Here is a 110,384-nt window from a genome sequence, read left to right as displayed (position 1 = left end):
TTGGATCGGTATCACCGATACCAGCCTGAATTTTACTCAGTATCGGATCGGAAAGGAAATCTGTGGTATCGAACATCACTAGTAATCTCAAAATATGGATGGATCAGAATTTTCTCTGTCTTAATGACAATAAGACCGAAGTTGTTGTGTTTGGACGTGCTGAACATCTCAGTGCCTGTTCCATGTCGAAGTGTCCCTGAGCAAGACACCTAACCCCTAATTGCTCCCCGGGCAAAAATGTGAAAAGCCATGGGTTTAAAGTGTAATGTAAGTCGCTTTGGATAAAAGCGTCTGCTAAATGACCTGTAATGTAATGTAATGTAGATACTCTCAGTATTTTAGGCTCACAAATTCGTCCTTTTACCAGAAATCTGGGAGTGATTTTTGAAAGTGCTTTTAAACTTGACAAACAGATTAGTTCTGTTGTCAAAACTAGCTTCTTCCAGCTGAGACTCCTGGCTAAAGTCAAGCCCTACTTACTACGCAAAGACTTTGAGAGAGTCATACATGCATTCATTACGCCCTCCTTAGACTACTGCAACTCACTGTATGTTGGGTTGGATCAGTCGTCCCTTCGTCGCTTGCAGTTAGTCCAGAACGCAACAGCTCGGCTTTTGACCAGGACTAAAAAACGCCACCACATTACATCGGCTTTGGCCACCCTCCACTGGCTTCCTGTTTGTTTCAGGATTGAATTTAAAATTGTATTAATTGTTTTTAAAATTTTAAATGGGTTGTCGCCTTCCTACCTGTCGGAGCTCTTACATGTCCACACACCTATCAAAGCACTGAGGTCGTCTAATCAGATGCTCCTCGATGTGCCTGGATCCAGGTTAAAAACCAGAGGTGACCGTGCCTTTTCAGTGGCTGCTCCAAAGCTCTGGAATAGTTTACCTATGCATGTAAGAACAGCTCGGACCATTGCAACGTTCAAGTCCCTGCTTAAGACCCACTATTATTCATTGGCTTCTAATTCAAGTTGAGCGTTGATATTTTGACTTTATTCTTTCTCTACTGTCAGATATTCTGTATTGTACATTGTGCTCTGTCTGTGTTTTATTGTCTCGCTGCTTTTCGAGCTTGTTAAGCACTTTGGTCAACCAAGGTTGTTTTTAAACGAGCTATATAAATAAAATTGAACTTGAACTTTTGTCTCCTAAATGACGGGGGAGTGGTCAGTGCAGCCGTAGCCAACTTCCACTAACGAGGGAGTATTTAACTTCAGATTGAGTGAAGCGTTAGCTTCAGCGTTTGCTTATCCTCGCATCACGAAGACAAGCAGGACAAAGACTAGGGAGTCTTTTGTGGGAGTCTTCGGGGCGGCTGAATGCGGCGCCTTCTTCTAGTTTTAATTATGTGTTTGACCCCTTTATCCAAACCTGTCCGAACCTCTTCCCGCAGATACTACAGGCCTCGGGCCATATCCGCTGAAAATGGCCCGCCGCTCATCCTCCTGGGTGACTTCAACATCCAGACAGAGAAGTCATCTGACCTATACACCTACTTTCTTCTTTCGCTCTGTCACTCAGTCCCTCTCCTCCTGCTCACAAAGCCGGCAATCACCTTGACTACATCTTTACTAGAAACTGCTCTACCACTAGCCTCTCTGTAACTCTACTTCATGTGTCTGTCCACTTCTTCATCTCTTACTCTCTTCCACTGTCTATAACTAACGACCCTGCCCCATTGACTGACTCTGTACCTGATCGTTGCAATATTCGCTCCCTCTCTCCCTCCTCCCTAGCATCCTCTGTTCTATCAGCTCTCCCTTCCACCGACTCCTTCTCACTCTTGCATCCGAACGCTGCTGCTGAGACTCTCCTCTCAACTCTTTGCTCCTCTCTAGACTCTCTCTGCCCTCTGACGACACGGCGGACTGGCAAATCCCCTCCGGCTCCGTGGCTGTCTCAACCGGTGCGTGGCATGAGAGCCACCATGCGAGCATCGGAAAGGAGATGGCGTAAATATAAACAACCTGACGACCTGCTTGAATTTCAATCTCTTCTCTCCTCTTTTTCTGCTTCTATCTCTGCTGCCAAAAGCTCTTTCTACCAATCCAGAATCAAATCTTCATTTTCTAACCCCAAAAAACTCTTTTCGATCTTCTCCAACCTCCTCGAACCCCCTAGTCCTCCTCCCACCTCCACCCTTCTTTCGGCTGACTTTGTCAACTACTTTACCAAGAAAATAGCTGACATACGCTCCTCTTTCTCAAACCCACCTCCTACTTCTTGCATCCAACTGGCTTCACCTCTATCGCCCTCACTTTCCTCTTTTACCCCCCTGTCTCCTAACCAAATTCTTACCCTAGTAACTTCTGCCCGTCCGACCACCTGCCCTCTTGACCCCATTCCATCACATCTTCTACAATCTATCGCACCTGACCTTCTTCCTTTTCTCACCTGTCTCATCAAAAATGCTATGTTATCTGGCTGTTTTCCAAATTCTCTGAAGGAGGCAAGAGTCAACCCACTCCTGAAGAAACCTACCCTCAACCCTTATGAAGAAAACTACAGACCAGTCTCTCTTCTTCCCTTTCTGTCCAAAACCCTTGAACGTGCGATCTTTAACCAACTCTCCTCCTAAAAACCTCCTTGACCCCCACCAGTCAGGCTTCAAGGCAGGCCATTCCACAGAGACTGCTCTCCTTGCTGTCTCAGAGCAACTCCACACTGCTAGAGCCGCCTCTCTCTCCTCTGTCCTCATCCTTCTGGACCGCTCTGCTGCATTCGACACAGTCAACCACCAAATCCTTATTCCCCCCACTTTAATCGCTAGGCCAGCCAACTCTCCCTGACTCCCAACATTACCGCGACAACACGATCCTGTAGATACACTCTCTACAACATCCGGAGAATACGTCCTCTTCTCACTCAGAAGGCTGCCCAGGTACTGATTGAGGCTCTTGTCATCTCACGCCTGGACTACTGCAACTCGCTCCTGGCAGGTCTCCCTGCTACCGCCATTTGACCTCTGCAGCTCATCCAGAATGCAGCAGCTCGACTGGTCTTTAACCTTCCAAAATTCTCCCACACTACTCCACTCCTCCGCTCTCTTCACTGGCTACCGGTGGCTGCCCGCATCCAGTTCAAAACATTGGTGCTCACCTACCATGCGGTGAATGGATCGGGTCCAGCTTACATCCAGGACATGGTCAAACCCTACATCCTAACCTGCAAACTCCACTCTGCATCTGCCAAATGGCTCGTCCCTCCCTCACTGAGAGCAAAACACTCGACCAGATCACGACTCTTTGCTGTCCTTGCTCCGAAATGGTGGAACGAGCTCCCTGAAGACACCAGGACCGCTGAGAGCCTTCACATCTTCCGCCGCAAACTAAAGACACACCTCTTCAGACTCTACCTCGACTAACAAATTGTAGCACTTAAATTGTACTTATAACGGCTCTTATCTATAGCAAATTGTAAATTGGCTTATTTGAGGAAATTGCACTTTCTTGTTTCTTGTTCTTCTGAGTTTGTACTCTTATGGTTGAATGCACTTATTGTAAGTCGCTTTGGATAAAAGCGTCAGCTAAATGACATGTATTGTAATGTAATGTAAAAGGACGATGGAGGTGCCTCCTAAAATTATACGACTGCAAGCTGGAGCTGAGCAAGAGGATGGCACTGACCTGCTGTGTCCTCCATAACATTTGTGAGGAACATGGTGATAATTTCAGTGAAGAGCACCCAGACAGGACTCTAAACATAGAGCCTACTGCTCAGACAATACCTGAGCGGGCAAACACAGAAGGGGCTGACATCAGAGCTGCATTAATGAGGCATTTTAACAGAGGGAACGAGTGATTCTTTGAATACACCAAAGCTTTATTTGTTGCAATATTTTTGTAACACTGCAGTTTGTGTTTATTGAAATCTACACTTTTGAATTGTATTACATTCTCATCCATTAAATGAACCATGTAATCTCTAAAACTTGCATTTTGTGAATCATTTATCAATCATCCTCAATCAACAACCCTTTCACACTTCTGGCCGGGATTAAAACCAACCAAGTTTTTATTAACTTCCACTCATGAAGTAATTTGGATTTTAATCATATTTCATGTCGAAATAATATAGATTTGTATATGCAGCTAATCGCATCACTTGACTGTTTAATGTACACCTTTATATAAAAGTAAATTGCATTAAAAACACAAACCATAACGCGATATTTGCCTGTTAAGTGTTTAAGAAACTGGACCAGATATTTGCATTACTAAACATGTTTATTTAAACCAAAAAAACAACAGAAATCTTATTAAAAAATAAAGTACTGTAGGTAACAAAACAATTGTAAATTTTTTTTTAAAAATGACATGAAAAGCGGCAACCAAAATTATTTTTTAACTTGTGCCTCCAATACGGCCACCATGTGCCCCATGAGTCCAAGCAGGGATTGGTGGTGGAAAACCAAAGAACCGATTTGAAACTAGGCTCTGCCTCCAAACTAGCACCAGTTCTGCCTTAGTGGAAAAGGGGCACGTGTGACGCACTTAAGAAACGTTAATAAATGGCGTCGGGAAACCAGACATCAACTTTCACCCCTTAACTCAACGTGGGACCCACGTCTTTTTTTCAGACTAGAAACACATCAGCGATGACATCACTTGCCCACAAACTGCCCGTTACTCTTGTGCGGATTTCTTAGGAATTACTTCTTCCTAAAACATTCAAATGAATACGTGAATATTTGTGAGAGAGCGGCCTCTTGTTAACTCCTTGTGGGTCCTAAAGGTTCAGAGGTCGGAGACCCCACCAGGACGGGATTGAACTAGCGGCCCCATCCACAGGATACTTTTGCTGCACTTCCAGGAGGCGCTAGAGAGCCATTTTTGTATCCCCAAATGCGCAACCCAAAGAATATCGAAATCGTTCGCACTTCTGATTCACACGCCAAAATTGAAGAGTTTTTGAATATCTTTACCCAGGGATAAAGGCCTCAAAAGTGTGATTTAGCTCAAGAAATAATAATAATTAAAGCTGCGAGCAGCGTTGGTCGGGTCCTCGCAACTCCGCTCGTCGGGGCACAGGCCGGACGGCTAGATAAGCAGCCAAGAACTCCTGCGGCCGCCAGACAAAGCATACAAGAGTCAGTGGAGCGACGCGAACACCAAACCTTCCCTTAAATCTTATTCACCAGCCTTATAATCAATTTCAGATGGTATTTAATATGGAAACGACCAATAGCTACAGGTTCATTGTACACATCCCCAAGGCCTCACCCAGGGATAAGGGTTTAATATTTCAAAATTAAAGCCTTTTCAAAATACCATAGATGGGCCAATTTCCTTCAAATTCTCCATCACGAGACTACTTTTGGTCCATTTCAGGTCAGAATTAAAAGGAAACTATAAATAGTTACGTGATGATTTCACTTCAGACTAAGAGTATATATTCCCAAGGTGTCACGCAGGGATACGCAGGACATTCTGATGTACTATTCCAAAACTAAAGCCTCTCAAAATACCATACATGGGCCAATTTCCTTCAAATTCTCCATCACGAGACTACTTTTTGTCAATTTCAAGTCAGATTTAAAAGGAAACTATTAATTGTTACATGATCATTTCACTTCAGACTAATAGTACACATCCCCAAGGTGTCACCCATGGATAAGCAAGACGTTCTAATGTACTATTCCAAAATGAAAGCCTCTCAAAATACCATACATGGGCCAATTTCCTTCAAATTCGCCATGACGAGCCTACTTTTGGTCAATTTCAGGTCATAATTAAAAGGAAACTATCAATAGTTACATGATGATTTCACTCCCGACTAATAGTATACATCCCCAAGGTGTCACTCAAGGATAAGCAGGACATTTTTATGTACTATTCCAAAATTAAAGCCTCTCAAAATACCATACATCGGCCAATTTCCTTCAAATTCTCCATCACAAGACTGCTTTTGGTCAATTTCAGGTCAGATTTAAAAGGCAACTATTAATTGTTACATGATCATTTCACCTTCAGACTAATAGTAGACATTTCCAAGGTGTCACCCAGGGATAAGCAAGACATTCTAATGTACTATTTTAAAATGAAAGCCTCTCAAAATAGAATATATGGGCCAATTTCCTTAAAATTCTCCATCACGAGTCTACTTTTGGTCAATTTCAGGTCAGAATTAAAAGGACACTATCAATAGTTACATGGTCATTTCACTTCAGACTAATAGTATACTCCCCAAGGTGTCACCGATGGATAAGCAAGAAATTCTGATGCACTATTCCAAAATTAAAGCCTCTCAAAATACCATACATGAGCCAAAATATAAATCACAAGAATACATCTGGTCAGTTTCGAATTACATTGGAAAAGGAAACTATCAATAGTAACATGGTCATTTCACTTCAGACGGATAGTACACATCCCCAAGGTGTTACCCAGCAATAACCAGGACATAATTATGTACTATATCAAAATAAAAGCCTCTCTAAATACCACTTAGTTTTTTACTGGATACTAGAAAACTTGACTCCCTGATACCAGTAGGTGGCGCTATGACATGATTCAACTTTGCATCTCCCAGAGTGTCATCAAAAATGTGTAAATTGGAAATACAAATTCCTTGTATGTTTGACATATTTTGGCAATAAATGTTTCCTGATTCCTGATTATTTTGAAATTATTGGATTGGGTGGGGTGGGAGAGTGTAGATAGAGAGAGGGAGGGTGAGAGGGTGAGGAAGGGAGGGGTGGTAAGGAAGAGATAGAGGGAGAGAGGGGAGGAGAAATAGACAGACAGACTGACTGACTGAGTGATTAACAGTGAGAAGAGGTCATGGTGGAGGGGGGAGGGGGGTCGAGTGTCTTTATCATATTGGTCTGTTGACAGAAAGCATAGCTGCGTCATGTGACTCCACTAATGAGGTAATTGGAGCAGCTGTGAGTCACAGACAGAGATACTGCAGCGTGTGTGCGAGTAACCACGGCAACGGTGCACCTGGGCTCATTAACGAGCTGCTGCAAAGGGCAGACACAGGACAGCGAGTTACACAGAATCCACACCTCAAACAAATGACCACCAGCGCAAAACTATAACAGCTATCTAAAAAATACGCTGTTTTTTCGAGACCCAAGACTCTACCGAACGCAGCGAGGTGTTATTTATGTCTGTCCGGTAATGAATACGGCTCCTGTCGCAGTTTGCAAAACGTGTACCTTCTGGATTTTTTGAGAAATATGTCGGCAGATTTGTATTGGAGCCTATGGGGCATTTGGCAGAGGTTGTGTCACTCTAACACTCCTTAAGCAAAAACTAAAGAATTCTATGAACACATTAATCCAATCAGCACAACCATGCCCTCATTAATCTGAAGAAATGAAGCCTCATGAGTGTATACTTTGGCTGCAAGGACAGAAGTTCCATGTTTTTTTAACCAGATTCTGACACTGCCCCACACTCTAAGATCTCTGGGTCTCACTCTATGAAAAGCAATACACACTCATGTAAAAGTCAGAAACGGAGCGAAGAACTAGTGAAACATAATCAGTGATTATGAAAAAAGTAGAATAGATATCAACAAGCAGTTTTCATAAAACAGTTGAGACTTGTGTGAACATTTGAAAGTTGAAATGGTGTCTGTAGCTGAAAGATTGGCGAAGCTGAAATATCAGAAAGTTGAAGAAGTTTAAGAGGATTTGAACACGATCTCCATTGGAAAACCATTAGAAGAAATATTCATGATTACTGATTTATATAAATTCAAGCTTAAGAGGTAGAAAGCTGAAAAGTCCCCCTCCCGGGAGAGAGCTGAATATTTTAACATTTGAACGGTTTTAATAGCTGAAAGTGTGAAGGAGTTGAAAGGTGCTAGAGGCGGCTAGATACGCAGCCAAGAACCCTTGTGGCCATCGGTCAGAGTGTCCGAGAGTCAGTCGTCGTTAACCGTGTAGAGTGACGTCAGGAATGTAGAATCCTGCTTCTTGTTTTGAGAAGATATGGGCTAATGAACTTCCCAAGGGGTGTGGCCTAATCTTGCAAGAGTCATAACTTGAAAATTATTTGGCCTGCCCTCACCAAACCTGTAACACATGTGAACATTGAACCCCTGAACACACCCTAATTTTTTCAGAATATTTGAACAATAGGGGGCGCTACAATTAATCGTTGAAAATCTGCCTTTTGGGCCTATTTTCGTGATTTCCTAGAGTTGTAAAAGAACAAACTCCTCCCAGGGATTAAACCCGATTCTTTTCAAATTTGCGCAATGTGATCTCGAGGATCTTACCTCTAAAAATTGTATAATGCCAGAAGAATTTCCAAACTATATGTGTAGGGAGCTTTTTCTAAAAAACACTATTCGGCATGAAAAATAAAGTTGTCTTAACTTGACCATACTTTATCTAATCTGCTCCATATTTCTCATATAGAATGAACTTCTCACCCTGTAGACATCCATAAGATCATTTTTAACCTTAGTCATAGCGCCACCTGAGGAAAACAGGAAGTTGAATGTTTTTTTTAGTTTACACCCTGTTCCTCACAGGTTTTGCTCCTCAAAGGTCAATCTGATCCCTCTCAAAATTCCCTAGCTGAGAGGTAAGACCTTGATAATGCTTCACTGTGAAAATTATAAGAATCTGATAATCGGTGGCGAGATGGTGCATCGGCAAAGTTGATGCTTTGATGATTCTTTTCAATATATACATGTTTGATGACACTCTGGGAGATGCAAAGTTGAATCATGTCATAGCGCCACCTACTGGTATCAGGGAGTCAAGTTTTCTAGTATCCAGTAAAAAACAAAGGTGGCATTTCGAGAGGCTTTCATTTCGAGAATGGTACATCAGAATATCCTGGTTATCACCGAGTGAGACCTTGGGGATGTGTACTCTATGCCTGAAGTGGAAATACTGTGTAACTATTGATTTTTTCCTTTTAAATTTAATCTGAAAATGACCAAATGTAGTCTTGTGATTGATATTTTGGCTCATGTATGGTATTTTGGGAGGCTTTAATTTTGGAATAGTACATCAGAATGTCCTGCTTATCCCTGCGTGACACCTTGGAGATTTATACTATTAGTCTGAAGTGAAATCATCATGTAACTATAGATAGTTTCCTTTTAATTCTGACCTGAAATTGACCAAAAGTAGTCTTGTGAAGGATACTGAAGGAAGTTGGCTCATGTATGGTATTTTGAGAGGCTTTCATTTTGGAATAGTAGATCAGAATGTGCTGCTTATCCACAGGTGTCACCTTGAGGATGTGTACTCTCAGCGGAAACACAGTGTGAGTATTTATTTTCAATCTGAAATTGACCAGATGTAGTCCTGTGATTGATATTTTTGATCATGTATGGTCTGTTAAGAGGCTTTCTATGGAAGTAAATCTGTGTCATCGGATTTTTAAAGAAAAAGGTGATTGAATTTCTAGCACTGAATATTTATGCATTGAAATCATGTATCTGAATGTTTTCAACGTTAAAATATTCAACTGCAAATTATTTAACCGCAAATAATTCAATGCAAAAATTCAATGCATAAATATTCAGTGCTAGAAATTCAATGCAAAAATTCAATGCAAAAAAATTCAACCGCAACATCCGGGAACCCAAGGAAGAGCAATCGATTCTAGATTCAAGATCGGGAGCGTGCGTCAAGCAAAAGGAGCGAGCGCCCCAACACAACTTCGGCTGTCGGCTAGCATGATGATCGGATTTTAGCCATGTCCATTAATAATGGGGCTTCGGTGAGTGTTTAACTTTAACTTTATGACTTTATGCCATCAGTATGGTTTGTGTCTGTAAGGTTCAGTAATAGACAGCTAACATTTGTTCATTAACAGACTGTATAGGACATGAACTAAGCGGAAGTTAAACGAGAGCGTACAGCTGGTCAGAATACGCATTTTCCTCTAGTTTTGAATTAAGTTAATGATGCTGTGATTCTTCGACAAGCTATTAGGAGTGATTGGCGGAGTTTTGAAACCAGGAACGCGCTTGTAGAGCACATATGAGCCGCTGCAGCAAAGTGAAGCGGTGGGAGGGGCAGCGGCTTTAGCGGAGTGTGTGCAGACGCATAACCCCGACAGTACATGCAGGAATAACCGGGGTACTGATGGAGTTCTCTTGGTCTGGTAACCACGTGCGTGAAGCTGGTAACCGGGTTATGAGAACTCCGACTATATCCTGGGTAAGGTGTTGTTGTTGGAATGCATTAAGCATTCCAAGTATTGTTCTTCTATTCTTTATTGTTGGAATGCATTAACGATGCATTCCAAGTATTGTTCTTCGAATCTTTATTCTTCATCTTCTATTTCTTCCGCGGCACCTTTCAACTCCTTCACACTTTCAGCTATTAAAACCGTTCAAATATTAAAATGTTCAGCTCCTTTCTGGCTTGAGGGCTATGACTTTTCAGCTTTCTACCTCTTATGCTTGAATTTATATAAATCAATAATCATTAATATTTTAACATGGTTTTCAAATGGAGTTTGCTTTCAAATCCTCCTAAACTTCTTCAACTTTCAGATTTTTCAGCTTCGCAAATCTTTCAGCTACAGACACCATTTCAACTTTCAAATGTTCACACAAGTCTTAACTATTTTATGAAAAAAACTGCTTCTTGATATCTATTGTACTTTTTTCATAATCACTGATTATGTTTCACTAGTTCTTCGCTCCGTTTCTGACTTTTACATGAGTGTGTATTGCGTCTGCTAGAGGGGGACCTCGACGGCTAGAGTGTGGGGCATCGCAGGAATCTGGTAAAAAAAATATGGAACTTCTGTCCTTGCAGCCAAAGTATACACTCTAGAGGCTTCATTTCTTCAGATTAATGAGGGTATGGTTGTGCTGATTGGATTAATGTGTTCATGGAATCCCAGAGTTCTTTAGTTTTGGCGCAAGGAGTGTTTGAGTGACACAACCTCTGCCAAAAGCCCCATAGGCTCCAATACAAATCTGCCGACATATTTCTCACAAAAATCCACAAGGTACACGTTTTGTCAACGGCCATAGGAGCCGTATTTATTACCGGACAGACATAAAAACACATCCACGCGTTCGGTAGAGTCTTGGGTCTCATACAAACGCCGTATTTTTTAGATAGCTGTTATAGTTTTGCGCTGGTTCTCATTTGTTTGAGGTGTGGATTCTGTGTAACTCGCTGTCCTGTGTCTGCACTTTTGCAGCCGCACAGGTGCGTCGTTGTCGTGGTTACGAGCACTCACATGCTGCAGGATCTGTCTGTGGCTCACAGCTGCTCGCTCCTATGACCTGATTAGTGGAGTCACATGACGCAGCTATGCTTTCTGTCAACAGACCAATATGATAAAGACACTAGCCCCCCTCCCCCCTCCACCCTGACCTCTACTTACTGTTAATCACTCTCAGTCAGTCAGTCAGTCTAATTCTCCTCCCCTCTCCCTCTCTTCCTCACCACCATTCCCTTCCTCACCCTCTCACCCTCCCTCCCTCTATCTACACCCCCCCACCCCACCCAATCCAATAGGTGCGCCGTTGCCGTGGTTACTCGTAAACACGCTGCAGTATCTCTGTGTGTGACTCACAGCTGCTCCAATGACGTGATTAGTGGAGTCACATGACGCAGCTATGCTTTCTGTCAACAGACCAATATGATAAAGACACTCGCCCCCCCTCCCCCCTCCACCCTGACCTCTTCTCACTGTTAATCACTCAGTCAGTCAGTATGTCTGTCTATTTCTCCTCCTCTCTCTCTCCCTCTATCTCTTCCTCACCACCCCTCCCTTCCTCACCCTCTCACCCTCCCTCCCTCTATCTACACCCCCCCACCCAATCCAATAATTTCAAAATAAAAGCCCCATGGAGGGAATTTTTACTGTAATGTTTGTGATGAGGCCTATTAATTAAAAACTTCTTAGTTTGAATAACAAACATTCTGTCTCCCAACCCCCCCTCACCCAATTCCATCATTACAAACTAAAAGCCTGAATGATTATCTGTACCTTAACCATGAAGCGGTTTCGTTGAAATACGCATTGCTCTTTCAAATACTACTATAACCACTACGAATATTACTAGTACTTCTAGTAGAACTACAACTGATACTTCTACTACCATACTACTAGTATTTCTACTGCTATTAATACAACTACTACTAATGTTATTAAAAATACTACTATGGCTAATAGTATCAGTATTCCAGCTGTTTCTACTGCTATTGATACTAAACCGACTTCTACTGCTAGTACTAATACCCAAATTACAACTAACATTACTACAAACAATTTTAAACCTCTTTTTATTCATCTCAGCTTTTGTTATTTCTGTACTTTTTAAAATTCATTTAAGCTCCTGCAACTTCTGTTTTGCAATATTTCACATTTATTTCAGCTGTTTTCATTTCTGCTTTTTCAGCAAATCTATTGAAATTCCTTTCAGCTTCTCCCATTTCTGTATTTTCAGCAATTTCAAATTCATTTCAGCTTTTCTAATCTTTTCACCAAATGTATTCAAATTCCCTTCAACTTTCTGTATTTTCAGCTATTTTTAAATATTCAGTGCAGCTTTCAGCTTTTTGCATTCCAACGCATTTTCAGCAGGAAATGCTTTTTCTATTTTTAAATATTCAGCAAATGTATTCAAATTCCCTTCAACTTTCTGTATTTTCAGCTATTTTTAAATATTCAGTGCAGCTTTCAGCTTTTTGCATTCCAACGCATTTTCAGCAGGAAATGCCTTTTCTAGTTTCAACTTATTATTCTATTTCTTCCGTGGCACTTTTCAACTCCTTCACACTTTCAGCTATTAAAACTGTTCAAATATTAAAATGTTCAGCTTCTTTCTGGCTTGAGGGCTATGGCTTTTCAGCTTTGTACCTCTTAAGCTTGAATTTATATAAATCAATAATCATTAATATTTTAACATGGTTTTCAAATGGAGTTTGTTTTCAAATCCTCTTAAACTTCTTCAACTTTCAGATTTCAAATGTTGACACAAGTTTCAACTATTTTATGAAAAAAACTGCTTGTAGAATATCTATTCTACTTATTTCATAATCACTGATTATGTTTCACAAGTTCTTCGCTCCGTTTCTGACTTTTACATGAGTGTGTATTGCGTCTGCTAGAGTGAGACCCAGAAATCTTAGAGTGTGAGGCAGCGTCAGAATCTGGTAAAAAAAATATGGAACTTCTGTCCTTACAGCCAAAGTATACACTTTTGATGCTTCATTTCTTCAGATTAATAAGGGCATGGTTGTGCTGATTGGATTAATGTGTTCATAGAATCCCAGAGTTCTTTAGTTTTGGCCTACGGAGACCAACAGTCACACAACCTCTGCTAAAAGCCCCATAGAATCCAATACATATCTGCCAACATATTTCTTAAAAAATCCAGAAGGTATACGTTTTGTTAACTTCGACAGGAGCCGTATTTTTTACCGGACAGACATAAATAACACCTCCCTGCGTTCGGTAGAGTCTTGAGTCTCGCACAAACAGCGTATTTTTTAGATAGCTGTTATAGTTTTGCGCTGGTTGTCATTTGTTTGAGGTGTGGATTCTGTGTAACTCACTGTCCTGTGTCTGCCCTTAGCAGCAGCTCGTTAATGAGCCCAGGTGCGTCGTTGCCGTGGTTAATCGCACACACATGCTGCAGTATCTCTGACTGTGACTCACAGCTGCTCCTATGACCTGATTAGTGAAGTCACATGACGCAGCTATGCTTTCTGTCAACAGACTGTCACTGTTAATCACTCACTCACTCAGTCAGTCTGTCTGTCTAATTCTCCTGCCCTCTCCCTCTCTCTCTTCCTCACCACCCCTCCCTTCCTCACCCTCCCTCTATCTACACCCTCCTACCCCACCCAATCCAATAGGTGCACCGTTGCCGTGGTTACTCGCACACACGCTGCAGTATCTCTGTCTGTGACTCACAGCTGCTCCTATTACCTCATTAGTGGAGTCACATGACGCAGCTATGCTTTCTGTCAACAGACCAATATGATAAAGACGCTCGCCCCCCCTCCACCATGACCTCTTCTCACTGTTAATCACTCAGTCAGTCAGTCTGTCTATTTCTCCTCCTCTCTCTCTCTCTCTCTCTCTCTCTCCCTCTATCTCTTCCTCACCACCCCTGCCTTCCTCACCTTCTCACCCTCCCTCCCTCTATCTACACCCCCCCCACCTCACCCATAGAGGGAATTTTTACTGTAATGTTTGTGATGAATCCCAGAGTTCTTTAGTTTTGGCTTAAGGAGTGTTAGAGTGACACAACCTCTGCCAAAAGCCCCATAGGCTCCAATACAAATCTGCCGACATATTTCTCAAAAAATCCAGAAGGTACACATTTTGTCAACTCCTATCTCATTAGTGGTGTCACATGACGCAGCTATGCTTTCTGTCAACAGACCAACATGATAAAGACGCTGTATTACGCATTACTGTAATGTTTGTGATGAGGCCTGTAGCATCCCTTCAACTTGGAATAAACAGGCTTGGGAGTGTTTCCAGACGGGTGTACTTTAATTCAGATGAGTGTGCATAGCACCAACACAAACACCAATACCGTGAAAACTAAAAAGGGAAATAACAAAGGCAATTTAGCCAGATACAAAATAATCCTTTGACAAATGCACTTTAGCATACATGGATAACAGCATAGCAGGCAACAGTCATTATATGAAATGAATTTACATGAAATACAATGAAATACAATTACAATGAACCACATACGTCGCTCCGCAAATCAAAGGGTGCTATAAAGTGGTAATCCAGGGAAGTCCGCCGCCATTAGCTTAATTTATTAAGTTTCTAGCTAGGTTCTTGTGTCTTCTATTGAACAAATGTGAGCGTGAGCATGAGCGCGAGCGATTAATCACGCGAGCAGATAGTATGATGTCAAAATAAAAGTCACATAAAATCTAAGTAGGAGACAGGATCATCAAAATAAAAGAACACTGCTAGTGGTCATTTACACTCCCACCACTCATGTTATGAAGAGTGAAGACAAGGGTCAACCTGGCTGAACAGATCATACTTGAGTCCTGTCTGTATCAGTGTTTCTAGATGTGTGTAGGTGAGTATTACTTAATATCTAAGAGAGAATAGACTATGTCATAAGGGAATAAAAGGTGTAGACAACTAGAATGATTACTCACTCTCGAGGAGGAGAACTAGTTTCTGGATGGGCCTTTCTATGATCAAAGGTTTGTTGGGAGATCTTGTTTTGCTGATGTTCTTTCTCCTACTAACACCTTGACGCGACGCACTAGACCATCGCTCGCCTTTGTGGTTTCAACCACTCATGTTTTGGTGTCACATTGTTTCAGTGCCTCTTTGAACTCATTTCTAGCTCCCACAAAATTGGTTCCTTGATCGCAATGGATTTGACGAACGGCTCCTCTGAGACTGATGAAGCATCTTAAGGCGTTGATAAATGCATCTGTGGATAAGTCCTCAAGCATCTCAATGTGAACAGATTGAGAGGCAGAGCAAGTGAAGATTAAGCCATAGTGCTTTTGCTCTTTGCGGGCTTTCTTAGTGATGAATGGGCCAAAGCAATCAATGCCACAGTATGTGAAGGGAGCAGAGACTTCCACACGTTCCTTAGGAAGCTCTGCCATGCGTTGTTCTTCTACAGGCCGTCTGAGTCTTCTGCACTTCACACATCTGTGTATCAGCTTAGCAACTGAATTACTTCCCCCAATGACCCAAATTGGCTCGAAGGTCTGTTAGAGTTTGATTACGTCCTTGGTGACAGATCCTCTTGTGGCAGTGGGTCAAAATCAACTTGGTAATATGTCCTCCTTTGGGTAGAATCAAAGGGTGTTTGACTTCTAGGCTTAAGGATGACTGATCCAGTCTTCCACCAACACAACACACAAGTGCTCCTCCTTCTAAGATGGGATTCAAGCGAAACAGAGGGCTGGAGTTTTGAAGACTTTTCCCCTTTTGAAGTATCTCCATCTCTTGGGAGAATGCTTCTTCTTTTACAAGCTTCACTACTGATTTGGCAGCTCTTTCGCGTTTGCCAGGATGATTTTGCTTTGAGTTCAGCCTCTTGATTCTTGCAATGACTTTCAGGAGTTTTGACCAGTAGGAGAATCAATTTAGACGGGTAACAAAGTCTGACTCGGAAGGTTCAACCTTAGTTGTGAACGCCTGCATTGACCTGACCTCAGGATCACCGACAAGCAACTCAGGAGTGAGGCGAGACTCTGGATGTATTTCTTGTTCCCACAGGAACTTGGGTCCTGATAGCCAGTTTGTTGAGGAGATGTCCACTGCGTTTAGACCTCTCGACGCATGGTCTGCAGGGTTTTCTGTTGCGTCTATGTAGTGCCATTGGCTGGGGCTGGTGTGCTCTCTGATAATTTGCACAAGATTGGCAACGAAGACATGGAACCTTCTTGTTTCATTACTGATATAAGCCAGGACAACTTGGGAGTCAGTCCAGAAGAATTCTGCATGGATCGGCATTTCAAGCTCGTTTCTCAGCATGACACTTGATCTTGCAGCGACCACTGCTGCTGAAAGTTCCAATCTTGGAATGCTTGTGAGTTTTGTAGGCGCAACTCTAGCCTTTGCCATCACGAGGTTGCAGTGAACTTCACCATCTTCATTTTTGCTTCTCAGATAGGAACACGAGCCATATCCTATATTGCTGGCATCGGAGAAGTGGTGCAGTTCCCTTGTGACAGTTTTGCAGAAGCCTTGTGGTTGGAAGCATCTCGGTATTGAGACTTCCTTCAGCCTTTGTAGGTTGCTCTTCCAACTCTCCCACCGTGGACTTAAGTCTTCAGAAAGTGGGTCATCCCAGTGAATGCCTCGACGACACAGTTCCTGGAGGATGCACTTTCCAGTTAAGATAAACGGAGCCACAAATCCGACTGGATCGTACAAAGAAGCAATGACAGATGGGCTTCCACGACGTGTGGATGGCCTGGGTTGTGGGTTTACATTAAAGCTGAAGGTATCGTGTTCAAGGGACCACTGGACACCAAGATCACGTTCTGCTGGAGCTGCATTTAGGTCCAGATTTAGGGGTTCAGATGTGACTGCTCTCTCAGCCACATCTGGTCCACAGAGTCCAGAACTGATCTTTCGTTCGAGTTGAACTGGTGTAGACGCAGACCTGCTTTTATTGTTTTTCTATTCAATTTTTGTAAACCTTTTCGCTTTTTTATATAAATAAAAATTCTCCTTTTTGGGGAACAAAAGACCGTTTGTTTCCGGGAGATTCTTTTCCACTGAGGGCCTCCTCCCAGGGGCTGAATGACAAGAACACCGCTTCGAAACCTGCAGACACCGGTGAGTGCCCTTATCTTGATACATAGAGGTACCAGTCATCCCCCAAGGGCATTAGGGACCTAATCGGTATGTAAGGACGAGCTCACTCGACGGAGGGGTTACAGGTCAAACATATACGTAGGTCCCGGGTGAGAACTTAATCAAAAGGTTCCTTAAACTCAATAAAGTGTTAGAATGAGTGTCACGAATGTATCGTCTTAACAACCTACTTCACCATCATCCGCGTTAGATATTGGGGGGAAGATAAGCAATACTGTGTGTACCGAACAAATACGAGTCAGCTAAAAAACCTTAAGAAATATGATCGATATTAGAACCCACTCGCTAATAACGATGAGATAAACAGTGACTAAAAAAAGTAGTTCCGCTGCTGGCGAAAACATAAAACGTACAACTTAAGAAATAGGCATAGTACGACTCGCCCTTGTAGCTGTAAGTCGTACTCTTAAGGAAGTTGTCTTCCTCACTCAAACTACTATAGCTCGTCGCGACACTTCCTGTCATTGAAGTCTGATTCCAAGACCTTCAGCACGTCACTGGTTGATGGCGCTGGTATTTCCTTCACTGTCATTCGATGAACGAACCTCTGGTTTCCCTGGCGATCCAGATGTGGATTGGATGAGGCTACGATGCTCCAGCCGAGTTCCGTTCTCTGGGGGAATGGATCATTTTCGCCTCCTATGACGACTTCCTGGGGGGTGTTGTGTTCAAAAATGAAGAAACGTCGGACGAACAGAGGTCATCGCTGATCGAAAGGTTCAAATCAAATGTATTTAATAAAAGAGATGGCGTTGTGGTAAAAAGAACATCTCAGCTGAGGAGCCGCTGGTCTCAGCGACCAACAGGCCCCAGGTCAGTCCTTTTGACCATCCCTAGTGCCCGTCTGTCGCCTCCACCAGTGAACTCGAGAACAATGGTTGCTACAGGTATTTATAACAATGCTTAAAGGTGTGAAAGTCAGTGTCCGCACCTCCTGGGAGTGGTCTTCTGGTGAGTTCAATGTAACTCGGGATTTCGAATGATCCTTAGTCAATATCAGTGGTTGTGCAAGTATTAAATGCATGCATTCCAGTTGATTACATTACATCAAATACAATCATAACTGCATCGATATTATTCTATTACAGTTGCAGATTTACAGTGGTTTTACAATATTGTCATTACTTTATGGATTACACAGTTTCAGAATCATGGCTGTATTCTGGTGTACACTATATGCATTTTTATTAATTTTATGAACCGGGTCGTATATTTGTTTCTAATATCCTACAATCCATCCCTTTACACCAATTTTGGTGTAAAAGCCAATCAGAGGGATCGGTTCATCAAATTCCTCAGTTTTGTCAGATGTGTCGTCTCTATTTGTTTAGCATAACGTTCGATCCAATATGACACGCTTGATCTTACACATTCTAACCATAAGATGTGCATCTGGACACCACTTGTTAACTTGTACCTGGCACAGAACAAAAACTCCCTCGAAAACCCTTTTTGGGAATAAAACGAGGAAGAAATCTGTCGGAGAGATTGAAAGATCTTCTCCCAGGATTTAACATTTCATCACGGATGTCATGTGTACAGTATAAATTGACACAGGACACATTAATTTAATAAACCTTATGGCATCATGGGGCTGGTCTTCTCTGATGATTCTAGTGATAAGAGTCCTGATGCAGAGGATGCAACAGCATCCACCTAGGAATAGAATGCTGGCCATAATGGAGACTGTTATCACAGAAATAAACAATTGTTTGTATTTACTAAATCATGAGTCCAATAAACCTGAGAAGCGGTTGTCCATGTCACTGTTCTCTGCTGGTTCTTCAGTGAGAGCTCTCAGCAGTGGTTCACCTCCGTTCGTGTGTGCGGGTGTTTTCTCGACCATTTCAGGATCTCTTATGCTCAATGGTTGTTGTTGTTGTCCATGGGGAAGTATTTGTAGAGGGGCTTGGAAACTTGGAAGTGTCTGTACTGGAAATCGATGGCTCTGATGTGACCCAATGGGTCTGAGGTTATGTCTTTGCTGGGCTGTCGTTGTCCCCCATTAGTGTGAGGTGGTCTTGGAACTGTGCTGTCCCTCAAAAGGGAGACTGGAAGGTTGCTTGGACCCTTTCTGAATCGGTCCTAGTCTAGTCTTGCTTCTGGTTCTCCTAGAACGATGCTTGTCTTGCTTCTGGTCTGGCTCTGCGGTGCTGGTTCTGCTGTGGTCGGTCCTGATGCTTCCTCCTGGTCCTGCACGGTGGTCAAGCAGACTCTGGGCTGAGGAAGTCCTTCCTCTCAGCGAGATGACGGTTGTTGGTCACTGCTCACGGTTCCTTTGGCGCCGCTCAGGTTGTTGACAGGTGGTCTCTCCTCTTGTGTGTCATCCCTCTCTGCTCCAGCAGCGGTAGAGGTGCGTCTTCCAGATCCTGTGTGTGACTTGAAACTCATTAGACACCCCCCCAGGTATTCCCATAGCTTCCATTCTACTGATGTGGGTTTTAGGTTAATGTAGTTTATCAATTATTGGTGATGCATTCCTGTCTGTTGTTCACTGTGTCTATAGTTATGTTTTGTTTAATCTGGACAATACTGTTATCTTAATAAGTACGACTCAACGGAAAAGTGAATCGCTTTCACCGTCCGACCAGATGTTCAATGTGGATATGTCTATTTACTGTATAGTTCTATATCAGGGAAATATTTGGACATTATGAATCAAGAACCTTGATCTCTTGTTCTCACAATAATATCAACCGTGTGTATTTGCTTGTATATCTCAGTCATTTTTAGCATGGATTTAAATGAGGGGTTTCTGTCCCTTTTCTTAATCTGAAAGTTGTGTGGTAATAACTTGTGCAAAAACTAGAGTGTTTGTGGGATTATGGTTGAGTGTATACTTCCTCTTGTTATCAAAGGCTTGGTCAGGCGACGCGTAGTGGTCGTCATTGACGTGTGATTGAGATCCGCCCTCTTGTTGATCCTGAGAATCTCGCAGGTCCTGTGACCAGACTGATCGGGGGATCCGAGGTGTTGGAAGATCAGGATTCCCTGGTCAGCTGTTGAATAGAGAAGCACAATGGGGTGCCTACGTGTGTGTGTGTGTGTGTGTGTGTGTGCGTGCGTGTGCGTGTGTCTTGGTGCTCTTCCCAGGTGTTCCTCCTGGTCTTGTACCATTTACTTTACTATCAGTCCTGCTGACTGAATGAGAAGAACAATATTTCAAATTCATTCCAGAAATAGAAGTCAAATTGTGAGCCGTTTGTTGATTCAACTCTTGTGAGCTGTTCACAATACGTTTCCTCCAGTATCTAAATCTTTCTTTTAGTAATTTATTTTGTTAAGTTTTCCCATCGTTCAATTTGGAAAAATATTTCTATATCTACATCCCTCCTGTTGAGACATGTGTTATTTTAACACATGTCTCAAAATAAATGTATCATAATCAGCATCAGGTCAGCTTCAGACTTCTTTGCATTGTCTCAAAGTTCGACGCTGGCTGGCGAGCTCTTCCATTGTCTTTGTGACTTTCCATCACAATTGGACTTGCATTCTTGCATCCTCAGTCGTCAGGGCAGCTTACTTGCGTTCTCTACCTGTGAACTCAAAACTCATCTCATGGTTTGTTAGTGACCTAGAACATTCATTTATTCCTAATGAAAATGATATCAATATATCATATGTGTAGTTACATGTGTGTATGGTTTGTTGATAAAATCATTACTGGATGATGGTCTGTAACAAAGTTTCCCATTCTGTACTGCTGTTACGCCCTATGATCTAAAAATTTGCTTCCGTCATTAAGATGCTGTATGAGATGTACCGTGCACTGTACATCTCATATCCACACTCAACAACTTGCAGCCTATCACTAAGTTTAAGAGAAAATAACAAATTATTTACAACAAGATCTACAGATTTGGCTCAAATCGCATTATTTCCCACTCATTTAAACGTCTCCATCTGTGCTAACTATTTACATATATTCACCCACTGGACTGTTGACCGTCTCTACGTCCCTATGGGTCGCACCTCTCTCGGAACGACTCCCTTTTGTCTTACCAGACCGGCTCCACAGACAGCGTCCTGTCCTTTGTCTCTTGCCCAAGACCCATGGGTGTGTGTGCTAATGTACATGTTAATGTGCATCTTCAGGTGTGCTGCTGCTGTGTGCCTATGTGTGATGTGTTGCAGACTCTGATTAGAGTCTCTCTTAAACTCAGTAATTTGTAAAAATGTTTAAACAATAAATGGTAAAATTGTGTTAATGTAAGCAGAGAACAATTATATACACGTTAAAACATAAAGAATCACATAGAGCCTAGAAAAAGTCCATAGACCGTTTGTAATGCAAGCAAAAATCACATGGTCCTAAGAATGGAGGAAGAAAAAAAATGTTAGGATCATTTGGAAAATGGGGACAAGGGGAGACACTGTTTAATGGAAATACAGAGTGGAGGTGGGAAATACAAAAACTATGTTACATCTGTGTTTCTTCTTTTAACTGTAGCCGGCTGCCATTTTGGAAATCTCCAAAGCACATGTTCTCCACCCCTAGTAATGGTGGATAACAAGTCATTGTTGTCCCCTCTGTAGACCAAGCTGAGAATTTCTTTCTCAGCCATCTTTTAACTGTTTTCTCTATTTATCTCCGCCCGCCATCCTGTAATGTTCCAAAAACATGTGCTCCGTTTTCCCCAAGACCAGGCCCCAATCAAATCCTTAATCCGGCTTCATTCTTTTCGAAACATGCAACATACAATTATATACAAGTTCGCAACGTTATTCACCGACCGTTATGTATTGTAAATTTACCATTAATTTTGCAATCTGGGTCGTTTTTCCAATCTAATTCAATGTTGACCATGTCGCCATGACTCTGGCCTTGTTCCTGCATACAATTATTCCGCAAATTTAGTTAGTTCTTGGCACTATGGCTCGTAGCTCTGTCTTCACCGATTCCAATTTATAATCTTGTTTTCTAGCCATATAGGCGTCATCTAGTCCATACTTTAATTTATTGTGCTTTCTAACAGAACGTGAGAGAGCTTATCGAGACAGCACGGCAGTCGCCACTAGCCGGCGAACCTCGTCCCCTCTCCCAGTATTGACAATACGATCACGATCTCAATACGCCTCGGGGACTTGGTTCTGTTAGAGCTTCAGGCACTATGCATTACGTAACTAATCTATAAGTTAGCTATACGTTTACCCTCATCCGGTTGAGGCCTATACTAGGTATCCATTCATTCCTTCTATGACAGATACAGTGAAATAACGCCACCCATTCACTTAACGTTAACGCTACACAACCGAAACTTCGTCGGTAACTCATACAAAAGACGTCCAAACAAACACTATATACAATGTGCTTTTTATCACAACGGCCATCCAAACTAAGAGAAAAATTATTTTTTCTCTAAAATGTAGTTTACCTCAAAACATCGTATCTTGTCCACTCACACCTAAATGTTCTATGATAAACTATACAGCATTTTGGTTTTAAAACAACTAGTTGCCGGTTACCTTTTCGATGGCGCCGTGTGAGTGAAGAAAATCGATCGCTGGGCTTTGTTCAGATCAGCTGTTCCTCCGTCCGTCCAATGCTCTCCATCACGTCGGGGTCACCAAATTGTTGTGTTCAAAAATGAAGAAACGCCGGACGGACAGAGGTCATCGCTGATCGAAAGGTTCAAATCAAATGTATTTAATAAAAGAGATGGCGTTGTGGTAAAAAGAACATCTCAGCTGAGGAGCCGCTGGTCTCAGCGACCAACAGGCCCCAGGTCAGTCCTTTTGACCATCCCTAGTGCCCATCTGTCGCCTCCACCAGTGAACTCGAGAACAATGGTTGCTACAGGTATTTATAACAATGCTTAAAGGTGTGAAAGTCAGTGTCCACACCTCCTGGGAGTGGTCTTCTGGTGAGTTCAATGTAACTCGGGATTTCGAATGATCCTTAGTCAATATCAGTGGTTGTGCAAGTATTAAATGCATGCATTCCAGTTGATTACATTACATCAAATACAATCATAACTGCATCGATATACACCCGGATTCGTCCAACCTTTCCGTGACAACTCTGCTCCATCTTCGTGTGATCCAGTCAGGTAATTTCTTCAGCAGCCTATCACTAAGTTTAAGAGAAAATAACAAATTATTTACAACAAGGTCTACAGATTTGGCTCAAATCACATTATTTCCCACTCATTTAAACGTCTCCCTCTGTGCTAACTATTTACATATATTCACCCACTGGACTGTTGACCGTCTCTACGTCCCTATGGGTCGCACCTCTCTCGGAACGACTCCCTTTTGTCTTACCAGACCGGCTCCACAGACAGCGTCCTGTCCTTTGTCTCTTGCCCAAGACCCATGGGTGTGTGTGCTAATGTACATGTTAATGTGCATCTTCAGGTGTGCTGCTGCTGTGTGCCTATGTGTGATGTGTTGCAGACTCTGATTAGAGTCTCTCTTAAACTCAGTAATTTGTAAAAATGTTCAAACAATAAATGGTAAAATTGTGTTAATGTAAGCAGAGAACAATTATATACACGTTAAAACATAAAGAATCACATAGAGCCTAGAAAAAGTCCATAGACCGTTTGTAATGCAAGCAAAAATCACATGGTCCTAAGAATGGAGGAAGAAAAAAAATGTTAGGATCATTTGGAAAATGGGGACAAGGGGAGACACTGTTTAATGGAAATACAGAGTGGAGGTGGGAAATACAAAAACTATGTTACATCTGTGTTTCTTCTTTTAACTGTAGCCGGCTGCCATTTTGGAAATCTCCAAAGCACATGTTCTCCACCCCTAGTAATGGTGGATAACAAGTCATTGTTGTCCCCTCTGTAGACCAAGCTGAGAATTTCTTTCTCAGCCATCTTTTAACTGTTTTCTCTATTTATCTCCGCCCGCCATCCTGTAATGTTCCAAAAACATGTGCTCCGTTTTCCCCAAGACCAGGCCCCAATCAAATCCTTAATCCGGCTTCATTCTTTTCGAAACATGCAACATACAATTATATACAAGTTCGCAACGTTATTCACCGACCGTTATGTATTGTAAATTTACCATTAATTTTGCAATCTGGGTCGTTTTTCCAATCTAATTCAATGTTGACCATGTCGCCATGACTCTGGCCTTGTTCCTGCATACAATTATTCCGCAAATTTAGTTAGTTCTTGGCACTATGGCTCGTAGCTCTGTCTTCACCGATTCCAATTTATAATCTTGTTTTCTAGCCATATAGGCGTCATCTAGTCCATACTTTAATTTATTGTGCTTTCTAACAGAACGTGAGAGAGCTTATCGAGACAGCACGGCAGTCGCCACTAGCCGGCGAACCTCGTCCCCTCTCCCAGTATTGACAATACGATCACGATCTCAATACGCCTCGGGGACTTGGTTCTGTTAGAGCTTCAGGCGCTATGCATTACGTAACTAATCTATAAGTTAGCTATACGTTTACCCTCATCCGGTTGAGGCCTATACTAGGTATCCATTCATTCCTTCTATGACAGATACAGTGAAATAACGCCACCCATTCACTTAACGTTAACGCTACACAACCGAAACTTCGTCGGTAACTCATACAAAAGACGTCCAAACAAACACTATATACAATGTGCTTTTTATCACAACGGCCATCCAAACTAAGAGAAAAATTATTTTTTCTCTAAAATGTAGTTTACCTCAAAACATCGTATCTTGTCCACTCACACCTAAATGTTCTATGATAAACTATACAGCATTTTGGTTTTAAAACAACTAGTTGCCGGTTACCTTTTCGATGGCGCCGTGTGAGTGAAGAAAATCGATCGCTGGGCTTTGTTCAGATCAGCTGTTCCTCCGTCCGTCCAATGCTCTCCATCACGTCGGGGTCACCAAATTGTTGTGTTCAAAAATGAAGAAACGCCGGACGGACAGAGGTCATCGCTGATCGAAAGGTTCAAATCAAATGTATTTAATAAAAGAGATGGCGTTGTGGTAAAAAGAACATCTCAGCTGAGGAGCCGCTGGTCTCAGCGACCAACAGGCCCCAGGTCAGTCCTTTTGACCATCCCTAGTGCCCATCTGTCGCCTCCACCAGTGAACTCGAGAACAATGGTTGCTACAGGTATTTATAACAATGCTTAAAGGTGTGAAAGTCAGTGTCCACACCTCCTGGGAGTGGTCTTCTGGTGAGTTCAATGTAACTCGGGATTTCGAATGATCCTTAGTCAATATCAGTGGTTGTGCAAGTATTAAATGCATGCATTCCAGTTGATTACATTACATCAAATACAATCATAACTGCATCGATATACACCCGGATTCGTCCAACCTTTCCGTGACAACTCTGCTCCATCTTCGTGTGATCCAGTCAGGTAATTTCTTCAGCAGCCTATCACTAAGTTTAAGAGAAAATAACAAATTATTTACAACAAGGTCTACAGATTTGGCTCAAATCACATTATTTCCCACTCATTTAAACGTCTCCCTCTGTGCTAACTATTTACATATATTCACCCACTGGACTGTTGACCGTCTCTACGTCCCTATGGGTCGCACCTCTCTCGGAACGACTCCCTTTTGTCTTACCAGACCGGCTCCACAGACAGCGTCCTGTCCTTTGTCTCTTGCCCAAGACCCATGGGTGTGTGTGCTAATGTACATGTTAATGTGCATCTTCAGGTGTGCTGCTGCTGTGTGCCTATGTGTGATGTGTTGCAGACTCTGATTAGAGTCTCTCTTAAACTCAGTAATTTGTAAAAATGTTTAAACAATAAATGGTAAAATTGTGTTAATGTAAGCAGAGAACATGTAATGTAAGCCAATCCTTTCACATTAGGCATCGCTTCAACGCATCCTTGCAGGAAGTCAGCAAACTCTCGAAGTGCAGCAGGATCACTGGTACCAACCTTGGGCCACTTCATGAGCTTGTCTCTAAAAGCCTTTTGCACAATGAAGTGGTTTCCGTACCTTTCTTCCAGGATCTTTAAGGCCCCATGATATGCTTCTTCTGAGTGTCTATAGAAGAATCCCTCTACAGCTTTACGTGCTTCTCCACTCAGATAGTTTTTTAAGTAAAACATTTTTTCATGAGCGGGGAGAGGCTGGTGGTCTATGAGGGCCATGAAGGACATCTTCCAGTCTACATACTTTAGGGCTTCGCCAGAGAACTTTGGTGTCTCAGGAGCAGGAAGGCGATTCATACTGAGTGAGTTAATGAGTGCTTGAGTAAGGCTATCTTTCTCATGAGATGCTAGCGCTTTGGCGTGCGCTTGTGGAGGCTGGTACGCGTTGGCCATTGGATTAAGCTGGCTTTTGGATTCAACTGTGAGATCAGTCTCTTTTAGACAGTCTCTGAAGTCATGTTCAAAGCTCTCGTATGCGTTTACTCTCGCCTCTGCTATTCTTACTTCTGACTCTGCTTGAATTTGCTGTAGTCTTTTCTTTTCTTGATGCATACACAGGATGATTTTAGTGCGGTCCTAATCTTAAAATTTATGGTTTGTATCAATATGAATTAAAGACTGGGGTCCTGGAACTGAGTAGGTCTGTCGAGCAATGCATCCTAAATGGAGCATACGGGAGATGACACCAGTGGTGTCAACACGGTGCATGGAAGCTCTGACACGGTTATACTGCACCCGTAGTCCTCTGGCTTGCAGAAGTGCTTTCACCATTCGGTATCCAGAATGAGGCTGTCTGGATTTAATCTCTCTCACACACTGGTCTAACTCTTCATCTGTCATGGTGCTGTATAGTGCCTTTATTGAGAGATTATACTCAGCCATGCGCCGGTACACAGTGCTTCTGGAAATCCCCATGAGTTTAGCGATACAGGGGGCAGACAGACTAAGTTCAAGAAGGTTGCATAGGTAGTCTGGGGATATGGCCATTCGTTGTCGCCCAGCTGGTCATTCCTCAAACTGCACAACAACAATATGTTGCTTACTTTTTTCTTTTTCTATGTTTATAAGACTGTGCAACTGAGTAAGTGCATCTAAAATTGCTGGACGGACAACTACCTGAGAGGATACAGCATTTAAAAACACAAATTCCTGTGTGCAAGTGAACTCTAAGAAGTCCAGATCTAGAGGCATGCGTCCCAAAATATTTTCCAATCGAGAGCAAAGTCTTTCTAACAGGTGATTAAGCAGCAAAAAAATGTTATGTCATGTAAACTACCAATAGATAAACAAAATCATTACTGTAAAACCAGTATATAATCTGTAGTAAAGATTACTAACTTACATACTTCTACATCTGAAATCCACATTTAATTAAGTCAAACTGAAGGCTGTTCTGTTCATTTTTCCATCAGCTGAAAGTAACTTTAAGGTTACCACGACGCATGCTGAGTGACTAGTTAACACATTACTCGTTAAACCGAAACCTCATTCATTTGTGCTTATTTAAAACTGCTTTCTGTAAAGTCAAAGTCAAAATATGTCTGATATGTTCATGTTTTTGGTGTTTTTTTATGATACTATATAATGTATGACATCGTACTGAGAGCTTGAAAAAACAACAACAACTGAACAACAACCGGCATCTTGTTTAACTTCCGCTTAGTTCACGTCCTATACAGTCAGTTAATGTACAAATGTCAGCTGTCTATTACTCAATCTTACAGGCACAAACCACACTGATGGCATATAATAGAGTTAAAACACACCGTTGGACATGCAATGGTCGTGCATGTAAACAGCATAACCTGCATGTACTGTCGGGGTTATGCGTCTGCACACGCTCCGCTAAAGCCGCTGCCCCCCCACTACGCTGCAGCGGCTCATATGTGCTCTACAAGCGCTCCTGGTTTCAAAACTCCGCCAATCACTCCTAATAGCTCGTTGAAGCATCACAGCATCATTAACTTAATTCAAAACTAGAAGAAAATGCGTATTCTGACCAGCTGTACGCTCTCGTTTAACTTCCGCTTAGTTCATGTCCTATACAGTCTGTTAATAAACAAATGTTAGCTGTCTATTACTGAACCTTACAGACACAAACCACACTGATGGCATAAAGTCATAAAGTTAAAGTTAAAACACATTACATTCGATTACATTTAGTTACATTTATAAGTTACATCTGGTCCTTTGAAGACAGCCATTATGCTGATGTGGCCCTTGGTGAAAATGAGTTTGACACCCCCGCACTAGGGGTCCAGCTGTGCACGTGCCTGGAATTAAGTAATGTTGTAAAGCTTAAATTACTTTAGAAGTGTTGCGTGAAAATGCATTCCATCAACACAGGTGCAATGCGTTACATTTCCAAAATGCATGATTACTTTATAAAATAACAAAACAAGTTTGTTCAAATCTATATGACAGAATAACTTCAAGGTTAAGAAATGTTGTGTTTTATTTACTGATAAACTTTTATTGAAGGACTGGAAATGTTAAAAGTCAAATTAATGAGGACAATGATAATGTCTTATGAACCGCTTCAACTAGAGAAGAGAGGGCATGCACTTCACAAAAACACCTCTAAATATATATGTTGGGTTTAGAATTGGCACGTTCCTTCAGAAGACTTCAGATACTTTTCAGCATATCTTTGAGCAAGGTAATGAAGTTATATTCTGGAAAAACTAAGATGGTCACAAGACTACATCGTAAGACAGCATTGGGGGTTATTTTGCACAAGCATATGAGTACCTAATTTGAGAATATTGCAGTTCTGCTCCTGTTTGTTGTTGAGTGTGAGTGTATAAACATTGTGAGAAATGTCTGTCACAATTTCCAATTAGTTTTTTCCAGCTGACCCAACTATGTTCTGTACATCACAGCAAAGCAGCTGGACATCATTCCAATAACAAATGGTTTGAACAAAGAAAACCATTGGCAGTCTTCCTGGAGAAAATAATTCAACGATTCCCCACTTGATCATAATGGTTTCAGTTAAATTGATCAATCAATTTACTAATTTTTGCCACTGTGATTTCTTTTGATTACACTTTGATATAAGATTTATTTAAATTACTCAATGAAAGTAGACTATAAGGCCACAGCGAAAAACACAATTTAAGAAACATCACTCTGCAAGTATTGTAGGTGAAACAAAAACCTTAAACAAAATAGGAATGTAATGGATATCAGTCAGCAAAAAAAATGAAAACTCAAATGCGTTGATCAGTTGTGTTTGGTATTTAGACTATTAGTGTTACAATACACAACTATGCTGATTAATGTTACCGTCATGGTGACATGTTGTCTACGCCATTTCAATTTCACTCTCCTGAAGAGGTGTGCCGGACTGAGATTCTTTACTTTTCCCTTGTGCCTTCGTTTTGGGATTCTTTTTCCTAAAGAGGAACAATAAATATTAATAGAAATACAGGAAAGTAGCCACTAAGTGTAAATAATGCCATTGGATTTCAGAAATAATTCTTATGTAAAAGTAAGGACAAAGAAAAGTGGTCTTACTTTGACTGAACGGCCAAGACGATCACAGTTATCAAGATTGCGACAAGAATGATGCCGAGCAGAACTCCACAGATGATTGCTGCGGAAGAGCACAGTTGAGTAGGATTCATTTAAATAGATTGAACACTTGAGCTATAAGACGTAACAGTTTCATGGGGATAGTGTCAACTTGTTTGAGACCGATGTAAGATGTTTAAAAAAACAGTTTGGTCTTGAAGAAACGCAACAGAAACAGAGATCTGTTCTGCTTGGTTTCGTTGTCTACTGACCAATAGGAGTGTCCGGCTCCTCTTCCTCCTCTTCCACACCATCATCTAAGAACCCAAACAATTAACATCAACAAGATAAAAAACACATTGTTATATACAATTTATTTTGTATGGTGTCATTACTGACCCAATGTTTTTTACACATGAATTGAGAGATATTCGTGCTCACCGTGGATGCCAGAACAGGTGTTGTTGCAACTGAGTTGGTCAAAAAACCTGTTTCCGTTTCCAACGCACCCAGACCACAGGAATTTCTTGCATTTGTCATGAACAGCATCGTAGTAGTATCTCAAAAACGTAGCACTGCATTTACCTTGGGCCATTTTAAAGCGGCAAGCTTTGGTCGCTGTGAACAGAAAACATCATCCCCATTGAAGTGGTCATTACCAGTGTTGCAGTTTATAATTATTGTTATAAACATCTTTCAACAGAAATATGATTGATTATGTATGAAACTGCTCTGCTTTAGAATTAGATGATTAATCATTTTTCAATCAATACACTGAAGCCTCAGGTGTATTTATTCACATCTGTCATTATTTGTGCCAGTCTGCCGCCACTTGGTGACGTATTGCTAACACTCTTGCTGACGAGTATCTTCTCTGAAGAAATTAAGAGATAAGAGGGGAAAAGTAAAACTCAACAATTTATGGATTTATTAAAAGTACTCACAAAATAGCAGCAATAGTATTAATATTGCATGGTCCTACTTAGACACAGTAAAAGTTTGGTTGAGGCAGATTTCAAGACGCTCTTCCTCTCATGGTCCATCGGGCCATAAAACTCCCCCTCATTAGTCATGTTCCAAAGTTCTTACAGCAAGGAGGAGGACTGGGTTGATTATACACATTTATGCAGCCGTTATAGTTTAATATGATACTGTGGATACTGAAAACAGAGCAGTGAATGAAGATTAATCACATTAATATTCAAAATCATCTCACCATCCACCGGGTAGATCATCTCTCTATTGGCAGAACAGTTCCTTATGCACTCTCTTTCACTTAGAAAATGGTTGCCATTTCCTGCTTGACCTTTGTAAATGAAAGGATTGCACTGATCCTTGATGGGGTTATAAAAGAAAGCAAAGATGAAGCTTGATCCTTCACCTTCCTCAGGTTGCAACCAACAGACATCTGTTAGGTACAAAAGAACAGCTGTTAGTTTGATAGATGTTGTTTGCAAATGGTGATACTCTACAGTGTAAGCAGGTGAGTTGAACAACATAGGTGTTTCACCTCATCAGCACATAACTAATGTTTAACTAATCTCGTCACCAGATAACCACTCCCTCTTTTTATGACAGCAATAAAGACTGTCATCTGAGGTACATATTCAGTCTTCCCGCCCTTCATAGATTTCACAGAAAGGAAGTCGTTTCAAAGTGTTTTTTAACAAAAAATGCACTTGATTTTTGAAGGAATCTAACTTAGTAACTAACATTCAGCTATTACTAGGTGCTAAATAATTTGCTAGGCTGGAAGATGAGATGCAGTTGTAGGTTGACATAGTGTCAGCTCGTCATGTTCAGGCTCTACGGTGGCCCTGAAGAGCAAAACACAACGGCAAATAGGAAAGCACACCAGCAAAAAGGAAAACACAACGAAATTAACTTCTTACAGAAAGGGAAGGGCCTTATAGCAGATAGCGGAGGACGGACCCTTCTGATTGGACAGACGGACTGTCTGTCTTTTAACAGGAAATGATAAATGGATCTCCGGGCTCGCATTGAGCTTGACAGTCATGCATTTCGGTCCCTTGTCCCGCACCTCGTTGGCCGTAGCAAACGCGGCACCGCCCCCCCCGCCCACTTTTATTTACTTCTATTTACAACACCTAAATATAATTGAACAACAAAACAACGGTAAAACAATGGTGAAACACTAGTAGGACACTTTTCATATTTGCCGTTGTGCTTTCTTATTTGTCGTTGTGTTTTCCTATTTGCCATTGTGTTTTGCACCACCGTAGAAAAGTGCTGTAGCGCTGTCCTTGCTCTGAAATGGTGGAACGAGCTTTCTGAAGACGCCAGGACCGCAGAGAGCCTTCACATCTTCCGCCACAAACTAAAGACACACCTCTTTAGACTCTACCTCGACTAAAAGACTAACAAATTGTAGCACTTATATTGTACTTATAACGCCACTTATCTATAGCAAATTGTAAATTGGCTTATTTGATGAAATTGCACTTTCTTGTTTCTTGCTCTTCTGAGTTTGTAACCTATGGTTGAATGCACTTATTATAAGTTGCTTCGATTAAAAGCATCAGCCAGATGACATGTAATATAATGTAATGTAATGTAGTAGAGTGTCAACCACATTTCCAGGAGAGTAAAAATACAGTAAATACCATCTGTCCTTTTTTTTGGTCAAATCTAAAGACCATCATTGTTCGCTTCATTGGCTTGTTCCAACATCCACATAAAGTCATTAAAAAGATCAAATATGATTATATTTTGCTGAGAGATGCATTCTAGACTCACACATTGTACTGGAATGTTTTTTTTCCCCCATCAAGTCCATCAATTTCTGTTTGAACATCACAGTTCTCTATGATGATTCCCCCTAATCTTGTCTTCCGCCATTGTAACCGCCATGTTGCTCTGAAGAGACTGGAACTTTTTCTTTAAAATGAAAAATAATGACCATCATGTAAAAGATGAATCCAACTATTTACAGCTATCTAAAAACACAATGACAGACAGTTTCCTGGCTTTTCCTGAAAACTAACCATCTGGTCTATAAACATTTTTAATTACAGTTTTAAGCAAGAAGAAAAAAGTTAGTACCTGGAGGATTTGAATGGCTGATGTAGACTGCAGCAAACACAATCTCCCAGAACAGCAGGCGCTTCATCTTGCTTCCTACCTTTGTTCAGTCTTCGCTGAAGTGAGTGAGGGTTGTAAACCTGTGTGGACTGTTACGACCTTTGGAACAATATTTACTGTGACAACTGTGAAACAAAAGATAACAAAAGATAACTGCAGGAAAAGATATCTTCCTCTTTGTTATTTGCTTTATTATACAGAAGAAACTATAAGTTCAAGATAATATGGAGCAGGGTTGGTTGATATTGCTTTTGTTGAATGTTTAACACCTTACCTCTCATTTACAGGACTACTCCTGATACGCAGAAGCAGCACACACAAATGTGCATTTATTACATACTGACTGGCTGTTACATTGTAGATTTTTGTTATTGTCATTTTATGAAACCATATGCCTTTTGCATGATAAATTTGATCAAGTAAATGACTGAAACATTTTGAAAAGGACTTTATTAGAAAGCCTTTTGGGAAAATGAAAACCCTCCTGTGGATGCATCAGGGAATTAATTTATCCCTTTAATTTTTCAACACTTATTTCAGCTTTCGACATCACCGACTTTATATCTATAGTCCTCATTATACACCAAATGCAATCATGAAGTTAAAATAAAAGTTAGAAATATCATGTTACGGTATACACTGTTTTTGTAGGCATTATGTTTGTAATGTATTACTTTTTAACCGCAGATTCTTGGTCTCATAATATTTTCTTGGACTTATAGTGCCAACCTTTTGAGCAGATGAGTAGGAAAGAAGGACATTTTACAATCTATTGTGTTTTGAACGCCAAGCATTTCATCAAGCAAGATTATATTACATTACATTACAGGTCATTTAGCAGACGCTTTTATCCAAAGCGACTTACATTACACTTTAAACCCATGACTTTTCACATTGCCCAGGGAGCAATTAGGGGTTAGGTGTCTTGCTCAGGGACACTTCGACTTGAGACATGGGGCAGTCGGGAGATGAGGCTAGATGAGGCTAGGCAGCTTGTGGCAGCTTTGGTTTTGCTCTAAGAGGAATAATATATATATAGATGTATATATAATCTCTTCACCAGATACCCACTCCCTCTTTTTATGACCGCAATAAGTAAATAATATTCTACATAGTCTTCCCGCTCATCATAGATTATTATATATATATGTATATATACATATATTATTGTACTGAAATGCCTGCAAGGGGGACAAAAATAAGATTCAAGTGTTAATTTACTTTTTTTTTTTCATGTTGGAATAATTGTGCAGGTGCGTCTTGTTGAGCCCTCCCCATCCCCCTTCTTATTTTTATCCTCCAACGCAGAATCAGAGGGTGCCACATCTCGGGGTTTCCAGCGTCTTTCGTCCAGCCCAAAATGATAGGTGTTGCTTGGATGTGGTGTCCGTCGTTGAGCTGCCACTCTCCGGTGACCCGAGGACTCTGGAGGCTGGTTCTACAGTTACTATGACGTCAGTGTGCGCTACAATGGAGCTGGCGACATGAGTGGGCTATAATAGCCGGATTGAAGGCTGGAACTCTGGTGCTCGGAGCTCCTTCTGTGCACCGGCTTGACATCAAGCTGCCCATGAAGGAGGGCTGTGCAGGGAGGGTATTAAGATGCACTTTTCGTTTATTTCTTCCAAGGAAGAAGACTATACAGCTACACATCGACAGCCAGTGGCAAGCTTCTTCTTAATGTTTGAGAGCAACACAGCTATATTTATACATTGACAGGGTTAACTCGTTGGTTTTGTTATGCTAAAAGGATAGAGGCAGGCAAGGAGGTCCCAGACCCAAAGGAAGACTCAAGGTGCTTACAGCAGATGTTTGTTTACATTAAGGAGTAGCGCTGGAGACAGTTACACCTTCTCCTTCCTTCACGCAGCCGTGTTATGCAACGACAAATGGGATCAAAGAGAAGAGGTGCTCTGAGATTCTTCTGCTCAGATGGTTCCCACACAGCTGGTGTCATGGAACTTCCTCAGAATTAAAGTCATGATTAGCTTCAGACATTAATCTAATAAAACATTATCGCATCATTATATTTTGCCATTACAACATACAGTGGTAAATCCTATAATATTAACAATTGATTTAGTTTGATGAAAATCTCGGAATACCTTATTGTCAGAGAAGATGTTTGTTTCTCCACAGAAGTGCTTTGAGATGAAAACACCACAAGACCAAAGAGATATGCTCAGCTTTCTGTGAAAAAAACTATGTGACCTCTATGTCACAACCTGTTTCATCTGTGCCTCTGTTGAGTATTAATATATAAACATACACGCTCATGCTAGAATGAAATTACACTTGAACTATAAATGCATAGTAATAATGGGTGAAGCCCGCTTAAAGGCCGGATTGCACAAACAACATGTATATGTAAGTCACAACACCAGCACACAAACATATTGCAAAAAGATGCATGCACTATCTAGGTCAAATGCAGTTCAACAGGAACCACCGGTTCCCTATTTTACGAATAACATGTCCATACATAGAACTGCACCAAGCGCTCATATGCAGAACACCTACTTTGCATACATCTTGCAAACATCCTGATATGTAGAACTCATGAACAATGGGAGGCGTGATGATCTGAGAGCCTAGAGCACATGTGTCAAACTCAAGGCCCGCGGGCCAGATGTGGCCCACCATGTCATTTAATGTGGCCCGCGAGAGCTCAAAAGTTTTGAGTGTCTAAAAAGAAATACCAAAAAATAAATGAAGAGCGTGCTTTGACCAAAAACTACATTTCCCACAATGCCTTTCTACGTGCGCTGGCCGCGGCAGTGTCCATGCCAACAAGTGGAATTGAGATATAAATAATGATCCCAAAATGTCCAGAAAGAGAAAAGTTGATGCAGACGGAAGACTGTTTCAAGAAAGATGGGAAGGCGAATACTTGTTCGTGCTTCAAGGAGAAAGACCGGTATGTCTTTTTCAGAGGGAGCGTTTTTGAAGCAGTGCATGCTGAAGGTCTGTGAGCAGGTGTGTCCCGACCAGTTACAGACTTTTAAAAATGTCAGTTTATCAAGAAACACCATCGCCGGCCGAGTGAAGGAACTAGCAGAAAATCTTACAACACAGCTGGCCGAGGAGACACGCAGCTACACAGCTTTTTCATTGGCTGTTGATGAAAGCTCAGATAACACGGACACAGCGCAGTTATCAATTTTTATTAGAGGCGTAAAGTCGGACCTCTCTATCACTGAGGAGCTGTTGGATGTGGCTGCAATGCATGGGACCACGACGGGACAGGACATTTTTGATGCGGTGGAGAAGTCTTCCCCAGTAAAAAGTTGGATGCTGATGAACTGGAAATACTGTATAATTACTCTTATAATTTTATTTTCATTTTTCAAATAACCGGATAAAAAGACAAATTATCATCATTAGAAGCCCAATCAAATAACCAAAATTTGGATTTTCTAAGAAGAGAGAGAAAAAGTAATTTTAAAAATCCTAAAGTACTAAATACCCGTCCTTGTAATCTGTTATCACCCGTTATAATTCAGAAAAACCCCGTTTGAAAATCAAAATATCAACTTCTTACCCGATTCGTGTGAAAATCTCATCGGATCGTGTTGAAGCCAATCAGGTCTCATTTGGTTGCCGGTCCCCTCTCTCTGAGTGTGATGAGGTATAGGGCAGAATCACGTTGTGGATCCTGAAGTGGCCACTTCCCGGACGTCCTCGGAGTCCCGACGGAGCTTCAAAAGATCCCACTTCTGACACCAAATTGTGGTGGAAGATTTTGCACAGACAATCGTTAAGTAAGAAACAAAGGCTCTGAGTCAAGTATGTCTTTTCTCCGTTTATTTCCTTGCAAGGGAAAGAGGGTCACAACAGCCACGTGGTCAGTAGACTGTCAAAGAACCATCTTCTGCCCCCAACACATCGAGGCAGTTTTTATACCTAAGTTTAGATATCGATGGCGTCAACAGAAACCTTGACCATCTTGTTGAGTATCTACAGCCAGGGTACTGGGAACATCTTATCCATGTAAGACACGTCAGTTCTTTGACCGTGTCCTTGCTCTCCCAACATGCTAAAACAAATCCGGTCATAGACATAACAAACACTTTGTTCAATCTCTACAGCTATGATGCTGGAAACATCTAATCCAAGTGGGAGACGTCAGTTCTTATGTCAGGGCCTTTGTCATCTAAGCAGTTGCAATTAATAGACTGGTTATACAAATGAAGCATTTAAAAGGGTTACATATAATTTTTCCATTACAATATCCACTTCTTCCTTCAGGTCTTCCTCCTCTGTGATTCCTCCACTTCACAGTGAAGACACTCAGGACTGCAGAGAGGGCTGAACACATAAAAGAAGCTCAACATCATGCAGCGTATTCAGTTGCACTGGACGTATATGTTGATCTGCTCTGCAGCAGAGTTCAAGGTATTTCATTACTGTGAATTATAAACCTTTTTAGAAAGTTTAGTTTGTCTTTAGTTTCTAACAATAACTTCCTGTTTTATTTTTGTCAGGATCAGGTGTGTGCAACAAGGAAGAGTCATCAGTCAGTCATCACTGTCCCAGTGACAGCGCCACCTTTATGCAGCTTCAAGCTCCTCCCTAAACCAGCTGTAACGGTAACACTTGTTATTAGATCTTCTTTTAAATATATCTCTGACCACAAGAAAACAATCCCCTGGTGGTCTTACTACTTGCATGTGCTATTTACATTTTTAACTACATGAATACATTTTATCCTGTTTCTGTCTTTAAGGCCTCTCCTCCTCCATGTAGCTATAGTAACACTATCCTGACGTGATGACTGGAGCCTGCATAGGTCAAAGGTCATAATGTTACAGGTCTTTAAAGCATACACTACTAACTCATGAACAGTATTACTACAGGACACCTGTCTATTTTGTTTGTTTCATCTCTACCGTATTTGATCTAACAATATTGTTTTCTTTATGTTTCATTACATTTTTTTTGTTGATATAGTTGGTATTTCTTTATGTCATCCATCCGTTCTCAGTCAGTTTTCTAAAAGATATATGAGGAAATTAAGGATGAAAATGTTTGTTTGATTGCCTCGTGTATACGAACAAATTAACCTTGAAGAAATTACATATTTGTATCACAATGAGTCATTATGGGGTTTCAGCTGGTAGGTATATTCAAGGTTTTTCACATGTGTACTCCGATCCTTAGGATAACCTAAACTCTACTGAGACTGCCCGGTGTTAAATTGTTAAACTGTTAAATCCATCAAGTGTGTCATCTTCAGATGGCTAAAACATGACTTGGTGCAAAGAGCCTTGTCAAAAGATTTAATAGGAAAACAAATCCTACAAAGCTTGAGTCCTAACCTTGAGTCAACAAGTGACTCTAACCTAACGTCCCATCAAAGTAAGGACAACCCAGTGTGTCTGTGAGCCTCAGTAAACTGAGCTTAAAGTTGGGATAGTCTAAATGATAATGTTGACAAGACTTATCTGTCCAGGGCTCCTGGACCTTGAAGTCTTGAACTGAGTATTAACCTAGGTCTGGAAACGATGTGAAAAGCCTTTGATTGTAGGAAATTAACCTTATTGTTAACTATTGAAACTATAGTATATTTATTCATGAATATCAAACAAAAGGGACCAATGTTCACAAAACTGTGTTGATAAATTTCTCACTCTAAGATTTTATCTTGCACGAAATGATCAATACAACAGTACTTGTGCACTGTACTTATCTATAGTATTTTATTATATTTCAATGGAAGATAATGAATGCAGAAATTGTTTCCTTTTTCTTTATTTCCTGTTTTTAATTCACTTGAGAGCACTTAAATTATGATGAATCAATTTAACTGTAACTTATTTCAGATTAATAAGTCATCCTTACTTGAACAATTAAATATACAAAGAAAAAAACATTTATACTTTGCCAGTTTTCATTTCCCGCACTGCAAAAAAAGGAATTTCAAGAAAGTAAAAAAAGCCTTGTATCAAGAATATAAGTCTCATTTTCATCTTTTTTTTTTGCTCAAAAAGAATATTAATCTTGTCAAGCATGTTTTAATTAGAAAAATCTTTCAGAAATCTTTCATCTTAAGAAAGTATCCCTTACTTTTTCTTGATAAGATATACCAGCTAATTTTGAGCTAGAATGAACCAGAAACAGAGTTTACAAATGTTTTACAATAAAACTCAGTGCAGTGACAAGATTATTTGCCTTATTTTAAGAGTAACACCATTTGCACAACTTCTCAATTTAAGAATGCCATGAAACAAGGACAATTAAAGTTTTTTTTTAATTATTATTATTTTCATTGCTGGGCAGAACCTGCTGCTTCATATCTAACATATTAAGATGGCAGCAGACTGGTCTATAAAACACACAACATAATACAAATAACCATGCTGAATGAAAATTGCATGGCCGATAAACAAAACAAAATGAAAAAACGGCCAAAATGATATGACCCTTGACTCAATTGCATCCTGAATCACAAAAGAACATGCGGTATTCTGCAGCATCGGCATCTGACTGCTAATTGATAGTTCATCTCAAGAAGAAAGAATCATGAAACAACAAAATTGACGGTCAAGAAGCACAATTTGTGGCAAACACATTAAACAGTAAGCCTTTTACAGTCCATCAGATGAGGCTCTGTGTAGTGTTAAGGTTTCTGAAGGCTCTCGAGGGAGGCCTCAATCCTTTGTTCTCGTCCCGGCCGGAAACGAGGACACGAATGAGTCAATTCGTTTAAATTCAATAAATCAAAAGTTATTTAATAACTGAACAACGTAATAGGGATTACAATTACAAAGTGAAATACTAAGCGAACAGTGGAATATTTCGCGAAATAGAGAATCCTCTGAGCAAGTCCGAAGTGTCTTATCAGAACGGCTGCAGGGAAGACTCTAACAGTCTTTCCCCCGCCATGGTCCTTTGAAAACTCTTGAGGTGTGTCTTCCTTGGTGCATTTGAATGTCATTGGCCTCTTCTCCAAAGGGTCACCTCCTCCATCGTCCCTTCCACGTCGAGGTGTGAATCTGCAGCTGTAACCTGAAACCTCTCTGTCCTAGCTGTCCCTCACATTCCAATGCACTCAATGTAGATACATTTGGCTTTATGCCCAAATGAGTGAATTTAACAAAGCATACATCGTTTAAGTCTTCATCTTATAACTAGTACACTTTCATTACAACAACCCATCATTAATGATCACCGTTCATCACACTTCATCATAAGATCTAAGACAGTTCATGTGGTCCAATTCTCAAGACATTTGCCTCAGTCGGCTGCCTTACATTAAGTTGTTCATTTATTACCTGACAGGAGAAAAAACTCCCAAAAAACCCTCTTTGGGGATAAAATTGGGAGAAATCCATAAAGAACGGCAATTGGCATCCGTCCCCAGGTTTTAACATCACATTGTGACAGAATGTTAATGTGTACAGTGTTTATATGATTTAAATGACTATGAATTGTGATTGATTGAAATTGCATTCACTTCATCTAACATGTTAATGTAATAACTAATATCTAATAACACACCAACTATAATTCTAACACTAAACATTATTACACGTACTATAATTTCCTGACTAGGGGTGCACTTCTGGCTTAAATCCCTAACAGTAGCCCAAGCACATCTCCAAGATAATATTTTGTAGGGACATATGTCACAATAATATGGAGTGAAATCTACCAGATTATCAGATGCTATGCGTTTAGTTGCTTGTGCCATGTTTGGAATCTCTGTTGTATATGCCATGTAATTTCCATCATAGCGAACAGTAATATGCTGTTGCAACTCAAAACAATATAATGATGAGTTAATTACATAGATATTACTCACAAGTCCAAAACTAAATCATTGGAATTAACAGCAGTTACAAGTAATGTCTTCTCCCGTATATATTTATTACCATTTAGATTAATCCATTTAACAGACACTGCATTGTCAATGTCATCAGTTCAAAGGAAAGGCCTTGTCTTTTCTTTCAAATACGACATGTTGCGTATTTCTGAAGTTGTTCCCAACCCACACTCGTTTACAAAAATTGGGTGTTCAACAACATTCATACATTTGATTATGCCTTATTAAGGACTTGCAAACATTTTGAAAATTTAGTTTTGAGGCCCATTGTTTGAAAAAACAATGTTTTGATTCAAATCTCATAAACATGTGACGGACCATTGGTCCCAGGAGTTTTATCTGCGATGGAGCATGAATCAAATAATGCATTTTTGGGATAATGTTGTTATCAGGGAAAAGACTTTTCATATGTTTTAAATGCTGTTCAATTAGTCTTTTCAACTTGCTAATTGTCTGTAGACCAATGACAGCAGCAAACAAAATTTTAACAATTTCTATGAGTTCAAGAATTATTTTGTAGTACTCAGTATCTTTAGCTGTATCAATAAGAAATGGCAAAATCTTCATAGAACTATCATTTGGCCTGAGGATTGCTTCAATTTATTATCACTTGAAGCTAATGTGCTGTACGCTATAGGGCTTGGTTTGTCTCTGACATCAAGTGGAGAGTAGGGAAATCCAGTTAATGCAGTATTGAGAACATCCAAGTCTAGTTGACCTAAAAGAACTAACTGTTTTAACTATTTTATTCAAAATATGAAATTATCCTAACTAGATAGCAGAGAGCAAATACAAGGCATTATTAAAAATGAAACCTCATGGAGATACAAGTTAGGTTGCAGCTAAGGGAGACTAATTAGGTAACTGTAAACTGACTTGGATTTGACATGCAGATAATCAACAGAGCCACAGATGAAATGAATGTAATGTTGTATGTAGACAAACCTGTGAAAGACGGTGTTTTTCTCTTGCAGTTAACATAATAGCAGTAGCTTGTCTGGTGAGAGTGTTATGCCTGATGTCATCCTTAAAAAAAAGGGGGGGGGGGGGAGAACGTATAATAAAACACACTGTTGCCACACACACTGATGTGCAGTGATAAAATAGCATTTTATGACAATCCAGTTGAGATTTCTTTTTGAAATGGTGAGACAAAAATATTGATAATAAAGCTTAGCTGTGTACTGAAGGAAACAACAGACTTACCTCTGACTGACATGATGCAGAAGAGTACACATCCACCCCAGCCGCTCTCTCCTCCGCCTTCTCCTTCAGCCACACTCCCAGGCCCACTGGTAGGGGTGGTGGCACAGGTCTACTCATTTCACCCAAATGGAGCGTTTCTCTTTACCCTCTACCACCATCCACCCCATTGTCCTTTGAATTCCATGCTGTAACAATCACTCACCCGGTACAATTAACCATCGTTGTCCTCTACCGTCCGCCAGGCTCCTTAGGTCATTTCTTGGAAGAACTGGACATTCTCCTGTCTAATTTCCCTGAAAATGGACCTCTGCTCATCCTCCTGGGTGACTTCAACATCCAGACAGAGAAGTCATCTGACCTCTTACACCTACTTTCTTCCTTCGCTCTGTCACTCAGTCCCTCTCCTCCTACTCACAAAGCCGGCAATCACCTTGACTACATCTTTACTAGAAACTGCTCTACCACTAACCTCTCTATAACTCCACTTCATGTGTCTGATCACATCTTCATCTCTTACTCCCTTCCACTCTCTATAACTAACGAACCTCCCTCATTGACTAACTCTGTACCGGCTCGTCGCAATATTCGCTCCCTCTCTCTCTCCTCGCTGGCATCCTCTGTTCTATCAGCTCTCCCTTCAACTGATTCCTTCTCACTCTTGCATCCAAACGCTGCTGCAAAGGCTCTCCTCTCAACTCTTTCCTCCTCTCTAGACTCTCTCTGCCCTCTTACGACACGACGGATTGGCAAATCCCATTCCGGCTCCGTGGCTGTCTCAACCGGTGCGTGCCATGAGAGCCACCATGCGAGCATCGGAAAGGAGATGGCGTAAATATAAACGACCTGACGACCTGCTTAAATTTCAATCTCTCCTCTCTGTTTCTATCTCTGCTGCCAAAAGCTCTTTCTACCAATCCAAAATTGAATCTTCATTTTCTAACCCCAAAAAACTCTTCTCGATCTTCTCCAATCTCCTCGAACCCCCTACCCCTCCTCCCCCCTCCCCCCTTCTTCCGGGAGACTTTGTCACCTACTTCACCAAGAAAATATCTGACATACGCTCCTCCTTCTCAAACCCACTCCCTACTTCTCGCGTCCCACCGACCTCACCTCTTTCGCCCTCACTTCCCTCTTTCACCGCCTTCTCTCCTAACCAAATTCTTACCCTAGTAACCTCTGCCCGTCCGACCACCTGCCCTCTTGACCCCATTCCATCACATCTTCTACAATCTATCGCACCTGACTTTCTTCCGTTCCTCACTTGTCTCATCAACAACGCTCTGTTATCTGGCTGTTTTCCCATTTCTCTGAAGGAGGCAAGAGTCAACCCCCTCCTGAAGAAACCTACCCTCAACCCTTCTGAAGAAAACAACTACAGACCGGTCTCTCTTCTTCCCTTTTTGTCCAAAACCCTTGAACGTGCTATCTTTTATCAACTCTCCTCTTATCTCCACTGTAACAACCTCCTTGACCTCCACCAGTCAGGCCACTCCACAGAGACTGCTCTCCTTGCTGTCTCAGAGCAACTCCACACTGCTAGAGCCGCCTCTCTCTCCTCTGTCCTCATCCTTCTGGACCTCTCTGCTGCATTTGACACGGTCAACCACCAGATCCTTATTTCCTCCCTTCAGGAACTTGGTGTCACAGGCTCTGCTCTCTCCCTTCTCTCGTCCTACCACGACGGCCGCACCTACCGGGTAACCTGGCGAGGATCTGTGTCGGAACCTTGTCCTCTTACTACTGGAGTTCCTCAGGGTTCCGTGCTGAGTCCCCTCCGTTTCTCGCTTTACACCAACTCTCTTGGCGCTGCCATTCGCTCGCATGGCTTCTCCTACCACAGCTCTCTTTCCAGGAAAAGACTCTTCGACCCAGGACCTTGCGGTCAACTTTGGCAACTCCGTGCTAACGCCCACTTTAACTGCTAGGAACCTCGGCGTCACACTCGACAGCCAACTCTCCCTGACTCCCAACATCACCGCGACAACGCGATCCTGTAGATACACGCTCTACAACATCAGGAGAATACGTCCCCTTCTCACTCAGAAGGCAGCGCAGGTACTGATTCAGGCTCTTGTCATCTCCCGCCTGGACTACTGCAACTCCCTCCTGGCTGGTCTCCCTGCCACTGCCATTCGACCTCTGCAGCTCATTCAGAATGCAGCAGCTCGACTGGTCTTCAACCTTCCGAAATTCTCCCACACTACTCCACTCCTCCGCTCTCTTCACTGGCTACCGGTGGCTGCCCGCATCCAGTTCAAAACATTGGTGCTCACGTACCATGCTGTGAATGGATCGGGTCCAGCTTACATCCAGGACATGGTCAAACCCTACATCCCAACCCGCACTCTCCGCTCTGCATCTGCAAAACTACTCGTCCCTCCCTCACTGAGAGCAAAACACTCGACTAGATCACGACTCTTTGTTGTCCTTGCGCCGAAATGGTGGAATGCGCTCTCTGAAGACACCAGGACCACAGAGAGCCTTCACATCTTCCGCCGCAAACTAAAGACACACCTCTTCAGACTAACAAATTGTAGCACTTAAATTGTACTTGTAACGTCACTCATCTATAGCAAATTGTAAATTGCACTTTCTTGTTTCTTGTTCTCCTGAGTTTGTACCCTATGGTTGAATGCACTTATTGTATGTCGCTTTGGATAAAAGCGTCCGCTAAATGACATGTAATGTAATGTAATGTAAAAGAGTCTACAGCAGGACATGACATCTTGACATCTTGCACCCTGTTTCCTACCACTGCTCCATCCATTTGATGCTCTCTGATTTGCACCCTTGCATCAGCTGGCCTGTATGTCCACGCATTCACCGCTGAAGAGGCTTCCGGGCTTGCTGTTGACCTCTCTCTCCGTGAGTTGCTGCTGCCACTTTCAAGGTGTTCGTAGTGGTTTCTTGTAATGTGATACCATAGTGAGTTGTAGACTCGATACTCTTTGGTGCATCCATCAATTCCACAAATAACGCGAAAATCGGGACTGCGACTATGAGAAGTATTAATATGACTCAATAAAGATTTGAGATTGAGAGCCACGAACACAAAGCAAATAACACAGCGCCAAATCATTTCCCCCGCTTTTAGCCTGGGTTAACTAGCTAGCTGGAGTGCGACCTACGTTTTCACCTGCTCTGTCTGACCGTCTGAACCAGGACCTGGTGCTACGTCACGTGAAAAGGTACGTACCATAATTCAGTGTCTTATGACAGCAGAAACGACTTGCCATTTATCGATTATCACATGAGTGTGACTCGATTTTAATCATTATTTATATCATTATCATTATATCATCAATATGATGAATATAATTTGTATAACTGCAAAATAAACTTATTTAGTCTGAGTGCCCACCCCTCTTGGAAGATGGTACAATCCAACCTTTTGCGCATTTTTTTTTTTCTCCGCTTGGAGTCCGTTGCAATTTGAATTCGGCCTACACAGTAGCTACTCCCGAGGTCACCTGCTGCTGCGCGAATTGATTATTCTCAAACGTCGTTTGTGGATATCAGAGTCAACAGATGGACAAACTGGACGAGGTTGCAATTGCCACACTCAGGGTATGCTACAGGGGTTACTTTTATGTTGTACTGGAGTTCTTTACCTATCTTAACGATTCGTGGATTTGCGGCTAATAGGCTAAAGTTTAGCAGCTAATCTGCATAAAAAAACGGCTGGTGTTGCATTATGATTCCCATCTAGAAATAGGTTTAGTCTAATTAAGCTTTCAGTCCATTATGTTAATATTAAGGGCTGTAAATGCTGAAATAACATGGTTGTAAAACGTTAAGGGTCAATTGATTAAGCAGTGCACATGCCCAGGCATGAGCCGTAGCCATTGCAGCTCTTTAGCGCGCCCAGGACCCCGGCACTATCAGTACAAGGCGCGTGAGTTTAATCTGTAGGCTAACGCATTTGTTTCAAGGTGCCATTTGTGGTGTCAATTGTCTATCAAGCTTTATATATATTCTTTAAATATATTAACTGACATGACATGTGAATGCATTTTATCTAGAAAGGCTCTATTGTCACACTTACTGTAGTTTGCATGGTGTCAATATATGTACCAGTAATTCATAAATGCTGTCAAATTCACTCACTGCTCTTGAATTAAAAAAGGGAAGCATTTGTAAAATGTCCAAACAGTGCTTATTGTACATGGGGTGTTGGCAAAAGGTCCTCACCTGCTATGTTAAAATTAGGGAATTAATTGATAACCTTTGCTTCTTGGCCCTGACTTTAACTGTTCTATATTCCGGTTGCTAATATTGGAGAAGACTTACTCCCCTCCTTTTCCCGAGACGACATCAAAGACCTCCTTCCTGGTCCTGAAAATTTCTTGAGGCGTCGGGCTATATGGCTTGTTGTAAATAAAGATGAAAAGGTCAGGTTTGTCTTTCACAGTACAACAGAACTATTTAACAGTACAACATTTTTCCAATATCACAGTTGAAATCTGGTTCATATACATAAATATGTCATTGGTTTAGACATTTCTGCTTTGAGTTCATTTCAACAGTAGATATAAAATAAAAGTGCTTTTTTGTAATCCCCAAAATGTAAATGCTTAAACTAACAAGTATGAACTATGACAAAGTTACTCAATAAATGTTTGTGTAAATGTGTTTTAGGTGGATACTGCTCCCGAAATTCAGCAATCACCCCCGATTGGAAGCAGTGACTTTTCAAAAGAGGAGGCCAATACTTCTAAATTTGTGACTATGTCAAACCCAGAATACATAGTCTTCACCGACAGTGAGCTTGAACAGGTGCGACGCTCCTACTTTGAACAGAAACGACTGGGGACCGAGCGCAATGTGACCCTATCCAAGGAGCTCTTCTGCCGACTTATAAGAAACACTATGACTAACATGATCTCCATCGCAAGAGCCACAGACGACTCCAGATACCCCACCAAACATGAGGTGAATGCCATGGCAAAGCGACTGGTGGACTACTATCCAATGATAAAAGACAGGTCATCAAACAATGAGTGGGTGAGTAGATTTTGTCACTTTTGCTTGTTGCTGGTCGTGATGTTAATACTGAGATTTCTGTTCATACAGTGCTAAATCGTGACAGAAAGTTCAAATGGAGCAAGACATTGCCGAAAGCTATAATTAGAATATTGTAAAAAACAAAAAAAATATGTTGACTATGTATGTCTCGCAGGAGCATGTTGCCAAAAAGCTCATGAAGAGACTCTCAAATGTCAGAAGTCCAAAGAAGGCCAAAGGTCCTCCTTCCAAGAAACCACGACAAGAAGTCAGTTCAGACGTTGCAACTGACTATGATGGAGATTCCAGTACATCCACCATTATTCTGGAACGCTCACCTGTTAGTCCCATGGGCATCCCAGTAGATATGTAATTTAGAACCAGCACCCCAGCGCAGAACCGGAACAGCAGTGATGAAGAATGTATGTATAGTATTACATATAATTTATCAGTTTTACTTGTTACTTTGGAAATCTCATGTCCGCTTTCCACCATAACGTTCCTGCAATGTCTTCAGCTTGTTCAGTTGACATCATGGACAGGGGGGGGGGTTTAAGAAGAATAAGTCATCAGAATGTTTTTTTTCTTTATCTGAATCTATTTTCCAGGTGCTGGATGAGCTGCAGCGAATTATCCAACCGACCAACTCCCAGTCCGTATCAGAGATGCAGAACAGATGGAAAACCTTCTATTCAAAGGTCCAGTTTTATGGAGTGATGAAGAAGGCCATGAAGACTCCTAAAACTTTGAATGGAGGTGAAGTCACAATACATTGACTTCATTTTATATAATAATGTCTCATAATTATTTGTCATCTTAAAGTTATTTATGGTACCACCTTGTATTGTCCCTTTTCCATTAAACCAGTGGAGCATATCACAGCTGTCTTCAGAGCCCTTCCACTGCTCTTTCCGTCCAGCACTTTGCCACCGAAGAAACTGGGCTCAAGCAGCGAGGCTCTTTTCCATGTCTTAGCGGTGAGATTTACAGACTTACTGAAACATTTCATAATATATGTTAGTGGTTCAGGCATACATCTTTTATTACGTAGGTTTAGTTACTTTGAGATAAACTTTTATCATTTCAAAAGCTCCAAAGGGGAAGTGTTTTCCATAGTATACTTAATGTAGTACTAACTTCGATGGAACTAGCCGTGCATTCAGCATTTGCAGTGGGCTTAATGCTGAGGGGTGACTGTGTTTTAATGTACAAAATGATTTCACTAATGTCCTAGTTCAGGTATTAAGTTTATGTTACTTGCAATGTTTTTTCTAATCTTCTTGATTTATTTGTGTCATCTAGACTTCTGAGGATCCTAATGGTTTCATGCAGCAGCGACCCCTGTCTTCTCCGGTTCTGATAGTTTCTAAGGACAACTACATGATCGCAATCGGAAAAACACCTGTGACCACCGTCCCCGTGGACAGACTTAATGAGGGACTTCTCTATATCATGGCATATTACTATGTCCTGCACATGACCTACACCAAGTGCATTTCTACACTACTCTCAGTACTGCAGACAGAGGTACTTCAAGATTCGAATTGATGATTTGACCCCTCACTACAAAAAAGCGATGGGTGAGTGGAAGTCATTCAGTGAGTGAGTCCCTCTGTCCATCACTCTGCCTGTTGTAACACTTTCAAAGAAAGTTGATGTTCTGTTTAAAAAAAACACAGTTAGACACATTTGTTGGTTCAGATTAAAAACCTTTCCTGTGGGATAATATGCTGCAAAGCAGCTGCAACATGATGTTCATTGCTGTAGTATGCTGCTACAATAACAGATTTTTTTTTTTGATAGTGAGGTTCAAATCAAAACTGGCTTTTCAATCTGTTATATTCACTGTTAATCATTCACTCAGTCAGTCTGTCTGTCTATTTCTCCTCCTCTCTCTCTCCCTCTATCTCTTCCTCACCACCCCTCCCTTCCTCACCCTCTCACCCTCCCTCTATCTACACCCCCCCCCACCCCACCCAGTCCAATAATTACAAAATAAAAGCCCCATGAAGGGAATTTTTACTGTAATGTTTGTGATGAGGCCTATTAATTAAAAACTTTTTAGTTTGAATAAGAAACATTCTGTCTCCCAACCCCCCCTCACCCAATTCCATCATTACAAAACAAAAGCCTCAATGATACCTGTATATCTGTACCTTAACCATGGAGCGGTTTCGTTGAAATACGTATTGCTCTTTCAAATACTACTACAACCACTAAGCATGTTACTAGTACTTCTAGTAGTACTACAACTGATACTTCTACTACCATACTACTAGTATTTCTACTGCTATTAATACTACAACTACTACTAATGTTATTACAAATACTACTATGGCTAATAGTATTAGTATTACAGCTGGTTCTACTGCTATTGATACTAAACCTACTATTACTGCTTCTACTGCTAGTACTACTAATACCACAATTACAACTATAACTACTACTGCTACTAATATTACTACAAACAATTTTAAACCTCTTTTTAGTCATCTCAGCTTTTGTTATTTCTGTACTTTTTAAAATTCATTTAAGCTCCTGCAACTTGTGTAGTTTTTTAGATAATCTATTGAAATTCAGCTTCCCCACTTCTTTAAAATAATTTCAGCTTTTCTTATGCCTGTATTAACAGCAATGTTTTAATATTCATTTCTGTATTTTTTATGCAATATTTCACATTCATTTCAGCTGTTTTCTTTTCTGCTTTTTGAGGAAATCTATTGAAATTTCAGCTGCTCGCATTTCTGTATTTTCAGCAATTTCAAATTAATTTCAGCTTTTCTAATATCTGTCATTTCAGCAAATGTATTAAAATTCTCTTCAACTTTCTGTATTTTCAGCTACTTTCTGAAGTTCATTTCAGCTTTCAGCATTTTGCATTCCAACGCATTTTCAGCAGGAAATGCATTTTCTAGTTATTATTTTTCGCCTTATTCTCTTCCGTACAAAAGTTTGGCACGCATCTCCTCCCGCACCGTTGGTCAGAATTGCCTCAAAATAGTCTCAAACTGTCACAGATCGGGAATCGTGTACTATTATCTGATTAAGAGAATAGACTAAGAAAAGTCTCCATAGTGCCCCTTAGAAAGTTGAAAAGTACCACACTAGGCCAGTTTTTCCCCCCGATGCCCGATTGACTTGAAATGTGGCACACATGTGCTCTTGGACAGTCAATCAGGTTATGCGAATGCACCTAACTAGATTTTCCGCCATTTAGAATTTTGTGAAAACTCGTTTTTTAACATTTCTCCTAAACGCTATGTCCGATTGTCACAAATTTTCCTGTGGATCCTTATTGGGTAAATGCCCTCGGTCCTCCATTAGGACCGTGTTGATATCTCATTGTTTTGAGAAGTTATAGGCTACTGAACTTGGCAAGGGGTGTTGCTTAATCTGGCAAGACTCGTAACTTCCAAATGGTTTGGCCTGCCCTCACCAACATTGGACCCCTGAACACACCCTAATTCTTTCAGAATATTTGAAGAATAAGGGGCGCTGCAATTAATTGTTGATTAAAATGTAGTCTCTTGCTCCATTTCTGGTAAGACTCGTAACTTCCAAATGGTTTGGCCTGCCCTCACCAAACTTGTAACACGTCTGCTCATTGAACCCCTGAAAACACCCTATATTCTTCGGAATATTTGAAGAATAGGGAGCGCTGCAATTAATTGTTGATTAAAATGTAGGCTTGTGCGCTTAATCTGGCAAGACTCGGAACTTCCAAATGGTTTGGCCTGCCCTCACCAAACTAATCTTTTGAGAATATTTGAAGAATAGGGGGCACTGCAATTAATCGTTGAAAATCTACCTTTTTGGCCTATTTTCGTGATTTCGTGAGTTTTAAAAGACCGAACTCCTCCTAAGGAATGAACCAGATTCTTTTCAAATTCGCGCAGTGTGATTCTGAGAACCTAGGCTAAAAAATAGCATTTTGCAGGAAGAAATTCTAAACTATATATGTAGGGAGCATTTTTGAAAAACCACCATTTGGCATGAAAATTTAAGTTATTTTAACTCGACCATACTTTATCTAATCTGCTCCATATTTCTCATATACCATGAACGTCTCACCCTGTAGACATCCATATGATCATTTTTAACCTTAGTCATAGCGCCACCTGGGAAAAACAGGAAGTTGATTTTTTTTAATTTTACACCCTGCTCCTCACAGGTTATACTCCTCAAAGGTTAATCTGATCCCTCTCAAAATAGCAGAAAGTTAAGACCTTAATATGGTTTCACTGTGAATATTATAAGAATCCGATAATCGGTGGCGAGGTGGTGCATCGGCAAAGTCAAATTTGGTAATCTATGACATCTCGGGTCGCTCAACGCGATTAACGATGACTGACTCTCTGACTTTTTGTCCGACAGCCGCAGGGGTTCTTGGCTGCGTATCTAGCCGTCCTGCCGGTGTCCCGACATGCGGAGTTGCGAGGACCCGTCCAACGCTGCTCGCAGCTTTAATTATCCCTTGAAATACAATAGGTTCCTCTACGACTAGTCGTTGTGAGGGCCCTAAATATATGGTGAAGTTGTATTAATACCTATAGACTCACACAAACACATTGCCATTAAGCATCGGGATGAAATCTTTTGAACGCATGGTCAGACCCTACACGGATGCACGACATTATGTTTCAATCAGACACCGCCAAGTTGCTCCTCAGACTTTACAGGAGCTCTATGATGCCCTTAGACAAATCGGGGAGGACATCCCACAAGACACCATCCGTTGTCTCATTAGGAGCATGCCGCAATGTTGTCAAGATTGCATACAAGGACGTGGGGGCCACACAAGATACAGAGAAAATTGAAATTTGGCAAAATGGACTAGCCTGCCAAATAATTTCATTCACTTGGATTTTTGGGGTGTCTATAAAATCAAGCCCTCTGATGAAACTTTTATTTCCATCAAAAGACATTAAACTGTCCACATCAGTATAGATATTACAAATTATTTTTCACATTGAGATCTATGTGTTTTCAAAGTGTTTCAAGTGCAACCTTAATTTGACGGTTTTTGTTTGGCAGCCGCAGCTGCCAGTTGTTTGACTGTTTTTTTTACATGATTTGAATCTAATTTTAAAAAACAGTAAAATACTCCAGAATAATGACAGTAATTCTTCTGTAAAAAAAGGTGATAAAAATGTTATTTGTCATTATTAGCATAATAGTTCAATTAACAGTTGGAGTATTCATTTACAGATAATATCTTTATTTTTACAGAGTTTTGCACATCATTTGAAAAAACAGAAAAAGTACAGTAAAAATAAAAAAGTTATTTCCCGTAAAATTAGGATCCTTTTCTATAGTGTACTTTAGAAGCAAAGCTAATTATGAGGATTCATGATTTTATTACTTTTTCATTTCCAGTTCCAGAAGGTCGTTACCACTATGTGATAAACATAAAGAGTGGAAGCGGGGCAAACAGCTAGCTTGGCTCCCGCTCACTGTTGGAAGGATCATGTGTCTATTTGGTTTTTTGTTTAATAAAAACTTTACATGTAACCAGTCCAAAACATAGCGCCGTTTAAATAACAATGTTATTTTTGTTTTATCTTATTAATATGATGCGTTAACTAGGGATATCAATTTGATCAGTGTTTCCCAATTGTCAGTTTCCCGGGGACCCGCTTTCTGCCATTTCCTCATGACCTTATATTATTTTTTTGGAGAAATCAAAACTTTGTTTCATGCATATGTTGTTGAAACATACACACATACTTACATAAATACATACATAAATGCATTCAGGCAGTCAAGCTGATCTTAATCTTATCTTATTCTTCTCTCGTTGATTCAAAGCCCCAATTAAATATTCATTGTGTTTTTCCACGATCTGATTAATATTCTTTAAACCGAGATATGTGAGATTTGTGTAGCTGTATAATTGAAGATCAAATTGCATAAACAATGGCAGAAGCGTTTAGCTTGTTTCCTGAAGTCTTTGAAGATAACCTATTCCCATCCAAAACCTTCATCTTCACAAACAATCAGAAAAAAATGTGGTTTTGTGTACCAACAGGAACTCTGCAAGAAGATCTACCAGGCCATCGACAAGATCGACGAGGCAAGTCCAAAGTCCGCAAGAGCGACTCCGAGGTGAGAAAAGAAAGGAGCCAGAGGGGTTCGGTTTCTTAAAATTTACTGCAATGATTGAAAACCAACATGGCGACGCAACAAAATTAAAGTGGCGTCGGATAAAAACAAGATTGTGTGCGGCATAAACCAAGATGGAGGTCGATGAAACACCAAGGTGGCGTCAGACTAGAAGTAGTGGCAGGTTCCGAGCTGCACTTAAGGAAAGTTGTTATTTGACTAGTTTGTTGGGAGAACTCGTTGCAATAAACAGATGCCTAAAATTTAAATGATACAGCAGGAAATAATCATAAACAGCCACGTGCACAGATAGACCCCCAGTGGTGCTTAAGCACCGGTCCTTTTTCCCTGGGTGAATAAAAATGAATCTCTGTCATCAATTCCCCCCAAATGTGTTTTGATATCTGATGGGGCATTTATTTAGGATCTTGTGAGAATTTCGCTCCGACATGCTCACAAGTCCCGCCCCTCCCTATATATTAGTGTAATGCTGCTTACAGAAACAGTAAGTAACAATAAAGTACTGCCTCGCTCGAGTACCTTATTGCTTAAGTACAGTATGGCCTTGTTTTGTCAGTCTTTGCCGGTTACTCAATTTATCTAATTGAATGTTTTAACAAAAATAAATATATAAGTAGAAAATATCAGACTGTGTTTTCTATTTATTTTTCAACATTATTTTTAATTTTATAAATGAAACAAGGACGTCCATTGCTGCTCTTCGTTGGTGGATTTTGCTTCTTGGATTCAGGGTATTGTTTGATCTAAAGATGAATTCTCGTCCTATGGATCCTGGTTTAATTATTTATTAAACTATTACTATTTAAGTCTATTATAATTTTAATTTAAAAAATTCATCAAAAGTCCATCTATTGCATAAAATAAATAGAAAATTAAATTACAGAAGGTCAGTTTTAAAGTAAAGTGAAGATTTAAAAACCCAGAACAACTGAGTCTCCTGATGACATCGTTCTTTTGGTTGTCTTCTTTCTGAAGTCAACGGAGGCCGGCGACTGGAGGAAGAACATCGAGGACAAGGCAGACAGGAAGAAGATGTTTGAGACCTCCTAAGAACCGTCGCCCCCATATCCCCCCGCTACCCCTCGCTCTCCCTCTCTTTCCCGACTGAAGGGTATCTGCTCCAGCACAGGGACGACAGATAAGACGCTTTGTTGCTGTTGTTTTAGGTTGACTTTTGGGATACTGAGAGACTAGCTTACAAACTACACCTTGTATTTGGTTTAAATAAATAAAACATCTGTGTTTTTTTACGAAGTTCGGAAACGTCTCCCTTTATTATTTTTAATTTAATTGATTGATCAATAAATCTATCAACATCATGATGCCAATGTGTAAAAAGTAACTTGTAATACTGTGTTTTCTGAATGGAGATTGGATGGGGCGGCGCTAGGCTATGCTAACTTTGTAGCAGCTCCACCAAATCTCAACACAACATCATCTAGTCCAGTAGATCTTCTTGATTTCTACACGCAGGCCCTTTAAGGGGTATTTACAGTTTGAATTCTGAAAGATGTTTGTCTGCGTGTGCCCAGACCCCGCCCCCGCCTCCAAACCCACACCCACTCCCTTGGGTGAATCTGCCTACCCCCCAACCCCCCCTATCCTCGGCTCTGATGTATTTCAGGAGCTCGCCGGCCTATTGGTGCCCCCCGGAATCCATCTCCTTAAAGAGGATCCTGGCGTTCTGCTGAGGCATCGCAACCCGCCTTATAAACCCTATTTCCTTTTTCCCCCAAGTGGTTTTGACAGCGTCTCCTTTTCACCCACAAGTCGTCTCCTTCTTCTTCCTCCTCTTCCTCCTCCTCCTCTCGATAGGTGAGATGCTTGTTGCGTGCTTCGTCTCTACTGTGTGTTCCTTGGAGCTTCTCTGAGAGCAAATATTTTTCAGTTTTCTTGACCAGAGCAGCCTCACTTTCCTAATGAAGCCCCCCGTTGGACAGGTTGGGGATGTTCCTTTTTTCCACCTTTTGACGCCCTAAACTCGCTTTCTACGCGTTAAACCTTTACCTGACAGAGCTGAATTTAGGGCGCCGTGTGTTGTGTTTTATGGTCCCGTGTCCACAGACACAAAATACCAAGTTTACTCCTCTGAACCGATGGAATCTTTCACATTTGTACCTTTTATTCCATTTGGGACGTGAGCTTGTCGGTTGGCCATATTTTGTTATTAATTACAGTTATTCACTCATTTCTTGGACCATATTTCTTTTATTTTTTGAAATTTCTTAAAGATTTAAGTTAAGAGAAATGTATTGATAAAAAAGTGGCAAAAGTTATGAGAAGTGAAGAAGATCCCCAAACTTTGGAATTCACTTAACTTCACTTAACAGCTTCACTCACTCTGATCTGGAGACAGCACTTTAAGACTCTTTAAGAATCAGTGAGCCCCCCCTTAGAGACACCGGACCCAACCCCACGGGTGAGTCTGGCCCGCCTGGTCCTCAGCTGTGGCTCCGGATCACGTTGCGGTGCAAATATCCCGTCGGAGGCAGGAAGTGCTGATGTCGGGGAAAGCGCGCACTGGATAATGTGATATGGAGGGTTGGGGGTGGGGGCAAAGAGGTCCAGATGTTTACTCCACTCACTGCGCTCTCTCCTGCAGGTCGTGAACCAGAAGAAACGCAAAGATGTCTGAGTGAGTCCTCTTCTGAAGGCTGATGTTTGTTTTCTGTAAATATGGAATAAAAGACCTTGTTAGAAGGTTCATGTTTTATTTTTACATTTTAATCAAGAACTCTTTCAAAATGAAACTTGTTGGTATTTCGTTCTATTTTTGCTCCACACATAATCTTCCCTCAGACTCGAGAAGAAAAATATTTTTTTCACTATACTTTGTTTGTTTATGTTTGGAGACTTAAATTCAATAAAATTCCTAATTACCGCATGCCTCATTTGCATAATTAACCATATTACTCATTACTAATGCGGTGATGAACTGGTGAAGTCTCACATTGATATTTACTCTTTATATACAACATGATAATGATTGTGATGATGATGCTGATGATAGTGGTGATGATGTTGAGGAGGATGATGATGGTGATAATTGTGATGATGATGAGGATAATGGGGACAATGGTGATGATGATAATGGTGATGAGGAGGAGGATGATGATGATGTTGGTGATGAATTTGTTGATTATGGTCCTAATGGATGATGATGAGGATAATGAGGATGATGATGGTAATTATGGGGACGATAATGAGGATGATGGTGATGACAATCTGACTTCCAGGAAGAAGATGAATTCGAGCCGCAGGCATCACCTGAAGGTGACTTTGATGGATGAACAGTTTCATTAAAAGATATTTGCATGAGGACTATTGTTTCCAGTTAAACATCAGTGTGTCATTTTATGATAAAAAAATCATTGTTCAAAAAGTGCTTAAAAAAAGAAGGATATTTACAAAACATACTTAAATTTTCCAATTGTTTTGCATTTTATGACATTAACTGCTCAATAATTGTCATTGAATTATATATATATGTATTTATATATGTATAACTGTATGTAAAAAATATCTTTGTCCTGCAGAGTCTGATCCTGCAGATCGCTCAGAAGTGGCTGGATCAGGAGAAGGCTGAAGACTTGGCGGCCAAAGAGGCCTACATGGCCGAAAAATGCCCCTCTCCCCCAATGAGTGGAGACCAGAACACCCTGATGGTGAGAGAGGGGGATGGGGGGATGTGTGTTTGTGTGTACATGTGTCTAACATGAAAAGTGTTGTTTCAGGAATACTGCAAGAAGCTTCACGCCATCATCGATAAGATTGACGAGGAACGGTATGACATTGCGTCCAAAGTGCAGAAAGCAGACAAAGAGGTAACACACACGTACACACACACGCACACACACACACACACACACATACACGCACACACACACACACACACTAACACACTGTTTTCAAACAAGAGACATTTCAAATATTATTACCAATGAATATAAATGATTATCATTTATAGTTGGATATTTATTTTCAGGAGTCCATTTCTGATGATGTCTTTTGTACTTTTGGTTATTGATCGGTGGAAGACTTTATGTGATGATTCCTCCTTCGCCTCGATCTCCTACTCCTACGTTTACCCAGAAACCCTGCGGAGCTGGACACCCCCAGATCTCTGATGATCTGTAGTCCTCCTGCTGGAAACCTTGTTTTTGACCTTCAACCCTTCCCCCAGATGTTGTCACATATCTTCTCAGGTGCTGTCCTTAGGAGGTCCTGATAACAGCTGGTCTGTTCTTCCCTCAGATCGAGGACCTGAACATCAAGGTGGTGGACCTGAGGGGGGTGAAGAAGCCAGCCCTGAAGAAGGTGCGCATGTCAGCTGACACCATGCTGAAGGCCCTGCTGGGCTCCAAGCACACGGTCAACATGGACCTGAGGGCCAACTTGAAGCAGGTCAAGAAAGAGGTCAAGGAGGAGGTGAGTCCTCTCACATGTATCTCATATTCATCGTATTCTTATCATTAGTACGTTGGTTGGGTTGGAGTTCATTTACAACTCTGATTATTTCCTCTGTTAATTGTTTTGTTAAAATGAGATTGTTTGGGCGCTGGAGGCTCTACCTTCATGGGGGGGAGACGACACTTTGAAACATTTGTTTTTTTCCAGCCGACAGAAGCCGCCGGTGACTGGAGGAAGAACATCGAGGACAAGGCTGACAGGAAGAAGATGTTCGAGACCTCCTAGGAACCACCTACTTCCTGTTTATGTTTACGTAGGAGTCGCTTTGCCTTAGAGAACTTCAGTTTGTTTCATTCTTTGTTTGTCTGGAGAGGGGTGGGGTCACATAACAACAACAGCAGGCACAGCAGGAGTCTCAGTTACACATTCAGGGAAACATTCACATGCATGAAGCGTGTCGGAGAATCAATAAAGTCATATGTTGAAGGAGAGACGCGTTGCTGTCGTTTATTTTGAGAAAAAATGAATTCTCCTAATACAAATTACTGGATTTATTAAATGTGCCTATTGATTATTAAATCAACATGGTTTTTCTATGCGTACAAGGAGTGTGTGAGTGTGTGTGTGTGTGTTTGTGTATACGTTTGTGTGTGTGTGTGTACTCAAAGAAGAAGAACAGAATGCTGCTAGTACATGTGGAGCTCACATGGCTCAGTCAGGAGGGCTCCTCGGGGTCAAAGAGGACAAGAGACATCAAGAGGACTGAGAGCTGGAGACAAGAGACATCGAGAGGACAAAATACATCAAGAGGACTGTGAGCTGGAGACAAGAGACATCCAGAGGACCGAGAGCTGGAGACAAGAGACATCCAGAGGACCGAGAGCTGGAGACCAGAGACATCTAGAGGACTGAGAGCTAGAGAAAAGAAACAGTTCTCCTTAACCAGCCTCCTTGTTTCCAACGTGAAAAGTTTGCAGGAATAAAGGAGTTTATGAAAGAAGATGAGTCATGACTCTAATGTTTGGAATGCAGGTCTTCTGTTCCTGCGCTGTAGTGCTACTACTTCAAATGAATTAAAAGAAGTGTGTACTTCTCCCACCTCTGACTCTTTACAGTATTTCTTGAGTTAAAAACTTCTACAAAATAACCTGAAATAGAGTGAGGAACACGGTGTTCGTTTTGTTGGAGAAGAGCAGCATGAAGTGAGTTAATATTGCTGTGTTTACAGCACACACACACACATTAATGCACCGATAACACGAGACTCGCTAAAGCTGCATTCTCTGTAGTAACCAGCAGGGGACGACCCCTGACAGCCTCCCCTAGAAGTTTATGAGAAAATGACTCTACTTCTCTCTTGATTTATTGCCTCAGTAAACATTGTAAACATGAGTTTATGGTCTCAATCTCTACTTATAAGTCTTCTTTAATACCGTATGATGTTCATTTAGTAAATCATGGTCCCTTTAGAGTCAAAAAGACCATAAAGCAGGGGATTCTCTAGGGCGGGGCTGCGCACTGATTTACAGGTCTCTACCACAGTGCTGTTTTCATCTTACAACTTGAACTGCGTCCACTTTCGATTTACAGTTTATGGTCAATAATGATAAACTGATGGTATGATATACATTACAATGTTTGGTACTTAAAAGCTGCGTTTTCTTTCACTGACATATCGCTATTCGTTCTTAACCTCTACGGACCCTTCACACTGTGCTCTACAGAACCCAACATGGATGAGAAGACTTCTCATTGGATCACTTTGCAGAGCTTCTGATCCTCCAGATGTGACTTTGTATTTTGTGTCCTCCGCCGCCGCAGTTCTCCTGGTTCTGGCCGTCAGGGGAGCCGTTCCGGCACTGAACACTTTCTGCGTTACAGGTCAAACCCTCCCAGCAAGGAGAGGGGACCTGCATCAATAAGTTGCTCCTTTGTTCCAGATAACCTGCAGCGTTTAATCCAAAACAAAAACCTGGTAAAATCCAGACAAGGAGCACCAAGAATTCCACTTTTTTACCCCTAAATATTAGAATATTTATATGTGTCACATTATACTGTATACAGATATATCTGATAATGTGAGTATATTTTAACAAAAACATGTGCCTCTCTATCTGTCTGCGGTGAGTGGCAATTTCATAAAATATGTTCATGCTTTGGCAGCAGGACGGCAGTGAGGACGGGACGAGAAAGCACCCGCTTGTTAGCAGCGCAGCGTCGGGGGCGGAGCTTTGTTTTGTTCTGAGTGGAGCTTTGTTCATTGCTTACAGTTTGAACAAATATATTGTTTAATTTTGGATTCAACTGCTGTTTCTAACCGTTTGATTGATTGATTGGTTGGTTGGTTTGTAGTAATAACAAGCGACCTGTTTGTGGCTTTACCATTTTCTCCTGAAAGCACCTCCTGAAAGATGTCCCTTATGAGCAGGAGGACGTCCAGCTTTGATCCTTTGTCTTCTGTTTGTGTTGTTGTTTGTTAGAATGTTATGTTCAGGTCACCTGGTGTTAGCAGGGAAAAGCACCTCTTCTTTATGAACACAAGTCAGAGGAGGCGCGGGGCAGGGGTATGAGCCGTGAATCCCTTTCCAAAATTCCCTTTTGTATGAACGTGCCGCCGAACCAGACGACCAACACTTCAAGGAGGAATTTCAAAGGGATTCCGTGGTAACAGCGTTTACGTCTTTTTTGTAATGTCAAAACAAAAATTCTGACGCAAAAAAGGAATATCAACATTGCGTTTTAATGGCTTTGATTGGAATATAATCAAGATCTTTTCTTTACTACTTTATAGAATAATTTAACATGTGGGGGGCATGTTTCCCTCCTCCGCAGGGAAGAAGACCATATGACAGAACAGAGAGAAACCTAGCCTCCAAAAGAGGAGGGAGCCCCTGACATTCCCAACCAGCATTGCAGGGTAGTGTGTGTGTGTGTGTGTGTGTGTGTGTGTGTTACCTCTTTGTCTGCTTTCTGCACTTTGGACGCAATGTCATACCGCTCCTCGTCAATCTTATCGATGATGTGTCACTGGCGATGAGTGACACAGAGAAGATAAAGGATCTGCGGATGGGATGGTTTCACGACTGCTACTAACAGCCTTTATGAGTTCACGGAGGCTGTAACTTCCTACATTGGCTTCTGTGAGGACAGCTGTGTTCCATCATGCACCAGGATGAGTTACAACAACGACAAACCCTGGTTCACAGCGGAACTCTACGCCTGCAGAAGGATCAGGCATTTAGGAGTGGGGACAAAGACTTGTACACAGAGTCAAAATACAAGTTTAGCAAGGCGGTGAGAGATGCTAAACGACTGTACTCTGAGAAACTCCAACAGCAGTTCTCAGCAAGTGACTCTGCTTCGGTTTGTAGAGGCCTCAAAAACCTCAGAAACTACAAGCCAAAAAACCCCCACTCCATGAATGACCTCCGCCTGGCAGACGAGCTGAATGAGGTAATTTAGCGTCTGCTAAATGACCTGTAATGTAATGTACTGCAGATTCGAAAGACAATGTCCTGATCCCATCCCCCACAGCTCTACCAACCTGCCCCAGTCCCTCTCCCCTCCCTCCCCCAGCCCATCAGGGGCTCATGCCTCTACATCTATTAGTGTGTTTACATGATGGTATAATTTGAATCTTTGCTTAGTCGGACTATGCTATCCTTCGGGGGGAAGTGCTATTATCCCAATATACATGGCAGTGAATAAATCGAATCATTGGCCGAAAGCATGTCATATCCGATACGATAGGTGGCGCTGTTTTCATTACAAATAGTTGTGATACAGCCATTTCCGCTTGACCTCTTCACCACTACCAACAACAACCAACAACATCAACATTATGAGAAAGATGGCGAACGGAGAGCAAGGTGAAGCTACATCCCTCTACTATTTGTGCATGATGTTATTAGGAGTACAGCGAATGCCAATGGCGCTATTGGCTGATTTGATAACGGAGAGAAGACGCCGTCGCCGAAGGTACATAGAGAATTTAATTCTGACCAACAATATATTGTTGAACTCTGCCATTTTACTGCAAAGGTCTCGAAGAGCACTCTGGATGAAGAGCAGAAACAAAGTCTTCTGGGAGAGAGATGTTTTGACCGTATCTGATGACGAGGACTGGAAAGCGAACTTTCGCATGACTCGAGGATCTTTCCACAAGTTGTGTGGAATTATGGAAGGAGTCATGATGCCCGTGGAGGTGACTGTTCGAGCACCAATACTCCTGTCCTACGCTGTCCTCCAAGGCGTAGTGGACGACATGTATCGGTAAGTTTGGGCAAAATACATTTAGTTGTCTGCACTGTGCAACGCGAATGCTTACTAATATGTTCAATTCACCGCGACCTCGGTGAGGCCTGCCGAGGTCTCAGGCCTGCGTGTGCGTGTTTGTGTGTGTGTCCTGTGTCGCCTACATATATTCACATGTGTGTTACAGTGTGTCGTGTGTGCCATTAAAACCTGACAAATTGTTCTCTTTAAGCTTCTGGAGCATCAGCTGTAAGACGCCTGGGTGTGCTCATGACACTAACGTGTTCAGCCAGGCACACTTGTTACCAAAAGTAAGTCGTACTCTGAAGTAGTGCTGGGCGATGTAGACCAAAAGTCATATCCCGGTATATTTTGGTTGGATATCGATATACGGTATATATCCCGATATTTTCTCCACATTAAAGGGAAGAAAACCTGAACGCAAATGTCAAAGCAAAGTCAAAGCCAAATTTGACATGTCATTAGTCGTTTAATTGAAACCAGCAATTTCAGTAAGGAGTTCAAATAAATAAAAATGAGTAAATAATAAATTAAATTAAACAATAAACAAATGCTCAGCCGTTCAAATTATAATATGTAAACATAAAGTGTATAACAGGAGTATTCTTTTTGAAAACAAAGCTCCATAAGGTGCACATATAAATAAAAAAATATCTTCAAAGTAGTTGCGACTGGGAAGCTCATATCTCGGGTCCATCGTTTTCAGGAGCATTTTGAATCCGACTTGTTCAACAGTTGCAACAGGGACCATGTCTTTAGCAATGTGATAGGACACCGCTTTCGTTATAGTGCACCACTTGTCACTTTTCTTTTCATAAGGCACACTGCGGGAAAATGAGATTTGCAGTGTGCTTTGTTTCGGGGCTGGAGCTTGTTCGGGTCGTTTCTGGCATGCGGCTTCTGTAGCGCGCAGTTTCACACACTCTACGTATGGCAGTTTGGTGGTGAAAAAAATTTGAAGTGCTTCCACCCCTGGCTATGACCTGTTTATGGCACTCCCTACATATAGTGATATTTTGTTTCTCATCGGATACTTTAAATCCGAACCATCTCCAAATTACTGAGCCACTGTTTTTTTACGAACCAATTCCTCCTCCTCCGCACGCTGGGCAGACGTTGTTGTTTCCTCCATGTTTGTTGAAGTGTGTGTCCCTGCCCCTCCCCCCTCTGCGCGTGAAAGAGGATGGGCGGGGCGAGGGCGAGAAGCAGTGCAGAGAGCTCCGGGTCGGCAGCTTGCTTGCAGAGCAAGCAATTGAAATATATATCGATGTATGCGAAATTGTCTAATTCCATATCCCATTAAAAAATATAACAAAATCAATAAGATCAATAAATGAGTTATGCTACTGAAAGTTATTAATGCAGATACTAGTGGAGCTACCACCAAGCTATTGAGATTTCTAGGTATGTTACAAGCTTAAAGTAGTATGATGTTTTATAGAGGCTTTATTATGTTTTTATGTATACTATGTTTTATTTATGCTGGGCCATTTAGTAAGCAAGTCCAACACTGGTAACCATTTCTGTTTTTCCTCCCAGGAACCAAGAGAAATCGATGGCGTCTCAATCGGTCACTTCCTGTTGGGAGATCCAGCGTATCCTCTCATGGACTGGATCATGAAAGGCTACACCCATTCCCCAAACATCACCCCTGAGCAAGAGTCCTTCAATGTCTACTTAAGCTCTGCAAGGACCACGGTGGAGATTGCATTTGGGAGACTGAAGTCACGCTGGAGAGAGCGTAGTGACTTCCACTTTACATTCACCTCTAAAGTGATTGCTACCTGTTGTGCATTGCACAATTTCTGTAAGAATGAGAAGGAAGTTGTGAATCCCAACTGGTCAGTGGAAGCGGCTACACTTGCATCGAACCTGCCACAGCCAGGTGGTCGTGCCAACAATCACGCAGACGACACAAATGGACAGAGGATCAGAGCCGCCCTCACAGATTACCTGAGTGCAAACTTCCCCCTGCGCAGACCATACCTTTAGACGTCTTCATTACATAATTGCCATAATTGCCACATAATTTGTCATAGGTTTGTAAATACAATTCTTGTACAGTTCATGTGTGTTTCATTCCACAAATAAAGAAACTCACAGAAGTTTTAGTTAAGTGTTTTATTTATAAGAAATATTAAGAAAAGTAAAACAAGGTATAAAAGGTAAAACCTTGAATGTCCCAAAAAAACAAATATTTATATATATAAATTCTGATTGTGTACGTGTGTATATATATACACACACACACACACTGAGGTAGAGTGTAGAAATTGTGCTGTATGAACGGTAAGGTGCTTTTCAGGCGGTAGTGTAAATAAGTAAGGGATCCATAACCATAATACGCATCTTGCGGTGGTTGATGTTGTGGTAGTGGTGAGAATGTGTTTGGTTGAGGTTGAATGTTATCCATTCTCTGCATCAGCTTCTCAACCATACTGTCAGTGCGGAGGATGCTGGCGATCAACAGTTCCTCCCGGGCCTCACTTCTTGCCATGTCCTCCTTCCATTGTTGAGTCATGACTTGCATCTGGTTTACCAGCACATCAACGTCTCTCATTTGCCTTGTTTGCTGGGTCCTTGTTCCTTTAAGAAATGGCAAGTATAAAGTCAGTTGTATCCCTACCGATGTGGTAGTAACCATCTTGACATCAGCTGTTTGTTAGACTACACAGGATGAGTGAAAGCCTGGCATGAAGATTCTTTGTGATGCTCATATGTTGATGCAGTTATAATATTGCAGAACTTACCAGTTAGATCATCGGTAATTGTAGCACGCAGTGGAGTAGAAGGTGGTGGAGTTGACCTAGGTGAGGAGGTTCCAGATGAGCCTCCGAGCAGCGTCTCTTCCGGGTCCATTGTAGTATCTATAAGATGGTACAGCACAAATAATGATAAAACGTTATTTATATAGCACCTTTCATGCAAAAGAATGCAGCTCAAAGTGCTTTACAGCAAAAACATGCGTAATTACGTGCGCAATAACGTGCACAAAGAAATTACATGCACATAAAAATAGACAAAGAAACATAAAAACTCAACTATAGTGCAAAAACAAATGTAGAAAGTACAGTTTATGTAATGTACACTTTATTACGTTTGTAACTAGCTTTCATTCTAAACTGAATTCCGTGCAAGTTAGTGGGAAGGTCTACACGTTTCTCAAAGACAAAGGTCTGAGGGCTAGCTAGCAAGTGGCACCCATGTTAGCTTCGAAAGTTACGGTTATCAAGTGGGACCCAGGTTAGCCTTACGTGTTATGATTGTACATTGTTTTCATCGTCGATTTAATTCCTCGCAAGTTAAGGGAAGGTACACATGTTTCAACACATATTAGCTAGCATCTGGAATCTAGCACTTGTTTTAGTGTGATGCAACTGAAATTAATTTACCCATGGTAGTTGGCAACTGCACACCCCGAATCTACGCCGTTGTGCTCTACTAGGGACTCTTGTGTTGTCCATAGCGTTGTTTGTTTGTTTTCTGGCGGCCAGGCTCCCAGCAGTCTCTTTCGACTTCCGGGTCACGATCTGGGAGGGAGGAGGGCGGCGGGATCTCAAGCATGCGCAAAGACGCAAAGTCCAGTTCCTTATCCGATTCACCGTTACATGCCGCAATAGTCGAACTATCAACTGGATCGGATCGAGTTATCCAGGGCTGTTAATCGGATCGTAGTCGGACCGCACATAGTCGGACAAAGGTGTTTGCATGAAACGGATAATTCGATTTCAGTCCAACAAAGGCAGTTATTCGAATCCATGTAACCAGGCTGACTATCACCTTCCCCTCCTCCGCCAGCAACGACCCTTTCTATTCTGGAGAGAGACGTTAACCGGCTCTTTAAAAGACAAAACCCCTGTAAGGCAGCCGGTCCGGACTTCGTCTCCCCTCACACTCTGAAGCATTGTGCTGACCAGCTGTCTCCGGTGTTCACTAACATCTTCAACACCTCCCTGGAGACATGCCACGTACCAGCCTGCTTCAAGGCCTCCAACATCATCCCTGTTCCCAAGAAGCCCAGGATCACAGGACTGAATGACTACAGGCCCGTCGCCCTGACCTCTGTAGTCATGAAGTCTTTTGAACGGCTAGTCCTGACCCACCTGAAGTCCCTCACCGACCCCCTCCTGGACCCCTCGCAGTTCGCCTAAAGAGCCAACAGGTCTGTGGACGATGCTGTCAACATGGCCCTCCACTACATCCTCCAGCATCTGGACTCCCCAGGAACCTACGCCAGGATCATGTTTGTGGACTTCAGCTCTGTCTTCTAAACCATCATCTCGTCTCTGCTGCAGGACAAACTCTCCTAGCTGCACCTGCCCGACTCCACCTGCAAGTGGATCACAGACTTCCTGTCCGACATGAAGCAGCACGTGAAACTGGGGAAACATGTCTCAGCCTCCCGGACCATCATCACCGGTTCCCCCCAAGGCTGCGTTCTTTCCCCTCTGCTCTTCTCCCTGTACATAAACAGCTGCACCTCCAGTCACTAGTCCGTCAAGCTCCTGAAGTTCGCAGATGATACCACCCTCATTGGACTGATCTCTGGTGGGGATGAGTCCGCCTACAAGTGGGAGTCTGACCATCTGGTGTCGTTGTGCAGCAGAACAACTTGGAGCTCAAGGCTCTAAAGACAGTGGAGATGGTTGTGGATTTAAGGAAGAGTCCCACCCTCCCCCATCACACTGTGTGACTCCCCCGTCACCATTGTGGATTCCTTCCGTTTCCTGGGCTCCATCATCACCCAAGACCTCAAGTGGAAGCTGAACATCAGCTCCATCACCAAGAGGGCTCAGCAGAGGTTGTTCTTCCTGAGGCAGCTGAAGAAACCTGCCAAAGACGATGATGGTGCACTTTTACACAGCCATCATCGAGTCCATCCTCCTCCATCACCGGTACGCTGCAGCCACAGCCAAGGACAAGGGCAGGCTGCAGCGTCATCCAGAGAGTGACTGGCTGCGGGTCATCCGCTCTGCAGAGAGGGTGATCGGCTGCAATCTGCCGTCCCTGCCAGGACTTGTTCACATCTAGGAGCCTGAAGCGAGCTAAAAAGATCGTAGGGGAGTCCTCTCACCCCGGACAAAAACTGTTTGTGCCCCTTCCATCTGGCAGAAGGCTGAGGTCCATCAGGACTAAGACCTCTGGCCACACAAACAGTTTCTTCCCGTCGGCAGTCGGGCCCATCAACACAGCCCGGTCCCCCACTGATTGACTCACTTTCTTTCTCACTGTTTTCCGCTGGTGCACTTTATTTTTAATTTTTTAAAAATATTTTTGACTTTAACTTTTATTCTTAAACTAACCCATAGCATTATATTTTATTTCATTCCTCGTGCACTGTTTACTTGACGTCCATTGACGTAGTGTCTGCTGTTACACTCCAACCGCCAAGTCAAATTCCTTGTATGTCTGACATATTATGGCAATAAATGTTTCCTGATTTCCTGAGATGAAGATGAGTGTTATCATGTGTGCGTGAGGCTGCTCTCAATGGAACAGTGGGATTACTGGGAGGGTTTTGGGTTACGCAGAGTTTTGGGGGCAAAGGGGTTTCAATCGACTTCTAAATGTTTTCTTAACGTCTTAATGGTTCACATTTTAAAAACTGGTGTCGGTGGCCCGAGTCAGAGGTCAAAGGTCACAGCTTTTTGTTTCATTTCTTGTCGGGCTCCAGCGGTTTGTGATGAGATGGGCAACACCAGCCGGCTCTAACGGCAATGCAGTCCTTTCAAAATAAAGCTTGTTGGGTTGAGCTTAGTCTCACAGCAGATGGCGTCGATAACATCACTCCTAGAACATGTCATCACTCTGAACGTGATTCATCCTGCGTTTTCGGACTAAATTATTGTCATTAAAGCATTACAGTTTTTAAACTTCTTCTTTTGATCACATTTTTTTGCTTCATAATATAAACAAATCTGGTTGAAAATAGTTTCGAAAGTCCGACAAGTACTTGACTATAGCCAAGTCAAATGACCAGTTTTTGTGTTGGATCATTAAAAACAGCCCTTGCCTTGTTGCTCTCGGTGGTTGAATCCTTGTGCATGAGTATTTACACACTTTCTACTTTCTACTCTTCATCTTGCCTGTAAATGTGTTTATATAGTTTTACTATAGTACTTTTTCTTTATTGCATTGTTTGTTTCTTTTACATATACTTTTACAAGATTTAAGGCACGCAGTACATCCTTTCTTCTCTTAATACTTAAGCCTAGTTTATGCTTGTGCGTTTTCAGAGACACTTAAGGACACGAAGACGTTGCGTGTCCCTTGCGTGCCTTTTCACCCCTTCTTGCATGCGTTGACCCAAACAATTATTTTTTTATTCAATGCAAAGAAAAGACTGCTTGTCTCATCTGTCAAGAGTCGGTGGCGGTATTCAAAGAACACAATGTGCGCCTACACTATGAATCCCGTCACAAAGAAAAGTATGATAACCAGAGAGGGTTATTTGGTTATTGTTTATTTCATTAATAGTATTATTATTTATTTCCTGACTTTTTTTCTGTGAAGATCCCGAAAAGGGTAATATTTAGTTTGGTGTGGCTTTCTGGAAAACAATAAATGGAGGATAAACAGGAGGCTAAGGAGGCACTGCAGGACTGCTTTGAGTCCACAGACTGGAATGTGCTGTGTGGACCACATGGGGAGGACATAAACAACTTAACGGACCGTGTCACAGAATACATCAAGTTCTGTGAACTGTAGGATATTAGAAAGAAATATACGACCCGGTTCATAAAATTAATAAAAATGCATATAGTGTACACCAGAATACAGCCATGATTCTGAAACTGTGTAATCCATAAAGTAATGACAATATTGTAAAACCACTGTAAATCTGCAACTGTAATAGAATAATATCGATGCAGTTATGATTGTATTTGATGTAATGTAATCAACTGGAATGCATGCATTTAATACTTGCACAACCACTGATATTGACAAAGGATCATTCGAAATCCCGAGTTACATTGAACTCACCAGAAGACCACTCCCAGAGGTGTGGACACTGACTTTCACACCTTTAAGCATTGTTATAAATACCTGTAGCAACCATTGTTCTCGAGTTCACTGGTGGAGGCGACGGACGGGCACTAGGGATGGTCAAAGGACTGACCTGGGGCCTGTTGGTTGCTGAGACCAGCGGCTCCTCAGCTGAGATGTTCTTTTACCACAACGCCATCTCCTTTATTAAATACATTTGATTTTAACCTTTTGATCAGCGAGGACCTCTGTCCGTCCGGCGTTTCTTCATTTTTGAACACAACAGAACACACCACCGTCCCAGACTGTCCGCTGCTTCCCCAACAACAAGCCGTGGATTACCAGGGACCTGAAAGAGCTTCATAACAAGAAGAAAGCAGCTTTCAAGTCTGGGGACAGGGAGGAACTCAGGAGAGTTCAGCGCGACCTGAAGGTGAAGATCAGGGAGTGTAAGAACTCTTATAGGAGGAAGCTGGAGGCCAAACTCCAGCAGAACAACGTGAGGGAGGTGTGATCCGGCATGAAAGAGATCTCATGCTTCAAGGGAAGACAGAGTCAACCAGGGGGCTGGAGAGGGCAAACAAGCTGAACTGCTTTTTCAACAGGTTCAGCTCACAGCCCTCATCTGTCTCCTCCTCACACCTCACCTCCCAAACACCTCAGCTGACTTCCCCCCTCCCCCCGGTCGCCCCCGGTGAGCTGCATGCACACAGAGCCCCCAACTTCAAAGGGCTCCTCCACCCCCCCACACCTCTGCTGCCTTCCTCCCTCCCCCTTCTATCTCCCCTGGTGTGCAGCATGGACTGTGAGGCCACTTCAAAGGGCCCTTCCCCCACTGACGCAGTGACCCCCCTCTCGGTGACGACTGACCAGGTTCGGAGACAGTTGAGGAGACTCCACCAACGCAAGGCTGCAGGACCTGATGGCATCAGCCCCAGGGTCCTGAAGACCTGTGCTTTCCAGCTGGCTGAGGTCCTTCAACCCCTCTTCAACCTGAGCCTGAAGCAGCAGAAGGTCCCGGTGCTGTGGAAGACGTCGTGCCTGGTTCCGGTCCCCAAGAAGACGACTCCATCTGGCCTTAACGACTATCGACCGGTCACCTCACATCCCATGTGATGAAGGTGCTGGAGAGGCTGGTCTTGGCTGGGAGGCTGGGAAATCTTCACTTGACTATTTTCTTTATTATATTTATTTATTCGTGAAGGTCACTGCAAAACATGAAAACACACTCGTCAGGACAACAGTGCCAACCGTAGGTTTTTCTCCTGCTGAGAACTGGCTTAATCCCTTATTTTATCGGTCTGTAAAACAATACCCTCTGTGGTCACGTGACCGAACGCCGAGGGAAATAATATGAGCTAACGTTAATCGCACTGGAACACAAGCTGGTTAGCTAACATACAGAGAACCTATTTTAAACCCATTGTCGCATCAAAGCTGACATTCTACGACACATAACATGTTATTTTAGCTTCATACACACATCTAATTACTACTGACACCAGCTCACCTGCAAAACATGAAAACACACTCGTCAGGACAACAGCGCCAACTGTAGGTTTTTCTCCTGCTGAGAACTGGCTTAATCCAGTTCCGGGCGCTGGCTTAGATAGAGCCGCCACCACCACTCGTAGCGCGCTGTTCCCGCCTAGTAGTAAAACTGGTGTACTGACGCTTCTCAACACGTTCTTCCCTTTCAGTCAATAATCTTGCGCTGAGGGCGCATCACTGAATCATGAGTCCAATAAACCTGAGAAGCGGTTGTCCATGTCACTGTTCTCTGCTGGTTCTTCAGTAAGAGCTCTCAGCAGTGGTTCACCTCCATTTGTGTGTGAGGGTGTTTTCTCGTATCATTCTCAAGATCTCTCATGCTCAATGGTTGTTGTTGTCCATGGGGCAGTGTTTGTAGAGGGGCTTGGAAAGTGTCTGTACTGGAAATCAATGGTTGTGATGTGACCCGTGGGTCTGAGGTTATGTCTGTGCTGGGCTGTCGTTGTCCCCCATTAGTGTGAGGTGGTCTTGGAACTGTGCTGTCCCTCAAAAGGGAGACTGGAAGGTTGCTTGGACCCTTTCTGAATCGGTCCTAGTCTTGCTTCTGGTCTCCTAGAACGATGCTTGTCTTGCTTCTGGTCCGGCTCTGCGGTGCTGGTTCTGCTGCGGTCCTGATGCTTCCTCCTGGTCCTGCACGGTGGTCAAGCAGACTCTGGGCTGAGGAAGTCCTTCCTCTCAGCGAGATGACGGTTGTTGGTCACTGCTCACGGTTCCTTTGGCGCCGCTCAGGTTGTTGACAGGTGGTCTCTCCTCTTCTGTGTCATCCCTCTCTGCTCCAGCAGGGGTAGAGGTGCGTCTTCTAGATCCTGTGTGTGACTTGAAACTCATTAGACACCCCCCCAGGTATTCCCATAGCTTCTATTCTACTGATGTGGGTTTTAGGTTAATGTAGTTTATCAATTATTGGTGATGCATTCCTGTCTGTTGTTCACTGTGTCTATAGTTATGTTTTGTTTAATCGGGACAATACTGTTACCTTAGTAAGTACAACTCAACGGAAAGGTGAATCTCTTTCACCGTCCGACCAGATGTTCAATGTGAATATGTCTATTTACTGTATAGTTCCATATCAGGGAAATGTTTGGACATTATAAATCAAGAACCTTGATCTCTTGTTCTCACAATAATATCAACCGTGTGTATTTACTCGTATATCTCAATCATTTTTAGCATGGATTTAAATGAGGGGTTTCTGTCCCTTTTCTTAATCTGAAAGTTGTGTGGTAATAACTTGTACAAAAATTAGAGTGTTTGTGGGATTATGGTTGAGTGTATACTTCCACTTGTTATCAAAGGCTTGGTCAGGCGACGCGTAGTGGTCGTCATTGACGTGTGATTGAGATCCACTCTCTTCTTGATCCTGAGAATCTCGCACGTCCTGAGATCAGACTGATCGGGGGATCCGAGGTGTTGGAAGATCAGGATTCCCTGGTCAGCTGTTGAATAGAGAAGCACAATGGGGTGCCTACGTGTGTGTGTGTGTGTGTGTGTGTGTGTGTGTTGGTTGGTTCTCTTCTTTTGTTAAGTTTTCCCATCGTTCAATTTGGAAAAATATGTCTATATCTACATCCCTCCTGTTGAGGCATGTGTTATTTTAACACATGTCTCAAAATAAATGTGTCATAATCAGCATCAAGTCAGCTTCAGACTTCTTTGCATTGTCTCAAAGTTCGAGCTGGCTGGCGAGCTCTTCCTTTAAATTGAAAAACAGAAATTAAGAAAACAACAGTCCCTATGCAGTGATAGAGAAAAATGATTAAAGCATGATACACAGAATATTTGCATTCAAACAGTGTGTGTGGTTTTCGAATTCTGATCCGGGACTCTAAGACCATGTTACTCTCAACAGAACCCCTGTAAAAATAGTTATGCTTATCCCGTTTGTTGTTGTATTGGGAGACCTGCTAAGTCCCTCCTGTTGGTCAGCTGTCAGCACCCTTTGACTTCTGCATTTTACCAATCCGTTCGCTGCTTCCTCCTTTTCTCCTTGCAGCCTGTCTGGGCTCCAGGATGTGTGTGATGATATTTGCCCATCAAGATCAACCATCTGTTGGCCCACTGAGGGCCCCAACCATTACAGTCAGTTTACCATTGTCTTTGTGACTTTCCATCACAATTGGACTTGCATTCTTGCATCCTCAGTCGTCAGGGCTGCAGCCGCTTTCGGGGGTTTGTTACCTGCGTTCTCTACCTGTGAACTCAAAACTCAACTCATGGTTTGTTAGTGACCTAGAACATTCATGTATTCCTAATGAAAATGGTAGATTATCAATATATCATATGTAGTTACATGTTTGTATGGTTTGTTGACAAAATCATTACAGGATGAAAGAGAAAATAACAAATTATTTACAACAAGGTCTACAGATTTGGCTCAAATCACATTATTTCTCACTCATTTAAACGTCTCTTCTCTGTGCTAACTATTTACATATATTCACCCACTGGACTGTTGACCGTCTCTACGTTCCTATGGGTCGCACCTCTCTCGGAACGACTCCCTTTTGTCTTACCAGACCGGCTCCACAGACAGCGTCCTGTCCTTTGTCTCTTGCCCAAGACCCAAGGGTGTGTGTGCTAATGTGCATCTTTAGGTCTGCTGCTGCTGTGTGCCTATGTGTGATGTGTTGCAGACTCTGATTAGAGTCTCTCTTAAACTCAGTAATTTGAAAAAATGTTTAAACAATAAATGGGAAAATTGTGTTAATGTAAGCAGAGAACAATTATATACATGTTAAAACATAAAGAATCACATAGAGCCTAGAAAAAGTCCATAGACCGTTTGTAATGCAAGCAAAAATCACATGGTCCTAAGAATGGAGGAAGAAAAAATGTTAGAATCATTTGGAAATGGGGACATGGGGAGACACTGTTTAATGGGAATACAGAGTGGAGGTGGAAAATACAAAAACTGTGTTACATCTGTGTTTCTTCTTTTAACTGTCGCCGGCTGCCATTTTGGAAATCTCCAAAGCACATGTTCTCCACCCCTAGTAATGGTGGATAACAAGTCATTGTTATCCCCTCTGTAGACCGTGCTGAGAATTTCTTTCTCAGCCATCTTTTAACTGTTTTCTCTATTTATCTCCGCCCGTCATCTTGTAATGTTCCAAAAACATGTGCTCCGTTTTCCCCAAGACCAGGCCCCAATCAAATCCTTAATCCGGCTTCATTCTCTTCTAAACATGCAACATACAATTATACACAAGTTCGCAACGTTTTCAACTGATCTATATTTATTGTAAAAATTTATCCAGTAAATTATTATTTTATTTAAATTGGAACTTCCAGCCTTGAGGGTCTTGGCGCTCTGGTTCGTAACACTATCCTCACCTGCAAGGCGAGTTATATGATGACCTATTTCTTATCTTATTATTTTAGGTCTATTTATCCCTGCACTTAATTATTCGCAAATTTTAGTCAGTTCTTGGCACTACGGCGCGTGGCTCTGTCCTCACAAATGCCCAATATTTTAATCTTGGTATCTAGCCTCATTGGCGTCGTCTAGTTCATATTTTAATTTATTGTGCCGCCTAACAGAGTCTATGAGAGCTTACGGAGACAACGAAGAACCGCCATTACAACGCGAACCTCTTCCACTCAATTACTGCTGGTAACACTCCTGGTTCCATCAGGCCTTGTGGACTTAACTCTGCTAGCGCGTTATACACAGTGCATTACGTATACAGTCTATAAATTGCTATACGTTTATCCCCAACCGGTTAGAGGCCTATACTAGGTTTCCATTCATTCTATGACTGATCAGTTAAATAACGTCGCCCATTCACTTAACGTTAACGCTACACAACCGAGCTTTGTCGGTAACACACACAGAGACGTCCAAACAAACACTATATACAATGTGCTTTTTATCACAACGGCCATTCAAGCTAAGAGAAAACATTTTTTTTCTCTAAAATGTAGTTTACCTCAAAACATCGTATCTTGTCCACCCACACCTAAATGTTCTATGATAAACTATACAGCATTTCGGTTTTAAAACAACTGGTTGCCGGTTACCTTTTCGATGGCGCCGTGTGAGTGAAGAAAATCGATCGCTGGGCTTTGTTCAGATCAGCTGTTCCTCCGTCCGTCCATTGCTCTCCATCACGTCGGGGTCACCAAATTGTTGTGTTCAAAAATGAAGAAACGCCGGACGGACAGAGGTCATCGCTGATCAAAAGGTTAAAATCAAATGTATTTAATAAAGGAGATGGCGTTGTGGTAAAAAGAACATCTCAGCTGAGGAGCCGCTGGTCTCAGCAACCAACAGGCCCCAGGTCAGTCCTTTGACCATCCCTAGTGCCCGTCTGTAGCCTCCACCAGTGAACTCGAGAACAATGGTTCCTACAGGTATTTATAACAATGCTTAAAGGTGTGAAAGTTAGTGTCCACACCTCTGGGAGTGGTCTTCTGGTGAGTTCAATGTAACTCGGATTTCGAATGACGTATTACATGCATGCATTCCAGTTGATTACATTACATCAAATACAATCATAACTACATTGGTATTATTCTATTACAGTTGCAGAATTACAGTAGTTTTACAACATTGTCATTACTTTATGGATTACACAGTTTCAGAATCATGGCTGTATTCTGGTGTACACTATATGCATTTTCATTAATTTTATGAACCGGGTCGTATATTTGTTTCTAATATCCTACAATACTCAACAAGATGGTCAAAGGTTTCTGTTGATGCCACCGATATCTAAACTTAGGTATAAGAACTGCCTCGATGTGTTGGGGGCAGAAGGAGGTTCTTGACAGTCTACTGACCACATAGCTGTTGTGACCCTCTTTCCCTTGCAAGGAAATAAACGGAGAAAAGACATACTTGACTCAGAGCCTTTGTTTTTTACTTAACGATTGTCTGTGCAAAATCTTCCACCACAATTTGGTGTCAGAAGTGGGATCGTTTGAAGCTCCGTCGGGACTCCGAGGACGTCCGGGAAGTGGCCACTTCAGGATCCCCCAAAACGTGATTCTGCCCTATACCTCATCACACTCAGAGAGTGGGGACCGGCGACCAAAAGAGACCTGATTGGCTTCAACACAATCCGATGAGGAAGATTTTCATACGAATCGGGTAAGAAGTTGATATTCTGATTTTCAAACAGAGTTTTTCTGAATTATAACGGGTGATAACAGATTACAAAGACGGGTATTTAGTACTTTGGGATTTTTTAAATTATTTTTTCTCTCCTTAGAAAATCCAAATTTTGGTTATTTGATTGGGCTTCTATTAATGATAACTTGTCTTTTTATCCGGTTATTTGAAAAATGTGTATAAAATTATTAGAGTAATTATACAGTATTTCAGCTTGACACCATGCTTCTGGTATCGCTGTAGCTCTGTTCTCATGTACTGGAGGTGCCCGTCAAAACTGGCACTGTGTACCAGATTGTCGTCCAGGTATGGCTGACACATGACATCTCTAAGGCCATTTAAACAGTCCTCCATATTTCTTTGAAATTCTGCGGGAGCTGAGTTTAGCCCAGATGGTATCTTAATCCAGTGATATAACCCCCAAGGTGTTATAAAAGCTGTTAAAGGTTAGCTTTGTTCATCTAGGAAACCTTGGTGGTAGGCCTTCCCTTGGTCCAGGACTGAAAACCAAGAGCTACCACCTAGTGAGTCCAGCATGTCTTGGATTCTGGGCATTGGATGGCGGTCTGGGACTGATTTCTTATTTAACTCACGGTAGTCACAACACAGTCTCAGCGCGCCATCCCGTTTTTTGACACACACCACGGGCGAAGCATACGGCGACCTTGACTGAGTAATCCAACCACGATTGAGCAGGTCTTGAATGTATTTCTTGACCTCTTGGTGTAAAGGCTTAGGCACCGACATATAGGATTTCTTAACTGGAGTGGTGTCGTGAAGGGTGATGTGTAACTTCAGGGATGGGATCAACCCAATGTCATCATCAATGTAAGAAAAGGCGTGACACTCCTCTCGCAGCATCTGTCTTACCCTCTCTTGTTGTGTTGTTGTGCAGGCTCTAAGTGGTCTACGTTCACCGGGGAGTCCCAGCAACTTGGCATCTCTTTCACTTCCTTGTTTAGCATAATATCTCTCTGATGGACTAGCGAGTTGGCGTTTTGTTTTTCAGTTGAATCAGCTGTTCGGACTGAACTGCATATGCTGTTTTCACTGTCTGCAGGTATCCCAGGATGGTGCGTGCATTTACTGTGATATCAAATTTGTTTGTGTTCATGAGAGAGACTAGAACACACATAGACTTCCCTTGTGTCACTGCCACTAACCCTTCCTCTACAGACACATCCTCACGTAAGTTCGGCTGGTCACAGGGGACAAACAGCAGGCTTTGGCCCTTGAACTGTGTTCCCGCACATGCTCTCACATTCACAGTGGTCACCGTGTCGGCAGCCAAGTGAATTTTCCTTTTGCCAGTGCAAAGAGTTCCAACGTCGCACTCTGAATCTTCTCTCATGAGTTTCATCACTAACTTTGCCGTTTTGCAGGTCACAGAAAAAGCTTGACTTAATTTCTGAATCGTCTGTGATGCTGTCTGCCACTCATCCCCTTGGCTTATAATTGCTTGAATTACATTATACCCGATAATATGCTGCTCAGCCACATTTGAGTCACTTGAGACTAACAACGGGGCTAACAGCGGCTCTGATGAGCCCTGGTCTTGAGGTAGTCTGAATTCTATTTCTACCCAGCCTAAGAAGGGTATTTGTGTCTGATTTGCAGCAAGGCCAATTAAAGTGCCTGAACAGTTCTTCAATGGGGCGCATTGGATGATGGGGCAGGTGAGTCCATTCTTCATTAATAATGATAGCTTGTGCTACGGTGTCCCAGAGTGCCTCCACGGGCACATCATCAAAAAAACATTGTATTAGACATCGCTCACCGATTAGATTAATCAGCCTGGTCTTGCGTTGAGGGGGGAGGTAACACACAGGATTGCCTGGCACGGTAGCGGATGGCTTCGGAGGGGTCGCAGGGGATAGCCGATCAGGGTGTGTGCTGCCTGTCGGTGTCCACTGAGTTGTTTTGCTCACGGGGACCTCTTCAGTGGGGCTACTGGCGGACCTGACCTGGCAGCCCCCTCTCGTTTCCCTGGTCTCTCCTCTGTCTGCAACCGCGAGAGAGGTGTCCCTCCTGCCCACACCGGAAGCAATGGCTACACGACTCTTCTCTGCCTGACTCTTGACAGGCTGTAAATGCGGGTGGCCTGTAGCGAGGAGCATTCAAGGGAGCGTATGGCCGTGACTGTTGTTTACTTGCACCTACAGTCTCCAGGAACAATTTCTTTCTCCAGTATTTCAGTCTTGAGGTCATTAATCTGCTTACTCGATTCTGTGTCTTCATCCTTACAGCGTGCTTGATATTTCTTGTTTTTGCTGGAGACTTCCCCTGTATTCACGGTGCTCACAGCGATGTGGTGCCGATTTGCCTCACCACTGGCTGTCGACTGCTGTGAGTCAGAGGGTAGGTCGATCTAAATCTCACTTATTCTTGAGGGGGGAGGTCGCACCATCTTTCTCAGCTTTTGCTGGCTTTCTTGTTCCAAATTTGCAGCTTCATTGACACGCTCTATCAGCACTTCATCAGTCACTCGATGGTCACACAGGTTTGAGCTGAAACTTCACTGCATCACTGGTCAGCCCTGTCTCTAACGATCGCAGGAATCGTCTCTGAATCAGATCTGGGCTCAGCTTTTCCTCTTCGTCCTCCTCCCCCAGCTTGCATAATTTCTCCCTCAACTCCATAGCTCGAAACATGAAACTCTGTGTGGACTCCTTTAGGTCCTGTGCCAGCTTCATCAGCCTCTGCAGGAGATCGGAGGATGAGTCTACTTTGTAGTGACCACGTAATATGGTCTTTAAAATGGCCAGTGTGAGGTCTCTCTTTATCTCCAACAAGTCTCGAAGGGGCAGGCCTGGGCATATAGCACGGATGACTGCTTTGGTAATTTCTGCTTCATAATATTGTTTCCGCTGCCCTGATTCAATTTGATTCATGAGCCTAGTATATGACAGTCTCTCCTTCTGCCCTGCCTCCCCAATCTGTCCTATAACCCGGAACTCTCTCCTCAAGGTCACCTCAGGGATTTTCTCTTCCTTCTCCTGTGTCGTAATGGCCTTCACCCCATCTCCAGCTGCATCCCTTTCTTCTTCTCGTAACCTCCATGCGTCTTCCTGCTCTTTCTGGAGTTGCGCATATTTCTGCTTAAGTTCTTCGAGTTCTGCTTTATCTGGGTTTGAGGCTGCTGGCTCATCATTCTTCTGACAGTTAATGAAGGTCAGGAGATCTTTAGTATTTAGGATCTTAAGTATTGCAAAAACTGTTCAGTCTCTTCACCCTTCTCCGTTTCCTCCAAAGTGTTCTCTGCTAGCCGGATGAGGGCACGTCTTGAACGGGTCTCGAACCCCCCCCTATCTGGCTCCTCACACTTTAGATGCTGGCACACTAAAACTAGCTGAGACTTCTCAAGAGTGAGCAATGCTTTACTAACTCGATCCTGTAACTCCTCCATTCTTCTCTGTTTAGGTCTTCGATTTTTTTCTTTTTCTAGGTTTGTCTTTTAATATGAAGGTGGACGTGGATGGCTATCCACGCTGCTTCTCCTGGCCAGTTCGCCAGAATGTAACACCCTCAAAGACTGCACGTTGTATTTTTCTTGATCCACATTTATTTATTTGTGAAGGTCACTGCAAAACATGAAAACACACTCGTCAGGACAACAGCGCCAACCGTAGGTTTTTCTCCTGCTGAGAACTGGCTTAATCCCTTATTTTATCGGTCTGTAAAACAATGACGCTGAGGGAAATACTATGAGCTAACGTTAATCACACTGGAACACAAGCTGGTTAGCTAACATACAGAGAACCTATTTTAAACCCATTGTTGCATCAAAGCTGACATTCTACGACACATAACATGTTATTTTAGCTTCATACACACATCTAATTACTACTGACACCAGCTCACCTGCAAAACATGAAAACACACTCGTCAGGACAACAGCACCAACCGTAGGTTTTTCTCCTGCTGAGAACTGGCTTAATCTAGTTCCGGGCGCGGGTTTAGATAGAGCCGCCACCACTCGTAGCGTGCTGTTGCCGCCTAGTGGTAAAACCGGTGTACTGATCGTGAACGCTTCTCAACACGTTCTTCCCTTTCAGTCAATAATCTGACAGGCAGGCCACAGTTTGTCCGACTGGGCAGAGTGCTGTCTGATACGGTGGTCAGTGGTACTGGAGCTCCACAGGGAACTGTTCTGTCTCCCTTCCTGTTCACCTTATACACCACTGCCTTCCAGTATAACTCGGAGTCCTGCCATCTGCAGGAATTCTCTGATGACTCTGCAGTGGTATGGTGTATAATGGATGGACGGGAGGAGGAGTACAGGGCAGTAGTGGAGGACTTTGTGGTGTGGGCGGGCAGAAATCACCTGCTCCCGAACGTGGCCAAGACCAGAGAGATGGTGGTCGACTTCTGCTGAGGGTTCTGGGAGAGGAGGTGGTCATGGTCGAGGACTACAAGTACCTGGGTGTCTCCATCGATAACAGATTGAACTGGAAGACCAACATCAAAGCTGTCTACAGGAAGGGGATGAGTCGACTCTTTTTCCTGAGGAAGCTTTAATCCTTCCATGTGTGCAGCAAGATGTTGGAGATGTTCTTATCAGTCTGTTGTGGCCAGTGCTTTGTACTTTGCCGTGGTCTGCTGGGGGAGCAGCATTGGAGCCGGTGACACCAACAGACTTAACAAACTTGTTAAGAAGGCCGGCTCCATCATTGGATGCAAACAGGACAGCTTAGAAAAGGTGTGGGAAGGGAGGTCACTGAAGAAACTGTTATCCATATTGGATAATCCTGACCACCCCCTCCACCACCTGCTACAGGGACAGCGGAGCACATTCTCCAACAGACTGCTTCAGCTCCGCTGTCACAAGGACCAATACAATAGATCATTCCTGCCCAGTGCAATAACACTTTACAATAAATCTCTGGCCAAATAATGACAATAACAACCCTGTACTGCTGTGATGTTGCTGCTCCTCCTCTTCCTCTTCTCCTTTTACAAATTATTATTATTGTCTCTTTTTGAAGGTTATTCTTTCGTTTTAGTTTATTTTATTTTATTTAATAATTTAATATTCCTATCTTATTATATTGTATATAATGTGTATCTTTTTATTCTATTTTCTTCCCTGTACATGCTGCTGTGATACCAAAATTTCACTCTTGAGAGATCAATAAAGTATCAATCTATCTATCTATCTATCTATCTAAATGCTTATATTTAGGCACCCCTGTGATCTTGCACACTTTTCCTGATACAAACTGCCAACTGCCAACAGTGAAGGGAAAAGTTATGTGGCCCTCACAGGAAGAAGTTTGGGGACCCTTGATCTAAAGACTCAGTGGCCACAAGTCTGCTAGAAATCAAAACAATGGAGAAGCTGCTAGTTTACTTGGTTAAAAGAGGCAAAGCAGAAGGACATTGCTCTCTTAGCTTAGCATAAAGACTGGGGGGTGGTAATTAGAAATGAATGAACTAATTGATGACGCGGTTGAATTAAAGAGGACAGAGCCTCTTGATCAGGGGTCTCAAACTCAAATCAGGTACGGGCCAGATGCAGCTCACCTCGACCGAACCAGGGCCAGACCAGCGGGGTGGCGCTGGCGGTCTAATTCTCAAAAAAATATCAGGAAATCATTATTGGGTCACAGCCACCAGAAGTTATTAAATGCTTTTTGATATCTCATTGTGTTTCGAAGATATGGACCAATGAAGGTTGTAGGGGGTGTGGCCTAAACGTGAAAGACCTATAACTTAAAAAGTAATTGGCCTGTCTTAACCAAATCTCTAGGACATGTTCACATTGAGTCCCTGAGCATACCCTGAGATTCTCAGAATATGTGAACTTTAAGGGGCGCTGCAGTCGTTCTCTGAAATTTTGCTTTTTTTTTAGCGATTCGTATTCTGGATTTACAAACGACCAAACTCCTCCGAGAGTTTAAACCCGATCCACTTCATTTTCGGGAAAATGGATCCTGACAACTGGATGGTCAAAAGTTATTAAAATAAACAGTTTTCGTGACACTATCAGGGCGTGGCCTGACGTCCATTTTGGTCGATTTCGGTACATTTTCTTGAAAACGTAAAATGTTATAACTCCAAGGAACATTTTTATTTCTGGCCGAAATTTCTAATTAATTATGCTATTGTACGCCTCAAAGTATTCCCATGCAGTGATTTTCAAAAAATTATGGCGCCACCTATTGGCTTAGCTAAATGCAAAAGTTGTACACTTTAATGTGTATCTCCTAGCCATTTAATCCGATCAACCTCAAATACTTGCATATAAGCCTTAAGGCTTTGATGATAGTTCACAGTGAATATTGGAAGTTTTTGAAAAACCGTGTTGCCGTGACGACACGGCCTTCGCATGAAAGTTCAAGCAGATACTTTGGTGCCTTGGCAAACTCAAAAACTCTTGAAAACTTCTGTCAGTGTCCTATGTGATGACATTAAAGAGCTGATGTGGACTAAATGACATGCAATGTAATAATAAAGCAGCCCCAGCAACTGCTTTGATCCAGGGGCAGTCATTGGGAGGCTACAGCTATGATCCAGCTGTGTGGATTTCTCCTCCATATCAGCAGACTTGGTGTGTCATGTGTCATATCTTCTTTCTTCCTTCCTTCTTTCTCTGCATCTACATCTTTGGGTTGCTCGAATGCCGTGGCGGCCAGATCCTGGGACGCGGAAGGAGAAAAGGAAACGCTGGAGACTAGGGTGCAACTTGCTTCAGTCCTCGTTGTCCTTCAGCTTGCAGACACCAACTCCGTTGCCTGCATGCTACCCCCTCCAGCATGTCAGTGCTGATGTGAGGCGATCTCTCTTAACACCCGAAGCCTCAGGTGTCCCTGCTGTCTGTCCTTGAATATTACCATTACCAGTTCCTTTCTCTGTCCTGGAAAGCAGCCCTCACTGTGGAGCAGCGGCCCACACCAGACCCGGCCTGTCTGGCTGACCGCTGCCCCCCCGACATGCAAGGGGAGGCGAAGGCCCGTTCATCGCTGCTTGCAGCTTGAATCAGGGCCTGAGCCGACTGCAAGTCGTGCGAAAGGCCTATTGTGTTTCGAAGAATTATTCTTATTATTTTACCGATTCAATCGCACTTTTGAGGCCTTCATCATATTCCAAAACTCTTGAAATTTTGCATGCGCATCAGAAGTGCGAATAAATTTGATAATTTCGGGGTCGCGCATTTGGGTTTGATAAAATGGCTATCTAGCGCCCCCTAGGGACATTTCCTCTGGGAGATTTTTTTCTACTTTCACCAATTGACTTGACATTTTGGACACAGGTGCTCTTGGATAAGATCTACAAAAAAGTCAATCATGTTATGTTATTAAAAGCTTATTGATATCTCATTGGGTTTCGAAGTTATGGACCAATGCAGGTTGTCGGGGGTGTGGCCTAAACGTGAAAGACCTATAACTTCACCAAATCGCTACGACATGTTTACATTGAGTCCCTGAGCATACCGTGATATTTTCAGAATATTTGAACTTTAGGGAGCGCTGCAGTCGTTCTCTGAACTTTTGCTTGTTTTTTGCGATTTCCATCGCATTTTGGCTTTACAAACAAACAAACTCCTCCGAGAGTTTAAACCCGATCCACTTCATTTTCGGGAAAATGGATCCTTACAACTGAATGGTCCAAAGTTATTAAAATCAAGAGTTTTTGTGAAACTACCATGTGTGACCTCACGTCCATTTTGGTCGATTTCGAAACAACATTTTTTTTTCTGGCCGAAATTTCTAATTCATGATGCTATTGTACGCCTTAAAGTATTCCCATGCAGTGATTTTCAAAAAATTGATCGTCGAATCTTGGACGAACTCCTCCCTGGGACTTTGTCGATGTTGATCAAAGGTTATTTAAAACTTTTTGTTTTGTGTTACGGTGTTGCAATAACAACCAGTTATTCACTATCAAGACAAAGGTGCTTTTGAGGTACTAAATATGCTCCAATCATTACTAAACTTGGAAAACCTCAAATTTCTGAATAAAAGACATAAGACTTTGATGGTACTTCCCTGTGAATATTGGGAGTTTTTGAATAACTTTGTTCTCTTTACAACACCTCGTAGAGTTGTTGCCACAGTTCAAACAGCCACTATAGTGTCAGCTGATTAAGTTATACCTTTCTGTTGATTCTCACAGTTGTACTGCAGTTGTTTCCAGTCAAGAAATGACTATGGCTGATATTTATTTGGGTTTCCCTGAATTTGAAAATTTGCAGGGAAGAGAGAAACAACAGGCCAGGGATTTGCTGTCAAAGAACCCCAAGGTTTTCGTAAAGGATGACGGCGTTGTGGGTAGTACCAACTTGATAATGCATGAAATCCTATTGATGGATGAAACGCCTATAAGACAGCCGTATAGACAGATCCATCCTTCCCAGTATGACCTAGTACGTTCTCATATTCAACAGCTCCTATAGAGTCAGAACATTCGAGAGAGTAGTAGTCCATATGCATCACCAATTAGTTAGTCCGTTAGTAACCAATGATCGCCAATTAGCATTAGCATTAGTTTGTCCAATAGCTCCCGCGGTCGACCGCGCCTTCTTGACGTGTGGTTTCAATGGCATCCCAACGCTGCCTTGGCGATTGGTCGATCCTCTGCTATAAACTACAAACTATAAACTTTTTGTCTTCCGAAAACAGAATGCTGACACGTTTTGTATGTTTTGTTTTCTTGCACTATGTTACTTGTCTTGTTCATTGTCTCATTGTCCAAAGTTACGCAACTACCGCCATGTCAAATTTCTTTTATGTCTGACACATTTTGGCAATAAATGTTCCTAATTCCTGATTAATGATCGATTTTCAGGATTTGAAGCCCAAAGACGTTCCGCAAAGCTTTTATCTTTGACATCATGAACATTTTCTACCCATTAAAAAGGGAATTATCTTAATGCGGAATCAATGAAGTTAAATAGTGGAGAGGATAGAAGAGTAGAAATAGAAGAGTTTTACTGTCACACCGTTATAGGAGGATACATAAATGATGGACAGGAAGTGGTTCATCAATGAAATCACATCCACTCTGGAACAAGCGTTATTCTTCTTGGGGGGTTTTATGAGCACAGTGGTTTGATAAATGAGTGATAACTGAACTTATTTTCTGCGCCTCAGGACGTTTGCTAAAGTATCCGATAGATGCCGCTAAACTAGTGTTCACCTGATTTTAATTAATATAAATACAATAATAGAAAAACCAGCACTGTTTCAAAGTCTATCATTTTTGGTATTAGAAATCAACATGAAACTTCACCACTTCATCACTACATGAAGAGGAGCATTTATTGAGCAGTAAAATAAATGTTTCATTTTGTTTAGTCTGAAAGAATATCAGCCATGGAAGATGAATAAATTGATCAGAGAAATCCAAAAGAGTGAAACCATGAAAGTTCAGGTTTGTGTGAATAAAAAATATAAATTTTTAGAAAGAGATTAAATCGAGACATGATAAACCTTCTTTATTCATCTAAATCAACTCCATTGCACACCTTTAGAAATAGTAAAGAAAGAAAACATTAAAAAAAAAAAAATCTTATTCGGACGCATATAACACTGCAATGGTTTGCATTTCAACTCAACACGCAATATCTCGAAAATATCCATTTATTGCCTATTACTAAAAGGCTTCTAGGTGTGAATGATGAAAGGTTTTGATGAAACACATCCGGTGGACTTTAGACTTTAGGAAAGTTTTCTTTTCCCACAAATAAATCTCTAAAATGAGTGTGATTGTGTCTGAGAGCAAGCTGATACTCGGGACATTTATTTGTTCACGTAGAATATCTCCCTCTTCTGCATCAAAACCTCTCTTTGTGCATAACCGACTATGCATTCCTCTCCTTCTTCAATGCGGTCATTATGTCCAAGGAAAAGGGTCAAGTTAAGAGGACCGAAAGTTCAGTCCCAAGACTAGAACCAACTAAAACCTAAAAGAAATATTTTAAAAATCAATTGTACTCCTAATTATGAGGTTTTCACCCTGAGGCATCATTTTGAGTAAAACAATTTGAGAAATTACTAACTCTAACTTATCAAAATATGTATCTATTCTGATAAAAGAAACAAGAAGCTCTGCTTTACTGAAAACAGAAACGCTTTAATCGGATGTGACGTCTGAATTACGTTCAAGATGTAGCCTATGTCTTTTTTTCTTCTTCCACAAACACAAACACTCAACATCAGCCAACCAGTCACACAAATGCAAACACAAATGTCGAACAAATTTGTCTAGTATAAAGTAATTCGTTAACTCAGCAACTAAGACTTCTGCACCTGTACACCGAACATGTATCATGACCTATTTATATATATATATATTCATATTTTATTAGCGGAAGTAGCGGTGAACCTCCTTGCTGTTCTATTAAAGTCTTTTGGTTCCTCGTCTTTGACTTTGCGGCCGATCAGACCCATTTCAAAAACGGTAGAGATCTTCATCACCGGCCTCCACGCCGCCTCCTTCAGCCTCTTGGCGTCAAACCTCGGACTGAAAAGCAGCACGGGCAGCCGGTGGGCAAACGAAGGTACCTCTTTCGACTCCTCCTCGCGGCCCTCGTCCTTCTCCTCTTTGCTCTTGTTCAGCTCAATCTGGTGCAAGATAGTCTCTTTAGTGGAAAACATTTGGAAGAGAACGGCCTCCCACATCTTCGTCGCCACAGGAGGGTCTTTGGGTCGGTTCTCATCTGGAGTGACGGGCTCGTCAAAGTCCATCTCGGTGGGGGCCTTTTGCGCCTCGCTCTGTTCTGGCCCGGCTATCTCCTTCTGGGACCGTATATCTGGAAATTTGGGCTCCTCCTGTTCCATGACCATGTGCTTCTTGAGTCGGGACCAACCACTCAATTTAGATTTTACGCCTTCCGGCCCTTGTATGACCTTGAGAAGGGGCTTAGGCAAGAGGGATTCATCTCCTTCCTTTATCTCAGTTGCAGATTTAACTAATGAAGCTGATTCTGCTTTGGTTTCCTTGCCTTTAGTTCCTGTTGACTCAATCGTAGACATCTTAGCAGGGAGAGCAGTGCTTTGCTCGGAGTCTTCTGCTTTGGCCCTGGTTGCGTCTACTGGTTTCGCCAGCTCTTTATTATCTGAGACGTCGGTTTTTGTCTCAGTTCCACATTCCTGGACTTTATCTTTGCCTAAAAGCTTTCTCGGTGCCATCAGAGGATCTTTCTCGTCACTGTTTGACGCAGGATGTTTGGCTTCCGAAGGTTTCAACTTCGGTTTGGCCACTTCTCGAACTTGTGTTTCTATTTTCTTTTTCTCAAGAGATTTCCCCTCTGCTGCTGGAAATTGAGCCATTGCTGTTTTTTGAATCACAGTTTTTTCTTGGTCCTCTGCGGTTTGACAGAATACCATACTGGTCTTTTGTTTTGACGTTGTTCTTGAGGCGTCGGATTCTTGTGAAACAATAATAGTTGCGATTGAAAGGGTGATTGTATCCTTTTTAGCTTCCATGTGGGGTTTATCTACATCGTTGAGAGTTTCTTTGGGTTTCTTCACAGATGATTCTTGGCTAGTTGTCTTACATTCTGCTGATTCCTCTTTTGCAGCTGCACCCTCCTCCTCAGTTTTGGATCCGAAGATATCAAATGCTGGACAGTAAGTTCTTATTCCACCGTGAGCAGCATATTCAGCTGGGGTCAACCCCCGGTAGCCAGAATTTGACTTTTCATTCTTTTTGGTCAGGGTTTTGGGTCTCTGAAAGACTATAGGGGATAAAACAAAAGGCAAAATCCCACGTGTTAGTGTCCTTGGTCTTTTATAGCCAGGTGACGTGGTCATAAGTCGGGATGCTTCGTATGTTGGTGTCTTAGGCCTCTGATTATTGCTGTGAGGAATAACTACTAGTGTTTTTGGCTCAGCTGTTGAAGTGTTGACAGGTGAAGCAGTTCCTCTTGTCAGATCAGACTCCAATTTCGACTTTGTTATGCATTGTTGGATTGGTTTTACAGCAGAAGCGATTTCCGAATAAATGTCCCCATTCACTATTATCTCAGTAGGCTTAGGTTCAAGGGCCTTGATGCTTTGGGAAGCAGATATATTGCCCATAGCAGGAACACTGTGGGGCGTTCTTGACCTCTCTAGTTCTACAGTGATTGGCGACACTGCAAACAAGCGAGGATTGGGTTTGGAGACTTCAAAGGCAGGCGTTGTGGCGCGAGACAAGTGGTATGCTGGGGTTCTAGGCCACCATGGCGAAGTTGTTTGAAACTCAAAAGTTGGTGTTTTAACTCTTTCAGCCGTTAGGGTAGCTGTTTTGATTTCAGCCGTTGGGATACTTCCTTTCATTTTGGCCGTTGGGGTAGCTCCTTTGATTTCGGCTGTTGGGGAAGCTCTTTTGAATCCAAACGTTGGTGTAGCTCTTTTCATTTTGGCTTTAGGAGTTATGACCGTAATATCTGCTGTTACTTTAGTGCCTCTTTTGATTTTTGATGTTGTTGTCTTTCTCGGGGAATCAGTGCCCATTATAGGAAGCTGAGCTGTTGTTGTTGTGCCTCTTCTGCCTGCAGATGCTGAAGTCAAATCTGGTTTTGTTTCTGTTGGGGTTTTACTTTGAGGTACTGTGCTGCCGATAGCGGTCAATCCAGGTGTGCCATACACCGGTGGGGTCCTGGATGACTTGTAGTGTGATGTGCTTGTTGTGTACAACCTAATTTGAGGGACGTCGAACATCGGCTTGGGTAATCTTGAATGCTCTGTTGCTTTGAACGTTGGACGTGGACTTTTGGATTTGCCGCACAGGGTCAACACAGTTAGAGGACGAACCACAGCCGGACCCCCAGTTTCTGAATGTGAAGTTGGACCTGGACTCTTAGTCTTTGGGGTTTCTCCGGCTGCTCCCAGTTTCACAATGACATGAGTTTCAGCAAATATGCTGAAAGCTGGCTTTTTCGCCGCCTCGGGTATATAACAAGTTGGCAGAGATATTTGGGGCACCGCCAACTCTACTACCGGCCCCGGAGCTGATGTATCCCCAGCAAGGGGAATCGATGTGGAAATTGTGGTGATGAGCTGCGAGTGTGACAGGGTTCCCACTGCCTGAGGCGAGGACCTCGCCCCTCTGCCGAGGGTTATGCGGTGTGGGTAAGGCGAGCCCACATGTTGATAAAGCGGCCTGACAGTAAACCGCGGAGGCGGCTGGATACTGTGGCAGCCGAATGGTGCCTCTAGGGTCTTGGGAAGGGTGGAGTGGTCGCTGTGCTCAAGGTCGGGGCTGGCTTCATTAACTGGGGAAAGGCTGGAGCGGAAAAGCGCGGCGGGCTGCGATGCCTGAAAGGAAGCCTTTTTCTTGGTGGTTCTTTTGAGTAGCTTCTGAAGACGAACATTGTCCTTTCTGGGCTTTGGTAGCAGGGGTGGGGTGTAATGCTGGGAAAGCAGGCTCGACTCAGCGAGGGAGCAGTATGCAACAGCCATGAGCCCTTCAGTACCCTGGGGAGGAAAGAGAAGAGTCAGAAATTCATAACAGGTCACATCTAAAGCAAGAGTATGAAGGCTTAATAACTGAGATTAAATCTCTGAACCTGTAGTTTCCAACTGAACACTTCACCTGGACTAATTTTTATTAATATCATTTCCATCACATGTTAGTAATACATTTTAAAGTTTCATATTCACTTTTAAAAAATGTTGAACTTTTTCTCTTGACCAAAACTAAACCGGTCTTTTTGGCCTTAGTAAGTTAACTTTTTGGGGGGAGGGTTTAAAAAAAAGAAATTGGTCTATTTTTCATTCTGATCCATGTTAAAGACCCCAGGAATTGGGCGCTTTATCTTTATCCTAGAAGATTGAAACTTCAGTAGTGACATCAAGCCAACGATACCAAAATTGAGCCAATAAAATGATATTTTTAAATATGCCTCTCTTTCACATCAAAGCAAACATCTGTCCATAATATATGCATCCATTGGAAAAGATCCTCTTGCTTGTTAACAGGAAATGCAACAATACTCAAAATAAATTCAAATTATTTTATAATGTATTTTTGCCCTCCATTTAGTTTTTAAAATATTAGTTGCAGAAAACACCTAAGCAACTGGCTAAATTCCCATTCAATTATTGGTCATGTATGGTTCCCAGAGGATAATTTTGAATAGTTTTAGTGACCAATTGAACTATCCTCTAGTGCCATATCATACCTAAATTCCTTTTACCACACAAGATGGCGCCGTTGAAGGCCGCCACGGTGCTTCGGTGCTCTTCGTTTTTTGTTGTTTTTGTTGTTAATTACGTTTGCTGCTGCGATTCCCGGAGCTCTTTCACCAGAGATGAGCTCTTGAACATCCGTGGAACAACTCCAGCGGAGTTACTTCCAACTTTCCTGCTTTCTTCCGTGGAATTACTGGACATTATAGTCAAAGGTGCGCTCACCTTTCGTCACGCGGTAAGACGCCGTAGGAGAGGAAAACGGGCCGGCTCGCTGGTGAGACTCCGCAAGCGTGGTTCTCGCACTCCGCTGCCAGGCATCTTTCTCTCCAACGTGCGCTCACTGTGCAACAAACTGGACGAAATTCAGCTGCTGGTGAGGAGAGACAGAGACTTCTCTACATCCTCCGTTTTGTGCTTCACGGAGACGTGGCTCTGCGGATCGATACCGGACTCCGCGCTCCAGCTGGCGGGCTTCCAGCTGCTCCGAGCGGACCGCGACACAGAGCTCTCCGGCAAGACAAACGGTGGAGGAATCTGCTTCTACTTCAACAACAGCTGGTGCAACGACGTAACGGTGATCCTAAAACACTGTACTCCTGATCTGGAAACTTTTTTCATCAACTGCAAACCCTTTTATTCCCCCCGTGAGTTCGCTTCATTCATCCTGGTCGGTGTTTACATGGCGTCGGCGGGCAACGTGCACGAGGCACAGCGGACACTCGCCAACCAAATACGGCGTGTGGAGCGGACCAACCCGGACTCTTCAGTTATTGTCCTCGGGGACTATAACAAAGGAAATCTCACCCATGAACTTCCTGAATACAGACAGTTTATTAAATGCCCCACCAGAGAGGAGAACACGCTGGATCACTGTTACACCACAGTAAGCAGGGCTTATCACGCCGTCCCTCGTGCTGCACTGGGACACTCTGACCACGTCACGGTCCATCTGATTCCTGCATACAGGCAGAAACTAAAGCTCTGCAAACCTGTGGTGAGGGAATTCAAGAAGTGGACCAGTGAGGCGCTGGAGGATCTTCAGGCGTGCTTTGACTGCACCGACTGGGATGGTTTCAGGACTGCTACTGACAGTCTGGATGAGTTCATAGAGGCTGTAACTTCGTACATCGGCTTCTGTGAGGACAGCTGTGTACCACCATGCACCAGGGTGAGTTACAACAACGACAAACCCTGGTTCACAGGGGAACTCAGAACACTACGTCTGCAGAAGGATCAGGCATTTAGGAGTAGGGACAAAGACTTGTACACAGAGTCAAAATCTGAAAGTTTAGCAAGGCGGTGAGAGATGCTAAACGACTGTACTCTGAGAAACTCCAACAACAGTTCTCAGCAAGTGACTCTGCTTTGGTTTGGAGAGCCCTCTAACACCTCACTAACTACAGGCCAAAAACCCCCCACTTCATGAATGACCTCCGCCCGGCAGACGAGCTGAACGAGTTCTACTGCAGATTCGAAAGACAATGTCCTGATTCCATCCCCCACAGCTCCACCAACCTGCTGCATTCCCCCTCGCCTCCCTCCCCCAGCCCATCAGGTGCTCACGCCTCTTCATCTATATCACCTTCCCCTCCCCCACCAGCAACGACCCTCTCTATTCTGGAGAGAGACGTTAACCGGCTCTTTAAAAGACTAAATCCCCGTAAGGCAGCCGGTCCGGACTCCATCTCCCCTCACACCCTGAAGCATTGTGCTGACCAGCTGTCTCCGGTGTTCACAGACATCTTCAACACCTCCCTGGAGACATGCCATGTACCAGCCTGCTTCAAGGCCTCCACCATCATCCCTGTTACCAAGAAGCCCAGGATCACAGGACTCAATGACTACAGGCCCGTCGCCCTGACCTCTGTAGTCATGAAGTCTTTTGAACGGCTCGTCCTGACCCACCTGAAGTCCCTCACTGACCCCCTCCTGGACCCCCTGCAGTTCGCCTACAGAGCCAACAGATCTGTGGACAATGCTGTCGACATGGCTCTCCACTACATCCTCCAGCATCTGGACTCCCCAGGAACCTACGCCAGGATCCTGTTTGTGGACTTCAGCTCTGCCTTCAACACCATCATCCCGTCTCTGCTGCAGGACAAACTCCCAGGTGCATGTGCCCGACTCCACCTGCAAGTGGATCACAGACTTCTTGTCTGACAGGAAGCAGCACGTGAAGCTGGGGAAACACGTCTCAGCCTCTCGGACCATCAGCACCAGTTCCCCCCAAGGCTGCGTTCTTTCCCCTCTGCTCTTCTCCCTATACACCAACAGCTGCACCCCCAGTCACTAGTCCGTCAAGCTCCTGAAGTTTGCGGATGACACCACCCTCATTGGACTGATCTAGAAAGATTGGGTTCCTTCCCCCGGACCATCTGAACAGGTGGGAGTCTGACCATCTGGTGTCGTGGTGCAGCCAGAACAACCTGGAGCTCAACGCTCTAAAGACAGTGGAGATGGTTGTGGATTTCTGGCGGAACAGAGCCCCACCCTCCCCCATCACCCTGTGTGACTCCCCGGTCACTATTGTGGATTCCTCCGTTTCCTGGGCTCCATCATCACCCAGGACCTCAAGTGGGAGCTGAACATCAGCTCCATCACCAAGAAGGCTCAGCAGAGGTTGTTCTTCCTGAGGCAGCTGAAGAAATTTAACCTGCCAAAGACGATGATGATCCACTTCTACACGGCCATCATGGAGTCCATCCTCTGCTCCTCCATCACCGTCTGGTACGCTGCAGCCACAGCCAAGGGCAGGCTGCAGCGGGTCATCCGCTCTGCATAGAGGGTGATCGGCTGCAATCTTCCGTCCCTGCAGGACTTGTTCGCTTCCAGGTCTCTGAAGCGAGCTAAAAAGATCGTGGCCGACCCCTCTCACCCCGGACAAAAACTGTTTGTGCCCCTTCCATCTGGCAGGAGGCTGAGGTCCATCAGGACAAAGACCTCCCGCCACACGAACAGTTTCTTCCCGTCGGCAGTCGGGCTCATCAACAGAGCCCGGTCCCCCACTGACTGACTATAACATTCCACCGGTCACTCCCCTTCACACTGCACATGTCACTTTAACTGTAATTCATCACTTTGTCGTCACTCGTCACTTTGTTACTTGTTCGTTAGTGCACTTTATGCTTAATATTTTTTTTTAAACTTTTTTAATATTTGAAATTTTTAACTTTATTCCCTTGTTTTATACTAACCCATAGCCTTATTCTACTAACCCATTGCATTAGCATTTCATTTTACTTTATATTATTATTTGTGCACTGCTGTCTTGTCTGTCTAGTGTTGCGCACCAACCGCCAAGACAAATTCCTTGTATGTTTGGCACATTTTGGTAATAAAGGTTTCCTGATTTCCTGATTTCCTGAAGAATTATGAAATGGAAATTTATTGTTGACGTTCATGCTCCACAGAGTATGAACCGTTACCGTGTAATGACTCCACGATCGCAGGAAAATCTTATTTTATCTTACTTATCATGTAGGATTTGAATAGTTACAGTAGTTCAACAACTACTACACAGAGATGGAGATTAAATAATCACTTAAAAAATGTTTTGATGGTACGTCGTCTTGTAGGCAACATGTGCAGCAATGAGTCATGATCCATGCTCAAAATTAACAAAATAATGAAGGTTTAAGGTTTAGTTATGGGTAAAAATGTTAATTGATAAAGTTACGTCTTTTCAATACAAATATTGAACAAAGAAATACTTGGTTGATTTAACTGGTCTGGTACCGGAAGTGGAGCTTAAGAATTAATGTACTAAAAATCGAAAATGTTTATCATCTGGGCCGCTCGTGTATGGTTAGATATTGTGTTTTAAAGTGAAAAACTTGGTGGTAGGTGAAAGAGAGGAGGCTAACAAAATCATTAAGATTCATCTCCCAGGACTACCAACATCCAAATCTAAAGAGAAGTCTTTGAAACCACAATGTTACATTCTATAATAAAACATTTCAAGCCAAATATATGTAAAATGTGTCCTGATGCTGCAGAAAAAAAAAGAGGTACAACAAAATCATTAGGGTCCATCCTCCAAAGACCATAAAAACGCAAATCCAAATGTTAACATGTTGAGGAATGTAAGTATTGTAATGTAGAGTAACGTTTTATCTATATGAAATATAGAAAACCATATAAAAAATCATACATCACTGTAAGAGACACTCTTGTGCCTCTGCCCGCATTGATTCACTCATTTAGATGTGTGTGTATATATATCTGCTGAGGGGTGGAAAAGCACATGACTCATGACATCACAGCCCCAATGACACTGGATAGGGCATCAGAAACATGGATAATTCAATCACAGAAGAGTACAGGCATTTAACATTAGAGGTTGGAGAAAGGGAGGTTTTTGGTGGAACCTTTCTGTTTTTGTTTTTATTTCCAACCCCTCTGAGAATGTTGTTCTGAGAAAAATAAGATTGGTGCAATCAGCGTTCAGATACCTTTACGATAACAACTGATCACGCAGTCAACTGAATAAATCTGTTCAAAACAACTGAACAATATGCTCAGATTAATATCCTGTGTCAACTCAGTAAAATGTGGTCGTGTTTTTAGACCCTCCCCCCTCTTCCATCCACTTCTCCCCTCCCTGCTGCCATTTGACACACAAGACCCAAACCCTCCTTTTAAGGCTATGGTAAGTCCGGTATTTGGGGCGCCTTCAGGATGCCGGTTCAAAAGAGGAAAGGGTAATTATAGCCGTGTAAGAAAAAACCCAACGGGTCCACAATGGCGTCCTCTCCTCAAGTGAATTAATCAAACCCCCCCCCCCCCGCCCCCCCCCAAAATTTGTTTAAGTCGTATGGCTAAAAGTAATGCGGCTAAACACATAAACATAGCAAACAGGGTTTAGACAGAAGAAGAAAGAACCTACCAGGTGAATAACGTGTTGCCGTGTTCAAACGCTATGGGCAAGTTCCCCTTGAAACAAAATTAGAGAACATGGAAGAAATTAATAGAAACGTGTCAATCATGCCTCATTCCAACGCTGTGAAGCCGCAAGGTAACGCTTAGCTCAGCCCTGCTGGTGCAAACTGCCCAACACAGAGGTCGGGGAGCGGGAGGGGTGTGGGGGGTTTCTGTATTGGTGGTTCTCCCCCGACCCCCCCCCCCACCCCAACAACATCCACCATTTCCCCCACCCTCCTGCAAAAGCTTACCCGCGCTCTACCTGAGAATAAAAGGTGTAATAACGGCACGTTTACCTGTGCGACTGCTGCTCGGGGGGCGGCCAGCCCGGCTGCTGCCTGCTTGTCCCAGCCCGGAGTGTCAGAGCGGCAGGTTCATGTGGAGCCCAGATTTCCCCCCAGCCCCAACCCCCCGCTACCCCTCCTTCCTACAAATGGAAGGAACGGACACCATGGCGGTCCCAAAATAAACGCGGAGCCTGGGAGCTGCTCGGAGCGGCAGCAGCATTTCTAGTCCTGTAAATCCTTTCACCCGCTTCACTGCTCTTTTGTCAGTTTGTCATCTGGATGTTGCGGCGTCCTCTGATGCAAAAGGGGGAAGCAAGTCCTGTGGCACTGATACAGGGCGTGTCCTTAAGGGAGTCTTCAAGGCTTCCTAATGGTCCTTAACGAAATCATTGAATATCTCCTGTGCATTCATTTCATTATTTGGGGTATTAATGGGTTATTTTTTTATATTTCTGGTGTATTCCAGGTTTCTATTGGCAGGTGTGGAACAGATGCCTTCTTAGTGCGGTGAGGATCCTTGGAGAAACATTCTAGTCTCCTTAGAGTGGAGTTCTTGTTTTATAACCGTTCCAGTGGTTTGTCTCCAGAGCATTGACTGCGCAATAAAACAGTTCTTTGTCTACTTGTGTTCAGATCCCTCCCTCAGAAGGAACCCCATAATGCTCTGTTTGTTATTCTGTCATTGCAGCGCCCCCTGCTGGAAAATAAACAGGATCATTTAGAAAGGCTGACCCTCGGATCACAGATCATGCTTGTAAATCAAGCCCAGGAGCTTGCTGAATGATTCATGATGCAGCTTGTTTAGACTTGCAGCTAAAGCGAAAGACATTAGCAACATATCGGATCAGATTCCTGGTAGAATATTCTCTCCCTGAGTTCAATCCAAGTAAATACAACTTTTTATGGGGCCTTTTTAATGTAAAAAATGATCTGAACATGAAAAACAAAACTTCATGAGCAAATATCTTATATTTGTGCTATTACAGATCACAATATGTGGCAAATAAAGCATTCAATCACAAATTAAAACTTGATATTCTTCTTTAAAAGTCCATCTAATTGAAGTAAATTTCCCTTCAATTTGAGGCTAATAGCAATAGGGTGTGTATAATCTCAGTTGTCATTTATTAGGTGTCTTGGTTGACTTGAAGACCCTCCTGAAGCAGATCTGTGGATTTCTCCTGGGGAACCAGAGGAGTTGATCGTAGGGATTGAGGAGGCGTTTCTGAAACTTGGATGGACAGATTCTTCAGGTCCTCCTCTGACTGAACGTTGTGTGAATGTGTCCCTGGACGTCTTCAAGAGGTTCGGGATCACCACCTGACCAGCTCCCGTGACGACGCCCTCTCGCCCTTACTTGAAATTCGGCTTGCCTTAAAATGCAGCTGCCCCAGAATAGCAACTTAGCAGGGTATCTCGGACTCCCATCCTCCTTCTCTAAACTTGAGCCCCCCACCTTAGTATTCCACACTTCCATCTCCTTATTAAGTGGCAGTGGGGGGTGGGGTGGGTGCGGCGAAAGCTGCGGGACCCACGGCCCGGCCCGGCCTAGCCTCCGGGACGCGTCTCTGGCCAATGGGGAGGGCGAGCGGATCGTGTGTCACTACAGAAGCACATAATCAGCGTGGTAAGTTTGCAGAACCTTACAGCCAGTCTCGGCCAGCGGTGAGCTCACTTCTTTCAGCTTTTCTGAGGTAAGAGAGTGAGAACGAGAGTGTTTGTGAGTGTGAGTAGCAGAAGAGGGAACTCAACGCAATGCCCCGACTCCAGCCCCTCCCACACTATTGTCATACAAATCTGAGGACAGCGAAGTCCACGTGTGTTAAAAAATGACTGCAACGGCCGGTGGAGGCTGCTGCTGGGGAACACGGGGTGAGACGGGAACAGGTCCCCCCTCCAAAGAGGGAGATATTCCTACATCCTAGTTTAAACTGTGGTTCTAATCCCGGGATCTCCAAAACCAGAATATTTTGCTCATTGGGATTTTAGACATTCTTTGCTTGACATCCGCTGTTTTCTTAAGAGGGCTTTTGTTGTTGTTTCTGTGTTGGTCTTGATCGAGTGGAGGCAGTTGCCCCACGTTCATACTTGAAGGATTTGCAGACGGCTTAAAGCCTTTGAAGCAACTTTGTCCTGCAGGGGACAGAAGACTTTACTAATGAGTTATGCGGCAGCGAATGGTGTTGTTATTTCTGTCCAGTAGTCCAGTAGGGAGGGGAGGAGGCACTTTGGTTAGCTCTGCTGGCTTATTTGCTGATTATTGTCTGCGATATCCAAGTCTCGGGCGTGGCGTGTACATTTAATCCACCCATAGCATGAGGATAAACACTTTAACATGGTGAACGGGAGCAGAAAAAAAGACCGGACTTAAGAATATGACGGGGCATAGGGCATGGGGTCAATGAGGAAGGGGGGGGGACATAAATTTGCAGTTAACGAAATCCAAAGAGCAAATACAGGGAAGCCTTCAGCGTTAGCTTAGCGGAAGCCCCTTTAATTCCTAAGAAGGGAACATGGCGAGACGGCCGGATAAGGACATGAAGGTGGAATTGTGGGTAAATGGTCCGGGGGAAGGAACCCAATCTTTCTAGACCTTTCTTATCCCCTGTCCCCCATTCCTTGAAACCGGATCTGGGAATCCGTGCAGCTGTCAGTTAGAAATAGTTGTGGAGACATTCCTGGAGCGGCCTCAAGCTAATTTAACTAAAGGGGCACTTGATCCAAGGTGTGATAGGGTCGATAGGGTCAATCATCGATCGATCGAATATGCTCTGGACTTCTGCTGCTCGGAGGGATTGTGAGAGTGGGGCGAAATTTGCAAGAAGAGGATTTCTAAATATAAAAACTCTTTAAGGACTTCGACAGAAGTGAGAGAAGAGATGAGGACGGCAACCTCCAACCCACCCACACCCCTTCAAGATCAAACTCATCCATCAGCGGTTGAAAACAAACCGTTGGCACAAATATAACTGGATCCCTTCTCACTTATCGTCTGAGAAGCAGATTCAGGACTGAGGCTCCAATTTCAGCCCAAAGTTGAAGCTCTAATTATAAACAGTTTTTTTGAGGGCTGGATTTAAAAGAATCAGTGAGTCTTTTCTTCCAAATACAACCTCCTCCAAAAAAAAAACATTTTGGGAGATTATAAAGACATTTATTTTGTTTCATTTTCTTTTTTTGGCGGGTGTGAGGGGTTGAGATATACGCATGGCAGCAGGGTGGGGTCTCCATAGGACATTCAAGACATCTGCAACTTAATCCCGAGCTATAAATAAAGCCTTCAATTTTACTCTCTACTCTTTCGCCTCCAGGTTGCAAAGTCCACCATCATCATGTCTGACACAGAGGAAGTGTAAGTCCACTCGCATTGACTTCCACTATTGTTCACCTCCCACAGAGATGGTTTATATACAAAAAGTGTAGGCTTATTTTGTCAAAATACTGGTGCACATGATGTGAGGCGTCTTATGATTATTAATAAGAATTTCTTTGCCCTCTCTCTTGCAGTGGTCAGGAGGGTAAGTAGCATCCTTTTCCCCTTGTTTTTTAAAACATAAAAATACAAATACCGACAATCTAGCTTTCAGGTACAGTCCGGAGTTCCATGCTTAATTAAATAAATTAAGTGAATACCCACCCCACCGCAGAGAAGTAGTTGCACTGGACAAGTCGGTATTGTTCACAGGTTTGGCTTGACTCCCTCCAGGTTAAAGTTGTGCAGCAATGCTCTCTTCCCGTTTCCAAGCCAATCTGCAGGGATATATTATCCTGGTACATGGTTTCAAAAAGTAACATCAAGTAAAAGATGCTAAAAAACTGAAGCTCTGCATGATCACCTGCAACGACACCGCGCCCCCCCCAAGCCGACCGGCCTCAGACCAAAAGGACATTTTTAGGTTTAAAAAAACACCATTTGTTGGCCACCGGTCGGCCCAGGAGGAAAGGCGCCTCTTTGTGCTTAGCATGGATTCCCACATTTGTGTACCCACATTTTTGAATCTACACAATTTGTCCAAAAAATGGGTACAGACCTGGGATATTTTTATGATGTTCTTCTGCTCCTTTCTTTACTCGGACGGATGTGAAGAATACGATGGTAAGATGATATTTAATGCAACCAGTACTAATTCGTCAGTGATTTCTTGTGAACCTTTTTCTGTGGCATGCCGGTTAACAATAACTGAGATAAATGAAGAACGCGCGTGGAACGCGTCTCTTTTTGTCGTTGATCCACACCAAGTTGTCTTCGAGGGAACAGATCGCATCGATCATTCATCAATGATTGACCTTTTCTTTCCTGTAACCGCCTGCTGTGTCACATGCTTTAGCGCCATTCCTGAACCTCCTCATATCTAACGTCTCTCCCCCACCTGTCTTTTTCCATCAACTCACCCCCCCACTCCGAACCATCTACTCCTGCCTTCCCCTTTTCTCTACTTGCAATAAATTAGCAAATTAGCCTAACATAGTGTGTCCTAAAATGTTGGTATACATTAAATGGATTTTTGGCCGGCTGAAATTCTTAAATAGGTACGTCCTGTTGGTCAAACTGTTACTTCAACAAAAGTTGTAAGAATATATTTATTTGTAAATCCTCAAATATTGGCCTTTTATTGACCTCAAACTCCACAAGACCTATTTTGATATATAGGATATTACTGAAAATAGGCACGGTTTTGCTCCCACACATTTCACAGCAGCTTCTTAAATTCCTATAGCGCAAATTAGCGACTTCCTTTGCTGAGCCTTTACTTGTTGGTGCTGGCCTCTTAATATCGGTTATTATTTGAGGAATTACAGTCGGTATATGTTGTAGTTTCTCTATGTTAAACTGCTTTGCTGCGCTCAGAACTCCGGCTGGCGCTTATTGTCTGTTCTGTTTTTTTTGTTTTGGATGCTTTCTGCATGCAGAGGCCTTCGGAGAAGAAGGTATATTGATTTGGATTAATGTAACAGAACCTATAATCTGTCATTCTGGTTTTGGGGAGGACCACGGTGTACAGGTCTGACGTCTGTACCTCGGGAAACGCCTGCTGATTTTCCATCCGTCTTTGTCGAAATAAATCCAGTAGCGCTGCCCAATTCCAAACAAAAACACACAAAAAGACAACATTTCAAAAATCTATTGATGAAGTTTGTAGATTAAAGCTGCTGGTGGAGAAAAAGAGGGAAAGCCCATGAAATGCTAACACATGCTTCCCATGTTGCCACTCTTTGCTGCCACTTGTCTTCTGCATGGCATGGATCCGGCAGAATATGGGTGTTATTAACAACTGAAGGGGTGAGGGGGCTTTGTCTTGCTTGTGTAAAATGGTTTTGGGGTCAAGCCAAATAAAAACACTACACATATCATATACATGAATGTCACAATTTATTCAGACCAATAAGAAATCCCATTTTTGTCATAATTCAACATTGTGTAGCTTAACTCACAGCAAGATCTTCTCTAATGTCCACTAAATTTCATGTTCTCTTTGATAAGAGAAGTTTGTTTTTTTATTTCAGTGTTTACTTGTTGTTCTAACCAACTTCAATTAGAAAACTAACTAATCAAATAAAGAGGAATAACCATGTAGTTTAATCTGTGTAATGCCTGAGAGAAAGTGAAATAATTTGCTTGGTTTCTAACCCCATGACATGTACTTGTCCCCTCTACTTTTCCTCACCTGCAGAGGACAAGCCAAAGTTCAAGTAAGTTTAATCTAGTGCACTTCAAAAGATTTCTGCAGACATTTCCTCTCCAGACATTTGTCTGATAATAAAATAAAGCATTAAACACTAAAACTACCGCACTTAAAGTGAAAACTACCTCTTTAGGCCCAGCGCCCCCAAGATCCCCCAAGATGGAGAGAAAGTGGACTTTGATGTAAGAGGACCGGCGATGCCAGGATTTCAGTCCAAGACGTTTAGTGTTGAGCTGAAGGTTTGTTTGTTTGTGACCATCAGGACATCCAGAAGAAACGTCAGAACAAAGATCTGGTGGAGCTGCAGGGTCTCATCGACGCTCACTTTGAGCACAGGAAGAAGGAGGAGGAGGAGTTGATCGCCCTGAAGGACAGGATCGTGAGTTAAATCTGACTGTTGAATCGGTTGATTAAATCTAACTGTCGGTTTAGTAAACAAAACCATGTTAGTGTGTTTCCAAAGTGAAACTAAAAAGTCAATGATTATACATTTTAATTACTGCTTTAATTCAATGACTTCATGCTTCTTGATGAGCATGATCAATGACGTTATCCTTCATGATGAACATGATGTGTGCTGTCATGCTTCATAATCCCATCACGCTGCAGGAGAAGCGTCGCGCTGAGCGGGCCGAGCAGCAAAGAGTCCGCTCTGAGAAGGACAAGGAGCGTCAGGCCAGACGAGAGGTCAGTGGTTCACCTCGTCTTCGGATTACCTGGGGTGATCTGTCTGTTTTCAGGTTGTCAATGTACTAAAATTGTTACATACTTACTGGATACTTCATATACAGTCTGTATATCAAACTATTTAAAAATACAACCTGTTATTGGTGCCCAGTATAAGTATATACACTCACCTAAAGGATTATTAGGAACACATGTTCAATTTCTCATTAATGTAATTATCTAATCAACCAATGGCAGTTGCTTCAATGCATTTAGGGGTGTGGTCCTGGTCAAGACAATCTCCTGAACTCCAAACTGAATGTCAGAATGGGAAAGAAAGGTGATTTAAGCAATTTTGAGCGTGGCATGGTTGTTGGTGCCAGACGGGCCGGTCAGAGTATTTCACAATCTGCCTTGTTGATGGTAGAGGTCAGAGGAGAATGGGCCGACTGATTCAAGCTGATAGAAGAGCAACTTTGACTGAAATAACCACTTGTTACAACCGAGGTATGCAGCAAAGCATTTGTGAAGCCACAACACACACAACGTTGAGGCGGATGGGCCACAACAGCAGAAGACCCCACCGGGTACCACTCATCTCCACTACAAATAGGAAAAAGAGGCTACAATTTGCAAGAGCTCACCAAAATTGGACAGTTGAAGACTGGAAAAATGTTGCCTGGTCTGATGGGTCTTGATTTCTGTTGAGACTTTCAGATGGTAGAGTCAGAATTTGGCATAAACAGAATGAAAACATGGATCCATCATGCCTTGTTACCACTGTGCAGGCTGGTGGTGGTGGTGGTGTAATGGTGTGGGGGATGATTTCTTGGCACACATTAGGCCCCTTAGTGCCAATTGGGCATCGTTTAATGCCACGGCCTACCTGAGCATTGTTTCTGACCATGTCCATCCCCTTAATGGCCACCATGTACCCATCCTCTGATGGCTACTTTCAGCAGGATAATGCACCATGTCACAAAGCTCCAATCATTTCAAATTGGTTTCTTGAACATGACAATGAGTTCACTGTACTTAAATGGCCCCCACAGTCACCAGATCTCAACCCAATAGAGAATCTTTGGGATGTGGTGAAACGGGAGCTTCGTGCCCTGGATGTGCATCCCACAAATCTCCATCAACTGCAAGAAACTATCCTATCAATATGGGCCAACTTTCTAAAGAATGCTTTCAGCACCTTGTTGAATCGATGCCACGTAAAATTAAGGCAGTTCTGAAGGCGAAAGGGGGTCAAACACAGAATTAGTCTGGTGTTCCTAATAATCCTTTAGGTGAGTGTATATATTAGTATATATATGCGATATTCCATGCAATGTTTTATATTTTCTGTATACATCTGCAGTTATCTGTGAATATTCAAGTTTATTTGCATATTTCTATTGAAGCCATATTTGAATGAAAACACAGCATCCTCTTTTTGTCTATCAGTATTTTAGGTGTACATTGACCCAGTCAAAGTTGCTCTATGACTTTATTGTGTCCTGTGCTGCGGGGGTCAGGGGTCACTACTCTGAGAAATCCGACCCTGGTCTCACTCACCGACACCCATCTTTTCCCTTTGTGTGAATCAGGAGGAGAGGCGGATAAGGGAGGAGAGTGACATCAAGAAGAAGCAAGATGACGACGCAAAGAAGAAGTCGGCTCTGTCCAGCATGGGCTCAAACTACAGCAGCCACCTGCAGAAAGTCAGTACACAGTAATACTACTACAGCAGCGATTCCCAAAGTGTGGGCCGCGAAGGTACTGCACGTGGGCCGCGAGAGGTCATTTACAATAAATAAATAAAGTTTTTTAATTTTCAATTTTTAAAAGTTTGAAATTAATATAAAAATATTTATGATGCGGCACATTAGTTATGTGAAACATTAGTTGATGAAGCACAAACAATTTAAAACAGACAGATTAATAAAACAATAAGGCTCTCGCTCGAAACCGTTGCTCTTGTCCGCCTGTCGTTGTTCAACAAACGGGGCGCCCTCTTGTAGTATTAAAGTAAATATACCGTATTTTCCGCACTCCAAGGCACACTTAAAAGCCTTTAATTTTCTCAAAAAACGACAGTGCCTTATAATCCAGAGCGCCTTATATATATGGATCAATTGGTTAATCGGTTGATTCATACTGGTTGTACACGGCACTCAAGGCGCTCTGCCAAACATGCCAAAGCTCGGTCTACGACGGCGAGATGCTGAGCGGGCGCTCAAGCACATGAGATATGGAGCTTGTTTCAGGGCGCGTCGGAGAAACAAAGCTGTCGTTCTTGCCGAGCATTTAATGAAATTAAAGAGCGAGAGAGGGCGCCCTTTTCTCTACAGTAGCTGAACCATCTTAACGGGGAAAATAAGTTATTCTAAAAGCAGCCGAAGATTTAAGGCGTGGATGGCGAGGGGGGCGATCGGACCCTGTAAGCACCGTCTCCACCTGTCAAAAAGAACAACAGCGAGCACGTAGAAAACTCCTTCGACCGCGAGCAGAGATTCTCCTCGCGAGCAACAAAGTCCACGTTTCGCAAGCGAGCAAATTCCTCGCGGAGACAAACTTTTGCTCGCGCAAAACAGACTTTTGCTCACGGATGTTTGATTTTGGTTAAATTCTTAAGGTCATTTAATCATTATGTTTTGATCAGAGTTGTGATTAAAGGTTTGGGTGGGCCGCGAAAGATTTTCAGATTTCAAATTGGGCCGAGGCATTCTTGAGTTTGGGAACCGCTGTACTACAGTATTAGTCTTATACTACTACTAATTCTACTACAGCATTAATTTCTTTGTTGTCAATTCAATTTGCCATAATCTTAAGATCTATTTGTTTTCTCGGGTTGAATAATGGCACTTTTGGGCTTTTGTACATCTGTCACTTTACGCTGTTATTACACTTTCAACCTACATGGGGTGAGTTTTGTAACACTTAGGACGGATAAAATACTTTTATTTAAATAAGGTTTCTAATGCAAGACGTAACAGTATTTTTTTAATGATGTTACTTTTTCATGTAAATATAATCTTTGTATACTCCATTGCAAGAAATAGTCAATAAATAAAAGTATTATGAACTGAATGTTCCTTGAGTATCAAAAGTGAAAGTACTCACTGTACAGAAAAAGCTCATTTATTATCTGAGATATAACTCTTCAATTTGTCAATGTGGAGCCAATTTGAGATACTACAAATACTGCTTCATATCAGGTAAGGGTATATCTAAAAAGTAACTGGTAGGGTCAAATGAATGAATGAAGAAAGTTAGCATGAAGCGTATATACTCAGATCCAAGTATGGTTAGATATAGAAGTACTTTTCCTTGAGATGAAAGTACTGCTCGTTAACCTGCCTGACTCCACTGGACAGGCAGACCAAAAGAGAGGAGGAAAAAAAGAGACTGAGAGAGAGAAGAAGAAGAAGATCCTGGCCGCCAGACGCAAGCAGCTCAACATCGACCACCTGAACGAAGACAAGCTGAAGTACAACCGAGACTCACCTTCTCACCTGGACTCACCGTGGTCTCACCTGGACTGACCGTAGTCTCACCTGGACTCGCCTTAGTCTCACCTACTCACCTTAGTCTGACCTGGACTCACCTTAGTCTGACCTGTACTCGCCTTAGTCTGACCTGTACTCGCCTTAGTGTCACCTGAACTTGCCTTAGTGTCACCTGAACTTGCCTTAATCTCACCTGGACTCACCTTAGTCTCACCTGCTCACCTGGACGTACCTTAGTCTCACCTGAATTCACCTTAGTCTCACCTGAACTCGCCTTAGTCTTACCTGGACTCACCTTAATCTCACTTTAGTCCTATCTGCTCACCATCAGACAGTAGGTCCCTTCCTGCATGACGCTGTTCTTGTGTCCCTGCAGGGATAAGATCACTGAGCTGCATGAATGGATGACTGAGCTGGAGTCCGAGAAGTTCGACCACATGGAAAGACTGAAGAGGCAGAAATACGAGGTGAGACATTTTATACACATGAATGGGTTATATAATTATTTTCATACGGGATACTTACTTACTTTACGAAAATGTTCAGTACGTAACAATGTAAATCAATAGTATCATTTGTCATTTATCATTTGGCAATAATTTATCATTTTGTAATAGTCTTTATTCAAACTTATGACTTATCAATTATGAATCAATCAATCAATTCTGATTTCAGTGGTTCACTGCATTTTACTTGTGAATAATTGATTTGCCGCTAATTGTGATTCACAGTTAACATTTGAAAACTTTTATTACAAATGAAATCCGTAATAATATATTCCTCCACAGGTGGGTTTGATGCGTGCTCTAATCCACACATCCAAACCCCATCAATTCTCACTTTGAACTCCTGCCGTGTCTTTCTTTCCCTGCAGGTTACAACCCTGCGTAAGAGAGTGGAGGAGCTCAGTAAATTGTGAGTAGAGCCGAGCAGCAAGGGGGGTTGCAGGCTCGCTGCATGTTGACATGAAGGTCGAATAATAACCGGAGCAAACCAGATTCCTTTCTTTCTAAAGGTTAACTTATTTATTTTCTATTGTTCAAATGTGGTGGTTGTTATTTGTGAGTCAAACTCTTTGGCTAAAAGCAGATTAGCGACCTGAAGCAGGTAAATATGGTGTTGACCTCCTCAGCAAGGCGTCCCACTCGGGACGTCCCCGGTAAGTTGGACTCATCGGAGCCCACCTGAAGCCAATTTTCTCTCAACTGTCCACGTTTTTTTTGTTTTTTTTTGGAAAACCAAGACAAGACTAAGCTACAGTGATCAGGTGTTAATATACGTTTCCAGATTCTAGCATTGATAGCATTGATCGGGACCTGCTACGATATAAAAATAACACAAAGGTAAACTCTAAGGAAACGCTGATCACGCGCTTCAGCCTCCATCTTGGTTTTCCATGATGCCTCAGCCCCACGGAGCCTGTTGGAGGACCTTCTCCATTCAGGTAAACATGCTGCCGCTATTTGTTTTTCAGGTGCTCATGTGCAGAAACCGCAATGACAAGCTGCAGAAGAAGTAAATACTGGGAACCTGTTGGGCAAATCCTCCAAAAACTCCCAAACTGGCTGCGTGGACCCCGAGTCAGACATAAAGGTCTTGACCTTTAGGATGACCATTTATGGCAGTTCAGAGCAGAAAATAATTAGCAAAAATGCAGCGTTTTACATGATGGACATTTGTAGTTTTAGTCTGTGTAGTTAGTTCAAGCTGTGTAGTTAGTTGACCAGCTAACGTAGTTAAAGGCCAGCACAGTTGGATTGATCATCAAAATGAAGCTAGACTTAGTTGCGTTAGTAACATAGAAAAAATAGCAGTGATAAACTAAATTGTTTACAGCTAATTAAATGGTTTCCATAAGTAAAATGCTAAAAACTAACAACATAACTTTCTTTTCATTTTGAAAGTTTAGGAACTCAGCTGGACAGCTTAAGGCTGCTATGCTAAATTGTTATTGGTGATGTGATGTCCTCCGGCTTCTCCAAAAAAGTGTAAACTTCATAACAATTATCACTCAAGTGGTAACAAATAATTGTCAATTATGAGCCAGAATGGTGCATGCTTTTTCAGTGCAAAACAGTTACTGTGAAGTGAATCCCGGTAAGTCGCCGTCGGACTCGGTCGCGATTCATTGAACGTGCAGGTAAGTGATGCACGAGTTCACAACCACGGAGATGTGTGACCGTGCCGCTGCAGAAGGGGAGTCTAGCTGGGGTTTTTTGTTGCAATTTTCCACAGTTTTGAGCCATTTGTGAAATGCATGTTTTCCTTGATGAAGGTATTTTTTTGCAATTTAGACCGTTTATTTACCTACTTTCCTGTTTTAATATACAAGCTGTTTCAAACCTAAACCTCATATTCATTCTTTCTTACATTGAAAGCTACATTTAGTTTCAATAAATGCTTTTTTTTTGCTTTGATTTATTCAACTGGAGAAAAGGAAAAAGTGTATTTTACTAAAAAACGTGTGGGGAAACATCCCGCTGAATTTTCACATCTGGTTCATCCGCTCCCGGTTCCAAGTCGTAAGAAGCCAGTTGTTCTGACGTGTTTCCTTGTGTTTTTCTTCCGTATCACAGCAGCAAGAAGGGAGCCGCCCGCCGCAGGAAGTAGATCGCCCCAGAAAGCAACCCTGCAACCGGACGCGAGTCTGACCCTAAACCCTAAAAAAAAGAAAAGTCTTGAAAAGTCTTGTTTCGCCGTCTCGCTCCTTAGCTGTTGGTTCTCAGAAGTTTTGTAAATAAAGTGTGACACTTAAAGCCATGTCTGTAGAGCTGCTGTCATTCTCAAGTGAATAAAGTCCAGTGTCATTTGTTTAACACTGAACAGTTGAATCCAACTTGTTTGATAGTTTAATCGGCAGGAAGTACGGAGGCTAAAAGACACTTTGTGTCTTCAGCCAAACGCTCTTGACGATAAAAGTAGAGAGAATTTCTGAGGCCTTTTTTTTCGTTTTCAGTATTAAAATGTACAAAAAAATAATAAACAGCACAGAGACAGATGAATGAGATTTCATTATTATTATTCTCCATTCCACTAATGTTCAGACTGGCAGAGTTCAAAGGGACCAGTTTGGTCGCTGTGATGGACATTAGTAGGGAACTGAGTTTGAGTTTGAGTCATTCCTTGTATGTTTGGCATATTTTGGTAATAAATGTTTCCTGATTCCTGATTCCTGCAAAGATCAAAACAACTGACTGAATAAAAATGCAAATTAAGTACAAATCCTATCCGGTGACCTTAAACCACTGAAGAAGACACAAGGAGAGGAGTTTAGAGAGCTTCAGTCCAGGAGACAACCTGTGGTTCATTAAAGTGAAGTTAAGAGTTCAAGTGCAGTAAAGATGCATTCTCTGTAATGACCAGCAGGGGGTGACGCCTCTGGTCCCATAGAAGTCTATGAGACAAAGTAATATGCAAGTGTTCATCACTTTGAAGCTAATCTGAATGGCTTTATATTGTGCTACCACTATTACTATACACATTTTAAATATATATACAACGTTTTCTAGTAATTTTATAAATTCCAAATGAAATAACCACATGGTGTCGAATGTTCCAGTGTGAATTAAAATGACAAGTTAAAATATTATCATTCCATTCAGGAGTTCAGTGCAGATAAATCATTTAAATTCGTTAATTCTTAACCTTGAGGTTTTCTTTCAAATTTAAGGTAATATAAAGAAATGCAACATACAGGTAGGAAGATGCATGGATGCAGTTCTTTGTGCAGCACTTTTAAAAAACATCAGTGTTACACAGGAAAATTATAATTTATTGTATTTTAGGGATTATTTCAATTGATCACCTTATTCAAAATTAAAACATTTTTATGATGACGTGTAATAAATACAAAGATCGCGCCGATGATGGCTGCCACGGTACTTAGGTGTGCTTCGTTTTTTGTTGTTTTTGTTGTTAATTATGGTTCCTGCTGCGATTCCTGGAGCTCTTTCACCAGAGATGAGCTCTTGAACATCCGTGGAACAACTCCAGCGGACTTACTTCCAACTTTCCTGCTTTCTTCCGTGGAATTACTGGACATTCTAGTCAAAGGTGCGCTCACCTTTCGTCACGTGGTGAGACGCCGTAGGTGAGAAAAACGGGCCGGCTCGCTGGGGAGACTCCGCAAGCGTGGTTCTCGCACACCGCTGCCAGGCATCTTTCTCTCCAACGTGCGCTCACTGTGCAACAAACAGGACGAAATTCAGCTGCTGGTGAGGAGAGACAGAGACTTTTCTACATCCTCCATTTTGTGCTTCACGGAGACGTGGCTCTGCGGAATGATACCGGACTCCACGCTCCAGCTGGCGGGCTTCCAGCTGCTCAGAGCGGACATCGACTCGGAGCTCTCCGGCAAGACAAAAGGTGGAGGAATCTGCTTTTACTTCAACAGCAGCTGGTGCAACGACGTAACGGTGATCCTAAAACACTGTTCTCCTGATCTGGAAACTTTCTTCATCAACTGCAGACCATTTTATGGTTTTATATCCTGGTCGGTGTTTACATGCAGCCGCCGGGCAACGTGCACGAGGCACAGCGGACACTCGCCGACCAGATACGGCGTGTGGAGCGGACCAACACGGACTCTTTAGTTATTGTACTCGGGGACTTTAACAAAGGAAATCTCACCCAAGAATCTCCTAAATACAGACAGTTTATTAAATGCCCCACCAGAGAGGAGAACACGCTGGATCACTGTTACACCACAGTAAGCAGGGCTTATCATGCCGTCCCTCGTGCTGCACTGGGACACTCTGACCACGTCACGGTCCATCTGATTCCTGCATACAGGCAGAAACTAAAGCTCTGCAAACCTGTGGTGAGGGAATTCAAGAAGTGGACCAGTGAGGCGCTGGAGGATCTTCAGGCGTGCTTTGACTGCACCGACTGGGATGGTTTCAGGACTGCTACTGACAGTCTGGATGAGTTCATAGAGGCTGTAACTTCGTACATCGGCTTCTGTGAGGACAGCTGTGTACCACCATGCACCAGGGTGAGTTACAACAACGACAAACCCTGGTTCACAGGGGAACTCAGAACACTACGTCTGCAGAAGGATCAGGCATTTAGGAGTAGGGACAAAGACTTGTACACAGAGTCAAAATCTGAAAGTTTAGCAAGGCGGTGAGAGATGCTAAACGACTGTACTCTGAGAAACTCCAACAACAGTTCTCAGCAAGTGACTCTGCTTTGGTTTGGAGAGCCCTCTAACACCTCACTAACTACAGGCCAAAAACCCCCCACTTCATGAATGACCTCCGCCTGGCAGACAAGCTGAACGAGTTCTACTGCAGATTCGAAAGACAATGTCCTGATCCCATCCCCCACAGCTCCACCAACCGGCCCTGACCTCTGCAGTCATGAAGTCTTTTGAACGGCTAGTCCTGACCCACCTGAAGTCCCTCCTGGACCCCCTCCCGGACCCCCTGCAGTTTGCCTACAGAGCCAACAGGTCTGTGGATGATGCTGTCAACATGGCTCTCCACTACATCCTCCAGCATCTGGACTCCCCAGGAACCTACACCAGGATCCTGTTTGTTGACTTCAGCTGTGCTTTCCACACCATCATCCCATCTCTGCTGCAGGACAAACTCTCCCAGCTGCACGTGCCCGACTGCACCTGCAAGTGGATCACTGACTTCCTGTCTGACAGGAAGCAGCACGTGAAGCTGGGGAAACATGTCTCAGCCTCTCGGACCATCAGCACCGGTTCCTCCAAGGCTGCGTTCTTTCCCCTCTGCTCTTCTCCCTGGCAGGACACAGGGTAATTCAAGATGGCGCCATGCTGCTCGGCTGGCCGTCTGTCGCTCTGCTCTGTGTTTGCTATGTGTTTAGTGATTTACCTGTTCTGTCATGATGTATCATCTCTCCTCACTTATGATCGTCAGACTCTGCTTCAGATAGGAGGCTTCTACGATCAGCTCAAGTATGATCCAATGGTGTACTTTTCTCCTTGCCCCGAAGAAATTCC

At 42.6% G+C, this 110,384-nt stretch overlaps 4 protein-coding genes, 1 long non-coding RNA gene and 1 other non-coding gene across 10 annotated transcripts; 3 read left to right on the top strand and 3 right to left on the bottom strand.

The window, feature by feature from the left end:
• Positions 1-28,560: 28,560 nt before the first annotated feature.
• On the bottom strand, positions 28,561-32,804 carry LOC120812343 (inter-alpha-trypsin inhibitor-like). The gene is made up of 6 exons (XM_040168237.2): positions 32,710-32,804; positions 30,863-31,054; positions 30,088-30,264; positions 29,919-29,963; positions 29,650-29,728; positions 28,561-29,528 (listed from the first exon to the last, which is right to left on the bottom strand). Exons 1-6 carry the CDS (start codon positions 32,774-32,776, stop codon positions 29,438-29,440), a joined length of 651 nt encoding a protein of 216 aa, XP_040024171.1. The 5' UTR covers positions 32,777-32,804; the 3' UTR covers positions 28,561-29,437.
• Positions 32,805-46,032: 13,228 nt separating this feature from the next.
• LOC120827894 (uncharacterized) lies at positions 46,033-48,506 on the top strand (the record flags this gene model as incomplete). Its single annotated transcript, XR_013455262.1, has 7 exons — positions 46,033-46,170; positions 46,418-46,783; positions 46,959-47,152; positions 47,236-47,281; positions 47,326-47,539; positions 47,651-47,760; positions 48,086-48,506. It is a non-coding gene; the product is annotated as an uncharacterized LOC120827894 (transcript).
• Positions 48,507-54,515: 6,009 nt separating this feature from the next.
• Positions 54,516-57,807, top strand: LOC120812344 (troponin I, fast skeletal muscle-like). The gene is made up of 7 exons (XM_040168239.2): positions 54,516-54,721; positions 55,509-55,541; positions 56,143-56,179; positions 56,443-56,571; positions 56,641-56,730; positions 57,161-57,334; positions 57,524-57,807. The coding sequence occupies exons 2-7, from the start codon at positions 55,534-55,536 to the stop codon at positions 57,599-57,601; spliced, it is 516 nt and encodes a 171-aa protein (XP_040024173.1). The 5' UTR covers positions 54,516-54,721; positions 55,509-55,533; the 3' UTR covers positions 57,602-57,807.
• A 5,818-nt stretch (positions 57,808-63,625) lies between these two features.
• LOC144390928 (uncharacterized) lies at positions 63,626-81,991 on the bottom strand. 2 transcript variants are annotated; one of them, XR_013454754.1, is made up of 4 exons: positions 70,089-81,990; positions 64,984-69,786; positions 64,342-64,458; positions 63,626-64,177 (listed from the first exon to the last, which is right to left on the bottom strand). It is a non-coding gene; the product is annotated as an uncharacterized LOC144390928 (long non-coding RNA). The 2 variants fall into 2 exon arrangements; XR_013454753.1 differs by having other exon boundaries at positions 64,342-69,786; positions 70,089-81,991.
• Positions 81,992-84,663: 2,672 nt separating this feature from the next.
• On the bottom strand, positions 84,664-94,870 carry LOC144390921 (uncharacterized). 3 transcript variants are annotated; one of them, XM_078097423.1, is made up of 3 exons: positions 94,579-94,870; positions 94,248-94,294; positions 84,664-88,645 (listed from the first exon to the last, which is right to left on the bottom strand). In XM_078097423.1, exon 3 carries the CDS (start codon positions 88,628-88,630, stop codon positions 85,538-85,540), a length of 3,093 nt encoding a protein of 1,030 aa, XP_077953549.1. In that variant the 5' UTR covers positions 88,631-88,645; positions 94,248-94,294; positions 94,579-94,870; the 3' UTR covers positions 84,664-85,537. The 3 variants fall into 3 exon arrangements, with proteins under 3 accessions (XP_077953549.1, XP_077953551.1, XP_077953550.1); XM_078097425.1 differs by lacking the exon at positions 94,248-94,294 and having other exon boundaries at positions 94,579-94,687; XM_078097424.1 differs by lacking the exon at positions 94,579-94,870 and having other exon boundaries at positions 94,248-94,387.
• Positions 94,871-96,146: 1,276 nt separating this feature from the next.
• LOC120812342 (troponin T, fast skeletal muscle isoforms-like) lies at positions 96,147-107,415 on the top strand. 2 transcript variants are annotated; one of them, XM_078097427.1, is made up of 12 exons: positions 96,147-96,263; positions 97,881-97,921; positions 98,077-98,665; positions 100,242-100,260; positions 100,387-100,435; positions 100,516-100,632; positions 100,863-100,940; positions 102,512-102,625; positions 104,282-104,394; positions 104,790-104,880; positions 105,288-105,328; positions 106,990-107,415. In XM_078097427.1, exons 3-12 carry the CDS (start codon positions 98,398-98,400, stop codon positions 107,021-107,023), a joined length of 924 nt encoding a protein of 307 aa, XP_077953553.1. In that variant the 5' UTR covers positions 96,147-96,263; positions 97,881-97,921; positions 98,077-98,397; the 3' UTR covers positions 107,024-107,415. The 2 variants fall into 2 exon arrangements, with proteins under 2 accessions (XP_077953553.1, XP_077953552.1); XM_078097426.1 differs by having other exon boundaries at positions 98,077-100,260.
• The last annotated feature ends 2,969 nt before the right edge of the window (positions 107,416-110,384 follow it).

Source organism: Gasterosteus aculeatus, chromosome Y (assembly GCF_964276395.1).
Source record: "Gasterosteus aculeatus chromosome Y, fGasAcu3.hap1.1, whole genome shotgun sequence".
Classification (NCBI taxonomy): Eukaryota; Metazoa; Chordata; class Actinopteri; order Perciformes; family Gasterosteidae; genus Gasterosteus; species Gasterosteus aculeatus.
The sequence above is the reverse complement of the archived record's forward strand: the minus strand, read 5'-3'. Positions and strand labels throughout refer to the sequence as shown.

What these genes read in the sequence shown, in the direction of transcription:
- LOC120812343 (XM_040168237.2), bottom strand. Translation starts at nt 32,776, where the DNA reads ATGAAGCGCCTGCTGTTCTGGGAGATTGTGTTTGCTGCAGTCTACATC. An exon ending in GATGATCTACCCGGTGGATG is followed by an intron (nt 30,265 to 30,862) that starts GTGAGATGATTT and finishes TTCTGTTCACAG; the next exon opens with CGACCAAAGCTTGCCGCTTT. An exon ending in CACCTGTTCTGGCATCCACG is followed by an intron (nt 29,964 to 30,087) that starts GTGAGCACGAAT and finishes TTGGGTTCTTAG; the next exon opens with ATGATGGTGTGGAAGAGGAG.
- LOC144390921 (XM_078097423.1), bottom strand. Translation starts at nt 88,630, where the DNA reads ATGGCTGTTGCATACTGCTCCCTCGCTGAGTCGAGCCTGCTTTCCCAG.
- LOC120812344 (XM_040168239.2), top strand. An exon ending in GCCGCAGGCATCACCTGAAG is followed by an intron (nt 56,180 to 56,442) that starts GTGACTTTGATG and finishes TTTGTCCTGCAG; the next exon opens with AGTCTGATCCTGCAGATCGC. An exon ending in TGCAGAAAGCAGACAAAGAG is followed by an intron (nt 56,731 to 57,160) that starts GTAACACACACG and finishes TTCTTCCCTCAG; the next exon opens with ATCGAGGACCTGAACATCAA.
- LOC120812342 (XM_078097427.1), top strand. Translation starts at nt 98,398, where the DNA reads ATGATCACCTGCAACGACACCGCGCCCCCCCCAAGCCGACCGGCCTCA. An exon ending in GAGAGAAAGTGGACTTTGAT is followed by an intron (nt 100,436 to 100,515) that starts GTAAGAGGACCG and finishes TGTGACCATCAG; the next exon opens with GACATCCAGAAGAAACGTCA. An exon ending in AGCGTCAGGCCAGACGAGAG is followed by an intron (nt 100,941 to 102,511) that starts GTCAGTGGTTCA and finishes TGTGTGAATCAG; the next exon opens with GAGGAGAGGCGGATAAGGGA.